We start from the raw sequence: 101,863 nt of genomic DNA, 5'->3' as shown, positions 1-101,863 counted from the left end.
CAGTATACTGAGTATACAGATACTAAGGGACTATAGGCCCTTAGTATTATCTTATTTTCACAGAAGTGATTTTTTTCCATCAATGCAAAATTTCATTAGACTATTTTAGATTTGGAGATCTTATAAAACCATGATTTTAACCACTACTTTTAACAACAGTTGTATCCCTCTGGGAAAAATTTGGAGACCAGTTGTAGGACTTTTGAGAGATGAATGTCGTCTGGTTCGTGTCTGATATATGACTCTAGCTGCTCAAAAATTCCAGGTCTTCTTCTTTGTTTTTACTTTTCATTTCATCATGCTTATAATGCTTTTCATTGGTGAAAAGTCTGATATACAGGCAGGCCAGGTCAGCACCTGGACTTTTCTCCTACTAAGGCAGTAATCAGATTAGCATAGTCTGAAATATGCAAAGCTTTCCCTGAAAGAGGACGTCATCTGGATGGGAGCTTTATGTTGCTCTAAAAAGTGTATATACCTTTCAGCAGTGATGATTGCTTTTCCACCTGGAAAAAGGTGTGCGAGCTCCCAGTTACACAAGCATTAATTCCCAGACACAGACAGTGATTTCTGGAAGTGTTCCTGAGCCCACGTAGTGATTTCCATGACAGAATCATGACTGTTTTTAAGGCAGTGCTGCTTGAACGCAGACTGGTGACCTACTGCCAACTAACCTAACTAGTTTGAAAATCTTCCTGCAGCTGTTTCTTTTTTAGTTAATACTGAAGTCAGTGCAGAAAAACACCAACTGGTTGAGGAGAACTCTTTCTAAAAAAGAAAAACTTTTTTTATTCGAGAGATGAAACTTAACACATTTTGGGCCATCATGTGAGCGTAGATGAAAAGGGGAATGCTAAAAAGGGGAATTTAAGATGCTATTTGCGAGGAATCCAGCGATTTTGTGCAGTGTGTGTACTCATTGTGAACTATTAATATCTGAGGCTTGCTCTCTTAGAGACCATTGACAACTGCGATCCATCGCTTTTATGGGAATTGAGGACTTCTTAAATTTAATAACCAAATTGCATCAATGGGGAACTATAAATTCTACATTTGGATTTCTGATTATTATTTCTGGCTGATTTTCATTAGATCGACCTGAGTAGGGCAGCGACAGATGTGTGCGGTCCAGAAGTAGAAGAAGAAGAAAGAGGAGAGCAGAAATGATGACATTCTAGGCTCGCTTTTCACCTTTGATGTACTCTTAGCAGGAAGACTTTGGTTTGGTGATGTGTTAGAGATAATTTAGTGGTTGAAGCTACTGTGGACTGACCAGATCTGCCATCAGCTCAGAGTGCTGGATATCACCGCAAACCTGAGACAAAGTCATACAGAACAGGTGTGTAAAACTGTGATGTGTCAGTGAAATAACACTGACTCATGCAGGACTCTGATAAAAACTCAGCTTGTGGGCTAACAGACTAAAATCAAAGAATGCTTCTCTTTTTCTCTTTTGTTAAAAACGTTGAACATCCAGTGAGACACAGAGTAAAGTGACTTTCCGAGATTGTTTCTTCTTCTACAGATTCAGATAAATGATGTCATTTTGAGCCAGAAAGAACATTTCCATCATAAAGTAGAAGACTTTTATATTCTTTATTTATTTATCTGGTAAAAAGTCTCATTGACTTTAAAATGTCTTTTTCAAAAGAGATCTGGCCAAGACCAGAAGCTCCAGTTTTCTCTGCTTCTGTTTGCAGCAGAGCAAAAAGGACAGAGAGCAAGGGACGAGAGAAGACACGAGACAAAGACATGAACGGGACCAAATACTAACCAAGACAACCTAAACAACAAATACTGAATAAATTCAAGAGCGTAAGCCCTTGAATTCTGATTTAATAAAGTAAATCAGAATACTTTATTAATCCTGAAGGATTAATAAAGTATGAAGAAGACTGGACTCCAAGCTGCTCCTGCTGATCACTGCTATGTTGGACCTGAAGATGTGGCCTGTGATGGCTGCACTGGAAGAAAAATGAAAGCCTTCAAGTCCTGTTTAGTCTGTCTGGCATCTTACTGTGAGAAACACCTTCAGACTCATTATGATTCACCTACATTCAAGAAACACAAGCTGGTGGAGCCCTCCAAGAAGCTCCAGGAGAACATCTGCTCTCGTCATGATGAGGTGATGAAGATGTTCTGCCGTACTGATCAGCAGAGTATCTGTTATCAGTAAGCTGTACTGAATAGGACGCAGTCTACATGTGATTTGAGGTGTTTAAAGCAGTTCAGAGTGTCACGCTTGTGCATGTTCAGAAATAATGATCATTTCTTGCTGTTAAAGATAAAAGGTTGTTCTATAGTGATATCGGGTTTTTTAGGTGAAAGCCAGACATTTGTTCTTCCATAATATACCTTCCCTACCAGTATCATGTTCAGTCATTTCCATAGGACTCCAGTATAAGGTGGTTTAAATGAGGCTGCATAGAGTGTTTTCACAATGTCAAGATGTTAATGTCATGATACAACCCTCTTTTAGTGACTGCATCTTTCTCACTCATTTACCTATTATCAAAACTTAATAGAGATCTTGAGAAAAGAGGCTTGTTCGGTTCTAAAAATGAAAGGTATGGGTCATTACCAACACCTTAAGGGTGGTTAAAAGTGAAAGTACTGCGAGACCTCATTGGTGTCATAAGCCACTGTTCAAAGACGATCCACATCAGTGGACAGATGGCCTGTTTTACTCCTCTTTCAAACCGTTTGTCTTCTCAGTCTAAAGTTTGAACTCTGGCATCCTTCAAAGAGTGGCCTTTATCCTTTAGATGCAGATGTGTAGCTCAGTCTTGTCCTGTCAAGGTGGCTCTTCTACGCTGTGCCATGCATTTATGGAATAGCTGTTTGTTTTCTCCAGTGAGAACACTATGATACTTAGCATGTGTTTGGGAGTTTTGTCTTTGGCATGAACCAGCTTTTGTCAAGTGTGTCGCTGGGTCTGAAGTGTTCTGGGATGTCAAGCTTGTTGGCTAAAATTCTCCAGTTTCTTTGACAGCAAGCGGGATTCACCCCCTTTTACTTTTACAGCTGAAGAAGACTCTTGGATGATTGATAGATCAAATATCATCAGTTCAGTTGCCTCTTTGTTTTCAAGCTCTCTAGACTACTGGATGACTGAGAAACTGTACAGACATCAGCTTAGTTTGTAATCCTTTGACGGTGTTTGAGATCTTTGATGACACTTCAGTATTTCATTATTGGAAAGAGTAAAATTTGAAGAGAAATTGAATCTTTACTTCTTTATTACATTGATTAATATACAGATGTTAATCTGGTCTATAGAGTAAACAGAGAAGCATGACTGCAGCATACAGTATGAGTGTGACTGTAAAGGAATGGCAGTGTTATGTATATATTTGGTCAGACATGAGTAATTAATTCTAACAGTATGCACATTTTAGCCATGTCATACATTTTGTTTAGAAAAACATACAAAAGGCACTTGTGTCGCCATCTCAACACACAAAAGGGGGTCCAAACAATGCGCACTGAGAAATCCAGTCTACATTGTATGAAGGTTGTTTTCAATCATAACTCTTCCAGCTGATATAACTTTGTTTATATCTGGTACTAAGAAGCTCTTAAGTTCATTTCAGTTTTCATCTTAAGCCAATTACTGAGTGGTGCATTTTAGTGGAAGATTGTAGTCCCATGCCGCACATTTGCTCCAAATTAACCTCTGAGCTAAAAAACTGCGTCATATACCTAAAGGTATGCACCGTATGTTTTTCAGATAAGCAAGGCCACACAGACTAGAAGATTTCTGAATGAAGGCTGGTATATTTTCCCATATATAGGGCGGTAAATATCATTATATTTATGGCATTACAAAGTCAACATTTGATTCTATTATCCCATCATACCTGTTGATAAAAACTGTACACGTTATAATGTAAATAAGTAACTCAAGTACAAATGTAAACTACAAATGTAAGCTATGACAATGCAAAACTAATTGGTCAGTATTGTAATTAATTTTCATGTTCCTTCAAATAATTTCTCCTGTATGCTGAAGTTAAGGAGAACTGCAATAGTTAACATTTTTACTATTAAAGCAACTCCCAGCTGATACTGTGTAAATATGCAAAGTGCTGCATGATGAACGGTTTAAACGGTTAGGGCTGCGCTCCCACAGTTCTTTTAGAGTTTGGTTAGTATATGCAATATAACAGCTGCACACATGTTTAAAGTCAAATAGATGCAGTTCTTGTCTCTTATCAACAATACAAAAGTGACCCCTTTTACAGGTAAAATGCATGAAAAAACAAAAACACGACTGGCAGCTGTATACAGTCGTTCCCTGCAATGAAATCTCAATACACTTCAGCACGTAGAAAACATCTTTAACAAATCACTATGTAAACAGTTCTAGCATTGGTCACAGTGTTTCAGCCGGGAGTGTCATGCTGTAATTGTGATTCAAGCTGTTCCCACTGCAGCACTACAGTTAAAATCTTTCTAAAGCAAATGTGCGTGAAAAACACGTGAGGAATGTAAACCTGTCGCATTTGAGCTACAGAGATAAATGCTCGTCTGAGTTTGTTCTTAACGACCTCTTACTTAAATGTGGCACATGTGCACAAATGCTTCATGGGTGGAGGAGTTAGACTTGCTAAAAATTGATATTAAGAATTTCAATGTGTTTAAGAGCCACAGTGCTATAATAGTCTACAGAGAAGGAGAGTGATGAAAACAACTATTAAATTCCTGTCTTTAGAAAACACGTCAGCTCCGCTTGTTTTTAATTTGTGCTCAATTTTAAAGTCAGAGTATAAAATGAGTTGAAATTTAGAATGAGCTTCTGTATGTATCACACCACACAGTAGTTCAGCCAGAACACCACCTGAGGGGGACAAACTGAAGGCTTTCTGCTTCATGACTTCAGCAGATCTGAAACTGCTAGGAATAAATTAAATAAACATGCATGTTAAAACTGGTGGATTGACGCATATAATACTGCTGGCAGGTTTTTCTGTTTCATGTTGCAATCAACCACACGTGCAGGCCAACTTCAGTCTGCTCACTGTGCTGTCACTAGGGTAAGACGCCGTGTGGATTGCTGTGCTGGTGGGTCCTTAGTGCGGAAGGAAGTAATCTTATCAGCCGCTGCTGGTACTAGCAGCACCTCCTGGTGGATGGAGCAGGCTGTCGTGTGAGTTTAAAGGAATCATTGCTGTCCACCTCAGAATTTTCCAGGGGTGGAATTTGTTTACCTAAAAATACAGACATTTAAAGAGATTCCACATCAGATTTAGTCATCTTAAGCATACAAAGAGTTTTATAAATTTAGCTGAGTTGTATTTGGCATTGCTTCACTACTACTAAAATTAAGGCAGAGCAGTTTTTTTGATGACCACATGAAAGAAAGGAGTTTGCTTAGCTTAGGATACACAGCGTTGAACCAAAACATCCCAGCATCAATTAGCCGGAATAAAAATAAAACTTTCACTGTGTTATACTTGATTTAAAATGTATCCCCCACATTATGGCAGAACCTTAATGCAATTAAAACAGAAAATGTGCATTACAAACTGCATGTTTCATATCATCATTTGGAGTCATGCTGTGTTGCAGGCTCCAGGGTAATGTAGAGTCCAGGTTTATTTGGAACTGAATAATTAAAGTCAGAGATTTTTTTCTGCTTCCATTCTGAGCACAAACAAAAGATACATTAAAAAAAAAACTGTCTCTTGTCACATTTATCCACTTTGTTAACTGATCATCCACTTCAGGGTCTATTCTAGCTGTCATACTGCAAGTTGCCAGGTACATCCTAGACAGGACACCCTCAATCACAGGGCCTGTAGCCAATCTAGATTCGTTGACCTAACAAATCCGTTTTTGGACTATGAGAGGAAGCTGGAGTTCACTAGGGTATTAACATAGACTAGTGTTTAACATGACCAACAGTTACTTTCACTGAAATGCAGACAAGAGAGAAGATTTTAGAGCTGATCCGCTCTAAAAGTGTAGTTACTTTTCTGGGGAGGTGCAGCAGGCTGCTTAGGCCACTCTAAATCAAGCACAAGACAGGACACACTAGTACTTCTGATGGAAAAAACAAAAAGCCACAAAACCTACTGATTTTCTGAAAGAGCTCCTCAACATTGACAGCATTTCGGGCACTCGTCTCAATGAAAATAGCCGCAATTGATTCAGCAAACTCCTTAGCTTCCTTCATAGGAACTTCCCTGTAAAAAAGATGAACAGTTCAGATGGAAAATCTGCATTTTAATTAGTCACTTTCACCAGTTGAGTTTCTAACTGGATGTAGACATGTTTTTTTTTTTCAGGCCTGACACTTCTTCTCACCTCTGATTGTGCAGTTTCCTCCATTTTTTTTAAGGACAAACTGCACACCGTGCCAAAATATATCGGGGTTTCAGCTTATAACACTTTGGGAATCAGTTTGTTGGGGTAGAAATGCCATTTTATGCCTGTCAAATTGTGTTATCTTTGCAATCTCTCATGAATTCAACTAAAAATGTTAACAAAAGATGTATATTTGTGACAGGCTGCCAGTAACAAAATGTCTACAGATACAACTGAAAATTGTTTATTTGCTAAGTTGTCTGTAATGTGAAGGCAACACTTAAAAAAGGACTTTTTAAACTTGACTGTTTCATAGGTCAGTGGCTCAACAAAGTCAGTCCACTGAAAATAGTCAGGTACAAGAACGTACAAAATGTACAGAAATAAAGTGGCGACTCCACACCTTTGCACAGTATTGTGTGACTTTACTGCACATATATTGTTGAAGGAAGGGATACAATAAAAGAAGACTTATAATTGGGACCAGAGTGAATAATAACACAACTTCTTCATCACTAAACATAAAGAGAAAGGTCATGTTGCTGCTTTGGAACAAATAAGACCTTTGAAGTGATGCCACAGACCTCCAATAACAGGGGTGTCAAAATTATTTTAGTTCATAGGCCACATATATATTTTAGTTTGGTCTCAAGTCTGTCAGGCAATAAAACAAAAATAGAAGTACTTTCTGAAAACGACCACAATTAACGAGCTATTCATTGACAGAACATGTGACGAAGAGCCTCAGAGATCAGTCTGCTGTCAGTACAAAGAACCCCAGTGGTTGTAAATTCAAGAAATGCACAAGTCCTTGGCTTAACCACCTTACTTCAGTGTGGTATGACAGGACGTGGCTAGACAATGATTCAGATCTCTGCCCGGATTAAGTTAACAGTTGTCCTGTTTCACTCTTAAAGACTTGCAACACAATACTTTGTACTTCTTCTCTGCAGTTTGCTCACTGTGAAAATCCCTCAACTTTGGACCCCTTTTGAGGTAAATTATTTCCATTTTCACATTTGTTTGTTAACTCAGTCTAACAGTGTCTTTAGAAACTTTTTTTAAACATATTTGCAACAAAAGAGATGAAAAATTGCAGCTTCAAAGAGACAAATTCAACAAACTCTGTTCCAGATGGACCCAGTACATTAAAGAGCTGAGAAGCGATTTTATTTAAGTGACTCTCCTTACCTAGGTAAGCAACTATAAGGTGGACATCACACCAAGATTGGATCAACTGCCTCCAGTTAGAGAAATACAACTGGGAACTATTACTTACATCTTCCTACAGTTTTGAGAAATTGAAATTCTGTTGGATATGTTGACCAACAATGTATATGGCTATCTGATCTTTGTCCCCATGTATGTTGTAAAGTTCCTTCTGTACAAGATCACCAATAAAAACTACAAATATAAAAAAAAAGAGAGATGAAAAAAAGAAGCCCACCTGATGTCTCCTAAATCATTCTTATTCCCTGCTATAGCTACTACAATGTCTTCTGGACCGTGTTCCTTCAGCTCCTTCACCCATTTCTTCAGCGTCTGGAACGAATCCTGGACAACAAGAAGAAATTGGGGTCAATCCTGGGATAGATCGTTTATGAGAATATGCCCAGCAGTTTTTTTCCGTCTCCTGTCATATATTCATTGCTTTTTTTTTCCCAGACGAGTTTCCATTAACAAACCAGGAAAGAATGACATTTGTAGGTCATGAAACACAGCATCTCACAGTGATGGAAAAGTAGCAAAAATTCTTCACTTACAAATGTTCAGGACAGCTGTTACTGATGTTTTTCATTTTTTCCAGGGAGCTAACAGCCCTGACACTTTAACCAGTTTAGCAATAGTAAACTTGCTGTTACACTTACCAGTTTAGTAATGTCATAGACAATGACAGCAGCAGCCGATCCTCTGTAGTACATAGGAGCTAACGAGTGAAACTAAAAAAAGACGACACATTTATATTAGTTAGCATGATTGATTTCATTTTTTGGTATATCACACATAAATATGATCCAAAGTGCTCAGTCTATGATTAATAAGGGGGAAAAAAAGCTTATAAAAGCCTGGCAGAGTACTATGCCCATACATTCTTACATGATGAGTTTATGGAAACAGTTACTTCCTCAAGTCCCCAGGCCTTTCTAACTTTTAGCAGTTACCTTCACTTTGACTTGACAAACTGTGGTAGCTTGTAAAGAAATGCTGAATGTAAAAATCACCTCACTAAATGTTAGCCTACTGCAGATAAACGATGAGTGAACGCATCGGCTAATAATGTACCAACACGTGCCAAACTTTGAGATCATTTATAAACAGTGAATCCAAAAACGAATGTCAATTTAAGAATAAATATCACACTCAGGTTATATTCTTTTACATTTCCTATACCAATGTATGGCATCTGTATCAAAATTATTTCTATTTTGTACTGAAGTTACTGTTGGTTTCTCTTATCAGTTAAAACCGGCACCATTCCCTTAAGCTTGCGCAGCTTTTCTTCTCCTCTGCACAGACACATTGCTCAGCAACTATCATCAGTACAACTATATATCCACTGCCAATGAGAAGAGAAGATACAATTCATCTCAAAGTTGCAGCAGTTTAGTTAACTCAACAATCATTAAAAAAAAAAAGTCAATCGGTAGAATGGTAAATGGCCTGTATTTGTATAGAGCACTTTACACATCCAGTCATCCACCCATTCAAACACTGGTGATTTCAAGCTACATTGTAGCCACAGCCACCCTGGGGCGCACTGACAGAGGCGAGGATGCCGGACACTGGCGCCACCGGGCCCTCTGACCACCACCAGTAGGCAACGGGTGAAGTGTCTTGCGCAAGGACACAACGACCGAGACTGTCCAAGCCGGGGCTCGAACCAGCAACCTTCCGATTACAAGGCAAACGCCCAACTCTTGAGCCACGATCGCTCGTATGTATTTTAATAAAGTAGACAATGTGTGGCCAATTAAATAAGAAATCAAATGAGTGCATCATTTCCGTTTTAAAAAATTCATTACATTTATGGCTTGCAGAAGTTTATTTTATAAAACCCTTTTCAGTTTAAAAACATTATCAGTGCCTTCAAATAACATATTCCAGTGGTTCTCAAACTGTGGTCATCAATCAGATATCCCACCTGCTGTGAATGTTTTAATGCAGTACCTTTGTTATTATTATCACTTGTCACATCCTGTTTATGACAGTTAAAATAAATAACATTCATATAAGAAATAAAATTGTCTCATGTAAACTATATGGTGTTAAATAGGCGTATACTATTGTACTTTAATGTTGGTCATAAGGGTGGTATTCTAAGAGCCATATATTTTATGAGGTGGTACTCGTTTTGAAAAGTTTGAGAAACACTGACATGTTCAATTATATTTGGTATCTAAAACCCCAAAAATGTCAGGTAAGGGAAGCGTGTGTTTAAACAAGCAGATGGTGTTTGAATGATAATAAATGTAGAAAAAAATATTATGGCATGTTTTTGAAATTATATTAATTACTCAGACGTCACAGGTTTAATCAGCAAGCTCACAGTCATGATGATAACACTACACTACAGTGACATCAATATTTCAAGAGTGTCCACAGTTGTATTGTTCACAGATGTTTACAATCAACACCACTGATCACACAAGATCAGTCGGTCAAATGTAATAATAGAACGCTCACAGCAGAAGTCCCAGCATACTTTTTTCACACATAAGCAGGAAATGCTCGTGTTAGTTTTTTCCATGCAGTAAGCAGGTTTGGCAAGCTTCAGCTATAACCCACCTCCCCCTCTTAGCCATCAAATTAATCACCGTGATGTCTCATGACCTTTGAACTCTTGTGTCAAGCATCCTGTTTCATAACCTATAAATATCTACCTATCACGAGTACCAGCTTTCTGATGCAAAGTTTAATGGAAAATCAACATCACATGTGTTAACTTAAAGCTAACAGCGAGTCCATGCGGAGTTTCTGTTGCGTACACTTACCCGTTCCTGCCCAGCTGTATCCCAGATTAGAAATTTGTGTAGCTCATTTCCACATGGCACTGTCTTGGTCAGGAATGACGCTCTGTGGATGATTTAAAGCATTTCACAACAGCTATTTTTTAGGTCACTCTTTAAAAACAAAGGGAAAAAAATCTGTGCATGTCAGCAGGAAAGTAAGAACACTGAAAACAAGTATGTTTGGGACAGCATGTTTGTTGCTATAGAGGCATGTAAAACCTCCTTTATTTCAGTGTTTATTGCACCAAGTACTAAGAAAACTATAATTTTTAAACAATTCTACAATCTTTTTGCCTTAAAGTGTTACTCCAAAGTGAGGGTTTTTAAAAAAAAAAAAAATCAGATGCAATGACATAGTAAAATCAAGGTTTTTTCACAGGCTTACAGAAGTTGGAAGGTGGATTTGCAATTATTCATTTGAACCCATTTTCCCATAAGTTACATTTTTTACACTGTTTTCAACCACTACTCGTACCCTATTTGTGCATTAAAGCTTGCAAACACTTAACTAAAATTTGTACTTCAAAAATGTAATTAAATCACATATTTGTAATAAAATGAAAACACCTTATGAGAATTATTGGAGTTGTGGAGCTGAAGCAGGATGACTCCCGCGTGGGTTTGTCTTTATTTCAGTTGCTAAAGTTTGTTTAGAATAAGCTATGTGTTACCTGCTGAGGTTTCCCTTACAGGAAGGAGACCTTTTGGCTGAGCTGTACATGTTCTACATTGTCTCAGAGGTTATGACTATCACCAATCCGCCCAATTTTACTGTGGACTAAAGAAATATTAAATAGTAATAAAAGTCTGTTAAGTTTTAACAGTCTGACAATAGTGTCTTATGCAATTCCTTATATGTATATATAAGTATTCAGTTAAGATAAAAGACCCAAATGAAATAAGGTACATTCATTTTTATCTCTTGAGTAATCAGTTCTTCTATAATTAGGTTTAACTTCTGTAGCTTATAGACAGTTCATAGGATTATCAATCTACCCATTAGTACAAATGATGTGGATTGAGATCACTAAAAAACACAAGCTTAACTTGAGCTTGAGCATAGTTTCATTCAGCCAAATTACTGATTAACTGGCTGAATCTCCCTGTACATTTCTGTACATCTTTACTTCAGCTTTGTGTCCAAACACGATTGATTAGTTTCCTGCTGCTTAAGCCTTCTGCTGATTAACACTCACCCTATGGTTGGACTTATGTTGTGATCGAAATGATCCTGGACAAATCGGCAAACAATGCTGGATTTCCCAACTCCAGTGTCCTGCAAACATCAATCAGTCACAGGACATGCACACAAAGAGTGAGCGGTCACTATTGAACCTACTGGATTATACAACCATAGCAAATACAAGAGTATGCAACAGCAGTATTTAAGTCATTAAAATGATAACGTGAAATTATCCAGTAACACACGGTGTATGACTCTGTGTAACACGTACTTTCACTTTAGATTTCTTAAATATATTTTGATGGTAAAACTTTTGTACTATAATCACTTTTACTTATTAAGGGTTTTCACAATGAATACTTCACCTGCATTCTTACTAAGGGCCAGCAGGGGGCAACTCTTGTGGTTGCAAAAGGTTCCAGCTGTAATCAGCATCTTCCATGCTAACTCCAGGTGAGCACAACAATCTGATAGCCACCAAAGCAATCACAAAGAGGCTTTTGTGCACAGCGTCCTCTTTGCGACTGATTTCACCTACTGTAGCAACAGCCAAGCAACCTCTGGGAACTATTCACCAACCACTCTGGGAATACACATTTTCCCTTGCAAACAGTGGCTATATCATGTCCATCATCATCCGAGATAATACCGGTATACATTTTTTTACTGATATCACAGACTCACTTCCTACTTACAGACTCCATTTAGTAAGTTGACTTTTCAGAATATACTAATTGCCCAACACAATCACAAGGTGTTAGCCAAATGAGCATGTGGTTCACAGAGAGAGCCACCTCTTATTAGTGTTGTGCAATACTGCAGATTTTAAGTAAATACAAGGCCAGTATCGCTGTTACCAATACCGATACTTCTAACTTATAACATCAACTTATGTAGAGAAGAGTGGTGTGTCATGACTTATGAGATGAATCACCATCAATTTGCAAATTCTGAATACATTTTATTGACCACAGTAATTGGATAACACAATAAAACACACCTTTCAGCTTTTTGTGTATCTTGAAACTGTGTTTTTTGGAGACCTGGAACGTAATGCCCTTTTGCCCCACTAGCACCTACTGGGCTCAGCATGGCTCAACTCAATTCGGTTTTTAGGTGGTACTCAGTTGTAATTGAAAACAACTGAAAATGAGTAGAGTTGAGTCAAATTGGTACTATTGGAAAAAAGGCGCAAGTGTGCCTGTCTCAAAAAGACTTCTGTTGTTTAAATGGGTTATAGGGTAAAAATAAAATAGACATTAAAGTCTGTTTTATCCTTTCCCCAAAAAGTCATTTAATACAGTTCAATGGACTACATACTGAATTTAGATCATAGAAACTAAGTATCAATTCTATCGCACTAGTATCGATACCAAAACCAGTGCTGGTATCATTACTACCGATATCTGGATAGACCCCCCCTCTCAATTGTTACCTCTGATTCCAAAAGACCGACATGTCAACAGTAATAATGCTCAACTCATTGTATCTACATTAATCTTTGAGTCTGTCTATAATTTAAACTCTCATGCAGTCCCACTTTTCATGTAACACATCTGATGAAGAAAATAGGACCCCCCACCCACCCACTTCCTAGTCTCCTAATGTGGCACCCCATTTTTTTAATCGTATAAACACCCCTGTACGGTTTTATGTGACTTTAAATGTGCATAAAATCTGCTCCTCCCGCTTGTTATAAGCATGCAGAGGTGTAACAAAAGATGGGTTAAGGTCAGCGTATGGTTGGGCTGACTCAAAAAAATATTTTAGTGAGGATGTCAGGGCCCTGAGGAGGTATGCGAGGGCCTAAAAACCTTATGAGGCTCTGAAAAGTTCCCAGCTCCCGACTTCAACATCATCGATAAAGCGACAGTTTGCGGTCCAAAGCGCTCTCGCCGTCCCTGTCACCGTTTATAAAGACAGACTGACGTGTTTCGCTAACGCAGCAAGAAATCTAACGGCTCGCTGGCTCCGATGATGACGTAATGGCTGATAAACTGTCAGAGCCGTTATAAAGTAAAGATTTATACTACACAGCAGAGCTTAATCTGTTAAGAACTACAAAATACATGCGAGAGGACATACTCAAAATGACTGCCGACCGATGAGGCTGGTTTTAAGCCAACTACTAGCTACTAATATTAGTTAAATTCCCAACTTATTTCACGAAGACGACAAAGAGTTCTTTTAAATAAAATACCGGAACTGACAAAGTACCGACTCTACCATTAAGTTGTAAACGAGCAGCTGTTAACATCAACATGTTGTCGGCTTTTTCAGTTTCGCAGCAGACTAAAGGAATTTGCCCCCAAAACGGATCAACAAAAACATCAACCACTTACCCCTAAAAGGCAAACCTTGAGCTCCCTTATAGCCATGGTAAGTTTTGGAAAGTTTTTAAATCATCATTTGTCAGTGTACACTCAATGTATTTCTTTCTTCATGCTTGAAACTCTATTATTTTCCCCTCTTCTTGGATAAAATAGAAACCCAGCCCCTGATACAGACAGACATCTCCACTAAGCGGCTGACAAGGCGCATAAAATAAATTTTACAACATCCGGCAGTGACTTTCAAAATAAAGGTATCTTACAGCCGTTTTGGCACAAATAATGCGAAAAGGCTCCAACAAACAACTTCGTTTGCAATTTTATCTCTGCCTGTCAGTTACATGTTTATATTTTGAAATAAGAGATGAAAGATTTTAGACCTATTTTACCCTAAAAAAAACAGTGTTCTTTAGTTAAGAATAGATAAAAGTGCATACAATGGTCTTCAGTTCAATGAAAGTATAACAGGACCGGGAAATGTCGGTCTGCTCTTAACATATTTTTGCAATTAACTAATTTAACCAAAGACAATGACGACTGTGACAATGATGTTTTTGTTTCAAAAATAAAAGCCTAAAGTAGGATCATCACACAGCCGGCTGTGCCCTGGCAGCCAAAAATGACTGGGCTCCAGCCCAGTAATGGCTACCAGGCTTGGGTGGGTTTTTTGTAAGTGGGCTTGGGCCAGTTTGGACTGAGAATTGGCAGAATAAATGCACGCACACTGCATTAGGACTGAAAAACCGACCAAGGTTGGTAGTCTGACTTTTGACAAGATAAAGACTTTGTTCACTTTCAGCACCCAAACTACTACCATATATGGGCCAAGGCATTTCTTATAAATCAACTTGATTTTGGCCATTAAGGTGCCAAGCCGTTTTGTATACCTGGCCAATCTGTGAACATACTTTACAACATCACGAAACAAAGAAAGATGGGGAGGGCACCGAGGAAAACTGACAGTAACCACAGAGTCACAAGCTATGCAGGTTTCTGTGGTACATGATAGAAATGACCACAAATAAAAGAAAATACAACCATCAAGACTGAATAAGCTACTTATAAGGCAATTCTCAGTCATATGGTCTTGTGAGTTGTGATTTTATTATTTTTCATAGAAGAGTGAGGAATGACTGTGACACAGTAAATGTTGCAAGAAATCTATGGTTAAAAAAGAAAAAGAACACCAGGTAAGATGGATGCATGGATCCATCCCCCACCTTCTATCAACAATTTAAGCTGCTGCTGTTGTAATAATGAGGGGAATCTTTTCTTGGCACACGCTGGGTGAAGAGAGCATCTTTGTAACCACAACCTAACTGAGTATTGTTGCTGACATGTTCATATCCTTATAGACATCCCTTTTTTTAATCTCTTTTTTTGTTCACTGTGCTCAGATGTCTCCAAATATCTCAAAAGTCACCAGATCTCTATTTCATAGAGCACCTTTCAGATGTGGTGGAACAGGAGACTCAGCCAACCACTCAACAGTAATTGTGTGATGCTGTCATTATCTTTATGGTTAAATTTTTCCAGCACCTTGTTCAATCTGTGCCATGAAGACATAAGAATTAAGCCAAATCTAAAGGAACAAAAATGTTACAACCTTGTAATAACAAGTTGTACCTAATAAAATGCCCAGTGAAGGTATGTATAGCTCTATGGTTAATATTAATTGTATATCTATAGAGCCAACATTTCCTGAAAAGCAGTAGACTATGTAAATCTACTCTTTTAAATTACAACCATTGCTTCCTTCCAAGAGAAAATGGTCATTATGTTATGTGAATTCAAGTCAAGCTTTAATTTTGAAAAGACAGTTCCTAACATCCGTTGTTCTCTTAGTTTTTTTAGTCCTACTTGACAAGCCTAGTTTCCAAATCGGAAACCAGTTAAAGCCCTGACCAAAAAAAGAAAAAAAGCTGGGTGGCTCCACTATCTCTTGAGTAATTTGTTTTCAGAGTCAAAGTCCAGCTTTCTATTCTCTCAGAGATGCTCAGGTTTGTATTTAGGCAGATACTGTGTAATGGAAAATGAGAAGTACTAAATATGGAATACATGTCCAGCCAGACATAGTCGAGTGAAAAGGTAAACTTGAGGAAAAGAGACAGTGAGATAATTATTTTAGACTGACACTTTATTCTTCACAGCATTACTGTCTGTAACAATCAGCTACAAAAGCTCAGAACAATATGAAAATAACCTCACGAGAAGCTTCTGAGCCTGTTCTAGTTTCATGGAATCGGGAGTCCAGATGAGATTGTATGGATTTGCCTGTGACCAAAGCAGGGCAGTCGCACTCGCGTAACTCCATACAGGTTATTAATGGTAAAAAAAGAAAAGAAAACAACAACAAGAAGACAAAACACGAAGAGCTGAAAATACAGTATGTTTGCAATTTTACAATAATATACAGAAAAAGTAAATCAGGACACATCTCTGCCTTAAATATTATCGAACAATGACATTAGGTTGCAGCAGACACGGATCAGCTGTGAAATGAAAGGATTGAAGAAAACCTCCACACATGAAGAGTACAAAACAAAGTGTCTCCACCCATATAGGAAGCAAAAAATAAATCATCAGCACAGACTTGTTACATCCTTATTAAACTGGACAAATATGATCTCCCGCTCTTCCTCGTTAGTGCAGCGCAGGCAAAGGTAACTGAGAAGACGACTGCACTACGGAGCAAAGTGTGGCCTCCAGCTGTTTGTCTGCGTTTTGCAGCGATGAACACACATTTGTTATTTGGCTGTTCGTGTTTTCATCCACCGGTTAGTTGCGAGGTGCAACACTTCTCTGTATGAATCTGCCGTTCAAAAAAAGAAAACGAACCAGAGACTCTACAATATATTTATTTGTATATTTATATATTACTAAAAAGCTGCAACTTAAAATTAATGTACTTCTTGAATAGTCATCTGTGTACTTCAGAATACTACTTAAATATATAATATATAGATAGACCAATCATAAATTCTTCATCATTCAAAAAGCTTTTGTTATCAGTGGTTCTCTGGGGCATCCTCAAGTTATGGCACAGTGGTCTCTATCCAAAAGAAAAAGTCAAATTTGCATCAAGGTAAGGGATGAATCTGAGCGACAGGGACTGATGACATTTGTGGTCTAGTGATCGCTTCCTGACTTGCTCACCAGTGAGAAATAATCTACAATCTACCCTCTCTTACTCTCATTGCCTTCATTTCCCCTTCCTGCCCCTTCCTTCCTCCTTCATACAGGCTTGGCACAGCATATTTGAAAACATGGTCCCTGCTAGTCTCTTACAGTGGTAGTCAGTTGTCCGCTACACCAGCTAAACCTAGCATTTGTTTGTTTTTTTCAGGGTGGTTTTTTTGCATGAGGATGTGAAAAAGAAGGTTAGGACACCAAAGATGATATAAAAGGTTTTTCCTTGTCTGCCACTTGGTGGACACGGTCACTAATGAGCTCTGCAATGTGAAATCTCCAGCAGGATAGCGAGCAACGCTGCAGGACAACTGGCCCACGGTAGAGACGAACACCAGCACAGACGACCATCAAAAGCATCACAGAGGTCTCACATGTTGGTGTCTCTCTTGTCTTTGTTTGGTGAAGGCTTTGATGGATCCTTAGCTGCCTTTCCGTTGGTGGTGGCAGCAGCTGCATCGGCGGTAGGAGCCACGGCAGCAACGGAGCGCTTGGTTTGCTCATCGCTGCGGGCCTCCGGGCTCGGCTGTGTGGGTGGAGCCTGCTCGGCTGGCGGCTGGGCGGTCAACTCCTGCTGTAGCTTGTGGCTCTGCAGGAGGCGAAGCTGAACGCGGAGCTCCAAGATGGCCTCCTGCTCCTCGTGGATGGCCTGGTTCAGGTGAGTGTTTTTGTTCTTCAGGGCAACAAAGTACACATTCAGAGTTAGATCCTGTAAAACTCCAGCCAATACTTTCACTATTACCAGAAACAAAAGCATGCTGAGCTTCTGGAATACGAATAACCACAATTTTGTCAAACACCGCAGGACCACCGCAACAGGTAGTGGAGGCTGGATGCTTTCTCACCTCTAGTTCCTCGTTTTGCTTCTGCAGATCTTCCAGTATCATCTGCAGCTCTTCCTCATCCTCGCTCTCACTTTCGCTGTCTGATGAATACTCCTCTGTCTCGCTGCGACCCTGCTGCCGACTGCGGAGGAACACAATGCTGGCTTACTGCTAGGATCTAATGTCGTGTTTTACTTCATGGTCCCATAAACTTGTCCGACCACATACACGGTCTTAAAGCAACTTAAAGCAAGACTTAAAGTGGCTGCCGAATGTTGACTGGTTCACAGGTGAGCTGGAATAGAGCAGGGAGGGATACTGGAGTTCACTGGGAATGGGAAAAAAACTTCAAAGATCAAAATACAGAGTATTAAAAGCACAGGCAGTGGCTGCAGTGGACACTTTTCATTGCTTTTAACACTCTGTTTCACTTCAGCTCTTTGTGTGTTATCACTTTGCTCTCCTCTGTGACTGGCTGATGGACCAACAACAGCACAAGCAAGAGTGGCCCATAGACCCAAGTAGCCCATACACCTGTTGGGCCACATACTTGTATAATGCCTCTATCTGGCAACAGAGCTCACTCCAGGCAGACGGACAATCCCTGGACTTGAGTGGACAGCGAATGCACCATTTCTGCTCGACCATAAAACCAGAGGGAAAACATCATGTTTTTCTCTCAAACAGGCTCAAATGTCATCAGGGGTATTGCTGCTAATGAGGAGACATTCACAGGGGTTCACACAATGCAATGGTACCAGAGTGTTGTCCTGAAAACAGCCCAATATGGTCCTTCACGCACAAATCAAAGGACACAACAAGACATCCACTGAGGGATCTGAAATCAGCAGTCACACTGAAAATGATCTAAAGATCCGCAAGAAAATGTACCTGACTGGGACATTGACCACTTTTACATCAGGTATAGATTATAAATTTTACACTTCCAACACTGGAACTCTTTGTTCACACCTCATATTTAATCACTGTCCTCTTTTACCTCTGTATGTCTGCAATCTCTGCCCGCAGCCTCTCGATTTCCTCCTTCTCAGTAGCAATCTGTCTACGCAGCACCTGCTCAAGAGAGATCAGCTCCTCCTGCTCCGTCAGGATCTCATTCTCCTGATTATCGAGAGAACGAGAAGACGTTTAAAGGTTTTCTTGGCAAGCTGTTGATCGATGTGTTTTTATGAATTACTCACCTGTGCTAAAAGGAGGTTGATGACTTCCTCTTCATTCTCAGTCATCTCCTCCTTAGAAACGTCTTCCTTTGACAGGCTTGCTATCTCCTGGGCTATTTTACTCTCGCACTCCTAAAGCCCCACGGAGAGCAGACACATACAGCACAGTTAGAAAGTAGTTCTAGTTGACATAACAAGACAATGCTTTAATCTTGGTCGATTCATCTGCATTTGCCTTTTTGTTGTTACTGTGTAGGGCCACATTATAGTTTATTAAGGACTCCCAGCTCAATTTAATACAGACTAAAGAAACAATCTTACTGCTGTTTCCTACCTTAATGAAGGTTATAATTTCTATACATCTCAGAAGAGGTGGAAATTCAAACCCTCACTGGTATTACTGGGTATACGAACAGCTATTGTATCCAGAGAAACATAAATACTGACATAGACAGATTACCTGACGTTTGGCCTCCCTCAGTTTGCGTTTCAGAGCGGTCAGGATTCTCTGAACCTCCCAGAGCCGCTCCTCTTTGGACAAGTCCTTCACCCCTGCCTGCAGGTCCCGGTGCAGGCAGTTCAGGAGGAACTCCTACACACAAATACCTTCATAAATATTGGCTGAAATTTACTTGATGACAACAATCCGCTCAAGACAAGTAGAGGAGCCAAGCACATTTAAAAACGTAGTCAATATGAGAATAAAAAAGTCCAAGTATTAAGTAGCAAAATAAACCATATAATCTTTTTAAAAAGGGCAGTCTGAGATTCACGCATAACCACTTATAAATGACAAATAAAGTTAGTTGCCATGGATAATTAACATGATTTGAGCATCATAGGACAAAAAAATCTACAATAACTTTTCAGTATATTCTAAGTTAGGTGATCTAGGAGGGATTGAGATGTGTGAGCCTCCTCTGGGATGTTTTATTGTTTTGGAAATCCAGGCCACGAAGGAACATTTTTTAATGTTAAAGAAACAGCTTCAGCCGAGAGACTGGGGTTCAAATCGACAGACTAAACCATCTGAAGCTGACGTGTTTTCTGGCATTTTCTTTTATATACAGGTGAGTTCTGGCACACTGAGAAACAAACCCAAGATAAAGATGTGTACTGCTGACAAGACACTTTAATATAAATAGAAAAGGCCTTAAAGCTGCATTACTATGTTGTAACATTTTAAAACCTGCTTTAAGGGAAAATCATCATCTGCTTATATTAAAAAAAATAATTTCCTTTTGCAGCAGATATTAAGATATGAAGCAAAAGAAGAAACTTTTTTTTTTTAAACTCATTTGTTCAAACACTAAAATAGGCAGTCATTAGTTGCCACAGGACCGAACCCACCTGCCGTCTGATCTCCTCTTTGATGCTCTCCTGGGTCTCGGGCAGAGCCGGCATCGTCGCCATGTTGGACCAGCGGAGTGGCCGCACCACTGGCTTCAAGACTACATCCCCAAACAGCTCCTTCACGTGGGTGAAGAACATGTAAAGGACACGATTCCCAATCTGGAAAGGAGGCACACGGATCACCAGAGGGAAACGAGCACAAAGCTGAATTGTATCTGCACCAGTTCCTCCACAATACAAATTCCTGCATGTTTATTTAGCCTGATTAAACTGGCCCTGGACTGTGCTCATTAAGTGGGAGAAGTATTTATTTAACAGAGTTGTGGCGGCTGCTGCTGCTGGTTCAGAATAAGTGGAGCACCAACAGAGATGTCCCCTATGGGAATAAATTAGCTTCACTAAACTGGGCCAGGGTTTCAGAGATGAACTGACTCTTTGATCCAATAAAATTTCACTGGTTTGTTGCTAGGGGGAGGGTTGTTTTTTTTTTTTTTTAGCTATATCTGAGCCTGAGCCAAAGCGCCACATTATTATTTGATGTTTAGTTTGCCTGTTGCTGGAAAATTGATGTTCTCTGCCCCAGCTCATGATCTTCTTGCATATTTCTTCCCTTTCCCATGTAACGGTGCATTTGCATTTTCACTGATTGATCTCCTTCCCACTGACCTGTATGGTGGGGTTAAGGACGATGGAGATATTCTGAATATTCATCTTCGTCTCTGCCTCCCTGGCAATGACGTGGTCCATGTGTGTGACGAGCCAGGACAGAAGCAGTCGGCTCTCCAGCGGCACTTCGGTCAGCAGCCTCTGAAACTCCGTCACCTTTTCGGCCTCGACCTGCCGACCGCAAGCATCCTCGAACCACTGGGCCAAGTCTCGACCGAGTATGTTTTCGGGCAGCTCGCGGAGGTACTGCTTCAGCAGGCTGGCGACCGTGTGAGGGTCATACTCCTCCAGGCATGGGCACTCCTCTCGGTCATACGCAGCTTTCAGTTCATCTACTTTGGACTTCATACCTGAAAGAAAAAAAAGAGCCAATGTGAGTAATCAGAGACGTTGTTTAAAAAAAAAAAAAGGAAGAAGGTAGAATCAAAATGTTTGATACCTGAAACCCGGTAGATGCCCTCACACTTCATCCCATAATTTTCAATGTAGTCCACACACTCTCTAAAGATGGCTGGTAGCTGGATGCCATCATACAGAGCTGTCCTCTTGATAGCTTCAGCCAGCGGGGCTCCAAAGATGGGCCTGAAGGTGGGGGTCTCCACTGGGACCGGTTCTGCCTCTGTGGCTGGTTTCTTCTTCTTCTTCTTCTCCTTCCACTGTTTCACCACATCTGCAGCTGTCAGGTCCTTTGACTTCTTATCCTTGGCTTTGTCCTCTTTGGGACCCTTCTCTTTCACCTTAAAATCCTTTTCTTTCTTCTTGGAGAAGCTCGGCTTCTTGAACACGTGGATTCCCTTGGAGCGCTTCATTTTGGACGGGCTCTCTGCTTCGTCTGCCGAGCTGTCCTCCTGGAAGGCGGCGTATCCTTCCGCTGTGAAAGTAAATAAAGAGTAGAAGAGGCAGAAATCAGGTTAGATCTGAAGGGAGTAGCACCTCTGTTTTCTAATCTCCGTCCTATAACCGAACTATGATAGCAGCGAAACAGAAAGAGGAAGAGAAACGGGTGAGAGAGAGAAGATAGCAGAGGAGGGGGAGAATGAGGACTAGGAAAAGAGGTCAGCCACTGATTTAGCATAGCTCCCACTGCACCTTACAACGCTCCTCTCCAGAACAGCTCACTCTAAGCTTTTTTTAAAGTGATAGCGAGGGGCCCCTTGTCACTTTCAACCTCCTAATTTTATCTACGCTGGGTTTCCCCAAGAATGGGCTCTGTGTATCACACCGCTGCCTGAGACACACCTTCACTGGGTTCAGTGGGTGTGTGCTGAATCTGTCCATCTCTTCCTCTCTCCCACCATATCCTGGTGTAGGAGCTAAATCCAGGCATGGAAAAATCATGACACAAAGTGGACGACGGTGAAAAACATCCCCAGCAGAGGAACATTTCACACCACTGCAGCCATCAGGATGGAAACGTGGGAGTAGCTCGCCTCATTAGTACTGATGTGACCTTTAGCTCCCTCGGTAGCTCCCAGTTGTTAAAATACAAGGTTTGAAATATTCTACATTTTTCTCCTTGTTGATGAATAACACAGCCATGTGCCGCCCTCTAAAACATATATTAAAAAAAATGTTGGAATGTTTTTGAAAATGTAATCTAATCTTTGGCTCAATTAAACTAGATTATAGGGTTTGTAGTGATTTCTATTATGTAAAACCTGTCCTGCTGCGCCTGTGAGAACAACATCTGACAGCTTTTTATTACCAGACTTCATTTCCTGGTTGTTTGGAAATGGTTGCAAAGCTATAAAATCGTCCTTATTTCATAAACCAGCCCAAGTCTGATTATAAATGTGTGTCCTGTTGTGGTCTACTGTTGTCAGTATTTTCCGTTTATCTCACTGTTTTAACCTCTTGGTCTCAATTCAACTTTATTTATATGTTGCCAATCATCTCAAGGCACTTTATAATGTAAGGCAGAAACCCCACAATAATATAGATAACTCAAACAACCTCCTTTAAGCAAGAACTTGGCAAAAGTGGGAAGAAAAAACTCCCTTTTAACAGGAAGAAACCTGCAGCAGAACCAGGCTCAGGGAGGGGTGGGGCCATCTGCCATTACCATTTGCAGGTGAGGAGGAGACAGAACAAAAAAAGAAAAACACTGCGGAATAGAGCAGGCGATAATAAGAACTAATCATTAAAGGGAAAGTGGTGTATAAACACAAAGTAAGTGAAAAAAAGGTATTGTGAAGTATTTTGAGAGATGGGTGTCACAGTTTAGCACCCACTATAAAAGCACCTTTTTCTTTCAACTGTACAGTGTACTCTGTTGGTTGCCATAATACTACAATGCAATTAGAATTAAGGTGCTACTACAGTTTATTGCATGATAACTCAAGCACAAGCAAACACAGCGATAGTGGTGATAACACAATCTATACTGCAGAGTTGGATATACTCAGTAAACTCTGGCCACCCTGCTTGGCTACCGTTACGTGGAAACACGAGGCCTTTTATGTAAACTCTGGACAACATCAGAGTTTATGTCTAATCAGAACTCAATACTGTCTGAAGTCGCCTTTTCCCACATAGCACACAGCAGGAGACGATAAGAGGGAAGTTCTCACTACTGGAGTTTAGATTAGAATGTCCTCAGTGTACACACTCACTCTCTTTGAAGTCAGCAAACAATTAAGTTCTTTGTTCCCAAGACTGGACTTCAGTCACACTTTGTGTTAGGGAGCTAAAGTTTAGATGTTAGATCTAACATTTGGGTTCTCATGTGCACGTTTTTTCAGGTAATGCCTGGAAAAGTAAAAGGTTTTAGAAGAACCAGATTATCATATTTCCACATCCAAGAAAACTGTTTTTTTTTCTACACAGGTATACATATTTAGATCACCTGGTGCTAAAAAACTTTTTCAAAGTGCTATTTTCAGAGTCAAAAATAAGCCTGCAATCTCAAATAGTTCACTTGTGCTATACTGTCCTTCCCTCCCTCAATCCATGTTTCCCAAAAAAAGCATCTTACTCCTTTTCTCCTTCTTCTTGAACTTGTTCTTCTTCTTGCTGTGCTCTTTGTCATCGTCGGAGACGTAGGCGTCGGGAGGCTCGTGGTGATGTCCATCGTGAGGCGGCGATGGTTCCCCGGTGCGGTACAGCCCGGGGAATTTGGTGGGGCTGATTTCCTCAGAGCTCGGGGTGCGGGCCACGCCCCCGGGGTGCTCGGCCCTGCGCTGCTCTGCGGGGCTGCTACTGGGGGGCAGGAAGCACTCGGTCATGGCTGCTTTGGCCTAATCACTCCTCTGATTCACACGTCACCCCTCCATCACACCTGCAGTGGGCAGAAGTACAGAATTCTGACTCAAACCAGTGTTTCAACTCATTGTTCAAAAATCTTTTCTACAAAAACATCAGTAATTGTGCACCTTTTCAGCCATATAATCAGACTAGAGCACTTAGCTCATTTGTTAATGTTGTAGTTTAATCTCAGGACCAGTGACTTAGATATATCCTGTGGATACCGTATGCTGTCTTTTACAACCTGTTCGGTATAACAGAGCTTAATTTTCTATGTTAGAGCACACTGCAACGATAGAAATATGCTTTCACAGCAAGGCAGATAAACTCAAAACAGAATCCAATCATTGTCAGAGAAGTATGTCTACCACCAAAAACAAAGATCAAGTTGTTAAAGCGAACAACATAGTTATAACACAATTTACCGCTTAAAGTTAAACATGTTTAACATAAGACTTTGCAGACAGATGAGAGAATGTATGTAAAATAATCACGATCTGTAACCGATCTTTAGATGTTAAGGTAGCAGAACAGTAAAACAAGCTGGAACTCTTTCCTGTGTTGTCTTCCTTTGTTTCTAAACAGTACGATGATAATCCCTAAAAAAATGCAACTGCACCAGTAATGTCCACCCACCAGATGGGGCTTCTGTCATTCAAACAATCCCGCATCCAACATGTCAATCCAGACAGCTGGAGTAGGAAAAAACCAAACGATCACCTCACCAGTCAGAGACACAGTGACTTATCTGAAGCTCATCATCTCACATTACTGTAAATCATGTGATGGGCTGTATGCAGACAGCTACCTGACACAGCCCAATGGCTGTCCGCACTGTGGACGGTAAACAGAAAAAGGAAGTGCTGAGTACTTCCACATGTTTAAGGAAGTGAGTTAAATTACGTGACTGCACCTATTGATTCTAAGGTTTTGTAGGCTGAACATCATGATTATTATAGTTAACTAAAACTAGATGTGAAAAAGAAACATGTTAGGTAACTGGGATATAAAATAAGAAATGAAACCTTAATCTTAAACCAGTCATGAGTATCTATAAAAGGAGATAAAAGAAAATAAGTGCACACAGGAAATGTCAAGGTTATTTTTCCCCCCCTAATTTAGTCAATTCTGAAGAAACATGAGGAGGCTTCAGCGCAAGTGTTTGGGTTTTTTTTTTAAAGACTGTGATGTTTAGATGATTCATCAGTGTTGTGTTGGTCTTATCAGAGCTACTTACAAATACCCATCATATTACATATATAAAAGACTAAGACTGAAACAAATAAAAGCTACACATAGTTCAATAGTAAAGACCAAGCTGAAGCTGGCAAACCTACTCTGGAAGCTAGTCTACAACTAACCTGGTCTGACAAAATGATCGTTTGAAGACAGACAACTGATGAAAAATATACAGGTATGAAAACTATGTTTAACATCTCCTAGATGATGGACAACAATACATAACAGAAATTTATTTAGGGTGCAATGAATTCACGTTTTTCAAGAAAATAAGCAGCCACATGTTCCTTTAAAGTATCCTAAATTAACTCTGGTTGCAAACAGATTATTCAAGCCTGACTCTCTTTTAATCTTCCTTCGCTTTGGGCAAATTAAATCACCATTTTCTGCTGGGTTCCTTAAAAATGACGTTAGAACAGCTGGCTACTTATTATCTGCTCATTTGTTTAAATGGCAAGGTTCGTTTCTGTATCTTCGATGAATTTACAATCAAACTGTCACAGAGAGCTGCCCTCCTGTGAACGTAGGGCCCCATATGCTAACGACAGTTCAGCTAGCTGCCATCCTGCTAAGCTAGCTGGTTAGCCAGCCTAGCTAGCTGCCATCCTGCTAAGCTAGCTGGTTAGCCAGCCTATCAGTAGCGATAAAAACCGAAGATCCGTCCAAACAAAAACCAACATCTGATACACAGTTAGCTACAGATGGTAAACTATATTTGCTAACCGCTGCATTATGTTTAATCAGGCAAAACACAAAAGGCGAGAAACTTTACCAAGTACTATCCCGTTCCGTTTATTTCACAGTATAGCTTCCGGCTGCCTGTATACCAAATAAACCCATCTGCGCTTGCGCTCAAGCACAAGTGCGTGTCGGGAAATGGAGTTAAACGCAAATAGAATCGTGTTTAACTCAAGTGAAAGAAATAGTGAAACATCTGTGAGGGAAAACAGGAGAAATATAACTGAGAAATATCATGGTCCTCTTCTTCTTGTTTCATGTGTTCCCTTCATGTTACCCCATCCATAGCATCCGCCTCTATCACACCAAACCTTTGTCTTCAAACTGCTCAACCTGAGCCGTCTCTCTGATATACTGATTTCTAATCTTGTCCATCCTGGTCACTGTCAGTGAAAATCTTTTTATCAAATCCACTGTCTCCAAACCATACACCATATGAGAACCCACTAGAATCTTGTAAACTTTTGCTGCTTAAACCCATCTACCTTCACTGTTATACCTGTCTCCCTCTCATTCACGCACATTCTTCTCTCAAGAGCATACCTCAACCTCTCCAGGCTCTCTTCCACCTGCTCCCTACTCTCACTACAGATCACAATGTCATCTGCAAAAATAGTCCACAGAGACTTCTGCCTGACAATCACCCCTGCAAACACAAATGGCCACAGAGCTGATTCCTGATGTATCTGAAATGCTTGTTGCAGACCTCATTATTGTCTGGCTCCACATACATGCCCTGTATTGCCCTGACATACTCACATTATTAGCATATGTTTGCCTCTATAAGCTTACAATGGCTCATTCTTCTGTCATTAGGTAGAACTGAAACTTACATCAATGCACAAAAAAAAGATAACCACAAGTACATACACACATACATATATATGCCTTGACTAACACATATTTTCCTCAGCAAGTTTGTTGTTACTGTAACTTCCAAAGAGCAGTCACAGCCTTCGTTTCAGTCACAGGTTATTTTAAAGCATCTCTTCTTTTTCCTTAATCTTCCATCTGCCTTTGCTTTTCCTGAATGCAGCACAAAACCTATCCCAGCGGTTCACACACTGCTGTGCTACAGTTATGTCCATAGGTGTTTGGACAATGACACATCTGTTTGCATTTTTTAAACAAGGGTGCAGACATAATCTGGCCATGAAACTGCTAATTAATTACCGTTGAGTGTCAGAAAAGGATTAGAGTGCGTGCAAAAATTCCTTAATGTTTATTGCAAAACTTTTTTTTTTCATTCCCCTGAATTACAGATTAAAGTAATAATTTATAAAAGAAACATTGATTTATATTCATTAAGACTGCAAACCAGTCATGGAAACCATAAACTCACCATTAAAGCATTTACTCATTTCTTGTATCAAGTCAGAAGTCACACCATTTTCATAGACTTCAATATAAGGATTAATGCAATTTTAAGGCATGTCTGCCAACATCCAGAAGCTACTTCATTTTTTATATATAGTCTGTTAGCAACACTCTGGCAAAGTAAGTGGTAAAAATACACCTAGTAGTTGGTAGAAGTGGGTGCTTCATTTATTTGGAGATCCTACCACAAACGTATTTTCTTTATAGGTTTCCTGGCTGAAAACAGTCTGGAACTAATGGCGTATGTTTAGGCTGTGGTATCGTTTTGATCTTAGCCACAAGTTCACTGCTATTCAAGCCAGTGTACAAGAGAAACTGTCAAACTGTGTTTTTAAAAAGCAACTAGAATCTAAATTTGGTGAAACCACATGCTATTCTCAATCATGTGTACTTTCCCCGAGCGCTGCGGTCGGACCCAGAAGACTGGTGGTCATCCTCACATATGAAACACATTATCCCTCTGATGATCTTTGTTGGCACCGTCGGCTCCAAACCACACAGCTGCAGTGGTGAAATGAGGTCGTGATTCAATATTTTAAAAAAAAAAAAAAAAAAAAACAAGGCTTCATTGTGTCGGCCAGTGGAGGAGTCTGTGCAAACTGCTGTTGCATGCCAATTGGGAACACAATCAGTGATAGGGCACCCTGCTGCCTTTTGAAAATGTACTGGCATTACAAAGAGCATTTGTGTGTGGCGGTGAGAGATTGGCATCGGTAAATGTTCCCTTCTCCACCCACCCTCCCCACACCATTGCTTGCATGAGACGGTCGGTGAGCAGTGGAACACCTGTGGACCAGAATGGTATAATAACAACTTTGTTTCCCCAGGAAATGATGCGTTTCCTGACTTGGGCAACAGAAGAGCTGGAGACAGGCAACTAGGAAGACAAATATTTACCATTTCACTCATGCCATAAGCTTTTCACACATTTTTTTCCCCCCTCCCCAGAATATATAATGAAAGACTTTCTTAGAGACGGAAACAGTCACCAAAACGTATCTTTATTTGGCATGAGACTGGGATTTAGCGGACCATAATTGTAAAAATACATTATTCATATACAACTCTAGTAAAAAAAAAAAAAAAAAAGAAAATGCTATAAAAAAAAAAAATCTAAAAATATACAGTGAAACAAAAACAGCAGAATAAAAGTTTGCAGGGGTAGGAGGAGGGCTGCAGGGGGCATTTTACAAGGTAACTGAGGAATGCTAGCACATAACAGTCATAGTTTCCTCTGTCCCCAGTCCTGCGGTATGGGGCAAGCATTTGGTACCAATATGTGCCCGCACTTCAGAAGAGACAGTTCATGCACTTCACAAGCTTGCTGCCGTAGTCCACGCACTCCGGTCCGATGCACTGGCAGCAGGCGTTGTGAAACCAGCGGTACTTGGATCCTCCCATTGACTCACAGTATAGTTTACACTGACGAATGGACACGCAGTCGTCAAAGTAGACCACAGTGCACATGCTCTCTGAAATTAAAGAACAACACGCAAAGATGATTGTGTGAGTCACAGATCCAGTAAAGAGAAAAAACTAAACCTTTAACCCTCAATTTCCTGCTTTTCCTTAAAAGCTGAGGTCAAATTGCTGCGTCAAGTATGATTGTGTGTTCTGGTGAGCTTAATGAGTTAACAGCTCAGCTCTGAGGGATTGCTTTCATTATTGCTTTATAGTAAATAAAGCAATAGAGGTTGAGAGCCAAAATGGCCTCAAATTCAAATAAAAATGGCAATGTAACACTTCCAATTCCCTTAGCTGGAGATCTTCTGGCAGCACAGTCCTGCTGTAATGATACAAAAGTCTGATCCAACCGAAACTGGTCACAGTTCAAGACTGACTCGTCAGGTCACATTTTATTACCCTCAGTGAGTGAGCCTAAATGTGAACAAAACAAGGAGACGATGGGAACAAAGGAAAAATTAAATGGTAGCAAGTCTTGTTTTGTGTGGGCCATTCAAAAACGTAAAGCAATATGAGACGGCACATTTAGGAAAAGACTGACTGCTTTTAGTGGACCATGTGGCTTCTCATCATTAGTTACAATTTCTGTGGAATACGGTGGTTTCGCTGATGTACATTTGTGGTCAGAGGTTTACATACACTCATCTCAGGCATGAATGTCATGGTAATTTTAGGCTTTTAATCATTCCTTTGAACCCTTCTCTTTCCAGGGGAGAATGATTGGACAGCATACATCTTTAACGACTTTAACAAGGATTGAAAGTACAAGGAACTCTGTGCAGATCCCGGTATCGTCAGTCCGATGAGTGCTGTGAAAACCTTTTTCTGCTGGCAAAGCGTAGTAGTAGCAGTCAACCATGATTAATAACAAGAAGTTAACAGACCTTTGCCATGTCAGGTCCAGAGCCATTCTAGAATATTCATCACCGCTTATTCAAATATTTGAATCGATTTTCTTACGTGAGCATGAATCTCTATGATCAGAAAGCTGTATATTAATATACGAACATCTGTAGGCATGACAAAAAGTTTTATTACTGGACACGCTTCGATTTCCTAGTCCAAGTTTTACTGAATGAACTGGTTCTACTGACCAATCATATTTGAGCGGGCTTTGCTTGCGTGCAGGTAAGTCATCTGTGTGCAGGGAGACGGACAGATTGCATCTGTCAAAAAGTCATTTTTTAAAGTTATCTGCTTTTGTAAACAACAATTTGCAGACAGAAGAGGAAGTCTTGGCCTGGATATCTGCCGGCCACAGAAACAAGCAAACAAAACACGCCGTTCCCCCCCCGAGGACGAGTCATCAGACTAGATTGCTGATACATCGGTGTGCATACAGCATTTAAACTTCAGATTAAAAGAACGAGCCAGTTACAAAGAACTAAAGAGCAGCTGGAAGCATTAAACTTTTAAAACCCATCTCTGAAACATAATTTATAGACATTTCTTTATCTCGTTGTTGCTACACTGTCGTTTTATTCCAATTCATTTTTTTGACTGTTTAAATCTGCTGCTTTATGTTATTCACTCACTAGGACTTACTGATTATTAGATAAAAAATATACTTTCATGTTTTGTCTTTTTAATCTACAGTAACTGGCATAACTTTATTCCTTTTTTTGCCCTTTTTATGTTCTAAATGTACTTCTCTTTATGTGCTTTAAGTTAGTTATTTTTATTCTCTTTTATTACATTAGCAACTTATCAATCATCTGTGAAAAGCCAGTAAAAGTTTGCTTTTAAGCACGCCGAAACACATGATTAAAGCAACATAAAACATTACGGCAAAACTGTACTTGAAGTATTCGTGTAATTGACCTGACGCCCATTCATGAGTCTATTCAGCTGAGAAGCATTAATGAGGACCCTCTATTGATCAAAGTGACACAAAAAACCCCAAAACAAAACACACTTTCATTCTAAGGATGAAACAAACCTCCGCCAATCGAGGGGGGGGGGGGGGGGGGAAGGGAAGGAAAAATTTCAACTTACCAAAATTGTGAGAAAATAACTCAAGTTTTCATTATAAAGTTGAAATTTTTAGATTTCCAACTTAAAATTTTGACATAATAATAAGCCCAAATTTTGATTGGATTGCAATAGTTCCCCCCCAATTAATTATTATTTTTTTGGCCTCAGTGACAGAAATATGCTTTCCTTCAAACTTTATGATCACACCTCAATGTAGTAAAGTGTGAACAGGTACTTTTCCACGCTAACGCAGCGGCGTTACCTTGACTGTCGAGGCTGCCGTGGATGCTGTTGCCAGGCACGGTCACGTTCTCGTGCTGGCTGTTGAGCGTCTCCAGGAAGGAAACCAGGTTCTCGTGATGCGACAGCTCCTCTGAGACGGGGAAGGACACGACCATCATGTTGATCTGCACGTCGCCTTCCGTGAGGGCGCGGAACAGCGAGGGGATGGGATTTTGCAGCTCCTCCACGGTGCTCTTGGACGTGGCTGGAGTGTCGCTGTAGTTCTTTGGGTTACACATCCCTGATGTGAAAACAGTGAGAGCACAGTGAAGGATCAGGTCACAGGAATCATCTCAGAAAGCAGAAACTGCTGGAAGTCTTGTTTGATTGAAACTCTGACTTCACCAACACAATGCAGCTAAATAACTGATGCTCACGAGGCAATTTCCCCACTTCTCTGGATAATCCATAGACATCACTGTCAGGTTTTATTAATTCATACAAAAGTAACAGTTATTGGAGTTACTGGATTATCCAGAGTAACAATGAAACTTGGAAAATAGGGCACAAAGACCATTAATTTACATATAAAGAATTTTTCCCTCAATTTTTTTACGTTGTCCAATTGTATTCATTGGATTCAGTTACATGCAGAGCCATTTGTTTTGTTTTTAACTGAAATCATTCAAATTTTAGACCTTATGCTAGTCATTTACTACACTCAGTAGCCTGGAAGGAATCAGGTTTATTAGTTTACATGATACAGTGTTTGCTGTGATCAACAATTCTCTGATGGAGGCTTTTGTATAGTTGCAAAACTCGTGAAATCTTTGAGATCATGTTTATTTCAGTGTAAATACAGCGTAAAGCAGCAGACTTTCACACAGTTTAAGAAAAAAGAAAAAGAGACCGAAGCAAAAAACTAGAACAGCAGTGAAGGAACGGGCCGGCTCACGATCCATCACAATCACAGGTTATTTTAATGTGTGAGGTTTTCTTGTCATTTTGCACAAATGAATAAGAATTCAAATCTGGTGAGAAGTTGAGGAGGCTCACAGTCAGTCCTCAGGACAAATTCATCTTGTTTTACTGAAATCTGACTGATACTCTCACAGGGGTAAGTCTCCAGGAAGTTAAACGCTTTCTGGTGACTTATCAGTCCTACACAGCAGCACGGAGGACTTAATCCTACGTACGAACAGCCAAGACTGAGGTTTCCGTGGGTTTCCCCTAAATTTCATACTTTCATTCCTATAAAACTTCTACTTTATTAAAAAAAGTTGAGAATCATGACCATTCCAAAACACCTGAGAGGCAACAAAATTGTGTGTCTCTCTCTCTCTCTCACGTTTGTCTCCTTCACTAATCCACAACGTTAATTTCCCTCATTAAGAAAAAAAAAAAGCAAATCTAAGTCTAATATTTTGATGTTTGATCTTAAGAAAAATGTTAGATCATAATTAAGAAAATTAAAAATCCTACAACTTACCCTCTTCTTTTATAATTTACAGTCTTTTAATGAACCTACTCACTGAGAACTGTGCGATTCAAGTGAAGAGTAAACATTTTATGGCATTTTTATTCAGATATATCACCAAGGACGTGACTGTGGGTCGCAAATCTACTTGAAAAACTGAGTGAGGTAATGTCAAAAATAGATATGCATTTTTGAGCATTAAGACATTTTTCCCCCTTTACAGTCTTGAATTATCCAGTTAAATCTTAAAAAGACTGGTTTAAAGGCTAAACGGTCGAACACACACACAGACACAGCAACTCAGAAAGGGCAGTTCTGTAAAACCACACCACTGTCAAAAACGTCTCGTCTCAATTAAGGCCTTTTTAACACTTCATTTAATTTCCAGATACAGTAGTAATCACTCGACAAAGTCCCCACATCAAGATATGATCTTCCTAAGCCTTCAAATGAGTCAAAGTGAATTATAGTTAATGACTAAATCATTTTATGGAGAACGGAGTTTGACAGAGGAATTGGATTACAAAACTGATGCTAAAAGCAGAGCCAGAACAGCTGTTTTCGATAAAATGTACACATGGGTCCTCCCTCCATGTCCTCCCTCCCTCCCTCCTCTAAAATATAAACAGTCCTCTCCCCTCCACTCGGCCGCTCTAACGGCTCTCAGACACACACTTCAAAGTAGATGGAATTTGGCACAGGGAGCGTGTTTAGAGTGAAAACTTACTTAAAGTAGACATAAGGGTAGCGGCAAGGAGGAAAAGCAAAAACATAAATGAGGAGTATAAACTTGCTCAAAGCTAAAAGCCATCCTCGGTGTATTGTAAAAGGCCTGTCCGGGAGGAAAACGGCACGTAACATCTGTGCAGCAGCAGCAGGAGCAGCAGGATGGAGTTCAGAGCTCAGTGTCAGATTCTTGTGTTCGTGTTCCACATGAAAGAGCTTTAATAAAGCTTCCTTGTCAGCACGTGAAGCAATATCTGTCTGCTGGAGCTGATCTGAGAGAAGACTGGTTTACGAGGGCGAGAGCTCAAACCTCGTGCTTGCGTTCTCGCACAAACTCCAAACAGCGTGAGGGGAATCGAGACGTGTCAACAGGTGTCCTCTCTCACACGTAGCACACAGCTTCAACATGTTAAACCAACAGTGTGCGCGCGAGTGTTATCGCTTCTGGAAATCTGTTTTATTTAGATGAGGGAGTCTCCTACGCCACGCAGACTTTGTGGGATCTGGAAGGTTATTAAGAGCGTTTCAATCTATGCAAGTGCAGCGTGTGAAAATGGCTACGGATAAAATTCTTAACAGATGCAGGCACCCTCCACAGGAAGGGATTTTGGGGGTGGGGTTAAACAACCTCCACCAAATAAATAAGTAAATAAATAAAAACCAAAAGAAGTGCAAAATAAGCTAAATCCACATGCTAAGCTACATACAGAATTACAAAACAAACAAATTTAGGGGGAGCCGCAAAACCACCAGAGACAGAAACAAAGAAATATCAAACGAGAGATGCGAAATGGAAAGCAGAACACACACAAATGCACAAATTATCAAGGACACAGAAAAGAATGTGCAAAGCAGCTTTAAAGAGGAACAGTCCAACCACAAAACAAGAGGCAAAAACATCACAAAGAAATAAAATAAGCAAGAAAGTCAGAACAGACACACAAACAACTACAAGATAAAATACAAAAAGGACACAAAACAGTGAGAGTGACACAAAAATACCTGCGAGAGTCAAACACACAAAATGAGAATAATGAGATGCACAGCTAAATTACAGCTTTAAAAAAACAACAAAAAACTCGTACAGTCTGGATGTCGTGCAGCCATGTAGCGGAGGTGGGATAGCTTTAACAGCTCCGAGTCAGGCTCTTAAACTTTGACTCTGCTCACTGTTTCTCTTGTTTTTTTTACCAATCTGCCTTTAAGTCTGGTTTTCAAACCACCCCTGCTGCTTTGAAGTGAGTTACAGTTTTAACCAAAAGTCAAGAGTTCGTTTAAGCAGCTCGGCCTCGCTGTCCCTTCGGGGCCTCTTCATCCTTTGATCTTCGGGAGCACCTCGAGACTTCTGTCCATATGTGGAAGTGCTACTTTAATTTCCTGTGCTCTGATAAACAGTCGTCCTCTCCGCACGGAGGCCGAGACACGTTTGATATCTGGCTCTGCTCACCTCACACTCTGGTATCACAGCAGCAACACCCTGAGCAAACTGCAGCGGTTTAAACCTGTGTGCTTCTCAGCTGTCGAGCGCATTACAGCCGAGCTCTCAGGCTTTTACTGGGAGAAAGAGCTCAGAGATGAGACTTCAACTGGCACGTTCAGGTATGGATACAGATCAGTGTCAGAATTATTTGAACTACCTTACGAGTCAAAATATCTGGGGGGAGTTTAACACTTGCTGTGACAAGTCGTCAGGGTTTCTTACAACAAAACTGGGATTTCATTTGACAAAATGCAATCTTGGAACCACTGATGATCATCTGACAACGATTTAGCTCTTGAGATCTTTGGAATCATCTACATTCGTAACTAATGTTTGGTGCACACAAGCTAAATGATTGAGCTAATAGGCTAGCCTCTGGGTTCCCTGATGAGCTCAGCTCATCTTTATGGGGAAATTATGGTTCACCAATGGCAGTGTGGGCAGCCTGGGACTGCATGGCTACCTGCAGAGCACGCCTGTGGTCAGATTAGGTTGCTGTGGGTCCATCAGGTGCAGAGAATAGTAAACTTCTAGCACACGAAGATGATTTGGGGAAATTTGTGGAATTTTTTTGAACTTCTACCTTTTTGCTACCTTCCCTGTCCCCGCCTACTCATCAACCGATCAGCAACGAACACACTCATCCATGTCAAGCACCATGCAGCATGGATTTTGGACGACTGTCGGGAGCATATTTACATGGTTTGAAAACCCCTCTTCGTGGACAAATCCCTCCATAAATCGAAACAATCAGGGTAGCATAAACTAAGCATGACACAGGCTCTGCTTCTATGCCACGACACTTCATCAAATTTTGCTTCCTCCTTCACGTCACACCATGAATGTTTCAGAAGAAGTCTGCACAGTTCTCACCACATTTTTCTTCAAGTCAATCTGATCTATAAAGAGGACAGAGTCATTTTTCCAAACACAGAGGAACTTGTGTAATACTTCTGACTGAAACAAGCTCTGTCTTGGGCTGGCCTTAAAGCCATGTATTCTCATTGTTATGGGTACTTTTCCCTATGCAACCCTCTGAACATAGGCAGGATTCACAACAGAGTCCAGTACCAGCACTGTGTATAGCTCCCAAAGCCTCATGTTAAACCTGAATCAGTGGTGAAAGATGCACGATTAGCCATTTGTCCATGTTTTTTCTCAACATGGAGGAAAAAAAACAAAAACTCTGCTTCAGAAAAGGCAGCAAAAAAAAAAAGAAAAAAAAAGAAAAAAGAAAAAAAAAAGCAGGAGACCTTGGGCCTGATGTCTCACCCCATTTCTCTCTGACGGAGGAGGGGACGGCAGCGCTTTCATGTCACCTTTTTTGAGTGTAGAGTGAGCGATGAGGTGATTCAAGTTGAGTCATACAGTTCAGAAGGACAAAACAAAAACACTGTGATGTGACGTGGTGCTGTATGTGTGCGTGTTTGCACTTCAGTCTTGCGTCGCTGGTTACCGATGGAAATAAATCCTTGTAAACAAAACTTCACAACAAATTCAGCACTGCGGTACACACATCCATCGCTTCTGACACTAATGTCTTACGCACATGTTGAGCTCAGCAGATATCACCAACCTGCTCAGTGTGCAGAAGCCTGAACTAACAGTGAAGTTCTCCAAACCTAAAACAACACGGACCAACTTTCTGTCAGCTTTAAAATGCGTTGCTAATAAAAACGGAGTCCCCTGCACTCACCCACGCAGTCGCAGCACTCCTCCCAAAGATTCCCCAGACACAGCATGCACTCTTTACAGCAGGAGCAGTTCCCATCAGACGGACGACACTGGCACAGCTCCTGCAGGAGAAAACACAAACGTGCATCAGTAAAGCACAAACAGCTCGTGACTCGTTGCAAAAACACTGGATAGTACTGGCTGCTGTCCTGATTATTATACTACTGGTTGTACAAGCATACTTGCTACACATCAGTAATTTTTTCCACTGAGATAAAGAGTGTGGACAGCGAGCATAGAAGCAAACCATTACAGAGACCTGTGCACAAACTGGAAATTATATTTTATGAAGGTAAAATATGGAAATGAACAAATTTAACCACGACCAACCGAAATGTTTCCTTTGCTATACACCACAAACACACTTTGTCCATGATGTAGGAATGGCAGCAATAATGCCAGCCACAGACGTGAGATGTCGACTGATACATTATAATGCAGAATGGCACGCTTATGTGGAACAGTGTCATCACGTAGTTTGTCCAGCAGAGTGACTTTGATGTCCACTGTGTCCAATACAGACATCACCGCAGACTGTACAGGCTTTGGTTAGGATGTCTAATATTAAAGTTAGTGACAATGAAAGTATGACTGAACAAATATGGCTTGTTTGGAAAGGTTGGAGGATGAAGCCTCTTCTCTCTTAAAAGAACACGGCAGCACGGCTTTTGTTTGCAAAGCGTCTTCTGAACAACAATTCTGGGACAATGTCCTTTAGACAGATGAGCCCAAAGTGGAGATGTTTGACCTGAATGCACAAACACCTCATTCAAACTCCTGTGTATATGGAAGTTTCCTACAGTCAAATATGACTCTAGTCAATGCATTCTGTATGTCTTCTTCAGTAGTCTTTCTCACTCACTATGTGTTAATAGACCTCTCTGCATTGAATCATACTTGTTATTAATCTATGTCTCTCTTCCACAGCATGTCTTTTGTCCTGTCTTCCTTCTCTCTCCCCAAAAAGTCGCAGCAGATGGCCCCGCCCCTCCCTGAGTCTGGTTCTGCCAGAGGTTTCTTCCTGTTAAAAGGGAGTTTTTCCTTCCCACTGTCGCCTAAGTGCTTGCTCATAGGGGGGTCATATGATTGTTGTGTTCTTCTCTTTATGTGTTATTGTAGGGTCTACCTTACAATATAAAGCACCTTGAGGAGATGGTTGTTGTGATTTGCTGTATAAATAAAACTGAATTGAAAGTATCTGGCAAAATTGGCTTAAGCAACAGGACAATGGTTCCAAACACAGCAGCAAATCTACAACAGGCTGAAAAAGAAAAGATTCTACAGCCCAGTCTGGACCTCACCCTACATGCACTGAAGCAATGCCGTAAAGAAGAATTCCTCAACAGTGATGCAGCAGTCTGATAAAGTCATACACAATATAATTATTTAGTAGCCCTACAAGCCATTGAATCGTGGGGTGTACCTCGTTTTCACAGGACTGTATGCATTAAACACTGCTTAACAAAACCCGACTACTAAACTCATCTCAGTCCTGATGAATTTGATGCGGAGGTGTCTGACAGGTGCAGCAGAAGCTTCAAATCACAGCAAACACGCTGCTCAAACAGCAGACGTGCCATTAAAACATTACAGGGCCCACACAGGCCATTACAAGACTGCGCTCTGCGTGTGGCATTCATCGAAGAATGCGAGACGTCACCGCAGACTCGAATAACTGAAAAAAAAAAAAAAGAAGAAAAAGAAAAGAAAAAGAAAAAGAAACGGCATTTCCTTTCATGACCGCAGCAGGTCCGGACACGTTAATCCACACTTTCACATCACAGGTCTCGGTTTATGATCGAGTTAAATATTTGACACGTTCTTTAAAGAAAAACTGCACTTTGTTACAACTTTGGTTTACTAAACCAAGAATTCAACTGATTCACAATAAAGTAGCTAATTATGTTGATGATGTTTGTACTTGTAGTCATCAGTAGCCACATGTTAACAATTTACTTAATGTAATCAATAACAGTGGTTACCATGGTTCAGCATTTTCTAATTTGATGGGTTTGTTTTATTTTGTTTTTTTGGATTTCTGTTCATATTTTATCATTTAAAAAAAAAGTGTTGGTTTTAGCCTTTTAAAATTTTTACTGCATGGAGGACGTGTCAGCGGCAAGATTTAGGAAAAATCAGTGATAAAAAAAAAAACAAAAAACCAAACAAACAAAAAACCCCACTTCACCAAAAGCAGTTGACTCACAGTTTTGTTGAGATCTCAAAGCTCAAACACACCATCAATGTCTCATCTGTAAGTGGTAAGAAATTATTTTATATTCAAACAAATACTAAAACTAAGGATATTTCCGCTTTTTATTTTTTATTTTTCCCCCGCATACTCTTTCACGTGATTCAGTTTATTTTGAAAAGTCTCAAAAGCATCTTGAGCTTTATTGTGAAAGGTTTATATGGAACATAAACAAGCGGACACGCGATGGTTTTACCATCGTTGTTGCTAACCACAACCCATAAAAAACAGGCTTGTCCGTCAGTTGTGTGGTTATATTAAACATAAGAGAAAGAGAGAACTTTAAGAAATTAATATAGCCACTACAGTGACCATCAAAACGATGAAAAAAAATATTGCCGTAAACAGTTTATTTTACGACACCACGAAACAAACGAAAGCGTAAAATGAAACGATAGACGTTTTTATATAGTCATCCGATATATATCGTTATATCGAACAGCCCTAGTCAGTTATGTCTTCTTTTTGACTTTAGGGCAAAAATAACCCTTTTTCCTGCAGTAGTGCCATTATTGTTATGCAAGCTGACCAATTTTAGAGACGCCAGCTGTAGAGAGCATCATCTCCCTTCTCTTGATTATAGTGGAACTAAAAATTCCACTTCTCATGTAGTCCCTAATCCCCAAAGAAGTTTTTCTACAGAAACTACGAATCCTAATGAAATCCACAAGATCAAATCCAGCCCATCAGATGAGAGTTAACACTTAAAGGAGAGTTGGATATTGAACATGCTCGCTGGTGACATCCAGGTTGGCCCACAGACTTTCTGAGGACAATTATTAAGACTAATTTTTCTGCCTGTTAGGAAGGTTTTGCCAAATTCTCACAGAGGAGGAGGAGGATTAAAGTGGTTTTCATGTTTGCTAACAAGGAAAAGATCCAGGTTAAATTCTAAGAGGAAATAAATCTTTTGCTTTAGGAAATTAAAAAAAAAAAAAAAAAAAAAAAACCCTGCCCAAACCATGCAGGCCAATCAGAAGCCTACAAACAATAACACACAGTGCACACTGAATTCAACAAGATAAATAAAAGCACACACATTTGACCTTGCAAGACAAAAATCTCTGGTTTGCTTGTCTGCAGGTAAATGCCAAAAAAATCTTGAAAAATTTTCAAGAAGTGCAATTTTCAGTGACTTAAAAAAACTAAACAAACTAACAAACAAACAACAAAATGAACAACAATTATTAAAAGTTGAATGTGTGCAAAGATCTTGTGTTTTTTTTCCTGTCCCACTCATTTTCTACATATCTGTACAGTGATGAGAGAGTTTCCATGAAACAGACACAAACATTCAAAAACATTCATGTGGATGTTTTTGAATGTCCAAAACATTCAAACTGGAACAAACTATCCTTTAAAGTCTTAAGTCTTTTCCAGACCAGAGTCCTGAAAGACTTTCACAGCTCAGGTCCTCATATTGGCACATGAAGTGAAATCTAAAGCATTTATTAAAGTACACAAAAAACTATAATAAAAACAACAGCTGTGCAAATAAGAAAGAAAATAAAGTCTTTGTATGACATGATCTCATACAGAGGCCTCACACACACACACACACACACACACACACACAGGCTTGAGCTCAACTGCTCACGATGCTTTTTTTTTTTTTTTTTTTTTCTTCCTTTCTCTTAGATGGAAGCTACAAGTTTCTGCAAACATCCAAAAACATGAAACCACTGCTGATGCAATACCTCCTGTACAAACACAGGGAAACAGCACTCCTGTGCTGCAGTGCAGTTTGCGTTTAGAGTTAAAACGACACAAAACTAAAAAAAGCGCAGTTGGTGGGCTTAAAAAGCAAGTGAGAGTGCCAGAGGAGCTCCTCTTCCTCCCTCCTGTTCCCCCATGACACTAAACAGGGAGCACATTCCTCCATGTCAAGGTCACTGGGATGGGGGAGGAACAGAAGGAGGGAGGGAGAAGAAAACACCTGGAGAACAGGACAGGGCTGCTCACTCCATGACTCCTTTCTTCCAGAGTCTCCTTTGCAGTTTTGCAGAAACCATGTTTTACACATAGACAGTCTCTCTTCAGTGACTCACCATCGAGGGATTGCAAGAAACACACAGAGCTCACTTAATCACTGGCCTCTCAATCCCCAAACCTCTGATCAACATCAGATCCCATGAGTAATTATGACTCTCAAGGGTGAAATTATGAAAAACTAAACAGCTGCTCCTGGGAAGAAAACATGCAGCCTTAAATCAGGCAAAACGTATAAAAATAGAAATTAATTTTTTTTTAAAAAAAGGATGGAGGAGACTCAGACCTGCATTTAGCCTGGCTTTAAAACAGTAACGGCTAACTGCCTACTAACTGCTACTTTAGCTGGATCCACTTAAAGAAATAAAAATAAATAAAAAGTACATAACAGTACATAATCACCTTTTCTTCTGAAGAAACGTTTTAGTGAATCTTATCTAAGAACCATGTCTTTATGTGACGTATGGCACTAAAGCAAGAATGCTTTTCATTAGCTTAATTTACAGTTACTAGTAAATTTGCTTATTTATTATGAAGATGTAGGCAAAACAGGAGGGAAGTGTCAAATATAAAGCTAAAGCTAAAATAACTGATTAGCTTACATTTCAAAACTTAAGGAAGGCCGGCTGCAAATCTACACGTCAGATTTCCAGCCGGCCTTCGCTTCAGGAGTGTTTTGTGGAAAACTTGCTCACATGTTTAGGGGTAAGAATTTAAGAAGTGATGTTAATTACCTTATATTTGTTAAGAATGAGCTCAAGCTTAGAGGGAGCTAGCTTTAAAATAAGCACCTCTCTGGTTTTACAATCTTTGCTATGTGCAAAGACTAAGTTAGAGCTCCATGTTTTTGTTTTGGGTATTTACGGGAGTAGAAACCACAATTCACTTCAAACTTTTTTTTTCCTTTTACTTTATTTAATTCCATTTAGCACCCACATGAAGATGGGACATACAGTGGGGCAAAAAAGTATTTAGTCAGCCACCGATTGTGCAAGTTCCCCCACTTAAAATGATGACAGAGGTCAGTAATTTGCACCAGAGGTACACTTCAACTGTGAGAGACAGAATGTGAAAAAAAATCCATGAATTCACATGGTAGGATTTGTAAAGAATTTATTCGTAAATCAGGGTGGAAAATAAGTATTTGGTCACCTCAAACAAGGAAAATCTCTGGCTCTCACAGACCTGTAACGTCTTCTGTAAGAAGCTTTTCTGTCCCCCACTCGTTACCTGTATGAATGGCACCTGTTTGAACTCATCATCTGTATAAAAGACACCTGTCCACAGCCTCAAACAGTCAGACTCCAAACTCCGCCATGGCCAAGACCAAAGAGCTTTCGAAGGACACCAGGAAAAGTATTGTAGACCTGCACCAGACTGGGAAGAGTGAATCTACAATAGGCAAGCAGCTTGGTGTGAAAAAATCAACTGTGGGAGCAATCATCAGAAAATGGAAGACATACAAGACCACTGATAATCTCCCTCGATCTGGGGCTCCACGCAAGATCTCATCCCGTGGGGTCAAAATGATCATGAGAACGGTGAGCAAAGATCCCAGAACCACACGGGGGGACCTGGTGAATGACCTGCAGAGAGCTGGGACCAAAGTAACAAAGGTCACCATCAGTAACACACTACAACGGCAGGGAATCAAATCCCGCAGTGCCAGACGTGTTCCGCTGCTGAAGCCAGTGCATGTCCAGGCCCGTCTGAAGTTTGCCAGAGAGCACATGGATGATACAGCAGAGGATTGGGAGAATGTCATGTGGTCAGATGAAACCAAAGTAGAACTTTTTGGTATAAACTCAACTCGTCGTGTTTGGAGGAAGAAGAATACTGAGTTGCATCCCAAGAACACCATACCTACTGTGAAGCATGGGGGTGGAAACATCATGCTATGGGGCTGTTTTTCTGCCAAGGGGACAGGACGACTGATCCGTGTTAAGGACAGAATGAATGGGGCCATGTATCGTGAGATTTTGAGCCAAAACCTCCTTCCATCAGTGAGAACTTTGAAGATGAAACGAGGCTGGGGTCTTCCAACATGACAATGATCCAAAACACACCGCCCGGGCAACAAAGGAGTGGCTCCGTAAGAAGCATTTGAAAGTCCTGGAGTGGCCTAGCCAGTCTCCAGACCTCAACCCCATAGAAAATCTGTGGCGGGAGTTGAAAGTCCGTGTTGCTCGGCGACAGCCCCAAAACATCACTGCTCTCGAGAAGATCTGCATGGAGGAATGGGCCAAAATACCAGCTACTGTGTGTGCAAACCTGGTAAAGACCTATAGTAAACGTTTGACCTCTGTTATTGCCAACAAAGGTTATGTTACAAAGTATTGAGTTGTATTTTTGTTATTGACCAAATACTTATTTTCCACCCTGATTTACGAATAAATTCTTTACAAATCCTACCATGTGGATTCATGGATTTTTTTTTTCACATTCTGTCTCTCACAGTTGAAGTGTACCTCTGGTGCAAATTACTGACCTCTGTCATCATTTTAAGTGGGGGAACTTGCACAATCGGTGGCTGACTAAATACTTTTTTGCCCCACTGTATTAAAAAAAACCGACTTTGTCTCAACCAGCTGACTTCTAGAAGCCTGCTGAGAGGCAGCACCTAGCATCTGTGAGCACAACCTCATCATCCAGTAAGTGTGAAGGTTACGTAATGGCCCTTTATTATCATTTGTCTAAACCAACATTAAGCTAGACTCAGATTTATAGCTACAATCTTTATAAATGTATTCTCTCCCAGAGCACCAGTGGTTTGAAGGACACCAGCAACAGCACAAAGAAAAAGACGACGACATAAAATACAGTTCGTCTTTGGAAATGGCAACTTCTTAAATCCATCTGTACATGTAAGAGCCTTAATCTGCTGCACAATATCACAGTGGACGGGATGGCTGTCTGGAGAAACAGCTCAAAGATGGCATCTGTAAGGCCTGCACTCAGACCTCATTACTGTGTGATACGACACTGGATTTATTCTTTAAATTACAGGTCATTAAAAAAGTGAAGACTGAAAAAAATGAGCTAACATGCAAACTGATTTGGACACAGCCACTTCTGCCTTTATTCTGAGACAAGCAATTTGTCTTCTGGCGCTACCTTTATAGTTAACGCACAGACATAATTAGTCTGTTAGTGTTAAAATATAACTACGTCCAAAAGTAGAGTTTCCATTCTTTTTACTGAAGGAAAACAAAAAGGAAACAAGGTCTCGTCCCATTTATTTTCTTTTCAAGTTCTCTTTCTTGGCTGGTATCACCCTAAAGCAGATTTCATATAAATTCGAGTAAAAACACTAAAGATTTACTTGCCTAAGCCTCTTAAACTCTTCATCTCCTGTGATAGTAAATTCAACCTCTTTGCTTTTTCACCATATTGTTTGACAAAAGAAGCTTGAAGACATCGCTTTGGGCTCGAGGAACCTCCTTCACCTCTGCCTGACGCTGTTGGGAAACAGCTGGAAAACGAATGGACAGACTAATCAGAACCAGCGGTAGTTGCAACCCTACTAACAACAATTTCCCCACTGAGGTGGATGAGGTTATCTTAACGGCTTAAAGAGCTCTTATTAGGCTACCCTTGCTCTCAAGTGGAAACCGCTGCAATCAGTCAAAGCCCGGCTGCAGCGAGACAAAAGGGCTCTGGAGGGAAAGTGAGTATGCGCTCGTCCCACCGAGCGACCGCTATTGTGTTTCAGCTTTGAAATCTGCTGCCCCACCCTGCTAAACAGCCTGGTGTGCAGAGTCCTGGACAGAGCTGGATTGTGAAGTTTTGCACACATCTTAGACTCAAAACTGTAGGTTTCTCTCCACACAGACGCACACACACCTCCTCCTGACCTTAACCTCCCCTCCCTCCTCTTCGACCTCCTGCTCTCATGTTTCCCCACCCCTTGGTGGGGGTTTAGGGAATTCAAGACAAATGACTTGAGATGGCAGCAGAGCGCAAAAGTGAGCGTCGGACAGCAAATCCCACTAATCACAAGCAACATGGAGCGTCTACAGAGGGGCTGGAGAGGCAGAAAAGTTTCTCCTTCACGGCGCACACACACATAAATCGCTCTCGCCTCTGACAGCTAGCGAGTTGGTGTCGACGGGGTCGCGGAAGCTACAGAGCTGTTGTCCGGAGCAGTGATTCATCAGGCGAAACAAGCCACCTGGAAGTAAAGAACAAATAGAGGGCCTCAAATGTTCTGGGGAAACTCAAGCCAGGAAGAAGGGATTTGTTTAGGAGTTTAATCCAAAAAGAAGTAAGCTTTAAAAAAAAAAGAAAAGAAAAAAAAGCCACGAGAGGCTGTATTTCCTCTGAAGATTTTTGGAAGAGAGCTCATTTTTCCTCAACTGTTTTTAGATCACTTAGCAATTTCAGACCTTTGCAAAACAACAAAATCCAGGAATTTCCTGGCTACAGTGATTCACGTGAGGATTTCTCAATTTTCCTGAGGCGTTTTCACACATGAACTCAGGAAGATGTTTGTAGAATCAGTTTGGGACGCCTTCTTAAGTTTCCTTTCGCCTCAGCCACATTTTCCCCAACTGAAAATATCAGTATCTCTGTATTCATCGCACCATCACCTGCACTACTCTCACATCAGTGCATCAGTCACACAAAGCAAACTCTGAAAGACCAAAGGACGTCTCTTCTGGCTGTATCAGATGCTTACGCGCCCTCATACAAATCCTCGGCGGGTACCTCTTAGAAAAGTTGAGGGCTGTGGTGCATGTGTGAAAACAGCACAGATAAAATTCCTTGTAACAGTTTCTAAAGCTGCACACAATGTGGGAAATAAGTATTCGATCCTCTGACGAATCTGTAAGTTTGATGAAGTGATGATTTCAGTCCATTATAAGGTAGTATGTGTAACCAATAGTGTTCTTGATGACTCTGGTCCCAACTGCCTTCAGACCGTCAACGAGCTCCTCCTTTGTAGTTCTGGGCTGATCCACCACCATCATGATCATCTTCACCCCATGAGACAAGATCTTGCAGGGCGATTTATGGTCATTTTCGATATCTACAGTTTGGATTCATCTCCTGCCTCTAAGTCTTGTTTCTTTTCATACCCACTGCTCACAGCTTACATTTAACCATGTCCTACGTGTCTTGTTGTACTGTTGGTAGTTGCTGCACGAAAAGTTTTCCTTGAAGCAACGTAGTGATCAAAAGGGGGAAAGGTTGGATTACCAACCAGGAAAACGGAGGAAGAGCACAGGGCTGCTTAGACCCCTCTGGGCTCTGATTCACAGCATGCCAAGCAGATTTTTTGGTAACTTAATTAATTGCAGAAACCTGAACCTTTGCATTAAAGCCGGCGCTGTAGTACTGATGTATTTTGCAATCCTGCAGCAATGCTTTTTTTTTTTTTTTTGCATGGTACCCACATTAGTGGTTAAAATCAACTCGAAACTGCATACATTTAATTATTTCATTTAATTAAGCAATGAGTTTGGTCTTCATGACTAAAGCCAGACCTTCAAAATGTCTTGTTTTAGCTAAATTAAAAATAAATAAATAAATCTAAATCCAAGAAAAGACAAACTTTGGAAGCAGAATGTGTTCGGGATTTTGTTGGATATGTTAATTTTTCTGCTAAACAATCTAAAAGCCAAATCTTGAACAAAGAAAAACAACAACAACAACAACAACAACAGCTTCCTCTCTTTACTTGCAAACATCGTGCTCCAAGAATAGAGTCTGGTGCAAAACAGAGCTGCAGCTCACGTTCACAAGAGGTTAAACAGGTGAAATAGCCACTGAGGTTAATGACAGTACTTTAAAGACTGTAATGGAAGAGGCAGGAAAGCTAAACACACAGCTCTGACCTACAGGACAGCAGCCAAGCAAAAATCTAGCTTGACAGCTGAAAGAAAGTCAAATCAAGAGAAGAGTTGGCCTTTCTAAAACCAACTCGAAACAAGAATTCATGAAGGAATCGGTGTTAACGCGTGGGCTGAACCCCCCCATCCGAACGTGTGAGGAAAAAAGTGACATGAAGGAAGCGATGTTAAAAAGTCAACAAGCATGAATGAGTTTGATGTGAGATTTTTAAAAGCAGAGCTAAAAGAACCTCACATAAATAAATACAAACAAACAAAACAGAATGAAAGAAAGACATCCAACTCCCTATCAGCTGAAGGCTGGATAGCTTCACAGGTCCGCTCCCTTTCAGACGCCTCCAGGATTATCTAGGGAATGTATCTGCATTCTTTACAACAGATTCCATCGTTGCTCCCAGGTCCAAATCTTCATCTTATCCTGGCAGATTTTTAGACTCGATTTTGGCTGCCGTTGGATATTTACTGTTAGAAGAACTTGTATAAAACAGACCGGCTGCGGAGGCATTATTTCCCCTCAGTGAATTCAGCTACCGCTCAAAGAAGCGCCGCTGTACAGTTTTGCTGCTTTTATGGAAGCAAAGCGGCAAAAAAGCGGACTCCTCGTCCACCTACTGCTGTCGCTTTAAACTCCTGACTTGTGTTTTAGCCAAGAGACACAACTGTGCCTGTTTACAAAAAAAAGCTGTAAACCCTGGAGGATGAAAAGCTTGAACTTGGCTGCACTTCGCCGCTTTAATCTCCAGAGAAGATCATCACATTCGTGAGTTAAGTGCACCTGAGATTATGTGTCTGCAACCACAGAGTTACCTCAGGGAGGCGAAGCCTGTTTGCAAACACTCGTTCTTTCACACACCGCCTCACCACAAACATCCAGGACTCGGCTCCACGTTTAAGGTGCAAAAACCAAAAGCAGCTCATGGGAAAACCTCAGCATCCCTTACCTGGATGAGACATTTGCTGACGTCACTGGCGCAGAGGGCTTTGTTGCAACCGGAGGTCAGAGATAATATTGAAAGGAGGAAGAGGAGAACGGCGACAGCGGGGAGGATCAGCTCACCGGGCCTCATCCTGACGGCTCACCAGCAAGGCACTGGGAAAAGTCCTACATCAATGAGAGACACAGCACAGGATCTTGGATCAGGAATGGAGGATTAAGGCAAACAAACAACAACAGTTTAATTCCAAAAGAGGAAAGTGAAGCTCTGTTCGACTGGAGAGCTCTCCTCCATTTTGTGTGAGAGTTAACATCTAACTTCTACTGTTAAACACACACACACACACACACACACACACACACACACACACACACACACACACACAGGAATGAAGTTTCATCCTAAAGTAGATGCAAATGTGCTGTCACGTGTGCAGGAACTCACTGCTTTGCCTTTCTGTAAAGTCTTAATTTGAACTTTTCTAAAACGCTCGCGTCACATCTCATTCAAAGCCAGCACTGCTTACTTTACTGAAGAACAACAACAACAACAACACACACATACACACATCTGGCAACATCAGCTCCCTTTCTCCCCCCTTTCTTCACCCCCTTCTATTTTTGTCGCGCTTTAACACTCTCTCCCATCTCGCTCCTACACTTCAACACTTGCAGCACATTGTTGCATTTCGCATGACGGCGAGAGAAAACATGTGAGGAACATTAGCTCCCCGAGTCCTGAACGCGTTTCTTCACCTCTCTTTTTCCCCTCCCCTGCTCCGCTCAAAACTTTGTCTCACTCGCACGCAGCCACAAGAGAATCGAGTGCGCAAAAAAAGAAAAGAAAAAAAAATAACAGCGAGTAAATGCAGATATTAGAGAGTCTCAAACTTACCACAACGCAGTTAACGAGCTCGAGGTTCTCCTTTTTTTTTTTAAGGAGGACTGGGGTTGTGCTCTCTTTGAACCTCTCCAGGATGGTGTTCTGCCGCCGCTCAAGTGTCCACTGTGTCCAGAGGGCGTCAGTCTCTCCGCAGCACAAAGCGACAGGCAGTCGGGCGCCTTAAAGGCACACACACACTCCCTTTTCTATCCGGCGTCTGTGCAGGAAAACACCGGGTCTCGGGTCTCACACAGTCACCGGGTGACGCGCATGAATCATTCAGCTCACCTTCAACGTAAATATGAGCCCGGAGCAAAGTTTGAGAGGTCGGTGCGTAAAATTCGCTTCTTCCAACGCAGGTGGGTTATGTTTGCCTTTTTCTTTCGCCCCCAACAACAAAGGAAGTATTTACTTTTCACTCCACCCCCTGCCCAATTACATACCCCCTTTTGTCTCCACTCTCATTAGTGGCCTTGTGGGTTGCTCATTAGGTCATCTGAAGCCGTGAAGCTGATCAGACTTCCAGCCGCGACGCCACCCTTCGCTCATTTGTTACCGCCGCGGAAACCCTCTGATGGGGCGTTTAACTCCACAGGTGTTTTTTGTGAAACTTCATCAAAGACCCAACTGGCCACCACTTCCATAGCTGCAGGGGAGGAAGGCGAATTACAATTTTAATCGGATTTAGTTTTTTGTTTTTTTTATCTTAACAAAGGTTAATTAACTTTAAATTTGTGATAAATTATGTTTTGGACTAAAAGTCAGGTTTGAAAGTTGTCAAGATTAGTTTAATCAATTGCTTATGTTTATTTTATTTTATTTTCATTTGTTATGAGTTCTGTGGGTGTCAGAGGGAATATGAATATGTCAAAGAAAGTGTAAAAAAATCAGAGAATTATTGTGATGTATAACCAAACCAAAATATACGAAAATGTACCTATAGTAAAAATACTTTTCATCCAAAGTGTCCCTCTTAAGAATCCTACACATTATATTATTGAATCATAATTACTGATTGACGGATACGTGTAACTTTACTGTTACAGTTGCAGATGATTTTAAACCCTTACCTATAACACAGCAAGATATTAATAGATTTGTATTTTAAAAGCTGCAAAAAAAAAACAAAACAAAACAAAAAAAAACAATTAACCAAGGCTCTAAAATTATTGATAAGGATTAAAACTATAATATTTGAATCCAAAATATTGCGGAGTAGACAATTTATATGTAGCATAGTGTTTACATATCCTAAACTGTGCTTCAAGCTTCAAGTTTGTCTTTCCAGCCGTATGTAAAATACTGTGGCATGAAACTGCATTTCTCAGGGCCAGAATATGTGAAAAAGTGGGGAACGCACAAGATGAAGACAGAGCAACACAAGGACAGGTTAAAAAATGTTTTAGGAAGGGTTGGTGCCACATCATTCCTCACTGTTATGTATAAATATACCTTAAAGACAGACTAAAGCAGTGGAAAAGCTCCACACTGATAAAACTTATGGTGTCGAAGGTAACAGTCCCGCAGTAAATCCTTCATTCATAAAATTGATGTGCAGGAATGATTGAGGTGACAAATAAAATCTGTTGAAGCCAAATAAAACCAAACTATTAAAACACATTATGTTCGTCAGTATTAATGGTCCATGTAGGACTAGTATTATCATGTTAATTATACTCCTTTAAATATCATCTTACTGGAATAATAATGCTGATGCAATCGTGTGCAAGCAGCTTGTTATGTTCCACCCAAGCTACTTGCTTCAGCAGAGCTTTACATTAAGGGACTCTCTTCACCTTCATCTGCTAAAGGAGGAAACTTAAACTCAGCTTTAAGCTGAGCTTAAAAACATGCGTGTATGAGCAGGACTGCTCTAACATTTCAAACTGTTTTGAAGCCAGTCACATGACTTTCGGGTTTTAGATGACAAACCAACACCAAGAGGAGCGTCTTTAAATGCATAACATGTCAAAGCAGATGGGTTACTTCAGCAGAACACCACACCGGGTCCCACTCCAGTTAACTAAACTGAGGCCATTACACAGACTCACCAAGAGTGGGAAAATGTTGCCTGGTCTGATGAATTCATCTGCAACATTTACGCAAACATTGTTTTAATGCCAGAGCCGGAGTATCGTTGCAGATCATGTCACCCCTTTATCACCACAATGTACCCACCTTCTGATGGCTGCCTCAGCAGGATAACACAAGCCAAGCCAACTTTATGTATGTAGTGGTTTAAAAACAGCAAGTGCTGAGCAACGTGCTTAACAATAAGGGCATGATTAAAATAATAAAAAATTTAAATAATAAATAATATAAAGAAAACTGCTCTTTTATCGAGGGGCTATTTTTTTATTTTACTGCATCTGTTTTTCAACAGGAAAAATAATAAAGTCACAGCTGGAGGTGCAGCGCTGCTTACAGTGACATCTACTGGCTAAACATAGTACTACCACTAAATAGTGTTCAGCTGAGGTGGCTGTACTATGAAAATAGGTTTTTACCAAGAATCACACCAACAAAAAATTTAATTTCACAACAAATAAAATTTATTCAATTATATATTACAAATATCTACAAGTCATGTAACAAGTAAATATTAAAATAGACTTTTTTAGAACTATCGTTCAAAAGGCATTATGCTGAAAAAATAGGATTTGTTGTGATCTCACAATGAAACTGTAAAAGTATGATATTTTTTTTTTGTTGTTTTTTGTTTCCTTGGAAGCCACAACAGACTTTAATGTGCACAAGACACAATGAACAACATGAGGAGTGAGGCCACAATAAGGACATAACACAATGGCGCAAAAAAGGGGAAAAAGAAAAACAAGAAAAAAAAAAAAGTCTGAACACTTCAGTAAACCTCACAATTAAGTCCACAGTACAGCTCTTTAGGGAAAAAGTACAAACAATGCAACGCATGCACAGCATTTAATTGCCAAAGTCAAAGAACACCAGCTGTGGCGTGGATGTCCAGATGAGGAAGGAAGAAACAGCAAAAACAAAACAGAAAAAAAAAAAAAGAAGCAACTGAAGCCAACACATGCTTAAGATTTTAAGCCAACGACAACATCACAAACAAAGAGGACACTCGATATCAAAAAAAGGGGGGGAAAAGGGGGGGGAAAAGAACTTTGGTCCATTAAAACATCAGACAGAACAAGTTTACAATCAAAATATCTATCATTTTGTTGTTGTTTTACAAGTTTAAAACAATAATTACATGGCTATTTACAAATGCACAATTTATGTATAAAATAAGTTAAAAAAAAATTAAGAGCACAGTCTGTACACAATGTATGAACACTCAGTTTGAAAACAATTGAAATCTTTCACTTGTGTGACCCTGCTTGATGAGGTGTTGTTGTCCACACGGCGCCTCCTCTCACTGCACCGCCTGGCCCTGCTTCTCGTCTCGGCTCCCCGGCTACGTCTGTTGCCTGGACGGTCTTCCTTCCCCGTCCTCGTGGGCGGGAGGCCTGTTTTGGACTCTAAGAGCTCTGGAATTAAAATGGTCTCTTTTTTTAAGTGCTCTTTCTTATCACTGCCTCATTATAAGTGCTTCACATCTTTTCCTTTCCTGTTCCCCGATTGTGCAGGCTGCCCGCTCGTGTCAGCAATTTAGCTTCCGCTGTGGCAAAGCGCGTCTGTCCTACAGCTCATATCGGGGTCAGGTCAAAGTCGTCGTTGACCTCCACGAGCGGGATGTAGAACTCGGGGATCTCAAAGATGCTGGTGGACTTGTAGGTGGCCGGGTCCAGCTCCTGCAGCTTGAGCTGCCACTCCAAGCGCTGCACTGCGTTCAGAGCTGCTGCCTCGTGCTGCTGCCTCATCAGAAGACACGTCTGTGGAGGGAAGAAAAAGAGGTCGTGACTTCATCCAACAGCTGTTCTCATTTAGACCAAGAGCGTCCGTCTCCAAGAAAGAACTGGTGGAGGAGAGGGTAGGAAGAAAAAACAAAGGCAACCAAGAAGTGAAACGTTTTTCTCCACCCTGCTGCTAAACCCAAAAACGCTCTCCGCCACGCTGAATTCAAAACAAAAAACTGGACTGTACCATCGATCGACACCAGAGAAACTTTCCCTGGGTGCTTCATCAGGTACACCTGTTCAACTACTTGTTAACCAATCACATGGCAGAAACTCAGTGCACTTATGTACGCGGACATGGTCAGATGCTGGAGTTCAAACTGAGCATCAGAATGGGGAAGAAGTGAGACGATTGACGTTATTGTGGCATGGTTGTTGATTCACAAGTATTTCAGAAACTGCCCATCTGCAGACATTTAACCACACAAACACCTTGAGGGTTGCTGATGTCAGAAGAGAATGGCCAGACCACGTCGAGCCGATAGGAAGGCAACAGTAACTCAAATGACCACGTATTTGTGCCATATTACAAACCTCAAAAATAAAATAAAATAAAATAAAAAATAAAATAAATTGACAATGAGTTCACTGTACTCTGATGACCTCCCCAGTCACCAGATCTCAATCCAGAAGAGCACCTTTGGGATATGGTGGACCGTGAGCATCATGGATGTTCAGCAACTGTGTCATGCTATCATGTCAACATGGGTTAAAATCTCAGCAATGTTTCAGGCACCTTATTAAATCTGTGCCATGAAAAATTAAAGCAGTTCTGGGGCTCCAATGCAGTGCTAGTTAGGTTTACCTAATAAAATGGTCAGGAAGTGTAGTTGGTGGTTCCTTTTAGCACATTTATTTTTCATTCCTTCCAGAGAATAGCCATATGCAATTAATTAACTTATAAACATCCCCCTTGCTTTAAACTTGGAAGTCGCTGCTCTCTGGCTACCCCTAACCCTTCTCTTAGTTTCCTGGCTGCCTCTTGGCTTCCTGAGCACGGACGCCAAGATGTCACAAGATAAATCTCAGATGCATGAAAGGCAGAGATCTGCATCTTAGATGTAAAAAGCAACAACTAGCAGGATACAATCACTGAAAGATTAAAAGCATTCACATATGAGACAATAAGACCATCTAAAACAAGCAAACAACTCTTTCTACATTTTTTGGAATAGCATAAAAATCTCCTGCAATGATATTTCTGACCATTTCCTTATAATTTCAGATTCATTGCTCACCTTTAGTTTGTCAAACTTGTCGTCGACATCTTGTAACCACGACATGAACTGCCTGGCGTTGAATCGGTCCCTTACTGATGTTTTGCCATCATCACTCTATGAGACAAACAAATGATAAACTCTCAAATTCTCCCCAAAATACACTAAAAACACTGGACTGTAAAACATAAACCCATGGATGTCCTTGTGTTAATTACCTGGACATCCTGCGGCATGTTGTACACTTCCGCATCCAATAAAACGGTGCAGGCACTGAAAGGCAGAGTCTGATTGGCTAGTGTTCTTGCTGCCCGGTAATGGACTCGTAAGACCTCCTGCTCGTTTGAAACAATCAGCTTTTCCTTAAAGAAGGAAAAAAGAAATCCAGTCAGTGTCATAAATCCAACGTTTGTGTGTTAGCGTGAAACTCAAATCTTTTTAAGAAAGCACATGTAGCACAGCACCAAACACAGTCATGGTTAATATAACTGCAGGCATAACACAGACGACATTTAACAATGCGAAGCTCCAACAGCAGAACTACGTACCCTTTCAATGCTGTGCTGCAGTCGTAGTTTCATGCGGACCACCTCCTGCTGTTTGAACATCTCTTTGAGCTGCTCAGGTAATGACGGAGGAGGAGTTATCTGTCCAAACGAACCGTTTAAAAAAGGAGAAAGATTTTTACAAACTTGGTCAGGACTGCAGTTTGACATCTGAGAGATGAGAAAATATTAGCATTTAAAGTTTAGTACTGGTGTGTAGCAGTGATGCAGTGCGTCTATGCAGAAAACTGAGCATCAGCTGTCCTGGTAAACATGGGGGATGAAATGCTTAAGGCTCTGAGCCTTAATAAATGAGCAGTTAACAGCAAGACATCAATAGCGTGCTCACAGTTTGGGTGAAAACATAAATGATTGTGTTGTGGACGGATGGATGGCTCGCCTTGGCATTAGCTCATCTGACTACTAGACTTCTTTTTGTCACTCTTCTGTTTCACTGATGAGATTTAATTCTCTTTTCAATATCTTTCCAACAAAGTCTCATCTCTTCAAAATGTATAACCTCCCCCTGTATAATCTATGACTGACCCCCCTGTCTTCAACACAGCTGCAGCGGTGCAACGTGCCGGATTAACACGACCGCCAAAAACGGGGATAGAGGATGTGACACAAATTTAATGTTAACGTTGACATGCAGTGAAAGGGAGAGCAAATGATTTTTCTTCCCAGAAATATATCAATTAGAGCCGCCTGATTAGTGTAAATTTATATTCAACTGCAGTTATGGATCATGTTATGAAGCCAACATAATGAGATCAAACCATCATTGTGCTCCGTTCTTTGCACTAAAGGTCAAATGGTCACTAGCTTCGTTTTGAATCATAAAAGAGTATGCACATCATCCCTGCTGCAGTTTTGTCTAAAAAATCAAATCAAATCAATAATAACAATGATGACTCACAGTTGGTATACAGAGTTTGCTGAGTGGGTTCCCGTCTAGGAGGTATGAGCCATTAAAGGTCACATATTCGTCATAATACTGCGGCGGCTGCGGGGCGACGCTGCACAGCACTTTACGCTTCTCCTCGATCTTCTTGCGGATGTGCAGGAACTCGTAGTATGGGTTAGCTCTGTCCGACTGGTAAGGTTCGATCTCCTCCAGCTTTACAGAGTCAACGATAGCCGCTAGCGACTGCTGTTCCCTCTCTTGTTGAGTGGTGGAGCACGGCTGGGAGAGCGACACCTTCGGCATCTTCCTCTTGCGTGGATGGGGCACGTGAATGTCCATTTCCTCGTCTGCTACGCGAATCTTGAGTTTCGCCCCTGAGGAGTCGGACTCCCGGTCTCCGGATTGCGGAGAGGAACTCCCTGAGGCGCTGCTGCTGACGTCTGTTGGATCCGCTGACTGGACGGCGCTTTGGCTCTGCTCTTCTAGAGCTGAGGACGACTCTGGTTTCTCCTCGGCAGGCGTGACCTCCATGGGCTCCGAGGAGGCCTCTGCTTTAGATTCAGGTGAGCAGTCTGTACTCAGGCTGCCTTCAACGGATGAACTCTCAGTTGCAGCAGAGACAGCAGCACCACCACCGCTGTTGTGCGAGCTTTGTGGTACATCTGCTGTCCCTTCAGTCTTGTGTTCAGGGCTCGAACAGGACACGCTTTCCTTTTCCGTAAGAGCATCGAGACATGGGCCTGAGATGTCGCTGGAAGGCTGTGATTTCTTGCAGTCTTGGCCACTTGCATCTGCATCCTCTTGAGAAGGCCTGCACTCATCGGATCTGCTGAAACCCGTTGAGGATTCTCTGGCAGCAGAGGTGGGAATGTGCGAGCTGGTGGACGGTATGGGACTCCCCGCCGCTTCTGTTGTCAAGTTTTCTGCATCCGTTTCCATATTTTCTGGTTCTGTTCCGTGAGCGGTCTCCACGAGTGTGTCTTTTTGGTCAGAAACCTCCGTGGTAACTAACTCGGCCTGCTGCTGATTCTCAATACCAGAAGACGGGAGTGGTTCTCTATGCTGGAAGAGCTTTGTGTTTGTGAGTGCTGACAGCTCAGCAGCTTGAGAAGCTGTAGGTACTGACGGCTGATCAGATTCTTTAGTAACACATTCTGCCTGTGAAGTCTCCATCTGACACTGGATGTCTTGGACAGCAGGAGGCTCAGATAGAGGAAGAGGTTTCGGCTCCTCCGACCCACTTTGAGAACTACTGCACTGTGAGCTGCTGGACTGTGGAAGAGTCACGCTTTTACTGGGAAGATCTTTATTTAACAGTTGCGTTGTCGAGCATCCAGCAGTGCTTCCTTCCCTCTCTGTGACTGAATCGGTAACTGAATTTGAATTTTGTTGTGTACTCAGGCTCTCTGTGGTTTCTGAGGCCTCCTTCATTCTCGGCTCCTCTCCTGGGATCGCAGTCAGGTTGGATTTTGGCAGATTTTCAACAGCTTTGCCTTCAGTTGATGAGTTGGCATCCTCATCCAGAATAGCCCTGAGGTAAGGAGATTCATGCCTGCCGGACATCACTCGATTACCTTGTGAAACATCTGGAAGACTGTTGCAGTCTTTATCGTGAACAGACGGCGACCTTGTAGCTTGAATGACGAGGGAAGACTGGAGAAATGCAGGCTGGGAGTCTGAGGCTTCCATGTTTACATCAGAATCGTATTCGGCATTTCTGGGAGTTAATGTCGTTGCCTGGCATGAATCCTCCGAGCTGGCAACAGAGACTAAAGAAACAGACCTGGAAATGATGCCACAACGGTCATTCTCAGGACGGGGTGATCTCGTCAGACAGTTTTCCACGGCTGATATGACCTTTGCGCTGATAGAGGGCAGACTCTTCCCATCAAGTGACACCGTTCTGGGGCTAGTGCCGTCCTTCAGGGATTTATCTCTGCTGTGGACATCAGATGTATCAGAGCTTTTTGAGCGTGTTAGCTCCTTACTCAAACATGGTTCTGTTTTTGTTCTGTCTTTAGGCTTGGACTTCCCCGGATCTGCCACAGGCCGCTGTTTAAGCCTTTCCCGCTCTTTCTGTTTGAGTTTTTCTAGGTGCTTCCGATGCCACAGCTCAATCTCTTGGTCCTTCATGCTGAGCATGCGCTCAAAGCTGGTCTGCATCAGGTCATCGTTCACAAGTCTCTTTTCTTTTGGTTTGGCGTCTCGTATTGCTGGCGGGGCTTTCAATTTGGCCTTGTCTGCCTCCGTCTCACTGGATTTGGCCTTGCTGATTTTGGCCTGCTGAGAGCGGTCTTTGTGTCGCTCTTTATCCTTGTGTCTATCCGAGTCTTTGTCACGGTCTCGCCTATCGCGATCCTTCTCCGGCGTTCTCACTGCTTCCTCCTTTGATTTTGTAGATAAGGACTTGCCGCTCTCAGAGAGATGGCTTTTCTTCTCCTCTAAAAGTAATTTCAGATTGGAGGTCGAGGACAGCGTTCCATCTTTTATTTTATCTCTTCTTTTCCTGTCAAAGTCCTTTTCTTTGGCGCGATCAGATTTACTGTGATCCGTGGTCTTCTCCAGAGGTTTTCCTTTCCTATCAGAGCTTGTGCGATCCTTTTCTCTGTGATCCCCGGCATTATAGTCTCTGTCCTGCCTCTCCTTATCAGACCGTTTGTCGAACTTATCTTTACTTTTCCTGCTGTCTTCATGCTTTTTTGTTGTGGTTAAAGATTTCAGCTTCTCGTTTTCTTTGTAGCTTTTCTCTCCAGGCGAAACGGAAGAGATGGATCCCGCTCGCTCCTTTTCCTTCCAACGATCCACTGAGTTCTGTGGTTCGGTTTTGTCAGAGTGCTCTGTTTTGACCTTTTTTTCCTTGTCAAGATGCCTTTTCTCCATTTTGTCTGAGTCCTTTTCCTTTCCTGGGAGCCTCTTGTCAGTTTTCTCGCGTGAGCCTTTTTCTGCAGGCTCCAGCTGTTCTTGATCAGCTGTGATCCCACTTATGGGTTTCTCCTCTGTCTCTTCTTTCATGCTGTTGCTCTGCAGCGACTCCTCAGGAATCCGCCCTGAGCCGTGGCAGTCCACCTTTTCGTCATGCTCGCTGAGCTTTGAATCCTTCACCTTCTCTTCTCTTCCTGCCGCCTCCTTCCGCTCTTTTTTCACGCTCTTGTCTTTTTCTCGCTCCTCTCTTGGCCTCTTTTCCTTGCTGCCGGAGTGCTTCTCCTTTGGGTTTCGCTCATCTTTCACAGGAGAGGAATCAGCAGTCTTCTGAAGTGAGCTGCTGTCTTCACTTTCCTTTTTTACTGGCAGAGGTTCATCTGTCTCATCACTTTTGAAAAAATTTTCTTTCCAGAACTCTCTGTCAAATTCCAAATTCCTGTGGCTGTCTTTCCTGGCCTCCTTTTGCCTTTGGCGGCTCCGCTCTGCCTCATATTCCCTGCGGTGTTTGTCTTTCTCCTTGTGTTTAAATTTATGCTTCTTCACGACTTTTCCGTCTAAATCAGTCTTCCGTAAGGCACCCTCGCTGTCTATGCTGTTTCCTATGCTGCCGTCTTTGTAGGGGCTCGAGTGGCCGTCGTCGCCGTCCACACTGGAGTCTTTCTGTTGATGTTTGCTCTTTTCCTTGTGCTTACACCCCTTCGTGCTGGAGCCTTCAGTGCAGTAGTCTGCGTCTGTGTAGTGGTTGTATTTGACACCGTCCACTGGACACGAGCTGTCAGTGATGGAAACGCACATCTTCGCATTTTCCTGTTTGAGTGGTGTCTGTTTATCTGTCAGGCTGTGGTTCAGTTTAGGAGATTTGATGGCTGACAAGTGGAAGAGGTGGACGGATGAATCATCTTTGGGACTGAAAGACATCTTGAAAGAGTCTTCCTCCCGGCCCTTCTCTGTGCTTTCAGACACTGTTGCCAGAGAGAGGACTAGCGTTTTACTGTTTTCTTTCCCATCTTCTTGGTTTTCCTTGTTTTTATTCTGGCTCTTGCTCTTCCTCTTAACTTTACCTTTGTCCTTTTGCTCAGTATTGTCCTTTTTCGACCTCGTGTCCGGCTTGACGTTCTCCGAGCTATGAGAGCAGGTGGGGGAGCTTCTCTTCTCTGAGAGGCTCTCCGTTTCGTCGCTGGACGTATCCGAGCTGCAGTGGACACGAGACGTCTTCTGCTTCTTGGACTTTGATGAGGAATCCCCCTTGTTGCTTTGCTTTACTGCAACGTGATTCCTGTCTTTGTCCTCCTTCTCCGGCTGTCGTAGCTCCCTCCTGAGGATGTGTCTGTCATTCAGGGCTTTACCGAGATTGTCCTCCTCTTCCTCGTCCTTAAATTCGTACTCATCCATCCCTGGCATGGAAGACGATGCTTTCGTGGCAGAGTCCTTTTCAGTATCAGAGTCTTCCATGTTGTCATCGACACTGGATGGATTGACAGATGGCGGGTCTTCAGATTCTGTGGAGTACAGTAGACTTAAGCTTCATTTACAGTGGACACATTACTGGATGTCGATGACAGGGGAGTAAAAAAACAAAACAAAACATAAATATTACACAGGAGGGACAATCACCTGAAGAGCTGTCATCATGGTCCGACACGGCTCCTTCTCCCTTTAATAGCTGTTCCAGCTCCTGAGAGTCGGCCACATCCACCGGGCGCTCGCCGCGCTTGTTGGCTTGGAAAGCGTTACCACCGTGACGAAGCAGAAGTTTCACAATCTACAGAAAACACAACAATTACACTGAGAAATCCTAGACAGACAGACATGCCTTAGATTTTTTTTAAAGGTAAAATATAACATTTTACCAAGGCATTTAAAATTGTAACAAAATGCACTTTAACGCAATCTGATGCATTTTGATCATTTTTAAACTCGAACAACTTAAAAACAAATTTACTGGCTGATGACCTAAGAGTGGCCGTCTTCTTATCATTATCATAAAATACTACATTCTGCAAGTTGATGCAACAGAAATAAATATTTGACTTAACATTTAAAGACAGCCAAAAAACAAAAACAAAAAACCCCCAAACATGTATGCAATGTCCACATATAAATGTAACAGCACTCTGACTATTCCTGCATTAAGGATGGACTTGTGCAACCTTTATATTAGAGGTGCGATCAAAAAAAGAATTGGCTCATGAATACATACAAGCACACCAGATAAAAATTTGGCTGATCTCCCTTTTAAAGTCATCCTCTTGGGTCAGTTTTCAGTGCTGCTGCTATTTTTAGCTTGCTCGTTTTTAGGCTAGATTCTGATCGCTTGCATGTGTGGTCTACGATTTCACCGCAGCCCTCAAAACTTGAAGCAGCCAACTTCTATCTGTCAGACTGACTCTGCTTTCATGTGGTGGGGGGTGGGGGGTGGGGGTGGGGGGGGGGGGGGGGTCTGGGTGTCAGTTACAGAGTCCACAGTTTCCTGAGCGAACAGGAGTGCGAACAGGAGCATGCTTGTCAACATTCGCAAGATTGTTATTCACTGTAAATTTATCCCCCAAGGTGACACTGACACCTCGCTCGAGTTCATCTAACATCTTGAGACGTCTAAGGAAAATATTCAGCACAAACGACCTGAACTGTGATGCGTGCCATCCTGTGCCGGCACAGAGTGCATTATGAACACGTACGTTTTTCTGGCTATGTTGACATAATCTTGGCTCACCAACCTCCCTACTTGCCAAATATGTCTCCCTGCCAAATCCACAAATTCCACAAAGTTGAAAGGTCACCGTCTTGAAAAGCTGAAGGAGATGCACCATGTATCTTAGAGGCAGTGCAGGAAGACAAAACAGGTCTTCTGCTGAGCGACCTAAAAGTAGCAGTCGCTTGGAAGCTGTCCGAGTTTGGTGATAAGCCAAATTTAAATCAATTTGTGTATTTTTGTTTTGATTCTCAGAAATGTTTAATCAAATTTTGTAAGTGCACTGAGACAATGTCCTTCTTACATTCTGTAACAATTTCACACATCAGACCTGTGCAGAGTCCTTAATCAAAATTTTTAAGTGCAATATACTTTTAAGACCTTCAGTTACAGACTAACTCAAAGCTCTTACATCTTTGTGCCCGCTGCTGGAAGCATCATGAAGTGGTGTGTCGTCATCCAGACCCTGTGTATTCACCTCTGCACCTGCTGCTATCAAGACCTTGGCCACATCATAGTAACCAAGATTACAGGCTTCATGCAGAGGCGTCCAACCTGGTGAGGACAGGAGAAGAGTCTTAAAAATTTTTTACCAGCTGTTTTCTCAATTCTACTACTCGACATACCAACAGCTGCATAAGCAGTAGTAATGCGCAGACTGATTACAGCTCATGTTGAGACATTGCCTTTGCATCAGCATCTGTTACTCAGTCTAATGTCATTATTAACAACTGCTGGGACATGATGAAAGCTGTTAAATGATCATCTCCTGGGGCGTCGTACCTGCAAAGTCTTTGACATTGACATCAGCTCCCAGGCTAATGAGCTCTTTAACTTGCTTAGCGTCTCCCCGGATTGCTGCCATGTGAAGGGGAGTCTCCCCTCGCTCGTTCCTCTTGTTGACCTTGTCTTTCTGCCGAGACGAGGCGCTGCTGGGGACTTTCTTCTGCACAGGGGTCGTTTGTGAGGGGTGACTCGGTGTAGAGTCTGGACACATGGAGAGAGAGAGAGCGAAAAAGACTTAAATGATGCTCGAAGGGAAGAGAGAGAAAAAAAAGCACATCACACACTAAGACAACTGCTTTTCTCTCTAGACTGAACAACTACAGTGAATCCAGTTTTACTGGGAACGAGAGACTGCTTAAACCCATGTCTGAGTAAGCATACATGCATCTGGACCTTTCTAGGAATTACACATGCACGTTTGAATGCATGGTGTCAGTACAGAGTTCACTGAATTCACAACATCCTGGTCCACTCAGACAGAAAGACAGCACCTTCACCTAAAGCAAACTAGATCTACTGCCGTTTGCTACAAATTCAGGCTGTAGACAAACAGCAATAGTTGAAAGAACATGTATGGGTCTATGAAACATGAAATGGGGGTTGCCATAGTAATGGAAACTGAATAGCACTCATGGGACTGGCATGGTTGTGTGTTGGTGCTAAACAGAACCTACACACAGCTGTGCAGACTGTCATCAACAAAATGTATCTGTGTGCAGTCACATTTTTTGAATACTGATGTTATTATTCATTTTTTACTTCTCTCCTTTAGCGGTGAACTCTGCAGTCCCTCCGTTTTATCTGTGCACACCATCATCTTCATCGGCTACATGATGTCGGTTACTTTGGAGGACATGCACATATGTATACCTATGCAAATTCAGACAAATGCAGTTCCGTGATTTCCGGAAGATGCACTGTAATGTTTATCAGAGCTACTTTAATAAGATATGGAAATGGACTAACTGACAAACATCAGATCATTTGAGTACTTTTTCCACCACTGAATATCCCGTTTGTTGGCAATAACAGAGCAGTCCGTTACTACAGCATTACAGATAGCATCATATAAAGCACAGTCAGACTGTGCAATGGAGAAGGTACGTGTGCACATTTCAGACCATTTTCCTAACAAATGAGGGTTATCATTCCCCTCAAACTGTCTACTGTAACAGTCACCAATTTCTCATTGACTGCTGATGAGCACCGGTGACGAAGCATGACATACATGAACAAATGAAGAAGAAAGAAAAAAAAAAGGTCTAGTGACTAGAGACCATATTTGGGGGAAAAGAAAAATTCTCAAAACTGCCAACAACGTAATGGAAAGGAAATAAATATTATTCAACTTATCAAGAGGAAGTAACTTTTTCACATAGCACAGGGTACAGCAAAAATCTCCTGTAGTAGACAGACTACGGCAGCAGGAAGTCGCATGGTACCGCCCCCCCACAATGCAGTTTCATCCCCTTCCAGCACCACAGCTTAATTCCCAAATATCCTGACCCGATTCTCTCAAATTCATTTGGAGTCAGTTTTTTGTAGGCTTAACACTGTCAAACAGCTCCTTTAATGAGTAAAGCAAAAGACAAACAAAACCAAACTGCAATAACTACTAGAAAACATGTAAACAAAACAAAACCAAACAACACAGTAACCCTAACCCCTCTCCAAGTCAGCTATTTTCAGATCTAATCTACAGCAGCGGTACAGTATCACTAACAAACACCACAGATAAGATTTTTATCCTATTCCTAAAAAACAAAACAAAAACAAGAGACGTTCTGAAGTATGACTCATCTAGCAGCAAATACACACTGACCCTTCTTGAGGACAAGGTGAGAGGGCGAGTACACAAACCTGGACTGTTGGCTGTCATCTGCATTAGGAGAGCCATCTGTTTGCGCTCCGACAGCGGATACCCAAACAAAAAGTTGGGTGCCTGGGATTTCTTGCCCCCAGCTTCCTTTTTCACCTTCTTCTTGTCTGGTCCATCTTTATCTGTAACAAGAATGAGTTTGGAGACAAATTACAAAAAACACCAAAAAAGGTCGTCTTTTACAAGATGCAACTTCATTGTGACTGCATCGCATTTTTCCTCTTCCCCTTGTATCTGTTGAGCGCGCAGAGAAACAGATGACAAGCATGAGGTTTAAAACAAAAAAAAAACAAACAGTTAAAAAAACAAAAACAAATAGAAGATGGCATTCTCTTAAGCCAGCCAAGTGCCCATGGCACTCCTCGGGCCCCCCCAGTCTCCGGTCGGTTGTTTAAACACAGACATGCGTGAGCTGTAATAGGGGGGAGATGCAAGGCGAAAACACACACGCGTGCATGTGTGCATGTGTGTTTACAGCAGAATAGCAGCGCAAAGTGGATGGGCGCGGGGGCTGAGGATCGGGCTGCAGCGATTACCTGCGTATATCCTGCAGGGAGGCACTAATCTCTCTCCCCAGGTCTCACTCGACTGGCCTGGGTCTGAGTCATCTACAGTGCAAAGCAGAGAGGATGGGAGGGGGGGGAGAGGGGAGGAAAAGGAGAGCAAGGTGGGGGGGGGTGGAAGGGTGGGAAAGCACTGCATTAACGCTCGCTTGCTCTCTCTCACCCTCCTCGCTTCACATGAACTCAAACACAGACAGCCACAAAGGCACACTCGCACTCCACGCACAGATTATGAGTCATGGCAACACAGCAGACAGGAGAGGAGATCCGGTCCGAGGCGGTCACTGGGGTCGCTTCTTCGCCTCGTCCTACAGCTGCTCAACAAAAGGACCGGGGGAAGCTGCTGGAAGGCAAAGCCACTCTCCGCGCTAGTTTATTACGTGTGCGACATAAATTATACTTCCAAAATTGAGGGTTCTCATCTGTTAGAATGACACAGGACCACACAATGAAAAAGATCATGTTGAGCTTTGCTCTACAGAGGAGATGAAGGCAAACCTGCAGGACTTCAAGCAGTCCATAAACATGCAGTTTATTTATTATAATTACAGCTGTACGATACAGTAACCTATTTTTAGGCCTTGAATCTGATAAACATATAGTTAAACTTTAACTGAAAGAGGGGGTTAGAACAGTGTTTACACAAGTGAGAGGAAGAACGACATGTCTGCACTGCTAAGATGAGTGCATTTTTATCGTCAAAGGTCTTTCTACAGCGCAGTTTATAAAAACATATAAAAATACAAATACAAATAGTGTACTTAACAAACAAATGTTAAATACAGCATTGCAGTGCATTTGTAGAGGGTTATTCTACTATTGAGGATGTAAAACAGTGAAGATTCTTGGGGGGCTTTTTACAGTTCACTTATACACTGGATATCTACGGCTACATAGTTCACTGCTGGTTTTGGTCTTTCTTTTTAAATGGGTTTTGTAGATAAAGGACATAATGTGTTGAATGTAGAAAAAAACTAAACAAAACATGGTGTTATATTAGGAGGTGGGGTAGGAGGCCCTGATTACTATTTGTAACACTAAAAAATGAATACATTCTCATAGAATGATTCTTCATCCATCTCAGAATACACACAACAGGCCACAAGTTCATCAGTGAGACCTGACTTAGGTCCCGTTTTCGAAACAATATTGACCCGTTGTTGACTATTTGAAGACCTGTTTGACAGCAGGCCACCAGGGGGCAGTGTACAGACATGGCAGTGAGCCAGCAGCATGGCTGTTTGGAGGGAGGAACAGCAACACTCCTTACCCGTGTCGGAGTCTCGCTCCTCTGCCTGGGGTGGACTGGTAGTGAAGGAGAGCTTGCGCTTCATGGAAGACTTTGCTTTCCCTTCCTTCCCCAGCAATTCACTCCGGTCCAACTTTGGAGTTTTGGTGAAAGGCGACAACTTGTCTTTGCTCTGTCAAGGGTGAGGAAGAAATAAAACACACACAAAGAATTAAAATCGGGTCAAACGAGGCATAGGTGTGGCCTCAGTTGAGTGCCGAGTGTGCCTGGATATGTAAACAAAGGAGCAATGGCCTCAAATGAACCCTGGCAGTCTCATTTTAAAAGCCATGTCAACTAGTTTGACAGCTAACAGGATCGAGCTTAGTACGCAGGTGGTAGTTCCTGCTTTACGTGACTTCTACTGCAGAGATAACACCGACTGCAATACGGTATTTGGGTGCTGCTTGCGAGGCTCACTTAAATGTTGTTCCCAAGGCGAAGTCTCAAGGGAAGAATACAAGATCTGGAGCTCCCCCCCCATCAGTTTACACACAAAAGAGAAAAAAGGGAAGAAAAATAAGTCCATTATTATGGCACTGTGCTGTGGGAGTGTGAAAATATTCACACCTGTGCAACCTGCACTGCCAGGCAAGCATTCAATACCATCAGACTTCATAGATTAACAGTTTCTTTTTAATGCACAACAGCACCTTTACTGATCATCAATTTAAATCATATCCGATTCAAAAATATATCTGCAGTCCCAGTCCTCAAATGCATTGCATTATAATCTGTATATAGCCTGCTGGTCAGACAAAAATTGTTTAGGGTCGTCCCCCACAGCTTTGGTAGATTATCTCATACTTGCATCACAACTTTCAGACATTTTATAGACAAACTGAGTGAGACACTCAGATTAACTGATGTTGCAGTGACAACTAATTCCTAACTCAAACCCTTCAAATTTAATAGCTATAATACTGAAAACACGTAAAGCAAGGTTGACCACGAAAAGCCTGAAATGGGACGATAAAGCAAGAAAATTACCTACATATACAGGGTGGCTTCCTGTTGAACACAAGTACCACCTCGTTTGGGTAATTTGCATTTCTTTGGTGACCAAAATCGGAGCCATAATTGAGCAGAAAAGACGACAACACCCACTTCAAAAGACACAAGATGTTAAATTTTATCCCTCCCACTTGCAGCTGCTGATTGCTTCTATGGTTGTAATTTTGGTTTTCAATGCCTGAATTGAATTTAGCCACTCCATGCACATATAAAACTATTTGATTCTACAGAAAATACACACGGTGGAGGTGGAGCGAAAACACTCCAGCATCAAACACAACCCACAGCAATACCACTAATCTCGCCATTATCACAGTGTCTTTCAGTTACTGGGTTATTCTGCACTCTGATCTGCAGACAAAGCTTTTTCAGAACCATTACTTTTAGTGTGCTGCACTTTGGTGCAGTAAAATACATTTCTGGCAGGAGGAAAATGTCTGCAGCATGGTGCTTCTTTGATCTCAGTGAAGCAATGTGCCAGCTGTGCAAAGCTGAAGTGTCTGGCACGGCTGAAAGTAGATGAGAGCTAAGATGTGAAGTACCTTTGCCTTGAAAATAAAGGCAGACACAAATGCTTCCTTGCATTTATGTAGAAAAGGGCAATTAAGCCCTGTTTGCATGGTAATATAGGAGATAGTACATCAGATATTTCTCACGCACAACATTCGAGTGCATCTCTGGGTTAAAGCAGAATACTGTATCACAATAGAAAAAAGCCCCACAGAAATATATGCTGTGTTAAGAATATCCTTTTGATGAACCACAAGATTTATCTCGTTCTATCACTGGTAAACTACATACAATCAAATCACAATGTTGGCCGAACATAACCGCATTGATGTCAACATGTACATGTATGGCAGCTGAAGTGCACTGACATTTACAGAACAAGCCGATATAATGAATAATGCCGCTACAAGCTTAGATGTGCTCCCTGCTGGTGCCCAGATGTTAGTGTTCAGCAAGTGGGTGATGAGTGTTTACACATCAGAGCTCTAAAACCCAAGAAACATTCATGCAGATGTTTGAGAACTGAAACAAAAAAACAAAACAAAAAAACCCCTGTTACTCAGGAAGCAAAAAGTGACACACACACTCTAAAGAAGCATTAAAAGAAGTCAGCTGTCTTGGAGTCCAACACTCTCTGCATGCCACATGATTTAGCATCAATAACAGCTTCTCAATTTAGTTTTATTTTACCTGGTTTGCTCGATGAAAGAAAATGTGAATGAACCAGATTGTTCTACAATATCATGTGAACCAAGCAGTCAATCTTTGTTTATTCAAATGCCATTTTCATTGATCATGTGATCCTATTGACAGTTTCTGCCAAACTCTGAATTCATTTAGTTGTATTTAAAATCACCTGTGTATTATTTGGGGTCCAATTTTGTACAGTATTTCCCCAAGAAAATGTAAAGAAAACAAGTATCACTTTTGTAAACTTGCAGGAACTATTCCTTGTGTTTACCACAGGATGGTAATAGAAGCTTCTATTTGAAGTAAGAGAGTCACATACCTTCTTCCCCGCCTGCTTATCCACCATGGCTCCATCTCTGTCGCTCCCAGGTTTTGCCATGGTGAGGCAACCTGACTAGCTTAGACAGCTACAGCACAGTAGGTTCATCATGCACCTGGAGACAGAGACCACAACAGCAGTGAGGAGGATTTCAACCCTGCCACATCACTGCCTGTATGGAAGGCTGACCTAGTAATTCTTGCTGCAAACAGAGCATGCCTGCACGAGACAGTGGCAAGAGCAGGAGATGGTTTTAAAATGCAGGTACAATTAAATAACGTTTTTTTCAGAGACTGTTTATAGGCTTTCAGCAAATGTTTGTGTTACAGAGGAAACGAGCCAAGTAAAGAAAAGTCACTTAACCCCCACAGAGCAATGGAGGGGCAGGTATTGAAATAGTGCTGCCACAGAGCGCAACTCAGCTGTGTTTCAGGATGTAGGTTGAGTGGATCTGTAATCAGGGATTTTTATTGAAATTTCCATTGCATCTCTCGAGATTGACCTTAAAGCACCGGCAGGAAAAACTACATGAGGCAGCATGAATCACAGCTTTAGGGACTTCTTGGGTTTCTGAGAGGAAAACGTCCCCCTCTGTATGTTGTCCCTGCGGCCTACTCATCAGTGTAACCGAGCTCGTTTCTGATGTGGTTTGTGACGGTGTAGTAACACAAGCTGCAGAGTCACTGGGGTGCACTGTGGGTGCCAGCACTTTAGAGAAAGTACAACACTGAAGCTGAGCCTGCACCTGAAGCCAACATGGCATCTGTCAGTTATCTTGCCACATGAAGATTGCAGCTTTCAGTCATGAGACCCTCTATTATCTAGTACTTTGAATGAACTTTCCCTGCTTCCTTTTTTCGCTCACATATACACACCCAGTACCATGATGACTGAGCAGAAATAGCCTCCCGCTGCTTATGAAAGTCCCACTCTTACTCTATATTAAGAAACCTGAGAGCCATTGATTAGTTGTTAAGCAGCCTCCAAAATGATTGGGGCAGCCCCCATTACTCATAGGCATCAAAAATACAAGGGAACTCTAAATTTCATAGTAGACATTTAATTTTCCAAGAAGAGAACAAGCATGATAGCAGTTTTAGTATTGCACTTATTCATAAAACCAGGGCTTTTGTGTTAAGGGGTAAGCCATCTCAGTAAATAGCACAGCTCTGGTGTTCCCAACAATTCTGGCAAGTTCCAGGCTGAATAATTTATGATTAAATAATCAGATCAGCAATCTCTCACAGGAAAGTTCTGACAACAAAATGTGACAAAGTGTTTGGCACTGGCTAGCATGTTTTCTGGGTTTTTAAATAGGAAAGGACATTTCACAGGAAGAATCCTAGCCCATATTCACTGGGAACTATTTAATGACTCTTTAAAGATCACTTCCCACCCATAGACAATATACAGTATGGACATAGCCACCATGGTCCAATCCAGTGAATAGTAGTCTCATTATAATGCCCTGATCAGAGCATTTCTTACATCCTTGTAAAGACCCGTGATTGTTAAGTCATTAAATAATAGGATATCGTAGGGCTGGGCGATATGACCCAAAACTCATATCTCGATATCTTTTAGCTGGATGGCGATATACAATATATCTCTCGATATTTTTTTAAAGCCATAAAGTAAGAACAAAAAGAGAGTTCTTAGTCAAAGCTGTGTCCCAGATGTCACACAGGCACTTGAAGAAATTACTCAAAAATAAATTATCAGCATTTATTAAATAATAATGCTCCATAAATAAAAGAAAACAATGTCGTTTTTGTGCATAACAGAGCGCGGTTAGCTCATTAGCGCGTTAGCTCGCTAACACGTTGACGCCGTCCAGCCCCATGCACTGGGCGATCTGCGGTAACTCTTTAACGGAGATTTGCTGTGTCCATCTTGTCGTTGCCTGTAGGTGAAGCTATGGGGGAGGGGGAGTTGTGTTCAGTGAAGGAGAGACGAGCCAGAGTAATGTTGTGCAGAGACAAAAGTGGACGAAAGAGAGGCAAACTTGCGACTCCACAAGTATAATTATAACGTGACATAGACTATATCGATATTGTCACATCTTATATCTCGTATGAAAATATATCAATATTTTTTTAAAAACTCGATATATCACCCAGTCCTAGGATATCCTAGATAAACTTTGTTTTTAACCACTCAAAATTTGCATAATTTACAAAAAGAACTTCGTGTTTTATTCAATATGCCCTAAAACTAGCAAATGAGCCCATAAACACAGGAAAGATTTTATACAACTGTGAGTCTGTTTTCAAAAGGAGTTTAGAATGAATGCAGGTTTGTGGCCCTTCTGCTTTGGCTTCACTTTACAAACACAGAATCTTCATCCATATTTTATACTGTCTATGATGTGGACTACTTGCGACAGGCTCTCTTTACCTGGGTTTGAACTGGACTGCATTTTCTTTTTCATTTTGAAGATGTTCCGCAGAGAACTTTCTGACAGCTGCACTTGCCTTTGCAAGTTTCTCCTGTTTACACAGTATCATCTAATCTAACCTTGACACATGTGTATCACAGGTCCAAAGCCTGGTATGTAGTACCAACTTCTACTTTCAGTGGCTGACAAATAGCTTTTACTTGCATTGCCACCATATTCAAACAGTAGTGGCATGTTACACACTAAAACCTTGATTATTCCTGCCTGGTCTACAAGTCTGATAGGGTCTAAGTGATGTAAATGTCATTATTAGGTGAGTGCGAAGGTCCATAAGAATGTACGCATGCTTGCCAATTTCTTATGACTGCACAGACGTCTGGAGACTTTACAATGCACCGACTGTGCATGAGACTTTAAGCAGATTTCAAAGAAGTATAACAGGAATGACTGCTCAGACATGATCTTTCTAGCTGCTTATGTCTTCAACAGAGTATATTGAAAACTTAAGTACTAACAAGGAAAGATATAAGACAAGAAACAGTCCTTTAAAAATGATTTTATAATTTATTTACTATTCGAGTAATTGAAAATCATAACCATCCTCAAAATTTATGGCTGTTTGCATTTTTTTTTCTAACACAGAGGTTCTACCATTCAAATGCTTTAAAAACCCACTTTATCTATCAATTACAAGCAATTGAGTCAAGTTTTTTTCTCCAGGAAAATGCATACATATTTAACATATCAATTTTACATGTTAACGTCAACTTGACGTCAACTTGTGCGTTTTTAATCATCATATTGTCATATTATAAAAGGGGGAAAAAAATTCTGATTAACTGTCAAGATTACTTGGGAACGAAACTGTTGCTTGCATAGTTTGGCCTCATTCTCTTTAACTTGTGCTCTAATGGGAGCCTGTCCTCATGTACAGGGTTAAAATTGGAAGGACAAGGGCAACCAGTATCCTTGAAAGACTGGCATTGCTTCTACACTATTAGTAGTGAAAAGTCCACTGTTAGTAGGTATACAAGTGATGGTAATATCCACTACATTCCATGTCTACAAAACGCTAATCACAAGTTCAAGGTCAGGTGAGGTTTTTGTGAGTTTTCTAAAATTAAGTGGTCATATTTAAGAGTCTTCAACTACCAAATGTTCAGCATTTAAGGATGCTGAACAGGATGCAAATATCGCCTTTGAAATTGAAGAAAAGTGAATGCAAGTGGCTTCTTCTAATTTAAACCTTTAGCATTAAGAAGCACAGCCTGTGGGGATCAGAACATATAAAAAGCCTTCAATTAGACACCATCCAGATGCAAGCTGAGCAACAAGCATGCTCTGACAGTGACACAATGTTTCATGTAATCACCTTTACGAGGGGCCATTTTTAGGATGTATATAAAAACCACAACTGAAAGTTTAATCAGCTACTCCAAGACAAAAGGCATGCCTGTCATAAACAAAGTGACAACGCTGACGCACGTTAAGGAGGAAACTGCTGTTGCTGTAATCTGCTCTGTGGTTGACATTTTTTATGTATTCGTGTATTCGTACAACTCTCAGGTTGACATGAATTATTTGAATATGGCATTGTTGTAATGTGTAGGTACTGAATATGATGCCTTCTTAGAGTCTAACCAAACTTTGCTCAGTCTAACCATTCTTAAGAAGTTGCAACATGTTTTGTTTTTTTTAAATAAATTTTTATACAGATTTTTTGTGTTTACTTACTGACTTAATGTATAAAGGAAATAATTTGCTGTTGTGAGGCTTTAAACTTCGATTCTCGTCGTGCAGTTTAATCATAATCTGACTACGTGATTCTCCATAACATCATCACTCATAATAATCTCTATTGGAAAGCAGCATACATGTTACACATGCTATTCACCTTTCCGGGGAGAAACCAGTCGTGCTGGTTTTAACATTAATAAGGCAACTAGACTTCTTTCAGTAATCCCACATTTTGCTTCTTCTGATACCTTTTATGATCTTTGCCGATCCTGTGTGATACTGTGGTGTTGACAGGTAGTTTTTTCCAAACACATGGACCAACTGCACAGCCGAGGCCAGTGAGAGGTCATTAGTCAGCAGATAGCCAGTAAGCAGCAGCATTGTCATTCACGCAGCTGAAAGGGAGAATTGAGCTGCCCACAGTCAACTTGTTGGTGTAAAGAGGCTGGTGTATTGGGGGTATTAAAGCAGTGTGGACAGGCCAGGACCAAACCAGAAAACAAACGCTGACAGGACTCCAATCTGGCACAGAGAGGAGGCGAGAAGGGTGGGACTATAATTACAGAGGTATTTGGGCACTCGCCAATTTGGCATTTGCATTTACTGCGTTTCATGTGCAGCTCAGGGCTGCATAAGCCCCTGCACGCTCTGCCATTAACCTCAGGCTGTTTCAAGTCCAGATCAAACCTCGCCTTGATGACTGCTACAGTTCACTGAGACTAAAGCGGAGATTAGATTGGCATGAGATGTCATACTGTGGCAAACAGTGTGAGCAAAAATTTTCCAAACCACTTAATATCACTAAAGCAGATTTATCAAACTACCCCCCTCAACAAAAAAAAACAACCAAAAAAAAACAACCCACGAGTGGGAAAAGGTTGAGAGATGTGATTACAAAAATCATCGGCTGATTTTCTCAGTCTCAACGCCATCACTGTGGTTAACAATTCAGCAGAAAAGGACACTGATGAGCACTAACAACACATGGGCCACTTTGAAATATTTTCAATAATCATATATCTGTTGAAATACCAGCTAAAAATCTCGGTTATAATTACTTAGCAGTTTCTTCTCATAGGGCTGCTCGATTATGGCAAAAATGATAATCACGATTATTTTCACTGAAATTGAGATCTCGATTATTTGACGATATTTATTTAACCCTTTAAGACCTACCATAGAACCAAGTCCGCCAGAGCTTATATTATTTTTTTACATGTTGTAGTGCCATTTGTGGGAGCATTTCAAGTTGCTATACAACTGTTATAGCCCATATTTTAATAATATGTATGCATTAAGTCCATAGTAACTACATTAATTGCAAAAAAGTGCAATAAACTACAAAAAAATTGAAAATCGTTTTTGTTTTGTTTTTTTTACATATATTTCTACTTGGAGAAATTTAAGAGGTTTACCCCTCAAAACTTTAAATACAAAAAAAGTTGCAAAAAATAGTTTACAACAACAGGAAACTTATTGTGAGTGTCTTCATAGTTTTATTTTGGAGATACACCAATTTTTATATACTGCAGGAAAAACAAAAAAAAACAATCCTATGATGCAAATTTGCAAAGAAAACAGCAGGTGCATCAAAATAAACTATTTCCAGCAGTGCAATTCGAGTTCTAAGCATCCCAGCAACTATTCAGAAAAGTCAAACATGACCAGTATAGGCTTTTAAGGCCTACAAGTAAAAAACTACATTTCCGCGAAAATGACGTCACTTCCGGTTTCGGCCAGGAAATGGCGGACATGCGACAGTTTGCGCTGACGTCTGTTTCACTGTGGGAAGTGTTACGAACAGCTGATAGGAACGGCAAAGCGTGTGTCTGGAATATTATGTTTTTGTTCCTGCAAGCGCTTTTTATGCAATATTTGCAAAGCTTTATGTGGAAGGAAACCGTGACCGAGGACAAGCTGATGGCATCAGATGTAAGTACAACTCCTCCGGTTTCATATGCAAAACAAATTATTGCGCTAGCTTACAGGGTTCAGGTTCTACAGGGATTTAAAAATAGTTACGCAAAACGGAGCGTGCTGCTCTGACCGGCTTTAAAGGGTTAACAATGACTTTAAAAAAAAAAATATAAAATGGTGTGCAACACCACTGAAGTTTTTTTTTACCTCTTTTCAACCAACAGCAGTCACTCTCCTCTCCAAATAACTTCTGCTTAGCTTTCCGAGCTTCCCTGGGGTCCTCTTAATCAGCGGTCTCCAACCTTTTTTGCGCCACGGACCGGTTTATGCCCGACAATATTTTCACGGACCGGCCTTTAAGGTGTCGCGGATAAATGAGGGAGGGGCTAATAATCGGCTCAGTCATTTTTAATGATCGTTGAAAGCCCAGATCGTAATCGTGATTAAAATTCGATTAATTGAGCAGCCCTATCTTCTCATAAATGAACAGCAGTCAAAAATGCCAAAGTAAAACAACTTAGAGGGAAATTCAAATATTCACACTCCCAATCATTTGCCTCAATTTAATATGTTAAACTCCGATACTGGGAGGAAGATTTTTCCTCTTATGTTTTAGAAAGCAAATGATTTTTAGGATTATTTGTGACTGATTTATCAAATTAAAATGACAGTTTTCTGTGGCCTTAATTGATATATTAAGTTTATAAAGGTTTAAAGTATAGTAGATTATAGTATATATATAGTAGAATGACCAACACTTTATACATACATACATATTCACTAAAAATCTTATTTTGCTTCTTAATGTGTGCACTGATTGTGTATGTTGTTTTTTTATGTCTGTGTTTTAAAAGCTCAACCTAAGGATGGGCATTGAAAAATAGCTTAGGCCATAAATGCTGTGGTGTGTGGCATGGTTCATGTATTGTAGTCATTCCCATAAAAATAAACTGCAACTAAACATCAAGGTTGGAGGTCAACATATCACCCTTTACTAACCATCCTTCTTTACCTATAACATTGCAAAATTTGTGATTTCAAAAGAAGTAAATTCTAAATCTGAATGAATGAAGACAGCGAAATCCCAAGCCAAGTGTGCTGCTGCACTGCTGGTCTCTGTCTCCATTTATTTATAACCTAGCGTTCCTGCATTTTTAACTCCACTGGTTCCTGACTAACAACAATAACAACCATTTCCCTGTAGTGTTCGGGTGCGCCGGCCCTGACAGCAGAGCGGCTGCTAGTGCGTGTCCTTGCATGAGTGCAGCAGTCTGACAGGGGAATTGTGGTAAAAGACTCTGGGAGTGTTGGGGTATGTTCACTGGGGGAGGATGGAGGAGAGTGTATGGTGGAGATGTAGCCAGGAAGGATGACGAGCACACAGAGTATGGTAACCTGATCCACTGACTGCAGGATGGGACAGGGAGGGAAAGGGGGCTAAGAATAGCACCGAGCCTGACACACAGCTTGCAGAGCAGAGTACGCTGCCGCCACCAGCAGCAGAAACATTACTCCACTCCAGCTGCGAGAGTACTGCCTGCTGTGAGCTCTCACACACACCATGTGGAACATACATGTGATTTTCCCCTGCTCTCCCATGTGGCTGTACTTTCGACTGCAGGCACACACACACACACACACACACACCCCCACATAAGCACACGCACAACAAAAAACCCCTGATGAAAAGTGAGCTCTGACTAAACCACTGGGTTACACTGCAGTAGAAATAAAAACTGCTTAATTATTATCACGAATATTACAAATCCAGAGAAGATGTATTCAGCTTTTCCTACAATAGGATGTAGGGAAGACTGTGACATGCTCAAGGAGACGCTCGACGCCTGCTGCAACGGTAAACAGCCCGTCACGTGGTTGTGGTCCTACACGCCATCGGGCTAAATGGTGGGGGAGGTCTCTCTCAGCTGTACATTCACTCGCTCCCTCCATCCTCCTCCTCCAACAACGACTCCCTAATGAGTAGCAGGACAAAGCCAACCGCAAAGGCCCGATACTGGAGGGGTAGGGGAGGTAACAATATCCAGCAAAGTGGCATCTCTCACATATAAATATCTGGACTATAAGCTGAATTAGATGTTCTTAAATACCTTACACAAAATCTATGAGGTATAAAGGCTCTTCTATTTTCTGCCCCTTCAAAAGACAAAAGAAAGAAAAAAAATCAAACAAAAAACAAAGAAGAAACAGCAGTATATCAGGAAGAGTCTATCATTTGTATCTGTAATGAATGCCTGGCCATATATTCAAATTAAGGGTTTGTGGTGTCTGGTCAAAGTAAGCAAGCAATTTAAAAAGCATAAAGAGCTGTTGGCTTACTATTCTACCCAGTATAATTGATATTTTTAAAATGGTGCTCAAAATTTATACTGGGGGGGGGGAACCCGGGAATAAGCAGATGTAAATTATAATTGTCAGCTGTGACAACAACAACAACAACATGTAAGCATGGTGCCTGGAGCAGCAACAATCAGTTACTTAATTTATTATACTAGCAATTAATTACAGGTATAATCAACACCTTAAACAGCTTCTTTTAGAAAACAGTTTTTAAAAAATATTGTGCCGTATTGCAAAAACAACAAATTTGGGTTCTGGACACATTATCCTGACGAGAGGTATTTTGGACTTTTTAACTCATAAAAAGAAATAATATTACCTGCAGCCACAGACTTTAAAATGCAATCACAACCTGTCTATTTTTTAAATGCAGAGTCACAAAAAGAGGTTGTATAAGCCCTTCATATCTTTGGGCTCTTAAAGTCACTCTCTTGTCATTCTCCTGACTCAACTATGCACCAAATTCAAAGCAGCATAACATTTCCAGCACAATGTAAGTGCAGCTTTCTTCCTCCCATCACTGGGTCATCTTAACTGAAGGCGCTTTTCGACAAACAGCAAAAGAGACACTGGATGCCTCGAGGAGGCCGTTCACCTCTCACTACCCTAACCCCAGACAGGCGAAACACGCTGCCTCCCACCAGAGCGTCTGGCCTTCGTTCCAGTAGTTTTTGGCTTTCATAAATAAGACGGGCACACTGCTGGAAAGAGGCGGAGAGCACTGGTTAAACTCTCTGGCATGGGAAAAACATGGGTGGATATTAATATTAAGTAACTGTTCAAACCTGTACCAGTCAGCTGCTGCCAAATCTACAATGAAGCTAATAGCTTTTTGGTAGTACGACAGCAACTTTTATAGGTATATTTAGTCACTTACAACAACAACAAAAAAAAGTTTTGTCGTACAACTAAGTACACTTCATGTTTCATCTCCATTAGATACAGCATTTACTTTGCTAATGTCAAATACTATTATAACACCAGATTCTTTTGCCAAATCAATACTATGAAAGACATAATAAATTCATTTAAAGACCAGAAATTGTTTTTTGAGCTTTATTATGCAAGACAGAGTGCTGAACAATTTCAGTCTTATCCTTCGCTTAAATAAAATAAAATAATAATAACTCATCTAAATCTACAAGGGCGAGGCTCGGGACATGGCTTGCACACAAATAAAAGCCTCGTCAAATAACATGTTTGTACATGAGAGGATGTAAATAGGGTTAACTTCACTGGCACGAGAATAAGGCTCTAACCCGGACTGATGAAAAATGCCCACTAAACTGGTTCGAGAGAGTCTGACAGCCTTAAGAAGCCTACCGCCACTGCTCCGAATGTAGGTTAATGATCAGATACCCAAGCAGAGGACAAGAACAATGAAGCCTTTACTGCTGATTACGGGTTAAAAGGAGGGGGAGGGAATGTGGGAGGGATTAGACCAAAGGTTAGGACCCAGGCATAGGTCTTGTTCTCATTTCCACCACATGGCCAAGCTCACTTGACTCAATCAAACACTGGAGAGCTGTTGCTGCTCGAGGAAATATTGATATCCACAGTATGGATGGAGAATTGGGGAATTTTTAATAAAAAAAAAAAAATCTGACTTTGAATTAGCAATTATCAGACTTGGCATTAATAACAGTGAGCTATATGCAACAGAAATGCATCTCATGTTGGTAATAGGGCTGCCACGATTTGTCGACTAGTCACGATTACGTCGACTATCAAAATCGTCGACGACTGATTTAATAGTCGACGTGTCGTTTGAAGCTTTGTAAGATCGCAAAAGACGCAGGAATAATAGCAGGATTTAAGAGTGTAATAACGGACTGAAACAGAAGATGGCAGCACAGCATGTACAAGGATGCCAGCTGCCGTTAAACCCCGAAGAAGAAGAAGCAGCTGTGTCCCAGAATTCATAGCGCGGCCCAGCTTAGTTTCCAACAATGGCGGTAGCTAGTTAGTTTTAATATTACTCTTATTATTCTTTCTGGGTCACAAAATAAACGTTTAACATATTTTCAGGCGAGAATGTAGCTGTGTAAACCTCAAATATCGGCTCAGTTTATCAGGACACCACATATTTTCAAAAGCGCTCCGACGTTTTCGGAGACGTCTGTTACCCACTAGCTCGATAGCTAGCCGGGGGCTAGGTCACTAGCGCCGTGAGAACACCGGACTCCCGGCAAATTGTTTTCAAACCCACCGCTGTCTTTCGCGACTCAGGTTAAATATATATGAGTCACTTAGATAAATTAAAAATGTTGTTGTTTGGCTTTTTTTTTTTTTTTAGTATTTTATTTGTTCCTGAGTAAATCGGTTTGGCTGAGATTAAAGTTATAGTTTTTACACAGCTGAATAAACGTCAAGCAGACAGCTGATTATCAGAAGTGTGAGATGCTGGAGAATATACTCCGGTGTCCTGTTATATTTTAGATAGCAAGGAGTTTATTAAACTTTACCGAAACAATCTGCAAATTTCATTAAAATTGAATAAACTATCATCTTGTCTTTATTTTTAGTTAGCACCTTAAAAGCTTAAAGCTGTAAGCTAATGATAGTTATATAAGAGCAGATGCTGCTGGTGCAATAAGCTGTAGTTTTACGTCCAGTGGATGATGATCTGATTAGTCGACTAATCGCATAAATAATCGGTGACTAGTCGACTATCAAAATAATCGTTTGTGGCAGCCCTAGTTGGTAACAAAAACTATTAACTGAAAAATATCCTGTTTAATACATGTTAAAAAAATGAATTAAAAAAAGCCTCATCACTGTTGCAACATGTTTGCTAAAACAAAACGCCCTCCTTTTCCTTTCAGAGAATTTGTAGGCAATGATTTAAAGCCCCTGGTGGCAAAGACATTACCTACATGACTATGAAACAAAACACATCTGCAGCTAACAAGGTGTCACAGCCACAAGGAATCCTATCCACTCGGTTCCATATGAGCAACTAGCTGGCCACAGTCTGAAAAATAAACTGTGAGGCAAATATTGTGTCAGTTTTCATTATGACATTCAAGATACGACTCCATCTACACCTGTCAAATCCTATTAAACTCGATGAGCTGCCGATCCGATCACAAGCCCGACACATGGCTGCCTGCGCAGTGCCAAAACCACAGCTCTGCAGTGCCAGACTAAGCTTAGATGAGACCAGTGTGTGCGGAGAGGTTGAAAAAGCAACTTCAGCTTCATGCTGCGAGGAGTCTACAGATTACATAGCACACCAACCTTTTACCTTTGATTTAAACCTCTTAAGTCAACAATGAAATACCAAAATTGCTCTTGAATAGCTGGAAGTTAATCAGTTAATTGTCTGAAGGCCTGGTTGAGTAAAATATTTAAACCTCTCCTTATTTCAACACTATAGTCTTAATGCTTAAGAAGACACAAGATGCCTTGAATCAACAACGCAGAGACAGCAACCATTTTCAGAGCTGGTATATTTTTTTACAGTCAGCCCCACAAGATATGCAGCATATTAATGTTTTTTTTTTTTTTATACCAATTTGTATTCTAAAGTGTTTCATTTAAAGAGTGAGGCTGTGTGGAGCTAAAGGACAAACTCAGAAACATTAGATATTCATTGAAAGGAGTTAACCATTTACCTTCCCTCGGTCATTTTACACTGAAAGTGGATGACCTTGGTACTAAAATACATCAATTAGCTTAACAATTACATGAGGTTTTACAGCGTTTAGGACACTTGGTTAGATTTGTCCATTACAATGCACTCAGTGCTCCTGCGTGATTTCATATTACTGTGCTTTAGTGTTTTGATGAAGTGGTCAATACTGGAGCACTACATAAATCCATGGACCATAATACACCACAGCCACACCATTAAAACCATAAAGAGGTGAGGTAAATAACATTGGTTCAATGTAATGTTCTGCATTGAAACCTTAGGTCTGGGGATTCACGTGTGTGTTATGGGGAATTTAAGGTACTGTATCGTCCTTTTACATCTCTGTTGCTATAAAATCAACCAACACAAAGCCTATGTTAACGCACCTTTGTGCAGGCCTCCAAAAAGGTGACAGTGTATAGCTTGATGGCAATGATGCTTTGCTATGGGCTGTAAAGTTAGCGTTAGATAGAAGAGATGCTACTTCGACTGTTTTTAACACTCGGTTTCACTTCAATGTGAAGAAGTTCTGTTTATTATTACTTCCGCCTTCTGTACAGCACAGGCTAATCTGTAGCTGTAGTACATGAACAGCATGAACAGAAAAAACAAAAACAAAAAACAAACAAACTGCATAGCCCACGTTGCATGTTGTTCCACATATTTATGAACCATCACCAATGCAGTGCCATACTGAGCGTCTGATGTTAACATGTTCCACCATTTTAATGCTGTTTTAGACAGCTGGGAGCAGTACCAAAAGGCCTCCCTGTCTGGACAACGTGCCCCACCAAACTGCAAAACCAGCTGAGCGAAACTCAAGGTGGGAGTACGATCCAAGTCTAACTGAACCACCCCAGAATGTGTAAGAACTTATTTTAACAGATATCTTCAACATGCAGAAGCTGCAGACAAGGTAAAAGGTTTTTTGCACTGCAAGATTTCTGGTTTCTGTTTGCAGTCTGGGCTAGGGCTGCACGATTAATCGTTAGAAAATCGCGATCTCGATTCATACTTATGTGCGATCTCATTTCCAAATGACAACGATTTTATAAAAAATTAAAAAATAAATAAAAACACGACGACGATTGTACCGCATTTTGATCCAGGACGTAGTCTGCACGAAAACAAGCGCTCACTCTTCCGGCTCAACAAATGACAAGGGCGGAGCCTTATACCACGTGATACAGAAGCTGTGCCGTGTGATGCTAAAATTAGCAGAGAAAAAACAACTGAGAGCACGTCAGGGATGACGAGAAAGTGACAGGAGAAAATCCGTCCCAGTCAACCACCCAAACATCAATAACGGGAACCTTATACAGCGCTTCCCTATACCCGTCGAACTCCCGCAGGCACAAAGAAATTACGGAGGCTATCACTTATCACCTGACCAAAGATATGGCTCCCATCAACACTGTGCAAAACGAGGGATTTAGGAAAATGATCAACACTCTAGACAAACGCTACACAGTGCCATCCCGCAACTATTTTTCTATTGTTGCACTACCTGCTCTATACACGCAGTGTCAACCAACGGTGGAGACGGAATTTCAAGCAGTACAACATTTTGCGGCAACAACAAAATGTGAGACATTTATTGTTTTTATGTTCAGTCTCAACTGTTACGAAGTTGATGTGCAGTTAATAAGTGCAATAAATATTTGTACTGGAAAAGAAAATCGTGAGAGAATCGTGATCTCAATTCTAAGCCAAAAAAATCGTGATTCTCATTTTACGCAAAATCGTGCAGCCCTAGTCTGGGCTGTATTACACAATCTTGTTGGAGCAGTTGGTGGCTGCATGCAGATCAAAAGAAAGAAATCTTTGGGAGTGTCCTTCAGAATCTGCCAAAGTTCCCATGTCTGTTTGGGTGGCACAAAAGGAGCCTACATTTTTCATTTTGTGGTTTATTAGTGTATATAAGTCAGCCCCTTCCAAGTTTGTTTAATCTTTACTGTAATCATATGCAGAAACATGAAGAATTTCAACAACTGTGCCCAATTTCAGCAGGTTAATTCTAAACATATCTGAACTGCTCTAAACTGTTTTGTGCATGAAAAGGGCCACAGTTGATTATACTTCAAACAAGCATGTTGAACACATGCTTTGCTTTCATGTTATTTAATCAATAATGTTTGTTTTCAATTGTGTCTATAAAAACAAAATGAAACTGATTAATGTATAGGTTCTGCCACATAAAAATGTCTTTCCTTATTACTACATGTGCAATTAACTTTAATAACAAAAAACCCTTTAAATTTAATGGGCTGGCTGTAGCTCAGGAGGTAGAGCTGTCATCTACTTGTTGGAAGGTTTGTGGTTCGATCCTTTGCTGCTCCAGTCTGCATGCCAAATATTCTTGCGCAATATAATAAACCCAAGTTGCTCTCCAGTGCATCCACTGGAGTATAAATGTGTGTGAATGTTAGACAGAAAGCACTTATGTAGAAAAAGCATAGACAATAGCGCTTTTATGAATGGGCGAATGAGGCAAGTTGTATAAAGTGCTTTGAGTGCTCAGGTAGAGTAGAAACAGTGCCAACATTGCTATGTTGCCGTTGCTTCAAATATTTTAAACAGTTAGTAAGACATAAAACCCATCATCAAAGGCAACCCTAACTCTTATGTAAACATACAGTGGAGAATATGATAGGTGTATAGGTTACTTCCTGTATAATAACCCTAAGCGATCTCAATTGTAGCCTGTTTTCACCTTAGCTTTAAACCCATTTAAAATGAAAACTAGCACAGTCATGGATAGCATAAAGCAGCATGCAGAGTACTGCCAATGATTAGCACAATCTGATCACATTTCTCCACTCAAAAAGAGCTCAGTGATGCGATTTATTCTACAACCAAAAGGAATCCACTGAAATTGTCCAGTGAATGAAAATCTCATTAACCTATTTTACAGCAGGAGGGTCCTCAGCCTTCCGAAAGCATGGTCACAAAACCGAGCCAGAGTAAACAGGATATGACTGCTTTCTTTGGCATCAGTGAAGTGAAAGCAGTCCATGAAGAATGCAAAGAACACACCCACTGTCAAATTGTCTTTTTTCACAATAAACTAGCAACAGACAGATATATCTCTCACTGCTCATTCATAAAATAAAACTTTAAGAGCTCTTTAATAATTTAAAAACCTACAGCATTGTAATATTGCAACCCAGTCTGTTCCTTCCTTCCTGTGCGCATGAGGTGCATTCACAGTCACGCAGGAAGGTCACAGGCTCTCGAACTGTCGGCCTTTAAAAGCATACAATAGATTATCAAGCCGTTACACACAAAGATAATGCACTCAACGTACCAAACAAAAACAACACTTTGCACACATTCAGCTGCTGGCAAAGGCCAGCACATGTTGTGAAATCAGGAGGCTCCACCCTCTTCACAGACACATGCACAAGCGCACGCTTGCTAGGCCTCTTGAAGACGCAGATACTCGGCTGATGGAGCCAACTGCAGGTTCTGGTCTAGCTTGAGGCACATCACATCATGACCACTGCTTGCTTTCATGCTCCCTTTTGAACTGCAACCCAATAAGTGTAGTCGACAAGATGAAGTGAAAGTGATACAGAACAGAATTTTAAGCTGCCTCAAATAGAGGAAACAGATAATTTCTTTGGCTTATTGTGCTTGGAGTTTTTCCCATCACATTTGTTGTAACCTTTTTAAATTTCACTCCATCTTCTAAGATGACCAATCTTCACCATCACAAAGCTTAAACGGCACAGCCACAGTAGCCTCAATAACCAATAATGGCAATTTATCAATACTCAGTGGGCAGTGGTGTTCACTTTGCTGAAGAGTGAAGAGTAAAAAAAAAAAAAAAAAAAATGACTGTTTGGGGGGGATTTCCCTGAAGATATGGCCCTGCTGTGAGCACTCAAAACAAAAAAGAGGAACCCCAATCAGAATGTTAGTAAAGTAAAACAGCTTTATTACAACCATAAGTCATTCTTGCTCTTTGTTGCTGTGAAATGCTGCAATATGGCAAAGATCAGACCAAGCAGACAACATATAGGCCCAAAATACCAAAGATAGCCAAGCTAAAACTCTCAATGTGAAGGACTCGAGTACAAAAGGCACAAGTTTAGGTCTTAAACAGACTGCTTATGTTTCACATGAAATGAACCAATACATTTAGTAAGCTTAAGCTCATATGAAATCATTACTTTCCTTCACTCAGTGATGTCCAAGTCATCACTTTGTGTCTAGGCTTAACCCTAAACCCGTGAAGGGTTAATACCTTTCTCTCTTGTTCTCTAAGAGAATGTCTTCTAAATAGCTTAAGACATTTTCCATTGCACCGATCTGCATTTAGAACCCTCCACCTCCATGTGAATGTTACTCCTTTAATCTGCTGCCTCTTATTTTTCCCCTTTCTTAAATTACTTCTCACCCAAAAAATGCATAACGCATAAAACATTTGATATGGCAAGTTAGGCATTGTGTTATGGACTAAAACAAATTACAAAAACAAAATATTGTATAATACTGGAGACAAAAACAATAAAAACTGGAAATAAGTATTATGTACTTTCCACTGTATGAAAAATAATCCAAATGAACAACTGTAATGCAAACAAATTTTCTCAAGAAGTGCACTGTAAAGAGGAAATAACGTATGCCCTTACATAATTGCTCAGGCATTACAGCACCTTAGTCAATACCCTATTCTCTAAGAAGCTTATAGTCTGTCTGGAGAGGCTTTATACTATAGATGTCATCCTAACGTTTTCCAGTTATTTTTAGAGCAAGCCCTCTTTGTGCTTGCATTATTAAGCAAGAAAATATTGGAAGGAGTCTAATAACAATCTAAGAAATCTGAAAATTTGACGTAGCTGGACTTTCAGTTCAGTATTAACTGTGTACTTGGGCTGCATTTCTTTACAAGCGTCTGCATGGCTCTCAGCACGTTTCTGTCTATGCCTCTTATGACGATCTGCCTCGACGGCATGTGTAAAACTGATGTGACTGCAGATTCTTTCCCACCATCTGATTTCCATGATCTGGCAGAAATAAGAGGAAAATTAGATTTTTGAGAATCCAGACCTGTCACTATGCATGCGAGTGTGATCAGAAGATAAATGCTGGCATTAAATATTGTCAAGACAGCCAGAGAAAATATTTCAAACTGACCAAAACTGCTCTGTAATTAATGTCTCAACCACAGCGCGACCGCAAGAAGCAATTATTCAGATGATCACTTTATTACTATATGACATAAAGCTACAATGTTAAATACAAAAACAAAATGCTCCGTCTAAACATAAGTAGTTTTAACTTGCTTAATGACATTACTTTTAAATAACAGTTTTTCTGCAGATCAAACACTTCATCGTTACAGGAAGTCATATCACATTGACATATGGATTGATATGCAGTTGTGACAGTTGAGTCACAATTGAATTGCTGTTTAACATGCCCCTCCTTTATGGCAAAGTCTCACCTGCAATTGACTACGCCATGAGACAAACTCTGTAAGGGATTTGTAGACGAGCAATAAAAGCTAATTTAGTGTCTGAAGGAAAGAAGGATGAGTGAAAATGAAAGCAAAAGCTTTGGAAGAGCAACACAAACAAGATCCAATCAATGAGAAAGAGGAAATTAACATATCATATGCCAGTTCTAACAAAAATACTCTCAGAGAACAACAGGTCATATTCTCTTGCGGAAACTGGTTGAATTTTAAATAAAAAAAGAAAAACAAAAAAAGATTTGCCAGCTGGTTTGTGAAACTGATCGTCATCAAGCTACATGTCAACCGATATCTGCCCACTGGCTCTTCACCCCATACATGTGCTAGACATTTTTGATGAAGGTGTCAGCCAGCTTATTATCAAAAGCAGATTTTTAAAAGTAAAGTTAGTCATATGCCTGTGAGTAAATACACTATAATAGAACTGTCAATGCAATGATAGGATGGGCAGACTGGCAACTGCAGACAAAGTGCATTAACCTCCTAGGACCTGCCGTCCACATATGTGGACATCACATTTTGGGTTATTTAGACCAAAATACTCAATTTTGCTCAACCGGGGCCTGATATCCATTTACGAGGACATTATACTGCTACTGTTCTATCAAAATTTTAAATGAATATCCTCATATGTGGCTCTGATTCATAAAAAGACAAATCAGGTAAAAAAAAAATTAAAAAAAAAATCTGGTAATTCTTTGTTTTTACATTCATTGGGCCCCAATATGCCCAAATATCAAAGAGAAATTAAAAATGCATGCCGTGGAAGAGTTCGGGTCTTAGGAGGTTAATGTCATTATAATTTCAACGGCTTCTGGAATAATGGGCAATGCCTGCTATCTAATGGCAGAAAGGTGCCCATTTACCTTGCAGTTTGACAACAATGTAAATTCAGCTTGTTGGGAATTTGGGGAAGAATTGCTCTAGTCCTTCCCTAAAAACTCTAACTTACTGTTTAGTGGACCATGAACCAAAATGGCCAAAATGGAGCCTTTGGTAGAAAGATCTATCTCAGGAAAGTAAAACCTGCTAGATTTCTGAAGATCAACCTGTGGAAGGATCAATGATTGCCTTTGTCTCCAGATCGCCCGGTCCACTTTTGGCAAACTGTAACATTTGACCATTTGCTCTGAGATTCTGCTGTTCACCCCATAGCCAACTTGCAGGCCTCTCAAGACATGCGAGTCCTCATGAGCCTGGGGCTCTTTTCACCCCCACATGCAACCACAGACTTTATGCAATTAGACTGAAGAGGAACTTTACTATCAAAAAACACCCACTGGTCAGGACATGCAACCATTCATGTTTTAATGTACTAAGCCTACCTTTCCCTACCTCCCTCACATTTTCTAGGTGTTTGTTTTTCATTTTAAATTATATCTAAAGGTCAATAAAACTCACAAAAAAAGACTAAGTTGAAAAATGTTGAGCTGTCTTACCGCACCAATAACAAAGGTAGCCAGGCAGAAACAGAAGAAAGTGAACTGGTGCATCAGCAATGCAGACATAACAACAAAACAAACACGACATTGGAGTATGTCTTGATGAGTTTGACATGCTGAAACTTTGAAGGGGATAGTAGTATTTACACAGCTTTTCTCTTGTCCTTTTGTGTTGTTTGTGTGTCATCCGGCACATGTGCAAGTCTTTTATTACTCCTAAGTACTTGTTTGGGCAGCTATTTCGAAAAATTTAATTATTTTAAAACCCCAACATCAAAACCACTAACAGGTCAACAATGAAATGTTTTCTGGAAACCTTTATATAAATGTATTTATTAAAAAAATAAATTAAAAAAAATATCATACTGACACCACCACCCACCCAACCATTGTTACACTATGCACAGAGGTTAACAGTAGAACATACCAAACCCTAACCCTAATGCTATCTTTAATTTCACTTGGGACTGATTCATTTAAAATCTTGAGGTGAAAAGTCAAACAAGCAAGCAACTTATTGTTTTTGAAATTGCTGATTAGTAACACAACACCTCCAATAGCAGCCACCATGGCTGTTGGTAGCAGCTAACAGCAGGACAATGTATCCCAGTATTCTCTGGAAGAACATGAAAAGTAAGACAAACAAACAAACAAAAAAACAACAAAAGAGTTCAAAGTATTGACTTGACCTACAAACTCTCTGGATCCCCATGCAATCTATCCTCTATCTGATGCAGCACAACAAGTCCAGTCCATGGAGCCCATACCCCAAGTCTGCTCAATTATGGCAATTCACATTGAGATCACAGACAAAAGCATCAAGCACAGATTGCCAGTACAAAAGCCGGGAATGGCATTTGATGCTCCTTTCCAGTGGCTCCACAGTAGTGCTTTACACATTCACCTAAGAAGCCTGAGATCCCCGGTTCAGTGCTGTGAAGAAACACAAATCCCTGTGGGGTTGTGTCATGAAGGGCAACCAGTACAAAAAGAAATTCATCCAAATTCAACATCTGGAGTTACCCACTGTAGCGATTCCTCGTGAATAAGGGAGCAGATGAAAGCAGCTTTTTTCAAATTTAATTCTCCTTTCTCTACTTGTTAAAACCAAAGTGTTTTCAGACAATTAAAATTGTTTTAATATTAGTGCTGACCAAAAGATGATCTAAATCTGGTACAGCATGTCAAGGAGTACGTCTGGCGGTTAATAGAAGGACAGAACACTGACTTTATGCTTCTGCTGGGAATTTATGTAGAGCTTAGGATGTAGCATATGCCGGTGCTTGTGCTGACTGTGTCAATGGCGATGTGCACATTAGGTTGTGTCTTAACTTTAACAGAGGAGCATGAATCTGATACACACGCAGCAAAGGAAAAGGTGCCATGGATTTATAACACAGGGCAAATGAGTGCACAGATGTGATAAAAGAAGGAACTGCCTTAATTGTTTAATCTAATTTTAAATCATTAGATTGAATGTAAATTTTGATTAACTGGAGAGCCCTAATATACCCTTAAACCTATACGCCCCAAAGAACCTAATCTTTTGTAGAGAATCACACCGTTACACTGAGGTTATGCATTTTTAAAATCACCAATTAAGTAATACAACTAAATAAATGTTGTTTGCAATGAACAAAACGATAAACAAAAGCCAGGGCAGTGCCTTTTTGTTACTTAAAACTGACATTTATTATTGGACACCATCATTTAATTTGCTTCATCAGTGTCAGCTACTAAACTACCAGAAGACTGAAGTGAACAAAGAAAACCCTTTCAAACAAAAAGAAGCATCTTCTCTTCAATGGCACCACAAAAAAGGCACCCATGACGCACTGCAAGAAAGGGCTTGGTAATATACTGCAGTGTCAATTATGTGTCCTACTCGTATTGTCATAACCTTTAGTGCCGTGGGAGGTCTCATTCATCCTCAGGCAAATCATCATCACATGATACTCAGTTGCCAGTGAGAGAGATGTTAGTACAAACTCATTACAGAAAGTAAAAGAGTATTTTAAAAAACAAAAGTTCGAGGTGACACAAGCACACTAATGAAAAGCCTACTAATCCCACCACGTACAATTGAGTCCAAAACAGCAGTGACCAATCAATCAATCAAGGGAGAAGACAGCACTTTAATGCCTGAAGAATCATGTTCCCTAATATGAGAGTGATATGTTCTATTGATAAAAATCAGCTACTGCCAATTTAAGTCTATGAATAACATTTTTATTTACTGTTCTGTCTATATAAAATGTATCTAAAGGAATAGCAGATTAACAGTGGACTACATTTAACAAAACATTAATATGAAAAAGTATCATGTATTACTACATCCTAACTTGCTCCTTAGTACATTGTTAATAAGCAAATAATTGCAGCATGGTCCTGGTGATTTATCTAAATTGCAGCTGAGGTTAAGGTTAAGTTTAAAAAAATGATTTAACAAGATTTATTCTAAAGGAATTGTAATTACAATTGCGCAAGAATTTACTCATCATTGAGGACTCACCATTTAAGGTATTTTAAGTGCTGTTCCTTAGTAGTAAGGTCAATTATGATGTGTCATGGCGAACTGGAAGTATGCTTGCTGTTATACAACCTTCTATAATCTTAACAAATTCAGTTTAATTAATCAGTTCCTGGTTTAAGGTCAGCTAAAGAGTGAAATTACTAAATATAACTTTAACTGAAATGACAAACAGATCACCCTGTTTTAAGAGTATTTTTCATGCATTCCTGTAAGATTTGGTTATTTAAAAGGCCACAGACGCAAGCTGATGCTACAATCAATTGTCAGCACAACAGTTGAATTGTAACAACTAATGCTTTATTTTAGTAACTCTCAAATTGTAAATGGAGGTTTCTAGAACACTAGCAGTATTCAAGTCAATATTCATGTCTCCAAAATTAAAATAAGCCCCCCAAAAGAGACAATAAGAGTATGCGTTTCTGACAGTTGGTTTCTTATGGTTTTATTTTTGATGTAACCTTTAAGCAGCTGCTCGATTAGTTAATCTCTGAATATGACACGTTTTCATGTTTGAATTGTGGTGCTAAATAGCATTCTTCTTCATGATCCCAAAATGAACATTTCTTGTAATATTGAAAATGAAACAATTATTTTAAAATGGCCAGTTAACTGTATTTACATGTGCTGTTCCTTAACAAAGACATAAAAAATATATTTTACATTTAATACTGTTGTTTTTTTTAACTGTATGAAAAAACAGATTAATTAAACACCATTACAATATGACCATTACACTGTCTACATACTGCATTCAATATAATAGTATAAGACGAATACACAGTATTTTGTATGAGACAGATGTCACTTAAAAATACTGCCACTAGGACCAATTTCGGACTGATTCTAAAAAAAATTAAAGCTTAATTTAACAGTGTAGACGTGCTGCAATCCAATAAAACTCTTTAACTTAACGTATGTTCAATTTCAGGTTGACGTTTCGGTTGATTCAGACGGGTTGCTGCACAGATAGCCATGTAAAGACAAGCAGCTTTTGTATCAGGCAACACACCCCCAAGATGTCACAGTCACTGCCTGGGAGGCGCAAGCTCCGGATTTCTAATAGCTATGCTAGTTCCTTGAGAGAATTTACAAATCATAACTACATTTTACAGCATATTGACTGCTACTGTCCCGCCAAACTACGCTGGTTGTAAATAAACGAAGTGGCGTTGGCTCGATCATTGCAGAAACCACCACCCACCAACGTTAATGCCGCTCGTGCTTCCAATAATCAAAAAGTAATGTTGTTGAGCGCTAAAATTCGCAACTTGGACATAGATAATAAACACGAGCTGTGGTGTTAGTTGATTAATCTGGCGGTGAAATTCGTCTTGCGAGTAAATATGTTGTCTAATGCTAGTGCTTGGCCAGGACAAGGCAAATTCAAGTTCACGTTTCGCGATTAAACAGCAACAGTCAACACAGGGAGCACAGCACAGCCCGAGACAAAAGCCCACTGCAGCTCCTTTACTGCCCTCACAACGATCCCCCTCCCCAGCGCTTAATCTAAGCTAGCTAGCGAGCTTGTTCCCAGACCTACACAGCCCCGTTGGCTGTCTGGCTGTCTGAAGCTAACCCAGCTCGCTCTGCTTCGCCCCGACATTTTCCTATCAGCGCTCTGTATCCTCGCTTTGAAAGCACCGAGCAACTAAAGGCAGTTACTGGGGTGGAAATTTCAGTTAGCGTAGAATAAGTCCTCAATGTGTGTAACGCACGTGGCGCACAACTATACCAAGCCCACGCAAACACATAACATTCCCATTTTCGCACGCAGTTTACGTCAAGTTAGCTTAACGTTAGCCAGCTTGCAGTACAACTTAGCCAGATTGCTAGGATTTTTTTACCCATCCTGATCCGAGGCAGTCAAACAAGAAACCTCGTTTTGCGCTTACCTTTAAAAGGGGTTACACGTTCCCACCGACTCATTCAGGTTCCGCTATATGTGACTATTGCGCAATATTAACAGTTAATTTCATAAATACTGGACGTTAACCGTAGCCTACGGCTGTGTGACGTTCATCGCTGGTTTTGAAAACATCCAAGCCGTTCGTCGCTCGTCCTCTCGGAGAAAAACCTAGCAAAACATGCAAGCGTCATTTTCATTGGTAGGGAGAAATCATGTGACCACCAGAGCACCACCGAGCTTATAAGGTCTGCGTCTGCTGGATAGACTGTAGATGGGTATGTGTCAAACGGTTTAACTTTCATTTAACCGAAGCCGTGAGTAAATTCGCATCTTTAATTTTAAGAATACGCTTTTTGCTGAGACATGTTGTACGTTAGCGGTGTGTGTAGCACCTCAAAGTGGCTTTTGAGCGTGTGTATTTGAACCGAAAGGAGGGAGAGAGAGGGAGAGAGAGAACAGGAATGGGCACTTGACGTCATCTTTTCCGCTGCTGTGCTGCGGTCAGTGGGAACTTTCTCGAAGATCACGGCTGAGGTTAACAGAGGAATGGCGTTTTCCTTCTTTGTCGTGAGCATGGCTGCGGACTTCAGGCCGCAGTTTCAGTAATTAGCCGATCTGGTTAAGTCGACCTATTAGCCCGCCAATTCAGTGTATGAGCCAGCTTAGAATTGGTTGCGCAGTGACATTTGCATCATGTTGCATGCATTGCGCATGCGTCACCGTGCATAATGTTATATGTTGCAGAGAAGAGCTGGGTTGAAAGCGTATTGGTACGAGGAAAGTGGGGGAGGGGTACCGGCTAGACATGAAAACGGCCTCGGGATGGGATGAAAATGAAACGACAGGACCAGTTGTAGGAAGTGGGGTGCTGTTCAAGGCTAAGGGGGCTGTGTTTATCATGTAATGTCTTGAATGAATCAACTTTAAAGGTGTTTAAGCAGGCGGAATCTTAAGGTCAATACGTGGTTCTTTTGTTAATAAAGTCAGTCACAATGATACTACCCACAGTCTAGTTTGGAGTATATTAATTGGACATGTACTAGATGAAATAATTTTTATATTATTCCTGTCAGAACCATCAGGTAGTCTCTACTAATGTCTTAAATGTATGTCCAGAACCAAATATAATGAAACAATGTCAATAAACCACATTTGAAATGAACTAAATAGAGGTAACATGTAGTAAAATAACTTTACAATTTAATCATAATTTGTTACACCATGCGTAGCAGCATATCTGGTGGTATTTACCGTTTACCAAAGGTTTTCTTTATGAATAAACAATTTAAATGTCACTGATCCACAGTAATTGAAAGACATCTAAAATTGGTCCACTAAAATATATTTACATCCAGTAAAATTCAGAACAAAATATTAAGGACCAAAAATGACTTTGGTAGAGCTAGTGTTAATTAAAAAGGCTTTATACTTTTTGTTTTAGCATGTGTAGTACTTCAATAAACATCTAATAGCTTTAGCTTGTACTGTGAGCTTTTAATTACATGATTTTTCCATAGGGGCATACATGGTAGGAATATGCATCTTATTGTGCATGTGCTATGCTGTAATTTTGAGATGTCATATTTGAATGAATTTGAGTGTACAAAGGATGTGATTCATACTTAAGTAAAAACCCTTCATAAGGTTTCCATAGGTGGCCATCACTGAAGTGGCAATGACAGTGGAAACTGTCACATAACTTACTGAGGTAGAAATACATACTATTTATGTAGTATCACAATATGCACAAAAATATTTAGCTTTAGGCTTACATTGACGTATTAAGAAGCTTTACTATTCCAGTCCTTTAGCCAGCTTTGCTTAGAAGTATCTAGAAATATAACAACTGCTACAAATCCTGCATTTCATGTTTCCAGTTTTGTTTTCCTTGTTGGAATCCATGTAAGTGAGACACTGACACCTTGAGAACATGTACAGGAACAATTTATTTACACAATATATCTGACTTAACCATAACAGTTTCACTGACAGCTTGCCTTTGTAGCAAGCAGAGAGTGGCCCAGAAATGTCTACAGGTCCGATCTTACACCGAATCCTGGTCCTTTAGGAGGCTCTGTCAGGGAAGTCAGTCCGCCTGCAGGCTCACAGGAGAATCGGCCACTCCTATAGAAAAAGAACAAACTTCTTCATCTACAATCAGTTCAATGACTTTAAAATTATATAAGAATCTATTATGCAAATTGTGCACGTACCTGGGTCCTGGTGGAGGGACTCTGCCTGCCTTAAGCTCATCAATAATATCCTCGATATCCTTTGGTGTAAGGTCCTCCTAGAATAAGGGATGAGAGCAGCTTAGCTTTTGGTCATCTGATGGTCCATGTTTTGATTTTCACATCCTCCAATCTGTAAGAAGATCTATTATATTCTAAAGACAGGGGAATACTTTAAATACTATCTTTGTAATTCAAAGGAAATTATGATGATTTATTCTAAATTGAATAAATGGATAAATACTACATCAATGTCAGATTGACCATGTCAGTCAGTGACTGTATTTCACCCAACAGCAACTTTTCCCAACTTTCAAAATATCTTATTGTTGATCTTTAGGACATGCAGGGCAGCACCAATTTATCAATAGTAAGATCTATGAGCCTACCAATATGAGCCAATATCAGCCTTGTTCACTAAAACAAGAATACTGACATCTGCAGTGATATTTATAGGCATCAGTGGCTGATATGTATCTCTTGTATCATATCAGTTTTCCCTGACTATAAAGTATACAGCATAACAGACAGCTAATCGACTTTAAAACAGGAAAGGATTTTTGTAATGAAGATTTTTTTTGGTTTGGCTGCAAGAGGAAACCAAGAAGAGGAAGTAAACAACAACAGAAAAACGATAAAAAGGAAAAAAAAAAAAGTACATATACCGTCTTCAGCTTATTTTAAACATCAGTATCGGGCCAGAGTTTCATGATCAGCACATCCCCAGTTTTCCAATCAATTATTTTTTATGGCCACTAATAACTATAGCCAATAATAACTCTGACTTTAACTGTCAGTAAAGTTCAAACCAGCTCTGACAGATTTAGCTTTTTTTCCAAGTCGTGCTAAAGAGGATACAAGTGTCAAATAGTGCTTTTTTTAATTAATTATTTTATTTTATTTACAGTACAGCTACTTTATGATATTGCAGAGCTGAACCATAGTGTTAAAAATGAATGATATAGACTTGCCCAAAACCATTATGGCATTTTTTTCAAATCTCACAATGTTCTTAAGTACAAAGACTGAATCGGGTGGTCTGCTTAATTAATACTGCCTGTGTGCTGCTCCAAAGCTGCTTCTACCTTCATATTTAGAAGCCCCTGAACAACCCGACACAAGTTCAAGCTCTTATTTGCAAACTGTGTCATCCTGAGTAAAACTAAATGTGTAATTGATGACTGAATTAATCTAATCTCCAAAGGCTGTGTGTATGGCTTGAGTGTTAATTATTCACATAAGAAAATGCCAACCTCAGCACAAGGTACTCTTACATCGTGCCTTTTCTCGCTAATGATGATACCTCAGCAAGCTGAGGTGTTGCGGAGAATTCCTCCTTCACAGTCATCTTTAATTGGGTAATTCACTTAAGCTCGGCTTGCAATAACTAAATGTCCCATGGTAGAATTATTTTCACATGGTTAACCACAAAAGAATCTAAAAAGAAAAATTTTGACATCACACTTGGTTCAAGAAGTTGATATTTTTCCAAACTAATATAATGAATAAGAAAACACTCGTGTTATAGCTGATTATTTCTCTATTTTTTTCTCCCTGCTCTTAATTTCCTTTAGAGTCTTCCATGTTGCAGGCTGTGTCACACCTGCACTGTTTTCCACATGAGAGGAGAACTCCAGAAACGGTGCTCTGTACACATTCTTTGTGAAACTCGTTTGAGCTTTAATCTAATTTGGTTAATTTAGTTAAAACGTTCATCTGCACAGACGACTCGAGCACTCACATAATAGTTGTCGTTGATCTGAACCATTGGAGCATTCACACAGGCACCCAGGCATTCCACTTCTATTACAGTGAACATCTTGTCTGGAGTAGTCTCCCCAACTTTGATACCTGTGGAGAACCAAATGGAGAGACACTTCATATTCAGCTAGTCTCATCTGACACTCTACAGATTGTCTTACTAAAACAACAAATATTTTTAACTCGAGCACTAAAGCCTGACGTGCCACAGCTGTTAGCCACATATACGAGTTAAAAGGAAGAGTAAAACTTCACTATGGTTGACTTAAAGAACAAACCTTGTCCTCTATTAAATGTAACGTAGGCTCAAGTGTGTTGACAGTTTCCTTGCTTGATTTCAATCTTGTTTGATGCTACAGCTTGATATTGTTTGAATACCAATGGCAACTGTATATTTATACATTTGTTCTCAGTCTCTGTTTATCTCAAACATACACAATAAAAAAAAGTTTGTTTTCATCTGTTTTCATCTCTTCATTGGTTTCTCAGCATAAAATGGAAAAGCACTCTTACCAAGTTTGTTTTGGATGGCCTCCACGATGCTGTCTGAGTTACAGAGCATGCAGGGTGTTGTCGTGCAGATTTGAATGAAGTATTTTCCCACAGGCTTACGTAGGAACATCGTATAGAACGTTGCTACTTCATATACTCTCATTGGAGGGATTTCCAGCACCTCTGCAACCTGAAATACAAAATTTATATAAAATGTGTTGACGAGCATCACTCTGCTGGAAAACACTAAAAATATGACTGTGCCTTGTTCATGGCAGAAATAGGGAGCCATCCATGTTGCCTTTGGGCCAAATCCAACACGGGGATGGTGGCTGCTTGCTTGTGTCCTTCTGGGTACATTGAAGTGATCGCCTCAATCCTCTACAGTGAACAGAAAAAGATATTTTTCCATAACTGTATTTCCCATTTTTATTTTAACAATAAGGCCAATTTATACAGTGAAATAGTCCTAATATAATTCATGTACATGAATTAAATGATACTATAATTGTAGAGTACAGTACAGTACAGTAGTAGGTAGGCCATCTATCGTTGAGCTTTTTTTCTACAAAAATACCAGGAAAATACATTGTGTCTGGTGTATTAAGGTGGAAAGGCAATTAAATAACTACTAAATTAGTTACAAAATAAAGCTAGAGACATCTTAAGCCAATCAACTTGGGTATTTCTGAAAAGAAATTCCAGCTTTTGTACAATAACACAAAATCAATACCTGCAATTATCTGCTATTACTGGTAATGAAAACCACATCAGTGCATTAAAAAAATACTGTTCAACACAGATGCGAGGCTCACCTTCTTGTTCTCCTCAGTGAACTCAAAAGGTGTGTCAGGGTTGTTGTCAGGAGTATCTCTGTGCTAAAAAAGAATAAGGATAACATTAAAGTAGATTAAACTTTATTTATAACAGACACACACATAACCGTCTTCGGTATATAATTATCTGTGTATATATTAAATCTTGTGAAGCTTCTACTGAGGCTGAATTTTTCCTTAACAGCTACCACTTTCATGCGTGAGTAACAGATCTGTGAGCTGCAAACAGTATCTGATAAAATATTAACAGTTCATCATGTAAGCCCAGAGGGAAACAGGTGCTACTACCCAACGAGAGAACAGACTCAACACAGACAACTATTATTTCTGCTTCTGCACACACTGCCCCCTTGTGAGCAGCAAAGCTCCTTTGTGCAATAGAAAAATTGAGGAGGGAAGAAATTTAATGTTTTTTGTTTTTTAATTTAAAGCAGCCAACCAATGCATTAATTAAAAAAGAGTGTCATAAGAATTTTTTTTTAAATCAAGCACAGGTTAAAAACAATGTTACTACCAGGGGACTATGGAACCAAGGAGAGTTTCCAATGCATGAAATTATCACAAGATGTTTTCGTGTGGCTGTAATGGCTCCTCCCTGGATAAATTAAGGTCTTTTGGAAAACAGATACCACTGGGATCAATCCTGCACAAACATACTGCAGAGCTGTGTCTTCAATTAATGGCTGAGCCTTTTTTTTTGTGCAAAATTTTCAAGTTAGTGACGCATGGACAAAAACACACTCCAAACCCACCCAAACAGATCAGGATAACAAAAATACAGCATAAGGACAATACTTGACACTGGTGACAGTAGGTTTATAAGTTCTAAAAACCTTTGCATTTGATCCTATCAGTCCAATAAAGGAGTTGGTATAGTGTTAACAAAGGTTTTATAGTCGTTTCTGAGCGTGTAGGTGATGTTTTCAAGTGGGACACATCTACATATCTCTGAGATCCATCTAAAAATAGGTAGTTGGAAGTCGGACTTCCACATAATGGTTATGCACTTTCTAACAATGCATAGAGACAGTTCCAGGAACTTCTGTTGGCTTTTTTCGTAATTGGGTACCAACCTTTAAAATCCCCTAATAAACATATTTGAGGATCTAATGGAAAGAGTAGCTCTAAAACCTTTGACATAATGTTGGAAAATTCATGCCAGAATGCCTTTACCTTTGTGCAAAAACACAAACGCTCCTCAATGCTCTATAAACTCTGGTTTATATTTATTTAATTTTTGTGGCGTGATGTAAGTTTGATGGAGATTGTTGTAATGTCTGTCTGTATCTGATATTAATGGTTACATTTAAACATTTCTGACATTATTCCGACCATCGTTCTGCCTCAATTGTTACATGCAAATTGGACTCCCACTTCTCCCGTGACCTGTGTAACCCTGGTTTTGGAGCAGCACTCACTAAGACAGAATACACTTTTGAAATAAGACAAGGTGAGGATAAATACAGTTTCTAAAAGTTTCGTGATTAAAGTCCATGCTTGTGAAAATTTGTTTATGCATACACCAAGTAAAGAAAGCTGATATGGTGTTGCTGTTTAATCCTGTTTTATGAAGCCCATCAGCAAATCTTTTTCTTAACCCTTCTAAAATGTATTAACATGAATAATTCATTTTCCAATAATAGACAAAAATTGCAGAAGTAAGTGAACTTCTGCCCCAGTGTAACTAAAAAAACAATGTTAGTGTGACATAGTAACAGCTAGACTGACTGCGTTGAACAATGAGCAGTAACAATTAAACTTAGTAGTAATATAGATATAGATAATATTAGAAATGACTACAAATTGTTGCTGTAATTTACAAAATTTTCCATGAGCTGCTGATCTATAGTAACCCACCATGATGAGCTCACACAATGTATAAAAAAAGCCCGTACAGCATCAGCGTGTACAGCATCCGCATGTACTCTGTTTTTGTCTGTCACCTACACATTTTGTGCACTGAGGAACGGAAAGTGCTACTCACCACAAAAATGCCACCAGCTCCAGCACGTACAGCAGACTGATGCAGACTCCTGGCCTACAAAACATGAGGTTTTTATGTAAAACTAGGATAATGTTGAAGTAAACGTTAACTTAATTTCTATTTAATTTAAATTTCATTTTAAAATTATATGTGTGCCCTTGGGAAGTTAATACAGGTGTTCGAGTAAAAAAGTTTGAAGTGTTTAAAGTTTAAAATGAACCAGGAACTGGGAGGAGTTAAACTGCAGATGTCAAATTAACATTGTGATTTAAGATCATCTGTTAGTTTTCTAAACCTCTTATTTATTTTATTTAAATGTTAGTCTGTAGATTAAACTCCTTCAAGTCATATTTTAAACAGAACTGATGCACTTAGACATAATAAAATATGAATCTCACATCAATGACCCAAAGATTGCAAGACTAAAGACTGTAGGTAATTGTTGACTGACTGGCTCAATGCAAAAGGTCAAATTTATAGTGACTGCTGCGCCTGCCTTGATTTGTACACAACTATACTATTAATAAAACTTTAAAATACATACAGCAATAAAATGGAAGGTTTGCGCTAGGGCTGGGCGATACGACCCAAAATTCAAATTTCAATATTTTTTAGCTGGATGGCGATATGAGATATATATCTCGATATTTTTTTATTCCATAAAGTAAGAACAGAAAGAGAGTTCTTAGTTAAAGCTGTTTCCCAGATGTCACACAGGCACTTTTATTAACATACAGCATAGGTGTACATGAAAAAATTACTCAAAAATATATTATGAGCATTTGTTAATTAATAATGCTCCATAAATAAACTAAAACAATGTTGTTTTTGTGCACAACAAAAAGCTCACAATTGTGCAGTCAAAATGTAAACTAAAGGACGCTGAGCATAACAACAACGACAGATTTCACAGCTGCTCTATTCCCAAGTTCTACTGCGTGACTGACAGCCTGGAGTTTGAAATGTAACCATGACTCTGAACAGGTGTCATTTATGGTCCTTATACACACAAAGTACGGTAATATTACGTTGAAGCACAGTACGTATTACTCCACAGCTCCGTAGTTTACCAAAGTCGTACTCAAACATTTTTGACAGATTGCTGAGCGCTGTGTTCCACATAAAATCGGTTCGCGGTCATCAAGCACAACCAGAATTCATACATCAGGCGCGCTGTCAACTTTTGAGAAAATGCAAGGATTGTAGGCTGTGCAGCCCCTCTGGGCTGCATGGCGTTAGCGTGGTTAGGTCGTTAACACGTTGACGCCGTCCAGCTCCACGCACGGGGCGATGCGCAGTAACTCGTTAACGGAGATTTGCCGTGTCCATCTTGTCGCTGCCTGTAGGTGAAGCTATGGGGGAGGAGGAGTTGTGTTCAGTGAAGGAGAGGCGAGCCAGAGTAACGTTGCGTAGAGACAAAAGTGGACGAAAGAGAGGCAAACTTGCGGCTCCACAAGTATAATTAAAACGTAACATATACTATATCGATATAAACGATATTTTCACATCTTATATCTCGTATAAAAATATATCAATTTTTTTTTTTTAAAAACTCGATATATCGCCCAGTCCTAGTTTGCGCCTAAAGTCAAGATTTTTGTTTTCTAGTATGAGAAAAAAATTATTTTGAGAAATCTTCCTCTAAAGCGATGAAGTGGAATTAAACTAAAATGTTTGTTACTGGAAAATCTTATTTACATAAAGTATGACACAATAGTGTAAAGGTGAGTAAAGTTGTGTAAAATAAACCTCTTCGTGTATATTTTAACGTTTCCCACTAGTCCGAAAGAAGATATGAAAACTTAATAACCCCAAATCTATAGATTTCTATTTCTAGTCCACTATATTTAGAAATTAATTGTACTACGTTTATACTACTGAATTTTCTTGAAATCTGAAGCTGCGAACAATTCTACATCACCATAATATTAAATATACATCTTGTAACACATTATGCCTTATTATTAAAGTTTAAGCTGCACAGCTGTATATAAAACAATTAAAATGAGTCCCAGTTGCAATGTTGGAGTGATTATACTTATATAATCAAAATTTATGATCTGATAGTACGATGTGTATGACTGTGAAATGTGACATTCTGCATAGTGAATACCTTAGATAGCTTAAGTACATGTACAGTAACAAATGTGTAGAATTACTACTTTACTAGTAGAAACTTTGCAGTATAATTGATATTTAACAGATCTAAAGCTTTTGCAAGCTGTTATTATACACAAAACTTCTTGTGCTGAGCCACTTTTACGTAAATCATTGCTTTATGTAAATTGTAAACAGTGTTATCTGATCCAAGTTTCCAGCTAGATTAATATTAAGTGATTAATATTGCTGTGTTTTCCCATACTGTGAATTTACAGTAGCCATGCAAGCAGTTATATAGGGTGAAGTTAAAGCCAACTGCATGTACACGAGCCTGCTAAAAACCCATTCTAGCGGCTATGTTTTCCTTTCGCTGCACATTTTTCCAGCGATCGCCTTTTAAAAGTTTGACAGCAGAAAGCTAATTTAGCTAGCATGCTAGTGTTACCCAACGTCATTTTGCTGAGCGGCCTCCACTGCATGCCCTTGTGAAGAGTCATAGCATTTTTTTTTCTCCAAGTTATCGAAAATTGCACCCAAACCTTTCCCCAGATCCATAAAAAATCACAACCGTACCGCCTGCGACACTGCAGAGCGAACAGCAGCAGACAGAAACATCTTGTCGCTTGAAGTTTGGTCCCGGTGCGTTAGGAAATGAACGGGACAGCGGTAGCCACCATCAACACAAGCGCGCTCAGGTTCGATGCATACTGTCTGACGCACGACGTGACGTCTGTACGTCTCTGCGCTTAATCGATCCCAGATTCAAGTTGGAGCTCAAAGTCAGTCAACGTTGAGTGTTTGCGAAAATTTCTTCTACATTCAAAAAACAAAATTATGCAAATATATAATGAACATTGTTTTTCTGTTATCATATTTTAAATTAAAGAGTACAAGAAATAAAGACGCAGTAAAAACGGTCAAACAAAATTATACAAAATGCTTCACAACAAACTTTTAAGTAATATCTAATATTACTTTAATAAACGTGCTCATTAAAAAGACAACATACTGCAGTAAAAATACTGATATACATTTAGTGGGATTACGTCTGGGATCTCTCTGAGCCTCTTTTTGTTTGCTGTGGTGATGAACAGGTTGACAGACAGAGGTCAGGAGTCTTCGTATATTCTGATGTAGTGAGAGTTGGTAGCAGGTGGGAAAAGCCTGGAGAAGTGGAGGTATGCACTCCAGGGAAAATGAATTATAGTCAGAAT

The 101,863-nt window shown here is 40.4% G+C and overlaps 5 protein-coding genes across 7 annotated transcripts; all 5 read right to left on the bottom strand.

Annotated features, from left to right (window-relative positions):
• Nucleotides 1-3,221: 3,221 nt before the first annotated feature.
• rab31 (RAB31, member RAS oncogene family) lies at nt 3,222-14,026 on the bottom strand. The gene is made up of 7 exons (XM_085389290.1): nt 13,845-14,026; nt 11,516-11,595; nt 10,302-10,383; nt 8,178-8,249; nt 7,757-7,863; nt 6,079-6,188; nt 3,222-5,210 (listed from the first exon to the last, which is right to left on the bottom strand). The coding sequence occupies exons 1-7, from the start codon at nt 13,878-13,880 to the stop codon at nt 5,113-5,115; spliced, it is 585 nt and encodes a 194-aa protein (XP_085245416.1). The 5' UTR covers nt 13,881-14,026; the 3' UTR covers nt 3,222-5,112.
• A 1,925-nt stretch (nt 14,027-15,951) lies between these two features.
• Nucleotides 15,952-26,412, bottom strand: ralbp1 (ralA binding protein 1). The gene is made up of 10 exons (XM_085389503.1): nt 26,300-26,412; nt 24,020-24,322; nt 21,485-21,916; nt 21,046-21,395; nt 20,377-20,538; nt 19,487-19,618; nt 19,048-19,158; nt 18,846-18,967; nt 17,867-17,987; nt 15,952-17,694 (listed from the first exon to the last, which is right to left on the bottom strand). Exons 2-10 carry the CDS (start codon nt 24,267-24,269, stop codon nt 17,392-17,394), a joined length of 1,983 nt encoding a protein of 660 aa, XP_085245629.1. The 5' UTR covers nt 24,270-24,322; nt 26,300-26,412; the 3' UTR covers nt 15,952-17,391.
• A 2,214-nt stretch (nt 26,413-28,626) lies between these two features.
• twsg1a (twisted gastrulation BMP signaling modulator 1a) lies at nt 28,627-49,019 on the bottom strand. Its single transcript, XM_085389894.1, has 5 exons — nt 48,641-49,019; nt 47,753-47,913; nt 36,682-36,781; nt 31,343-31,603; nt 28,627-29,114 (listed from the first exon to the last, which is right to left on the bottom strand). Exons 2-5 carry the CDS (start codon nt 47,876-47,878, stop codon nt 28,933-28,935), a joined length of 669 nt encoding a protein of 222 aa, XP_085246020.1. The 5' UTR covers nt 47,879-47,913; nt 48,641-49,019; the 3' UTR covers nt 28,627-28,932.
• Nucleotides 49,020-51,208: 2,189 nt separating this feature from the next.
• Nucleotides 51,209-91,385, bottom strand: ankrd12 (ankyrin repeat domain 12). 3 transcript variants are annotated; one of them, XM_085388718.1, is made up of 13 exons: nt 91,232-91,385; nt 67,836-67,950; nt 65,285-65,435; nt 63,988-64,059; nt 63,433-63,573; nt 61,570-61,773; nt 61,199-61,341; nt 59,709-59,856; nt 55,185-59,593; nt 54,269-54,367; nt 53,939-54,082; nt 53,742-53,837; nt 51,209-52,479 (listed from the first exon to the last, which is right to left on the bottom strand). In XM_085388718.1, the coding sequence occupies exons 2-13, from the start codon at nt 67,893-67,895 to the stop codon at nt 52,294-52,296; spliced, it is 5,853 nt and encodes a 1,950-aa protein (XP_085244844.1). In that variant the 5' UTR covers nt 67,896-67,950; nt 91,232-91,385; the 3' UTR covers nt 51,209-52,293. The 3 variants fall into 3 exon arrangements, with proteins under 3 accessions (XP_085244844.1, XP_085244846.1, XP_085244847.1); XM_085388720.1 differs by lacking the exon at nt 63,988-64,059; XM_085388721.1 differs by lacking the exons at nt 67,836-67,950; nt 91,232-91,385 and adding an exon at nt 64,241-64,436 and having other exon boundaries at nt 65,285-65,419.
• A 1,787-nt stretch (nt 91,386-93,172) lies between these two features.
• ndufv2 (NADH:ubiquinone oxidoreductase core subunit V2) lies at nt 93,173-101,380 on the bottom strand. The gene is made up of 8 exons (XM_085388723.1): nt 101,223-101,380; nt 98,550-98,603; nt 96,545-96,607; nt 95,994-96,110; nt 95,751-95,919; nt 95,218-95,327; nt 93,459-93,535; nt 93,173-93,369 (listed from the first exon to the last, which is right to left on the bottom strand). Exons 1-8 carry the CDS (start codon nt 101,262-101,264, stop codon nt 93,276-93,278), a joined length of 726 nt encoding a protein of 241 aa, XP_085244849.1. The 5' UTR covers nt 101,265-101,380; the 3' UTR covers nt 93,173-93,275.
• Between the last annotated feature and the right edge of the window lie 483 nt (nt 101,381-101,863).

This window comes from Rhamphochromis longiceps, linkage group LG18 (assembly GCF_057381845.1).
Source record: "Rhamphochromis longiceps isolate RC_006_pf linkage group LG18, R_longiceps_female_GT1.1, whole genome shotgun sequence".
NCBI classification, from domain to species: domain Eukaryota; kingdom Metazoa; phylum Chordata; class Actinopteri; order Cichliformes; family Cichlidae; genus Rhamphochromis; species Rhamphochromis longiceps.
This window is presented reverse-complemented; position numbering and strand designations above follow the sequence as displayed.

What these genes read in the sequence shown, in the direction of transcription:
- rab31 (XM_085389290.1), bottom strand. Translation starts at nt 13,880, where the DNA reads ATGGCTATAAGGGAGCTCAAGGTTTGCCTTTTAGGG. An exon ending in ATACAGCTGGGCAGGAACGG is followed by an intron (nt 8,250 to 10,301) that starts GTAAGTGTACGC and finishes GTCTTTTTTTAG; the next exon opens with TTTCACTCGTTAGCTCCTAT. An exon ending in TCTATGACATTACTAAACTG is followed by an intron (nt 7,864 to 8,177) that starts GTAAGTGTAACA and finishes CTTGTTGTCCAG; the next exon opens with GATTCGTTCCAGACGCTGAA.
- ralbp1 (XM_085389503.1), bottom strand. Translation starts at nt 24,269, where the DNA reads ATGACCGAGTGCTTCCTGCCCCCCAGTAGCAGCCCCGCAGAGCAGCGC. An exon ending in TCAACCTCCTTTTAGCACAG is followed by an intron (nt 18,968 to 19,047) that starts GTGAGTAATTCA and finishes CTCGATAATCAG; the next exon opens with GAGAATGAGATCCTGACGGA. An exon ending in AGCAAAACGAGGAACTAGAG is followed by an intron (nt 17,695 to 17,866) that starts GTGAGAAAGCAT and finishes GTTGCCCTGAAG; the next exon opens with AACAAAAACACTCACCTGAA.
- twsg1a (XM_085389894.1), bottom strand. Translation starts at nt 47,878, where the DNA reads ATGAGGCCCGGTGAGCTGATCCTCCCCGCTGTCGCCGTTCTCCTCTTC. An exon ending in TCAGCAAATGTCTCATCCAG is followed by an intron (nt 36,782 to 47,752) that starts GTAAGGGATGCT and finishes TTTCTCCTGCAG; the next exon opens with GAGCTGTGCCAGTGTCGTCC. An exon ending in GGAGTGCTGCGACTGCGTGG is followed by an intron (nt 31,604 to 36,681) that starts GTGAGTGCAGGG and finishes TTTTCACATCAG; the next exon opens with GGATGTGTAACCCAAAGAAC.
- ankrd12 (XM_085388718.1), bottom strand. Translation starts at nt 67,895, where the DNA reads ATGGCAAAACCTGGGAGCGACAGAGATGGAGCCATGGTGGATAAGCAG. An exon ending in GGAGCGAGACTCCGACACGG is followed by an intron (nt 64,060 to 65,284) that starts GTAAGGAGTGTT and finishes TTTGCACTGTAG; the next exon opens with ATGACTCAGACCCAGGCCAG. An exon ending in ACATGCCGCAGGATGTCCAG is followed by an intron (nt 53,838 to 53,938) that starts GTAATTAACACA and finishes TTTGTCTCATAG; the next exon opens with AGTGATGATGGCAAAACATC.
- ndufv2 (XM_085388723.1), bottom strand. Translation starts at nt 101,264, where the DNA reads ATGTTTCTGTCTGCTGCTGTTCGCTCTGCAGTGTCGCAGGCG. An exon ending in CTATTTCTGCCATGAACAAG is followed by an intron (nt 95,920 to 95,993) that starts GCACAGTCATAT and finishes TTTGTATTTCAG; the next exon opens with GTTGCAGAGGTGCTGGAAAT. An exon ending in GGCCATCCAAAACAAACTTG is followed by an intron (nt 95,328 to 95,750) that starts GTAAGAGTGCTT and finishes GGTTCTCCACAG; the next exon opens with GTATCAAAGTTGGGGAGACT.